General features: G+C 45.3%; 1 protein-coding gene across 1 annotated transcript; it reads left to right on the top strand.

Annotated features, from left to right (window-relative positions):
• The first annotated feature begins 50,705 nt into the window (after nt 1-50,705).
• Nucleotides 50,706-133,140, top strand: TMEM42 (transmembrane protein 42). The gene is made up of 3 exons (XM_085631545.1): nt 50,706-51,178; nt 112,777-112,923; nt 132,828-133,140. Exons 1-3 carry the CDS (start codon nt 50,993-50,995, stop codon nt 132,969-132,971), a joined length of 477 nt encoding a protein of 158 aa, XP_085487671.1. The 5' UTR covers nt 50,706-50,992; the 3' UTR covers nt 132,972-133,140.
• The last annotated feature ends 11,039 nt before the right edge of the window (nt 133,141-144,179 follow it).

Here is a 144,179-nt window from a genome sequence, read left to right as displayed (position 1 = left end):
GTCCTGCATCACAATCGGCTGGATTGTCGTATTACACATGGTATGATTGTTGCATACCGAACTGCCAGATATATGTGTTTCGCATTGCATTAATTTTGCATAACGAGCTGCTTGATAACTGTATTACACGTTGCATTGATTTTTCAGAGTACCTGAAAAGGGACCGTATGCATTGCATTACGGGGGCATAACAGTTTACCACGTTGTTGCGCTTTGCATTGCATTACACTGACAGTACATATCGCCAGATAGCCGTGTTACGATCTGCATTATCCTTATGTTGTGAAGTACCTGACTGTTGCATTACAATCTGCATATTACGACATTAGGATTACGTAGGATTGGTTAGTTTAGCTCAATAATAATAGGCCAGGGGGAACATCACCCTGACACATATGTTGTTTAGTATTGTGTGGTTGCATTGTATATCTTTTTATAAACTTATACTTGTTTTATATAAAACTTGTGTGGAGTCTATTTGTGGTGTCATCATTGGGTTGCTGTGAGTGCAATTGCAAATACTTTACACATTGGCCTTGAAGATAAGCCTGGCTGCTCATACCAAGCTACCAAGGGGGTGGAGCGGGGCCTATCTCTAGAGACGACCTGTCTTTTCCCTAACGTTGGGGCTCACGGTTCCCTGTTTGGCCTACAGTAACTACGTCAGCCAACCAGGGATCCTGGGGATTTTAGCACACACCCAATCACAAACCCATAAAACCACGCACAAGCCCACTTAAAAACCTATAAATCTACTCACACATGCATGCACACACCAAAACAACCACTCACACACCCACACAACCACTCACACCCCACAGCAATTCACACACCCACTTGCATATCCATACAATAACTCACACACCCAGTCACACACCCCCACAAACACTCACAGACCTACTGAGACACTCATTCACTCACTTACACACCCACTGTCAAAGGTTACTGGTTACAATTAGGAAATACAATTAAAACAACCTTAGAAATTAACATAAAAAGCCAAAGGGTACAGTGACATTATAGTTAGGAAATAACAATTAAAAAGTAGAAAATCACAAAGCAAGGGTTACAAGGACATTACAGTTAGGAATTAGAATTAAAAAACCTTAGCAATTCAATGAAAAAAATAAAGGTTACATGGACGTTATACACTCAGATTTCACTCAAACACAACCAATGAAATTCAGCAGTTATAGGTACCGGCGCTAACTATAACTAATGCCCCTGCAATGCATTGCTTATGACCTCACATATTACATCACTCATGACATGGTCAGTGACATGACTCATGACATCTCTGATGATATCTCAAATGACATCACTGATGGATAGAATTTGGCCCCAGGGAGGTGGTGGTCCCCGGCACAGGCCCGGCACAGGAGATCCACGAGGCCCCCCAATTAATTTTGAAATAGCCTCAGGAGGTGGGGGTTCCCAGGGCACAGGGGTCCACAAGACCCCCCCATTTATTTCCTACATTTATGGCTGCAGGCTCCCTGGACCTGGCACAGACGGGAACTCAATAATAGAGAAGCGCAAAAGCCTGCACTTCTGTTTTTTTTTTACATTTCGGTGTGAGCTGCTGCTCCAGCAAGGTTCCTACAGAAACCACCTCTGGGACCCCCGTCCCAAGAGGCCTATTGGGTGAGGGTATTCCTACCCTGCCCCCTTCTCTTTTTTTAATGTTTTTTGTTGGATTCGGCTCAAGCTGAGTTCCAAGATGGCAGCCAACACTTACTGGTTTGAAGTGCTGGCAGCCAATCAGAACTCAGCACGAGGGTTTGCACAGCCTCAACGTCCCTAAGTATACAAATTTGGATTTTGGTTAACATCTCTAAAACTACTGAACGGATTTACACCAAATTGCAAAAAGGCACTTCCCTGGACCGATATCTACCTTTCTGCCAAATTTGGTGAAATTCCGTTCAGCAGTAGCCATGTCTTAAGTTCCTATGGGAATTAATATGGGGAAAACACATTTTGCGACCTCTTCTTTTTCTCGGCCCCCGCTTGACGGATCACCCCGAAAATTTCAAGACAGAACAGACGGGCGGGATTGGCTACTTATTTATTTATTTTTTTTGAAAATTTTTATTGTGCAGAGAAAAGGTTACAAGCACGGGCCTACAACCGCCAGGGACGGCCGCTAGTAGTTAAAGTGGTCAAGCAGTTCAAGAACAATTACTGGCCCACAGGGGCTCCGCTATATTACAGAAGATCAGACTGCACATAAGGGAAGTCAGGATACACACTTTTAACATAAATAACAACAAAAATGAAGAAAAACAAAAAGCAAGGCGAAACGACATGAAATGGGCGTCGAACCACAGCCGGGGGACTCCACACCCGACCACCCGAGGGCGGTCAATAAAAGGAGGCCTGAGAGGGAGGGGGGGGCCACGGGAGAACCAAATCTGTACTCAGATGTACGAGATAAGCAAGGAACCCTCAAGGATCAGGGGGACGAGGCAACCCCAGACGTATCCACCAGGGGGGGAGCACAGATAGACCCGCGATACACGTTCCACTGCCCCCAAATTCTACCCCATGCCCCCGGTTTACCACGAGCCACATACACAGTTTTCTCCCTGAACATGCACCAGTCCATGTTCTCCTTCCATACGGACACGGTGGGAGGCCGTTGGGAACCCCAAATCTGCGCTATATCTCTCTTTGCGATCATGTTCCCCAAGGCCGCCCACCGAGCCTGGGCCGCATTATAATCATTGGGCTCCCATACATTCAGAACACAGCGACGCACCTCCGGCAGCAGAGCGACCCCAGTGACTCGTCTCATAACATCATGCACCTGGCGCCAATATTCCGCCACCTCGCGGCACTCCCATAGGATGTGGAGAAAGGTGGCACTGAGCCCGCAGCCACGCTTACAGAGCCCGTCGTCAGAAAACCCCATCAAGACCAAGCGGGGGCCCGTCACATAAACACGATGGAGAATCTTAACCTGGACCAGACGGAGACGGGCCGGGATGGCCACCTCCTTAGGGGATGACAGTGCAGTCTGCCAGTCCTCGTCGTCCAACTCCACCCCATCTCCCGTCCATGCCTCCCGAAGACGCACCAAGAGGTCAGCCCGATTATTTATCAGTTTTTTGTAAATCAGAGAGATAGTACTGTCGGGGACGTGACCGTCGAGTATGCGGTCCTCGAGAGGCGAAGAAGCAGGGACCGTGGTCCCCTCCCCAAAGACCGAGAGCAGGGCATGCCGAACCTGTGCATAACGGAAGAACTCTCTTTCACTAAGCTCGTGCTCGCTCTGGAGCGCCGCAAAGGATTTAACCGCACCCTTAACCCATAGGTCCCCCACTCTGCTGATGCCGATCGTGTCCCAGTGCTCGAAGCCTTTCGTTGTCCAGAGGCTTCCCAAGCGTTCTGAGGCGAATAAAGGAGTAGCACACGTTAAACGCTCACTCCAGCCCATCGCTACGTTCGCCGCCTTCCACACACGTACCGCAATCCTAGTAGGGCCCGTGAGGGTCCTACCAGCGGATCGAGAGTAAAGCGCTCTGTTATAGTTACCGCTGGGAAGCAGGAATTTATCCATCTCATATGCCGGGTTCAAACCAGGAGCGTACGTAGCATGGTTAATGGCAGACAGCTGGGAGGCCCAATAGTACCGTCTAATATCAGGAAGCGTGATGCCCCCGTCATACCAGGGGAGAGTCAGCTTTGCCAAAGCGATACGCGCTCGCCCGTCCCAAACCAGTCTCCTCTGCAAACTCTCCACTTCCCTAAAGTAGGCCGCCGGAATGACATCGAAGGAGTTCTGGAGTGCATAAAGAAATCTGGGAAGGGACATCATTTTAAACAGCGCCGCGCGACCAAGTGGAGACAAGGGCAACTTACACCACCGAGCCGTATCCACCCTCAAACGCCGGAGTGGAGACAGGAGATTCTGCTCATAGCGGACCGCCGGATCCAACGAAACGTACACCCCCAGGTATTTAAAGCCGGACTGAGATATTTGGAGCGGAAGCCGAGGCGGCAAGAGAGGAAGGCCACCAGAGATAGGATACACGCAAGATTTGGACCAGTTAATTATCAGACCCGAATTTCTCCCGAAGGAAGTAAGGACATCAAAAAGAACATTGAGCGACTTCCGCGGCGAGGTGAGGTACAAGAGAATATCATCCGCGTACAACGAGACACGATCCTCGAAGCCCGGGGCCCACCGGATCCCCCTGATCGAGGGCTCCCAACGGAGCCAGGCAGCGAGCGGTTCCAAGGCGAGAGCAAAGAGCAGAGGGGACAACGGGCACCCCTGCCTAGTACCCCTCCCGAGAGCGAAAGGCCGAGAAACCCGCCCATTGACAACAACCTGAGCCATTGGTCCAGCATAAAGAAGCTTCACCCAGCTAAGAAATCCCTCCCCAAAGCCAAACTTCGCCAAGACGGCCCAAAGGAATGGCCACTCAATGGTATCAAAGGCCATCGTGGCGTCTAAGGAAACTAATATGGCCGGTTCAGAGAAGTACTCCGCCCTAGCGAGGACGCCGTGCAGACGCCGTAAGTTGAGAGCGGTATTACGATGAGGGATGAAGCCGCATTGATCCGGATGTATCAAGTCACATATAACGCTCAGCAAGCGATTAGCGAGGACCTTAGCAAGGATTTTGGGTTCGGCATTTAGTAGGGAAATAGGCCTATATGAGGCACAGCGGTCACGTGGCTTACCATCCTTGGGAATCACCACTATAGTAGCCAGACGCTGGTCGTCGGGAAGGGAACCCCTCTCGAGCGACTCCTGAAACATACGACGGAGGAAAGGCGCGATTTTATCCGGGCGTAATTTATATAGTTCAATCGGCAGGCCGTTGGGGCCCATAGCCTTGCCCGAGCGAAGATAGCGAATCGCAGTAGCAATCTCTTCGACAGACAAAGGGGCATCCATCAGCTCGCGGTCCTCGACGGATAAGCCGGGCAGGGCAATATCCCGCAGCAGAAGACGAGAGTCGTCCTCATCTCTATCAGACACCGGGGAGTACACTGCCCGGAGGTGGTCAGCAAAACACTCCACAATCTCACCAGGCTCAGTCACACACACTCCATCCGAAACCCGAAGCTCCGGGACCACACGATTCACTCTCTCCTTCTTATCCAACCAGGCAATTAGTTTACCCACCTTGTCTCCGGCATCATACAACCTACCCTGCTGCTCCCTATACATGGTCTTGGCAGCGTCAGCAACAAGAGACTTATATTCAAACTGCTTCAGGCTGAGGGCATGCAGCCCATCCGGAGTGACACCCGCCTCCAAGGCTGCCTCCAGCCTCGATATTTCAGTCTCCAGCGTCACCACCGCCTCATTCTTAACCCTCTTAGCATCCACTATCTGGGACAGGGCATGCCCACGAAGCACTGCTTTGAAAGCTTCCCACAGGGACACTGAGGACAACACCGACCCCTCATTCTCAAGAAAATATTGATCAATCGACTTAACCAGGCTATCACGGATCTTGGGGTCTCGCAGGTACCAAGGGTTAATAGGAGCGATCCGCCCGGCGGACCGCGTCCCAGTGTCAAAAAGCAACCACAGTGGGGAATGATCAGAGATACCCCGGGCCAGGTGTTTAACCTCTCGATTCCGGGCAGTCTGGGCCGCGGGCATAAGAAAATAATCCAATCTGGAGAGACTCCCATGGGCCCCAGAGTGAAATGTGTACTGACACTGTGTCGGATGCATTAACCTCCAACAATCCACCAGACCGAAGGTCTCCAAGAGTCCGCCGAGCCACGCCTGGGCAGCAGGGAGGGCCCTGGGCGGGTGGCGATCCAGGTCACCCGAGACAACCGAATTAAAATCCCCACCCATAAGCAAAAGACTGTCAGGAAGCCCAAGCAGCACACGACCCAAGTCTGAGAAGGTGGAGTTCTGGAGTCCCGGGGGAACATAGACCGAGATCAAGGAAAGGGACTGCCCCTCCCACCTCCCAGTCAGAGCCACATAGCGCCCTCTATCGTCTAGGACTACCCTGGTGATCTCTAACGGAAGTGAAGATCGTAGGAGAATGCCTACCCCTCTAGAACCAGTGGTGAAACCAGAATGGGCCACGAGTCGGTATCCCGCCCTGTTCATGGCATGACAAACATTACCAACCAGATGCGTCTCCTGTAAGAACACCACATCAGGAGTCAGACGACGCAAATATTGCAGCACAACACCCGTTTGATACGGTCCCCCAATCCGTTGACGTTCCAAGACATCAATCTCAACCCGTCCCCCCCCATCCCCTCCAGTAGATCAAGGGTCCCCTAGCAAATAGCGCAACACCCGAAACTGAACCATAGTCAATACCTTGCCTTGAGAACAAAAACACAAATCCAAACAACCCCCCCCCACCCGCCAACCCCCCCCCGAATCCAACTCCCCCCACCCTGCACCCCTGCGGTCCAAAAAACCACCCCAACTTGCAGTGTGCCTGTCGCCCTACAAACCCCATTCTACGAAAAGACCCCGGAGGAGGAAAGGGACCCGTCCCTGCCCGCCCCCCACACAGATCAGAATGAAACAAAATGCACAAAAGAAGTAGAACCCAGCCGAACAATACAAAATGGCAAAGTCAAGGACCAAAAGTCACTCCGAAGGAGACCCGCCACCCTCGGTACCGGCAGAGGGCCCAGGCCGGTCACCCCGGTCCGGCAGCGAATCCAGCCAGTCACTCACAGTCGCAGGAGAGTCAAAAAAGGTAGTCCGATCTTCATATTCCACTCGGAGCCTAGCAGGAAAAAGCATAGAGTACTTGAGACCCAGGTCCCGGAGACGACGCTTCACCCCCTGGAAGCCCATCCGCTGTTTCTGGACAAGTTGGGTGAAGTCCGGGAAAAAGTTAATGGACGAGTTCTCATATCGGACCGGGCCATGGACCCGTGAGGCCTGCAGAATCGCATCTCGGTCTCTGTAATGAAAAAGTTTCGCAACAATAGGCCTCGGGGGGCCCCCGGTCGCGGCCGACCACCTGGAACTCGATGGGCCCGCTCCACGGCGAAGAACTTACTCAGGCCAGCGGGGGCAAGCTGTTTGAGGATGAGCTCCTCAACCATGAGATCAACCGGGCGGTTGTCGGAGGTCTCCGGAACGCCTATGACGCGGATGTTATTGCGTCGAGCCCGTCCCTCGAAGTCCTCCAGCCGCCGGGCCATCAGATCGTTGGCCGACTTGAGGTCGCCGAGAGTAGTCTGCAGGTCCGACACGTCCGCACCAAGGGAGGACGTCCGCACATCCAGCGATTGAACCCTCTCATTGGTCTTAGAGAGATCCGCCCGAATTAGCGTGACATCAATGGCCACCGTGTCGATTTTACGGGCCAAGGCCTCGTACTGCGTAGCGATGGTCTCCCTGATGCCATTAATGGCGCCCATGATGTCCTGCAGGGACAGATCCGGAGAAACGGACGGGCCACCACTGGCATCATCCAGGGGGACACTGGCCGTCCCGGGGGACCCTTTACCTTGAGTGTAGCGGTCCATGTTGTTAGTCTGGACCGGTCCCCCACGTAGGGATGTCTTGGTCTTACGCCTCTCGGGGTCTCCCTTGCCTCCCATGAGAACCACGCTCGCCGAAGGGGACCACTGAGTAAGCGTCGAAGGGGCACAGGCCAAGCAGACGCGGGCCGCACCAGAGGCCGCAATGTGGCGGAGCGAGGGGACCACAGTCGATGGGCACACTGGTAGCAGGCGGAGACAAAGGCATCAAGCGAAGGCCAAGTGAAAGCCCAGCCGCACCAAGCAATTCCACTGTCCAGCCCCTCAGAGATCCAAAAGTGAAACCGAAAGTGATGGGACGGCCACTGGCACAGCCCCGCTGCCGTTGTTGTTCAACTACGCCCCGGCTCCACAGTTCACCTTCGCACCGGGCACAGCCATCGGTTGGGCCTCAAAAGTTCAAACCACCATAGATCAGGATTCCCAGGTCCGATTTGGTTTCCGAAAGGAGTTTAGTGTTCAGCCAACATTCGTCTTCCAGATTCCATCAACCAAGTCAGGATAAAGTCAGGATAAGTTCCGAGGAGCAGCGAGGGTCCGGGGAGCCCTGTGCTCACGCGACCATCTTGGATGCGCGCTAGGCTCCTCCTCCGGCTACTTATTTAATGAGCTGTTTCCCCGGCGGGCTAAAGCAACTGGAGGCGGTTTTTTGATGGCCGAGGTCGACCTTTGTGTCACCGGCTCCCTGAGGTTTATGGCACCATGCACAGTAGGCACAGAAAGAGAGCAAACGAGAGAAGAGAGTGAGAATAAAAGAGGAAGAAAATCACAGCAAAAAGGAGACAACGAGGTAGCTGGGGCTAGTTTAAAAAATGTTTGCCAGGCTTTTGATTCTCACTCCAGCCTTGTGAACAGATGACAGGAGTAGTGTAGGAAAATAGGATTTGCTTTTATGGTTAACCCCACCATTTGCATGGGGCTAAGCTGTTTTTGACTAGTCTGACAGGGATCCTGCTAATCAGGACCCCAGTCTTTCTGCTTTCTCCCTAAAATTGTTGTGGTCAGTACTTAGGTACATTCCAGATTAGATACTGGTGTACCTTATCAGTCCCTAGAATTTGGTACTAAGATACACAGGCATAGGTACACCAGAGGTCCCTCATGGGCTGAAGCATACATTACGCCACCCATGGGAGACCATTCAAAATGCAACCACAGGCCTGCCAATGCAGCCTGCTTAAGTTGGTGCTAGCACCACTTACGAGAGATATAGGTTTCCTATATCTAGGGTCACAGCACTTAAAACCTATGTCATACCGACAGCAGGCCTTATCAATCCTGAAGGCAGGGTGCTTGGTTCCAAGAGTGAGGGTCCCACTGCATGAGCAGGACACCCCAACAGCCTACGGAGTCCATTCTCCCGAGTTGTAAGTGAAGCAGCCATATACCATGTAGAGGGCCACAGCGTATTTACGCGATGACCATCTCAAAATTGGCTGCAACAAATCCTATCATGTTTGGTATCAAACATGTTGGAATAAATACCAACACACCGTAAACGGTGTGGGAGGTATGATTCCAAGCTCTAGAACAGGACTCCATTACGCTCTCAGTGCTCCCGGAACCAGTCTTCCAGCACAACATGGCTGCTGCCGACCAGGGACTCGATTCTGCCCTCCTGCTGCTGAGCCAAGCTCGAGCAGGGAAAGGCAGAACAATAGGTATCCTGTCACAGGGAGGTGTGACCACCTCCCAGACAGGATTTACGGCCAGATGTACGAACATTAGCATTAGCGAGTCGCAAATTGCAAAGAATTGCGAATCGCAATTTGCGAGTCACTAATGCCAATGTACAACAGTGTCAGAGACACTGTTTGCGATTCCCAATGGGGTCGCAAATTGCATGCCTCATCAATATTCATGAGGCACTCACAAGTTGCGACCCCATTGGGAATGGCTGGCACTCCCAGGTATGGTGGCCTGCTGGGCTCAGCAGACCGCTATGTCTGGGACAGCTTTTAAGCAAAGCAGTTTTTTAATTAAATGCAGCCCGTTTTCCTTAAAGGAAAATGGGATGCATTTAAAAAAAGAAAAAAGAAACGTTCTCGTTTCATCTATTAAGGGCAGGTAGTGGTCCTTGGGACCACTGCCAGCCCCTTAAAAATATTTTCCCCTGCATTCACAAAGGGGGAGGTTCCCCTGGGGACCCCTTCCTTTTTGCGAGTGCTTTACCACCCTCTTGAAGAGGGCAGTACATTGTCAGTGTTTTGCGACCTCAATTGCGGTCGCAAAACATTCTTACATGGAGTAGCGAGTCGCTATTAGGAGGGGACCCCCATTGAACGCACCTTCCAAATAGCGAGTCACAAATCCTATTTAGCGACTCAATAAATAAGGTTTGTACATGGCCCATTGGTATTTTTACATGCGCAAACGGGTCCAAATCCGTTTGCGGATGCAAAAATGGGTCATGCATCTGGCCCTATGTGTATTGGGGCCGGGTGGGTGCGCTTGCCAGTGCCACTAAGTCTGCATGAGGGGCACATTTGGTACCTCCTTGCATAGTCCAGTTCAAACCAGCTCTAGGAGTCATTGACTCCCGGTCTGCCGCAAAACTGTACAAAGGACATGGGAGTAACCTCCACCCTGTCCAGACCCTCCTCTGGGAGGGTCCCCTGAATTGTCCCAACCCTTTCCTTAGGGTACTTAAGGGCTTACCTGGGTGTAGGTCCCTAGATTCATCATGGAACAGAATTCAATTCAGACACCACTTCAACTTCTACCGTCTTGGCAATCTGCACTTCACTGGACTTTGTTTGGACTCGACTTCGTTCCCCTAACAGTCTGCTGCATTGTCTGTGCTTGTGCTCCATAGAGGAGCCTTCCAAGGCCAGTGGGCATCCAAGACACCTGAAGGAATCTCCCTTGAAGTGAAGGTGACACTTCCCTGCACAGCAAGCACCACAACTAAGCTGACTGGTCTGGTGATCCTGGGTTCCTATGGACTCTGAATGGTTCAACAACACAGGTGGTGGTTCCCCACAGCACCTGATGCCTGTCTTGCCCTCTCACCAAGTTTGAGGCCAGTATCCCTCGTGGGAGCTGCAGGAACCGAACCCCTATTCACCGTGTTGACTTGCCATTGCAAAGGCTTGTTGGTTTCCTTCCACCAAGATCTTTGGGCTCCAAGTAGCTCTACCTCAAGCATCTCCAGTGACCACATTCTTTGTCCACATCACATTGTTTGCACTGAGGCCTGCATCTTTTGGTGAGCTGATCGAGGTCTTCTTGCGATTCCAGTGCCTCCCGCCTATGGGTCCTGTTGAGAGTCACCTTTGTTTCTTTTGGGCTCCCTGATTTCTCAGGGCCTGCCCTGACTCCCCTGCTTGTGGTGAGTCCCCTGGCCCTAGCTGGTCCCGACATTACACCTTCTTCGACCGCCACGTTATTTGCAGTTGCAAAGGCTTGTTGGTGCTCCTGACGGACACCGACCCCTCAACTCTTAACATGCGATGTGCAACAGCTTGTGCATAGCTCCTGGTCTTCCACAGTGTCGCCTGGTCCTCAAGGTCACCGTCAACTCTCCTGCAACTCCCGACATCTGTGGGCATTCGTCTACCAGGTCTCTGGGTCACTCCTGAGTGACATAGACTCTGTCCCCTCTGCTTGCAGGTACTTCTTATCCTGAATCCACCTTCGGATTCCACCGGACACTTTCTTTTTCTCCAATAGTGGCATTTTACTGAAGTCCTCCATTGGTTTCAACTGAGGTTTCCGACACCAATTCTCACCTATGCACCTGGCTTCCCTGGTGTAGGTAACGTGGGTACTAGGGTATTCACGGGTGGGGTGGTTCTCCGACCTTCTGTCTTCCATGGGGTTTCTTCAGGGTCCACTGGGAAGGGTCCTTAATTTTCCAAATTGCAACCGCGACATACATGTTGATTTGTAGGTAGAACGCGGCCGTGTTCCCACACTGCACACGATTTCCGTGGGGGTCCTAGTCACTCACCTTGGGTGGTTCCTTGGGTCTTCTACGTCCCCTGGACATTGTCTTGACACGAGTCGTGGTTCTTATACCACTTTCTTAGTACATGGTTTGCTCCTCACCCGGGGTCCCCTGTGTATTCTGTGCTATTTACGTAGTTTCTATGCACAGTATTGTGTGCATTGTGCATATCTCTGGTTAGGAGATATCTGTATGTGTTAGTGAGTATTATATAATAAATGCATACTTGTATAAATACATTGTCTGTTTCTTTTTCACTTAATCTATACCTATAAGATTGCCTTCTGGTAAAAAAGGCTGCTTTACACTCCTTCTGGATTAAGCCTGAAGGCTGCTCTCCACAGCTACTACTTAGAGAGATTTCTAAGGTTGTCTAAGACCTCTTAAATCACCATAAGGGTTGTCTGGACTGGTGCAGGGTGCCCACTTACATAAGTGGACATCTTTTACCGGGCCAGCCTCTCACATTGGTGGCAGCGGTTGGGATTCAAGCCTGCATTGTTTTACCAGATACATCTTTGGTGTGATTAAATGAAAAAACATCACTAATACTAGGCACATATAATACAAGCTTAGAATAATAAGTTCTACTGAACCTAGGGTTGGGTAGCCAAGGGTCTAGCAAACCCTTTCGCCAACCTCAGAGAGTTTAGCTCCCACTAGGTTAGGTAGGCGCAACACCACACCACACTTAGTATGTCTGCTAAAGGAGATGCCAGCGGCTCTCTCCCTTTTAGATACAGTGATCTTTCTTTCCAAGAATTGAAAACCCTGAGTGCCCCTAGAAAGCTTAAGAGAGGAAAAGGCCCTAATACTCAATGCCTTCTAGAGGTGTTACTGTTAGATGACCTACAGAAAGCTAGTGCATCAGATAAAAAGGAAAGAGTGGGTGGATGGGCAGGGGACCAAACATAGGACAGGAGGGGGCCCTCTATGACCTTGAATCTAACCTGACCAGGAGGAGTCTAATGACTCCCACCTGGAAAACTCAGATCTCCCAGAGGAGACTGCAGTTGACCTAGAGGGTGCCCCCTTTGTTCCTCCTGGGAGGGTTCAGAGTAGATCAATACGGTCTAGATCATCCTCTAGAGAATCCAATGCTTCAGGACAGCCAATAGGGACATCCATATCTAGTAAGAGGGAAGACTCTTTGGATAGGGAATACCAATTTCTTGAAAGCAAGGCTTAGGCTTAGGCAAAAGCAGTTGGCCCTTGACAGAGAGTCCGTAGAAGTTCAGAAAGCTAGGAAGAAATTGGGGCTAGAGTCCCTTGGTGGCAGCAACAGTGTCCCTAGAGTTAGAGAAACTTCTTTTGACCACAGGAAACTGAACAAGATAGTCCCTCCCTGCCATGTTGGAGATGACATCCAAAAATGGATAACTGCCCTGGAAAGGGCATGTAATGTTCAGAGGGTCCGCCAGGAGCAGTGGGTACCTATCATGTGACTCTCCTTTGCTGACAAAGGTAGAAATAAGCTCCTCACTCTTAGAGAAGAGGATGCTGACAATTACTCAGTACTGAAGAGTGCTCTCATATATGAGTTTGGCTTAACAACTGAACAGTATAGGATTAAGTTCAGAGACACTCAGAAAGCACAAGCCCAAGACTGGGTAGATTTTGTGGATAGTGCCATTAAGTTTCTGTAAGGCTGGCTACATGGAAGCAAAGTGCATGACTACCAAGGATTTTACAATTTGATTATGAGGGAGCAGATCCTTAATAACTGTCAGAACCAGTGTTTGCACCAGTACCTGGTGGACTCTGATCTGACCTCTCCCCAAGAACTGGGAAGGGAGGCAGACAAATGGGTACACACCAGGGTGAAGCAGAAAAACCAGGGCAATGATGGTGACCAGAAGAAGCAAGATTCTTCTAAAACTCAAGATAAGGGTGGGAACAAGGGCAAGGATAAGGAAGAATCTTCCCAAGGGCCCCAAAAACCTGCATCTAAGGGAAGCCATAAAAGTTAAACAAAGACAAAAAGAAACCTTGGTATTACTTCTGTAAAGTAAAGACCCATTGGACTAAGGATGCTGATGGTATAAAAGCCAGGGAAACAACTCCTAGTATCACTGCCACTAAGGCAACTACACCACCTAACTCCAGTACAAGTGGTAGTACAGCCACCATGGGATTAGTATGGTTAACCTTGGGTTCTGAGGTGGGTTCTGACTTAGTCAGGACTCCAGCTCAAGCTGTTTGGGTATGTGATGGTGGCATAGATCTTGCCACATTACTAGTAAGTCCCACTAACCTGAGCAAGTACAGACAACAGCCTTTAATAAATGGAAAAGAGGCAATGGCCTGCAGGGACACATGGGCCAGTGTCACTATGGTGACAGAGAAACTTGTGTCTCCTAACCAGATCATACTTGGACAAGTATACCAAGTGGCCAATGCTAGGACTGACCATTCCTTGGCAGTTGTGAATCTCAGCTGGGGAGGGTTAACTGGTCCTAAGAAAGTTGTGGTATCTTCAGACCTACCTGTACATTGTTTGTTGGGCAATGATTTGGAAACTTCAGCCTGGGCTGAGGTAGAGTATTGGACTCATGCAGAAATGTTGGGCATCTCTGCAAGTGTGTTAGCTGTCACAAGAGCTCAGACCAAACAGCTTACCACTGAACAGGCCCTGGGTCCTGGAACAATGGACCAGATGCCTTCCAAGAGAAGGAGTAGGAAGGGTAAGGCTTTTCCCTCCTCACAGGCTCAGAGTAAAGATTGGTCTCCTGAGGAAGATGATCTTAGTCTCTGTGAAGGCACTACCTCAGAGGAACTTGGGCCTGATCAGGCTGTGTTCTTGGAGGCAGGGGGCCCTTCCAGGGCAGATTTGAGTTTAGAACAGCAGACCTGCCCCTCTCTTGAACCCCTCAGACAGCAAGCTGCTGCTGAGGCTGCAGGGAATATCAGTGGGTCCGATAGGCTCTACTGGGATGAAGGACTTCTTTACTGAGAGGTTAGAGTCCCCAAGCCTGGTGCCACCAGGAGTTTGGTAATACCCCAGAAGTTTAGAGGTTTCCTACTCACCCTAGCACATGATATTTCCCTGGCAGGACAGTTAGAGCAAAGTAAAACTTGGGATAGGCTTGTCCCTCACTTTCACTGGCCCCATATGTCTGAAAACACTAAGAAGTTTTGTCACTCCTGTGCCACTTACCAAGCCAGTGGTAAGTAATGTGGCATCACAAAGGCCCCCTTAATACCACTTCCAGTGGTTCGGGTTACCTTGGAGAGGGTAGGGATTGACATTGTTGGTCCCTTGAACCCTCCAACTGCATCTGGGCACAGTTATATCCTAGTGATGGTGGACCATCCCACTAGCTACCCACAGGCCATTCCGCATAGAACCACTACAGCTCCTGTAGTAGCCAAGGCCCTCCTGGGAATCTTTTCCAAAGTAGGCTTCCCTAAGGAGGTCTTCAATGACAGAGGTACAAACTTCATGTCAAGTTGCATAACTGAAATGTGGAAAAAGTATGAAGTGAATTACAAATTCACCACACCCTACCATCCTCAATGCAATGGGCTTTTTGAAAGGGTCAACAAGACCCTGAAGGGTATGGTCAGGGGTCTTCCAGAAAAGCTTAAGCGAAAATGGGATGTCCTACTACCCTGCCTTCTCTTTGCCTACAGGGAGGTTCCTCAGAAGGGGGTTGGCTACAGCTCTTTTGAACTTCCATTTGGACATCCAGTTAGGGGTCCCTTGAGTCTGGTGAAGGAGGGATGGGAGTTACCTCTCGAACCTCCCAAACAGGACATAGTGGACTATGTACTTGGTTTGCGTTCTCGCATGGCAGAGTATATGAAGGGCAGCAAAAACCTGAAGGCCAGCCAAGAACTCCAAAAAGCTTGACATGACCAAAAGGCTGTCCTGAGCGTCTACCAACCAGGTCAGAAAGTGTGGGTGTTTAAGCTGTATCCCCAGCAGCTCTCCAAGATGAATGGAGTGGACCCCACACTACACTTGAGCAAAAGGGTGGACCTAGGTGCATCAAGAAGTCCCCATAGGGTACTTCATGTGAACAGGCTAAAACCTTTTGTTGATAGGGCTGACATGGGCTTGGTCATGGCAACCGATGAGTGACAGGAGGCAGATCTCTCAGAACCCTGATGATGGATCAGTAGATAGAGTGGCCTTGACAGGCAGCCTCATTGATCAACAGCAGACTGATTGCAGGAAAGTCCTCAATCAGTTCAGGCATATGTTTCCCCTGACACCCAGCAAAACCACCTGGTGTATGTAGTAACATCAAATAAACACAGAGTTTTTTTTAAATAGGCTTAAGTCTTTATTGACAAGGAATCATAAATACAACTGTGTAAGAGGTCAGGTCCAGTTAGAGTGAGTCTACATTCCAATCCTAACATACAAATCAAATAGCCTAGAATACAGAGTGTTGCTAGAGCTCCAAGTTCTATAAACTTGGTGAAGGAAAAAAATAATGAACTACAACTTACCAAATACACCATATACTACACAGTACAGGAATAGAGTCAACATCTTCACAAGTATTCTCATAACACCAAAATGGTGAACGAGAAAATGAACGATGGTGAGAAGAAGAAGTTAAATCTCCAGTCTCAGGAGAGTGAGCTAAGGCTAAACGACTTATGTGCCAAGTCTCACCATTGTCCAAAACTACGGTGTTATTGTGAATTTTGGAAATTCTCTTGGGTTGGCTAAACTTGCTATGTCCTTTAGGGACTTTTCTGGTACATTTAATGCAAACCCATTGACCAACTTGCAAATTGGCTGGTCTGGTACCATGTTTTTCATCATAATATGCTTTATTTTATTTTTAGAATTAGCTAAAGAATTTCTGATGCCATTAAGATCACAAAAAGACATACTGTTCCGCTTCATCCAATCAGGATTGGTTTTGGAAAAAGGAATTCTACATCTCATAACAGAAAAAGGACTCTTGCCTAATGAGGAATGTGGTGTAATTCTGTAAGCCCATAACATTTTTTTTAATTCTTCTTCCCAAGATAGTCTGGACTTCCTACACAATTGTAAGGTGTCCTTGATAACTCTATTCAGTCATTCAACAGTACCATTGCTGAAAGGATGATAAAGAGGAGTAAAATGCTGCTTAATTTCATTAAAGGAGAGAAAATTCAACATTTCTTTGGATTTAAATTGCACAGCGTTGTCAGTTAGTACAGAAGCAGGGAAACCAGATTTTGTATCTACTTTATCAACAACTTTGAGTTCAAACCACCTGGAGAATAGATCGACAAGAACAAGGATGTATTTAGTTGGACCATCCATCCAGGCGATTGGATCCATAATGTCTAATGCCACTTCTTCCCAGGGTAGATTTGGAGAACAAACTACACCTAAAGGAGTATTAAATGTTTTTTTTGATTTGTCAGCAATTTCACAACTAATACATGATCTTACAATTTTTTCTACACAATTATCAACACCAGGCCACCAGTAGAGGTCCCTGACCCTGGATTTGGTACGAGAAATTCCAAGATGACCCTCATGCAAAAGATGAATGATATGCTCCCTCAATGAAGTAGGAGGAATCACTTTGTCACCTCTTAACAACAAATGGTCCGTAACAGTAAACTCATCTCTGACTTCCCAAAAAGGTCTGAAATTGTCATGTAGATTATTTTTACTAGAGATGTTCCATCCATCAATGACTCTTGACTTCACATCAGTTAAGAGAGCATCTTGAAAATCAGCTTTCAACCATTGTTGGTCAAGGTAACACCAGTCTACTTAGACAGTCAGCAATTACATTTTTGGCTCCTGGAACATACTGAATATCAAATAAATATTCTTGTAGATGCATAGAAAGTTTGGCAATCCTGGCAGTGACTCTGTTTAGACCCTCAGTGCTGAGTAACTTGGTAAGGGGTTTATGGTCACTTGTAACAACAAATCTTTTGCCCCATAACAATTTTCTGAAGTGTTCTAAACTCCATACAACTGCTAAAGTCTCCCTTTCAATTACAGAATACTTCTCCTCTGTGGGAGTAAGAGATCTAGAGGCAAAAGCAATAACAACCTCATGTTCAGATTCAGACATTTGGGTCAAAACAGCACCAAGACCTTTGGAACTGGCATCAGTTGTAACGAAAGTGGGTGCACCAGGACCAACACCTTGGAGATTAGGAGCACAACAAATGGCTTTGTTAATTAGAAGAAATGCTTGTTGACATTCCTCAGACCATGAGAAAACAACCTTGTTCTTGAGCAAATTTCTCATGGAATGAGTTTTTTTCAGAAAAATTGCTAACAAATTTTGAGTAGAACTCAGCTAAACCCAAGAATGATCTCAAGTCATCCTTGGATTTGGGCGCAGGAGCATCCGTTATGGCCCTGGCAAGTTTAGTTTTAGGTCTAAAACCTTGTTCACTGATTTCATGACCTAAATAAGTCACTTTATTTTCTGAAAACCTACACTTTGAGATTTCGGCAGTTAGACCCTTCTTCTCGAGAACACTAAGTACTTTTCTGAGTCTGGAATCATGTTGTTGGGTATCTCGGCCCACAATAAGAATATCATCTTGGAAGAAAATAATGCCAGGCAAATCACCAAAAAGTTGCGACATCAACCTTTGAAAGACAGCGGCCGCAGAGGCTAACCCAAAAGGCATATGGCAAAAGCGAAAACAACGAAAGGGAGTGCAAAAAGTTGTTAAATTACGGCTGGAATGGTGCAACGAAATTTTTTTGATATGCCGAGGACAAAACGATGGTGGAAAACATTTGGAACCATGTGTAAGTGATAACATTTCATCTATCCTAGGCAAAGGAAATTGGCCTACAATTATGTTTTCATTGAGACTCCTAAGATCAAAACACAGACGGCTTTTTCCATTGGCACGTCTATCAATGACCAATGGAGAAATCCATTCAGAAGCCTCTACAGGTTCAATGATGCCACAATCTTGCAGTTTGAGTAATTCTTTTTTACCTCTTCCTTTACAATCCTTGGAATATTTCTTACCTTGTGTATTTTAGGTACGGCATCACTCTTAAGTCTAATGCGTTGGGAAAATCCTTCGAGTTTGCCAATTTTACCTGAAAATACGTTGAGAAACTCTTTAAGAACCCAATTGTTGGTCCTCTCACTTTCACAAGCTACAAGAACTTGTTCTGGGCTGTTTGGATCGAGAATAATATGTAAAGCTCTCTGATCCTTCTAACCCAAAAGCGATGGACCTTCAGTTGCATCATAAAGTTTACAAACAGCAGTACGATTTTTAAAGTAAAAAATTAAAGAACGGTAACCCAACAAATCAGGCTTATCGCCTGTAAAACTCACAGGAAGTACATCAGTGAACTCTAAATGTGGACCTAAAACATTTACCAAATTAGCATCCCATACACTTTTAGCAATGATTGTAAAAGGTGAACCGGAATCTGCAGCAACCTGCAAGGGAATACCTCAAAATTTAACTATGCATCATGGTTTACATCTATCATTGCTATTAATATTAAGAACAATGTTACATTTCATGTGTTCAGAAGAATATGGTTCATGCTGGTTGCCAGAGTCATAAAAAGAAGAATCGGAATCAGTTTAATTGAGACAAGCAACTTTAGGTTTTTGTAATACTTTCCTTCTGCAGGATTTGGCAAAATGCCCTACAATTTCACAATTAGAACATTTAGTAGACCTAGCAGGACATTTATCAAAACTAGCATTGTGAGACCTGTTTCCACAACGGTAACACGCAAACATTGAAGAATCAAATTGGTTAAATCTTGGTTTAGAAAAAGTTCTTGAATTGAATGTTTTGTTTTGATTAACCTTGGACTTTCCTGAAATTTCTTTCCCTTTCTTAGATTCAGAGATTTTGTTGACTGTTATGGAAGGTTCATTTTGGTCAGACAATGCCTTATTACTCCTTTCGGAAAGTTCAGCTTTTTTTAACTAAGGCAATGACATCTTTTAAACTGGAATCACCTTTAATCCACAATCTATCTTGAATGCCTTTGTTTTTAGTATAGACTACTACTTGATCCCTTATGAGTTTGTCGTGTAATACGCCAAATTTACAAGGTGCCGCTAAAGTCTTTAACGATGAAACATATTCTTCCACAGATTCATGCTGCAATTGTTTCCTTTTAAAGAAACCACGTCTGGTTACACCAATGCATACTGTGGGGGAATAATGTTCTGAAAGATCTAGAATGGCTACTTTAAAAACATCAAAATCACCTGCTCTCTCAGGTTTTTGCATCTGGTTGTAAACCCTGAAACCTTCAGGACCCAAAAGATGTAATAAAATTATTTTTTTCCTCTCAGGAGATAAAGTACCAGCGTTGTACTCTTGTGTGGCAATGTAGTTTAAGAAATATTCTTTCCACGCTACCCATTTAACAACTGATTCACCAGGTGCAGTTAAAAACTCTTTTGGATTATTTAAGCTTGTGTTGAAATTTGAATTAGAAGAGGAAGAAGTGGTTGCCCTCACACTGGTATCCATTGTGATAACAGGCAGAAATGATTTATAAAAGTACACAAAACAATAATGATGATGATAGATAAAGGCTTATTTGTGAATCGAAGGCAGTAGGTAAAGTTTGCAATGAAAGAAAAACTTCCTTCCGAGAAGCGAGGTGATGTGAAGAAGAAAACAAATAATGAAGTCTAATTAGTGCTTAAGCAAGATGGCGGCACGTACGCCGCGTCAGGTCGCGTTGCGTGACCTTGAACGTCACGAAAATGCCCACAAAACTTTGCGGTAAGAACACAAGGAATAGCATAGCAACAAAGGAATGGAAACGTTGTAGCTGGCGTGCTACGCTTCAAATAAGAAAAACGTTGGTGAGAGGCGCGAGCGTTACTGAAGTAAGCAGGATTTCCAAAGAATGGGAAGAAAAGGAAATCACAACAAAACAAAACAATTAACTCGCGCAAACTAACTTTATGCGGAAAGTTGAATCAGGACTCACCAAGTATGAGTATTTGAAATCCAATTCACGAACGTACCCCATTTGGATCTTTGGAATGAAACTCCTCTATTCTTCGACAAAATGCGCAACAGAAAAAACAAACACAAGTTTAGTCGAGTAGCAGGTGAAGCAGGATAGCTTGTAGAGAGATCCATGATGAAGCAGGATAACTTGTAGAGAGATCCGTGTGAATCCGTTGTTCTTCTCTCTTTTTTTTTTTAAATCACAAAAATAGAATAATGTAGATCCCTAGTCGTCGCAAAAACGATGTAGTAACATCGAATAAAAACAAAGTTTGTTTAAATAGGATTAAGCCTTTATTGGCAAGGAATCATAAATAGAACTGTCTAAGAGGTCGGGTCCAGGTAGAGTGAGTCTACATTCCAATCCTAAAATACAAATCAAATAGCCTAGAATACAGAGTGTTGCTTGAGCTCCAAGTTCTATAAACGTGGTGAAGGAAATACATAATTAACTACAACTTACCAAATTTGCCATATACTACAGTGTACTCAAGAAGTGGACACAGGTGATAGTCTACCTGTTAAGAATAAAATCTACAGGCAGCGTGACCATGCCAGAGATTGCATCAGGACAGAGGTCCAGAAGATGCAGGAGTTGGGAGTAATTGAACACTAAGATGGCCCTTGGGCTAGCCCATTAGTCCTAGTACCCAAACCTCACACCAAGTGTGGAAAAAGAGAAATTAGGTTTTGTGTAGACTACAGATGTCTCAATGCAGTCACTAGGCCTGATGCTCACCCAATTCCCAGGGGCAGATGATCTTATAGATACTTTGGTCTCAACCAAGTTTCTGAGTACATTTGACCTGACTGCTGGCTAATGGCAGATCAGACTAGCTGAGAATGCCAAACCAAAGACAGCCTTCCCAACCCCTAGTGGGCATGATCAATTTATTGTAATGCCCTTTGGTTTGAAGAATGCACCTGCCACATTCCAGAGGTTGGTGAACAACGTTCTAACAGGTCTGGAAGCCCATAGTGCAGTATATCTAGATGACATAGCTGTCTTTAGCTCCACCTGGGAGGATCACCGGGTCCAACTCAAGAATATTTTGGAGGCCCTGCAGAAAGCAGAAAGCAGGCCTCATTATCAAGGCCACTAAGTGCCAGATAGGGCAGAGCAAGACTGTGTACTTGGGCCACCTGGTAGGTGGAGGCCAGATTCAACCACTACAGAGCAAAATCCAGACCATAATGGAATGGGTTGCTCCAACTACCCAGGCTCAGGTCAGAGCTTTCTTGGGCCTGACTGGGTTTTACAGATGACTTGTTAAGGGATATGGGTCTATAGTGACACCCCTGAATGATCTGACATCAAAGAAAATGCCCAAGAAAGTTCAGTGGACAGTAAGCTGTCTAAAGGCACTTGATGACCTACATCAGGCCATGTGCACTGCTCTCATTCTGCAAAGTCCTGATCACTCTAAAACGTTCATTGTCCAGACAGACGCATCTGAGTTAGGGGTAGGGGCTGTGTTATCACAACTGAAAGCAGAGGGCCAGAAAAAACCAGTAGCTTTTATCAGCAGAAGATTCACCTCCAGAGAGAAACATTGGTCAGCTATGGAGAGGGAGGCCTTTGCTGTGGTCTAGGCCCTGAAGAAGGTGAGGCCATACTTGATGGCACTCACTTCATTGTTCAGACAGACCATAAGCTCCTCGTATGGCTTCAACAGATGAAGGGTGAAAACCCCAAACTTTTGAGAAGGTCCATTTCTCTGCAGGGGATGGACTATACAGTGGAACATAGACTTGGGAGTAACCATGCCAATGCAGATGGAATCTCCAGATATTTCCACTTAGAAAATGAAGACTCAACTGCTCAAGATTAGTCTCATCTCCTTACGTTTGGGGGGAAAGTAGGATCTGCTTGTTGCCTGGTGCCTTGTTTTTGACTAGTCTGACTAGGATCCTGCTAATCAGGACCCCAGTCTCTCTGTTATCTCCCTTAAATTGTTGTGGTCAGTACTTAGGTACATCCCAGATTGGATACTGGGGTACCCTTATCAATCCCTAGTGTATGGTACTAAGGTACCCAGTGCATAGGTACCCCGAGAGGTCCCCTTTGGGCTAAAGAATGCATTATGCCACCTATGGGAGACCATCATGTTGGAATCATACCCCCACACCGTAAAATGTGTGAGAGGTATGATTCCAAGCACGAACGGGCCTCCGTTAGGCTCTCAGTGCTCTCGGTACCAGTCTTCCAGACCCAGATAACACAACATGGCTGCTGCTGACCAGAGACAAGATTCTGCCCTCCTGCTGCTGAGCCTAGGCTCGAGCAGGGGAAGGCAGATAAATAGGTATCCTGTCACAGGGAGGTGTGACTACCTCCCAGACAGGATTTAATGTATTGGGGCCAGGTGGGTGCGCTTGACACTGCCCCTCAGTGTGCATGAGGGGCCCATTTGGTGCCTCCTTGTATAGTCCAGTTCAAATCAGCTCTGGGAGCCGTTGGCTCCGGCTCTGGTGCGAAACTGGACATGGGAGTAACCTCCCCCCTATGCAGACCCACCCCTGGGAGGGTCCCCTGAATTGTCCCAACCCTTTCCTTAGGGTACTTAAGGGCTTACCTGGGTGTAGTTTCCTAGATTTGTCGTGGGACACAATTCAATTTAGACAGCACTTTAACTTCTACCTTCTGGGCACTCTGGAATTGCTGGACTTCGTTTGGACTCGACTTCATCCCCCTTTCAGTCTGCTGCATTGTGTGTGGCTGTGCACCATACAGGAGCCTTCCAAAGCCTGTAGGCATCCAAGATACCTGAAGGAATCTCCCTTGAAGTGAAGGAGTCACTTACCTGCATCGGCAAGCACCCCAACTAAGCTGACTGGTCTGCTGATCCTGTGCTCCTACGGACTCTGAAAGGTTCAACAACACAGGTGGTGGTTCCCCACATCTCTTGAGGCTTGCTCTGCCCTCTCACAAAGTTTGAAGCCAGTATCCCTCGTGGGAGTGGCAGGAACTGAACCCCTGTGCACTGCGTCGAGTTGTCGTTTTGAAGGCTTGTTGGCTTCCTTCCACCAAGATCTTCGGGCTCCAAGTAGCTCCAACATCAAGCATCTCCAGTGACCGAATTCTTTGTCCACATCGCATCGTTTGCACCGAGGTCTGCATCTTTTGTTGAGATCCTCCTGCGACTCCAGTGCCTCCGGCCTGTGGGTCCTGTTGAGGGTCACCTTTGTTTCTTTTGGGCCCTCCTGATTTTTCCGGGCCTGTCCTGACTCCCCTGCTGGTAGTGAGTCCCCTCAACCTTGCTGGTCCCGACATTGCACCTTCTTCAACCTCCACACTGTTTGCCGTTGCCAAGGCTTGTTGGTGCCGACCGACCTGGCTTTCCAGAGCATGGCCTGGTCCTCACAGCTGCAGAGTCAAGGTCAACATCAACTTTCCTGCAACTGCCAACATCGGTGGACATTCGTCTTACAGGTCTCTGGGTCACTCCTGAGTGACATAGACTCTGTCCTCTCTGCTTGCAGGTACTTCTCTTCCTAAATCCACTTTTGGATTCCACCTGACACTTTCTCCTTCTCCAGCAGCAGCATTTTCCTAAAGTACTCCATTGGGTTCGACAGCGGTTTCCGACTCCACTTCACACCTATGCACCCGGCTTCCCTGGTGTAGGTAAGGTGGATACTAGGGTATCCACGGGTGAGGTGGCTCTCCAACCTTCTGTCTTCCACAGGGTTTCTTCAGGGTCCACTGGGAAGGTTCCTCAATCTTTAAAATTACAACTGCGACTTACTCATTGGTTTGTATGGAGAACACGGTTGTGTTACCACACTGCACACGATCTCCATGGGGCTCCTAGTCACTCACCTTGGGTGGTTTCTTGGGTCCCCGGAACTTCTACATCCCCAGGACATTGTCTTGACATGAGTTGTGGTTCTTATACCACTTTCTTAGCATATGGTCTTGTCCCCCCTGGGGTCCACTGTGTATTCTGTGCTATTTACATAATTTCTCTGCAAAGTATTGTGTGCATTGTGCATATCTGCGGATAGGAAATATCTGTATGTGTTAGTGAGTATTATATAATAAATACATATTTTTATAAATACATTGTGTGGTTCTTTTCCACTTAATCTACACCTATAAGATTGCCTTCTGGTAAAACAAGCTACTTTACACTCCTTCTGGACAAAGCCTGAAGGCCGCTCTCCACAGCTACCACTTAGAGAGCTTTCTAAGGTTGTCTAAGACCTCTTAAATCACCATAAGGGTTGTTTGGACTGGTGCAGGGTGCCCACTTACATAAGTGGACATCATATACCAGGCCAGCCTCTCACAAGTAGCATGTGATGGGAGGATGGGGGCTCTCTGCTCCAGTTACAGCCATTTTGAAATTAATTTTAATCTACATGGCTGAGTCCTGCTAACCTTTAATAACAAAAGCCAGCAGAACATACTTACTTTAATGACATATATTTTCCATCGGATTTGCATAACTAACTTCACAGCACCCAAACATACCTCAAATCAGTGGAAAATAGGAAAAGCCTTAATTATGTAAACTCCATAAATAAGGCCAGAAATCCAGTAAGGTGGAGAGAGCGTGGAAATGTGAGAACAACCTTTTGGGTAGCAGAACCTAAGGGGCATGAGTCACTATAAGCGGAGGGTCGGGGGAGGCTCTTTATAGCTGTCAAATGTCGTCCTTTGAAGATAACAGGCCCTGCCGGACACCTGCTGTTTCTCTCCCTCACAGTCAGGAACATGCACTGAGACACACGCCTGGTCTCGTACAGTGTACTGGATAATTGCCGAGCAGCAACGTCACTAGCCGAGATGTGTGTTTCATGTACATCAATGCCTTTCCTGTTCTGCTTTCCAGGGGAAACAACGGCAGTAGGGAGCAATTGGGAAATAATTAATTTTCAAAAGACAGCCGAGTGATAAGCATCTCAAGTTACATTACAATATTTGCAAACCCAGTGATGCCTGCAGTTCTCATCTCCCATTGATGTGCCCAGGGCTAATTACAATCGTTCCCAGTAAATTGCTTAAACTATAATACCACTTCTGTACTACCAATATATGTACTGCCAGCTAAATGAGTGGAACTGGCAACTGTTTGAGTTGTTCAGGAGCTTTAGTGAACAGTATGCACATGCTCTGATACTTTAAAACAGAGTAAAAGTGAAACTAAGTGAAGTGTTCCAGTTTCACGTCAAATGTATCAGTGAATTGAATATTATGTGACCACATATCACAGCTTTCAGTACTGCAAAGCACAGATCACAAGTTGATTTCTTTCAGGTGTGTCTCATGTTTGTTTCTTTGCATTAAGTCACTATTGGTAGGGGTTCTTTTCACATTACAGTAATTTGTTTAAAAGCAGGTGTACTACATATTATCTCTAGAACAAACACCAACCTGTGAGATGAATTGGCATTAAACATTAGCATTTATGGGGCATATGCAGGGTTGCATGAGCACTCTCATTTCTAATGTGTGAGGCCTATAAGACCTCTGAAACATTACGCTTTTTGATAACTATTCTCTTTCCCTGCTGAAAATGCCATGCCTGACACTGATATAAATATTGCCCTGCTATACTTACTTTTATCATTCGCCACTGTTTCTCACAATATTGTGCGTTTTTCCACAACATAAGTAGTGCATGAACAGCGTGATATTTATTTATTGATTTAGAAAGTTTTATATAACACGGAAATATGACCCGTGCAGGTATCAGAGCGCTTTACAGTCTGCCATTACCTTTATAAGGCGGATACAACCAATTAATTCGGGATATTATTCTCACCACAGGTCGCATGCAGGAAGCAATGCCTCCAAGGTCTAATGTCCACTCCAGGCACCGCCAAGCTCTATCCATGCACTTTACAGACCAAAGCCCGTACGCAGCCCGCCCTTGGGATGTGTTGTCTCTGTCGCCCTTCTCACGGTGGAAGAACTGAAGTGAAGAATTCACAGCCGCCTTCGTTGTAAATCCACAAGAGCTTCGTTGATACACAGCTTGAACATACGTATTAAACATAAAGAGCCCAGAAGACAGAACTGGCACCCAAGGGCACAACTGGCTCTCCCCGCTATTCACATTCTCTATTACATTCTCATCCCATAACACAACCTAGACTATGTCATTACTTTACAGAGATAAAGGCAAATTCCCCATATACCTAAACACACTTGAATACAATATACCACAACAACTTATTTACTAGCAGTTAGGGCAGAGATACATACACAAATATATTCACAAATACTCCTCACTCTTGAGTTTTTCATTCTGTTTATTTTGATTTAATCTTTGGCACAGTTTGACAAAACTTTCCGAAACTGTGCTACTTTTCTACTAGTTTGTGCATGGAAACTGTCGGGGTCCCCCGTCAAGCAGGGACTGAGAAAAAAGAGGGGTCACACAACGCAAAATCCCTACGCATTTTTCGTAGACTACCTTAAGACAGGCTACAGCAAAAACTTCTGAACGGAGTTACCCCACATTTGGTAGGAAACGAGATCTTGGTCAGCAGATTGTGCTGTTTTTGATTTGATGTAAATTCCTTCAGTAGCTTTTGAGAAATCTGAGTTAAAAAATAATTGTACATCTGGACAGTTGGGTCCGCAAGCATCTCGAGAGAGATCAGGGAGATTTATTTCCCTTGAGAATCAGACTCCCGCCAGAGCGAGCGCTCTGATTGGCTGCCAGAAACATGAGAAAATGTTGCTAGCAGCAATTACAGGACTTGGAGACTGGGTCCCCTGTTCTGAATATGTTTAAAAAATATATATCTAAGGGGTCATGGTAGATATCCCCTGATCCCCTAAGCTCCATAGTGAGGATCCAGGGGGACCCACGTGGCACCCAAACCGAAAATGGCAAAAATTGCAGCGAACCCGCGGCCAGGGCCACTTTATTTTTATAATGGGAGGGGGGCACGTGGCCCCCCTCGACAAGCCATACACAGGCCCTGGGGAGGCCACCCATGGGGCAGAACACATAGTATATGGGGAAGGGGGACAAGCAGCCCCCCTTCTCGAGCAATGACTAGCCCTGAAATATTGAATAATGGTGAGGAGGGCCATGCAACCCCCTCCCTGAACCCCTATAGGCCCCGGGGAGCCCAGGCCCAGGGCCAACGTTCTTTAAAATGGGGAGGGGGCCACATAGTCACCTCCCTGAGGTATTAAAAGCCCTGGAGAGCCCATCCCTGGGGCCAATTACTTTAACGGTGGGGAGCGGCAGTGCCCCCCTCCCAGAGCCATTAATGGCACTGGGGGCCTTAACCCTCAGGCTGGCTCACAAGCTATGTCCTGGGGAGCCCACACCCTGACATAGCGGTTTCCTGCTGGCACTGGTGCGGGAAGGGAAAACTCTGTTTGCTCATACTTGGTGAGAGCACTTTTGAATTGCCCGCCTGCTGGGAGCAAATACCAAGTCTGCTCCCAGCAGGCGGGAGCTTCGAAAATGCCCTTGCTTGCTGGGAGCGAAGTTTTGATCTGTAAATAGGGAAACAGATAAAAAAGTTGCTCCCGCCACAGGGAGAAGCATTAGTAGCTGCTCCATTCGGGTGGGAGCAAAGCCGGCTCCTATTCGATCATCTCACTGAGGCGGCCGCAGCTTTCTCTATGGCGCCCACTAAACTCTGGAATACACTCCTGAGTGAGCTCAGAAGGGCTAACTCCCTCACCATCTTCAGGAAAGGACAAAAAACCTATTTATTCCAGAATTAGACGCTTGGTCGGGCTTACTGTGGTCTCAGCTCCAAGACACCCCCGGGTATTCGTGCGCTTTATAAATCCCGCTAACATTAATATTAACATTGCATGCAGGGACCTGGCTGGGGCCATGGGGGCCTTGGGGTTCTCCCCGTAGCCCCCAACAACTGGATGGTAGGTGCCCGGGGTGGGCAGCAGGGCAGCCACATTTTAGAAATGTGGGCCCTAGGGTTGGGGTCCCCAGGTCAAATAATGGCTCAGGGAGGTGGTCTCCTTTCTGGAAAGTTTAAGATGATTCATCAAGTGGGGGTCAAGAAAAAAGACGGGTCCCAAAAGAAAATTTTCCCATACATTTTCCATAGACCTATTTATGCAGCTCTACCACAAAAATTGCTCAACAGAATTATCAAATCTGGCAAGAAGCTAGATCTTAGTTCAACAGATTGCGTAAATCCGTTCAGTAGTGTTTGAAAAATTAAGGTACAAAAATATTAGTATATCTGGACAGTTTGGTCCGAGGGAGCAGCAGTTCAAAAATAGAGTGTTCTGACTGGCCCAGGCAGCTTTTTTTCCCCCTTGGGCAAATTCGCTTCCATAGGACTCAGACTCCTGCGGGAGCGAGCACTCTGATTGATTGCAAGCAACATGAGAGAACGGTTGCCGGTAGCTATTACAGGTTCAGGAACTTATTTCTTGTCCTGAACTAACAAAAAAAATTAAATATAAGGGAGCAGGGTAGGGACACTCTGTCCTCTTAAGCCCTGGGGGCCAGGCCCAGAGGGACCACCCTGGGGCGAAAACAAAACAAAAATGGTTGTTTTCGACATATTCCTGTGGGACTCGTGCAGAATTGCAGCAAAAAGAAAAAGAAAATGGCGGTCACCATTTTCTTATATACATATATATATGTGTGTTTCACAAAGGGAGACGACGCTGCACTCCTGGGGTCTTCAATTCACAGCATTATTTTATTTGGCAGACAGTATTTCGCACCACAATGCGTTTCAACATCCGTCTTTCTCAAGTGGTGCCAGAATCGTATTACTCTAATTGACACGCCTTAAATGCAATGATTGGCATTCTGGGAGTTGTAGTGGCTTTATGGTAGTACATCTGGAAGTCCTTGAAATAATTAGTTGCACAGTGCTCTTTATTGTGCCACTTTCCCATAAGCCTCATTTTACTGTATGGCAGTTTTAAAGACATTGTCCTTTGCCCTCCATTGTCAGCTCCCAGGCCCTTATTTCATGGGCCGCCTCGGTGTGGAAATTCAAGGACAGCTCTCACCTTTACTTCATGATGAGACTCTCCTTCAGGTATGAAGTTGCGCTAGGCGTTAATGAAGTGAGGAAGTTGTATCCAATTTCTTCTTGTGTATAGTACACACGCAGGGGATAATTATCTTCTCACCACTTCTTTGTTGTAAGTATTCACATACACTGGGCGCTGCCGCTTTTAGTTAAAATAAAAGAATGCAGTGAATTGAAGACCCCAGGAGTGCAGCGTCGTCTCCCTTTGTGAAACAAATTAATTGGGGTTGTGGTCTTTTTACCCCCACGGCTGCACCAGCTGTAAGAGCGCGCCGTTCGCAAACCACTTTGCTTTGAATTTTAACTAAAAGCAGCAGCGCCTGGGGTATGTGAATACTTACAAGCGAAACCATACTCCTGTGTCGGTGTCCGATTTTTAATGAAGTCGGGATTGGTTGGAATATATATATAGTTATAGTTAGGACCTATTTTCCATAGGAAATCCGCAACATTCTATTGGGAATATCTTTGGTGCCGATTGACGAATCTTCGCGAAATTCTCCAAACGTTTGGCCAGCTCTGCTCCGCTTCTACCCTGAAAGTTTTGCGGTGATCTGTGAAGCGGGGGCCGAGAAAAAGGGGGGTCCCAAAACGCGTTTTCCCCATGCAATTTCCCATTGGATCTGTTGTCGCAGCTACAGCCCGAACCGCTGAACGGAATGACACCAAATTTGGCAAAGAGGTAGTCCTCAGTTCGGACTCGTGCCTTTTACATATTTGGTGTGAATCTGTTCAGTAGTTCCTGAGAAAATTAGGGTAAAAAAGTTAGTGATATCCGCACCGTAAGCGCACCCTCCCCGAACGGAGCGCGCAGCCTCCCGATCGCGCGCTGAATGCTAATTGGCTGTCGATCGTCTCTCTACATTCGAAACCAGGAACTGTTGGCGGCCATTTTCTGCCTCGGTAGAAGCGAGGCTGAAGATGGAAGGGGAATAAGTGTGTAAAAGATATAAAAGGGGCAGAGTGGAAATACTCTGTCCCTCTAAATCTGCTTAGGGGGTCCCAGAAGGACCCCCTGTGGCCCCCCTTTTAAAAAAAAAAAAAACGGCGAAATGCGCGCACAGTGCGCGCATCCTATCGCGTTGGATGCACAGATTCTCTCGCGGTGGGTGCGCGGATCCATGGCAACGCTTTTTGAAAAACGACAATAAATCATTGGTTGTATAACAACTTTCTACACTGAAAGGTAGGGTGTATATTTTTGTTTTTTAAAGGTATGATTGTTATTGGTTAACAAAAACAGATTGTAAGGAACATTATATATGATAAGCTGATATGTTGAAAAGTCAAGCACACTTCCTGTCTTGTGTAGGAACATTGTGTGCTGAACTTGTGACCTGTGAGCTCAGTGCAGTGTTCCATGACCTGTTTCTATGGTAACAGGCAGAAGGCAGATTGGGGGAAGGGTTGAAATGTATTTCAGTTGGAAAGGGTTGAAATGTTTAACCAATAGAAATGTGTGTTTGCTTTTGAGTTTATGTGCGAAGGATTGTGATTTGATGTTTACATGTATATGTGTGGAAAATGTAAGGGAAACTTTTCCATTCTTTGCTTTTGCTGAGAGGTGCACAGTGCAGAGATTCTGTAAAAGAAAATATGGTGAGTGATTGATATACTCCTTAATCTACAAAAGAACTTGAAAGATGAGTTATTTAATTGTGAGGGGATGTATATAGGCTATTTTGATTTTAATCAGACTAATGTATTTTTCCTGCTAAAGTGTAGGGAGTACTTTTTTTCTCTACAATGTGTGTGCATGTAGAAACCATTCTGTGATAGGCATTTGTGTTTTTCATGTGTTGGTAGACAGATAACTGTGCAGTTTTTATATTTTGGTAGAATTAGAAACCAGTCATTGTTTATGAATTTGTGAAATGAGTTATGTTATGTTTCTATACTAAAATGTAGTACTACTTCTAGATGTGTTTTGATATAGTGCAAGGGAGTGTTGTTTGTCTAGAATCACACAGTGAGTCTGTGTGCATTTGGGAACCACTGTGAGAGAAGCATTTGGTAATATTGTGTGTTTGCTGACAGATAACTGTTTTAAAACCAGTCAGGTTGTCAAGTTTTAGTAGCATTAGAAGACAGTTATGGCTTATGCTTTAATTAAATGAGTGAGGCATTGACAGTAAACTGCAGTCGTGAAATATGTAGATTATGTGCAGTTCCCTTACCACTTGCACTGTAGTGAATGAGTTTTGGTAAGCTCATAGGGATAGTGGTGCTTGTCTAGAATCACACTGTGAGTTAGTGTGTATTTGGGATCAGTGTGAGAGAATCATTTGGTAACATCATGTATTTGCTGACAGATAACTGTTTTAAAATCTGTCATGTTGTGAAGTTTTAGTAGCATTAGAATCCAGTCTTTGCTTATATGTTGATTAAATGAGTCATGCATTGACACTGATGTGCTGTATTTAAATATGTAGATTGTGTGCAGTACCATTAACTCTTCCAGACTAGTGAATGAGTTTTGGTAAACTCCTAGGATAGTGTTGCTTGTCTAAAATCACACTGTGAGTCTGTGTGCATTTGGGTAAGGATTGTGAGAGAAGCATTTGGTAACATCGTGTATTTGCTGACAGATAACTGTTTTAAAACCTGACATGTTGTCAAGTTTTAGTAGCATTAGAAGACAGTTATGGCTTATGCTTTCATTATATGAGTCAGGCATTGACAGTAAATTGCAGTCGTGAAATATGTAGATTGTGTGCAGTTCCCTTATCACTTCCAGTGTAGTGAATGAGTTTTGGTATACTCCTAGGGATACTTGTGCTTGTCTAGAATCACACTGTGAGTCTTTGTGCATTTGGGAACCACTGTGAAAGAAGCGTTTGGTAACATCGTGTATTTGCTGACAGAAAACTGTTTTAAAACTTGTCATGTTGTCAAGTTTTAGTAGCATTAGAAGCCAGTCTTTGCTTATATGTTGATTAAATGAGTCAGGCATTGACACTAAAGTGCAGTTGTGAAATATGTAGATTGTGTGCAGTTCCCTTACCACTTCCAGTGTAGTGAATGAGTTTTGGTAAGCTGCTAGGGATAGTGTTGTTTGTCTAGAATCACACTGTGAGTCTGTGTGCATTTGGGAACCACTGTGAGAGAAGCATTTGGTAACATCGTGTATTTGCTGAGAGAAAACTGTTTTAAAACCTGTCATGTTGTCAAGTTTTAGTAGCATTAGAAGCCAGCCTTTGCTTATGTGTTGATTAAATGAGTCAGGCATTGACACTAAAGAGCAGTCGTGAAATATGTAGATTGTGTGCAGTTCCCTTATCACTTCCAGTGTAGTAAATGAGTTTTGGTAAACTCCTAGGGATACCGGTGCTTGTCTAGAATCACACTGTGAGTCTTTGTGCATTTGGGAACCACTGTGAAAGAAGCGTTTGGTAGCATTGTGTATTTGCTGACAGAAAACTGTTTTAAAACTTGTCATGTTGTCAAGTTTTAGTAGCATTAGAAGCCAGTCATTGCTTATGCGTTGATTAAATGAGTCAGGCATTGACACTAAAGTGCAGTCGTGAAATATGTAGATTGTGTGCAGTTCCCTTACCACTTCCACTGTAGTGAATGAGTTTTGGTAAGCTGCTAGGGATAGTGTTGTTTGTCTACAATCACACGGTGAGTCTGTGTGTATTTGGGAACCACTGTGAGAGAAGTGTTTGGTAACATTGTGTATTTGCTGACAGATAAGTGTTGTAAAACATGCCATGTTGTCAAATTTTAGTAGCATTAGAAGACAGTTATGGCTTATGCTTTCATTATATGAGTCAGGCATTGACAGTAAATTGCAGTTGTGAAATATGTAGATTGTGTGCAGTTCCCTTACCTCTTGCACTGTAGTGAATGAGTTTTGGTAAACTCATAGGGATAGTTGTGCTTGTCTAGAGTCACACTGTGAGTTAGTGTGTATTTGGGATCACTGTGAGAGAAGCATTTGGTAACATCATGTATTTGCTGACAGATAACTGTTTTAAAATCTGTCATGTTGTGAAGTTTTAGTAGCATTAGAATCCAGTCTTTGCTTATATGTTGATTAAATGAGTCATGCTTTGACACTGATGTGCTGTATTTAAATATGTAGATTGTGTGCAGTACCATTAACTCTTCCAGACTAGTGAATGAGATTTGGTAAAGTCCTAGGATAGTGTTGCTTGTCTAAAATCACACTGTGAGTCTGTGTGCATTTGGGTAAGGATTGTGAGAGAAGCATTTGGTAACATCGTGTATTTGCTGACAGATAACTGTTTTAAAACCTGACATGTTGTCAAGTTTAAGTAGCATTAGAAGACAGTTAAGGCTTATGCTTTCATTATATGAGTCAGGCATTGACAGTAAATTGCAGTCGTGAAATATGTAGATTGTGTGCAGTTCCCTTATCACTTCCAGTGTAGTGAATGAGTTTTGGTATACTCCTAGGGATACTTGTGCTTGTCTAGAATCACACTGTGAGTCTTTGTGCATTTGGGAACCACTGTGAAAGAAGCGTTTGGTAACATCGTGTATTTGCTGACAGAAAACTGTTTTAAAACTTGTCATGTTGTCAAATTTTAGTAGCATTAGAAGCCAGTCTTTGCTTATATGTTGATTAAATGAGTCAGGCATTGACACTAAAGTGCAGTCGTGAAATATGTAGATTGGGTGCAGTTCCCTTATCACTTCCAGTGTAGTGAATGAGTTTTGGTAAACTCCTAGGAATACTGGTGCTTGTCTAGAATCACACTGTGAGTCTGTGTGCATTTGGGAACCACTGTGAGAGAAGTGTTTGGTAACATCATGTATTTTCTGAGAGAAAACTGTTTTAAAACCTGTCATGTTGTCAAGTTTTAGTAGCATTAGAAGCCAGTCTTTGCTTATGTGTTGATTAAATGAGTCAGGCTTTGACACTAAAGAGCAGTCGTGAAATATGTAGATAGTGTGCAGTTCCCTTATCACTTCCAGTGGAGTAAATGAGTTTGGTAAACTCCTAGGGATACTGGTGCTTGTCTAGAATCACACTGTGAGTCTTTGTGCATTTGGGAACCACTGTGAAAGAAGCGTTTGGTAACATTGTGTATTTGCTGAGAGAAAACTGTTTTAAAACTTGTCATGTTGTCAGGTTTTAGTAGCATTAGAAGCCAGTCATTGCTTATGCGTTGATTAAATGAGTCAGGCATTGACACTAAAGTGCAGTCGTGAAATATGTAGATTGTGTGCAGTTCCCTTACCACTTCCACTGTAGTGAATGAGTTTTGGTAAGCTGCTAGGGATAGTGTTGTTTGTCTAGAATCACACTGTGAGTCTGTGTGTATTTGGGAACCACTGTGAGAGAAGTGTTTGGTAACATCGTGTATTTGCTGACAGATAAGTGTTGTAAAACATGTCATGTTGTCAAGTTTTAGTAGCATTAGAAGACAGTTATGGCTTATGCTTTCATTATATGAGTCAGGCATTGACAGTAAATTGCAGTTGTGAAATATGTAGATTGTGTGCAGTTCCCTTACCACTTGCACTGTAGTGAATAAGTTTTGGTAAACACATAGGGATAGTGGTGCTTGTCTAGAATCACACTGTGAGTTAGTGTATATTTGGGATCACTGTGAGAGAAGCATTTGGTAACATCATGTATTTGCTGACAGATAACTGTTTTAAAACCTGTCATGTTGTGAAGTTTTAGTAGGATTAGAATCCAGTCTTTGCTTATGCGTTGATTAAATGAGTCATGCTTTGACACTGATGTGGTGTACTTAAATATGTAGATTGTGTCCAGTACCATTAACTCTTCCAGAGTAGTGAATGAGTTTTGGTAAAGTCCTAGGATAGTGTTGCTTGTCTAAAATCACACTGTGAGTCTGTGTGCATTTGGGTAAGGATTGTGAGAGAAGCATTTGGTAACATCGTGTATTTGCTGACATATACCTGTTTAAAAACCGGTCATGTTGTGAAGTTTTAGTAGCATTAGAAGCCAGTCTTTGCTTATGCTTTGATTAAATGAGTCAGGCTTTGACACAAAAGTGCAGTCCTGAAATATGAAGATTGTGTGCAGTTCGCTTACCACTTCCACAGTAGTGAATGAGTTTTGGTAAACTCCTAGGTATAGTGGTTGTTGTCTATAATTACACTGTGAGTCTGTGTGCATTTGAGAACCACTGTGAGAGAAGCATTTGGTAACATCGTGTATTTGCTGACAGATAACTAATTTAAAACCTCTCATGTTGTCAAGTTTTAGTAGCATTAGAAGCTAGTCTTTGCTTATGCATTGATAAAATGAGTCAGGGTTTGACACTAAGGTGCAGTACCATGTACTATTCTGTTCACTGTGGCAGAACTGAAAATTTAAAAGTTTTACCTAAGCACTGTCCTAGAAGTAGTCTAATTATTTAGTTAGTTTCTAAGTACCAAATAGATTGCTTCAAATAAAAGTGTTCTGACATACTATACACTTGTCTTTTACACCTTCAATTCCCTAGTCAGTATCCATACACTTCCAGGAACAACCTGTCACTTCCTTTGCAGTCCTCTAGAGACCCATTCAACAGCATGTACTAATCCATTGACTGTGTCAAAACTCTAACACTTATAAATTCACCTAGACACTCTCTTTCCAGTACTCTAATGATTCAGTCACTGCCTAAGTATTCATGCACTGAGCCAGGTCTTAGCACATGGACTATGTCAAACCCATATCCACTACGCATGCAGTCCTCTAACCACCTACACACTTGTCTTTCACACCTTCAATTCCCCAGTCAGTATCCGTTCACTTCCAGCAAACACCCTGTCACTGCCGTTGCACTCCTCTAGTGACCCATTCAGCATCATGTACTAATCCATTCACAGCGCCAAACCCTAATAAATTCACTCAGGCACTCTCCTTGCAGTACTCTAATCATTCAGTCAGTACCCAAGTACTCATTCAGTGTTTCAGGCCTTAGTATATGGACTGCTTCAAACCCTTATCCTCTATGTATGCAGTCCTCTAACCACCTACACAATTGTCTTTCACACCTTCAATTCCCTAGTCAGTATCCATACACTTCCAGGAAATACTCTGTCACTCTCTTTGCAGTCCTTTAGTGACCCATTCAGCACCATGTACTAATCCATTCACTGTGCTAAAACCCAAACACTTATAAATTCACCAAGATACTATCTTTGCAGTACTCTAATCATTCAGTCAGTGCCTAAGTATTCATACACTGAGCCAGGCCTTAGCACATGGACTGCTTCAAACTCCTATGCACTATGCATGCAGTCTTCTAACCACCTAGACACTTGTCTTTCACACTTTCAATTTCCTAGTCAGTATCCATACAGTCCAGCACTTGTCACTGCCTTTGCACTCCTCTAGTGACCCATTCAGTACCAAGTACTAATCTATTCCCTGTGCGAAAAGCCTAGCACTTATAAATTCACCTAGGCACTCTCCTTGCTGTACGATAATCATTCAGTCAGTACCCAAGTAGTCATGCAGTGAGCCAGGCCTTAGCACATGGACTGCTTTAAATGCCTATGCAGTATGGATGCAGTCCTCTAATCATCTACACAGTTGTGTTTCACACCTTCTATTCCCTAGTTAGTATTCATACTCTTCTAGCAAACACCCTGTGAGTCACCCAGTGTGTCTCCTTATAGTACTGTAATCATTTAGTCAGTTAGCATGTAGTCTTTTAGTGAGGTAGGCTTTAGGGCATGAACTGCTTCAAAGTAGTATGCACTATGCATGTAGTGTTTTAATGATCGTCACACTTGTGGTTCAGGGCTATAGTTTCATAGTCAGTTTTTATATAAAATGTGTTTGTACAGTAATGGAATAGTATACATTTGAAAGTTATTAATATACATTTATTTGTGATTCTTTTTTACAGATACAGAACAGGAGTGTTTCTCATCTGCAAGATTGTTTGGATGAACGGTCCTTAGGTGTTTCATCATACATGCTGTGCCGCACGAGTATTTTTAGTTAGGATCTCCTCGTAACAGAACTCTTTGGCAAATCTTGCGAGTGACGAAGGTGGCATTGGTCTTTGTTTGCGCCTTGGAAAAAGTAAAACATTTCCTCACCACTGAAGAAAAACGTTGTTGGTGTGGTGCCTTCTGCAAAACATTTTCTTCAGATTCGGTAAATATTTTAAAGCGGCAACATTTACAGTTTTTGTAAGATAAACTTATAACATTTTGTTAGCTGTATGCATTTTATATATCTGTGATTTGTTTCTTGTGGTATTTTGTTGAGAATACCATGTTGTTTTTTTTTTAACAATCTTTCTTATTTTCCAGGTCTGTCGTCGACATCCATTGTCCCCACAGTAGTGTTCCGCCTTGTTGTTTTTTATTATTGTTGTTACATTTTGTTTATTAGTTTATTGTTCATATATATGTTAATAAAAAAATAAAGTTTGAAAATAGTTTTTCGTTTATATATTGATTACTATAAAAAATAAAGTTTGAAAAAAAACTTAATAACGTTTTTGGTTGTTCTCTTAACTGCTGTGTGACTCTTTCTTGTTCTTATTACTGTTATTTGATGGAGTCCACCATGGTGTTAAATTTTGGGGCACTTATCGCTGGAATACTGGTGATATCTGCAGTTTGCACCAACTTCTGAATAGTGTGTTAGATTTATCTCAACTTTACTTCCGTTAAAGTGCTGATAATGAAATGGAGAGTAGCCGTTCCCGTGAAAAAAGACACGAGGTGCACCTTTCCGATTTATTCTAAATACTAAAATCCTGTATTGAATTGCACTGAGGTATTGGCTGCACTTACAGTGTACACACAAAATCTATTAAGAAATCTCATTGTATTTATATTGATTGGGAATAGTGCGTCAGGTGCTGGATCTTGATGAGATACACTGCCCAGTTTGTATATTGTTCTGCACACGAACAAAATCACATCACAACTTTCACACCAATTGCAATGCGAAACAAATTCCGGCGATAAGACACGTTAGCACCAGGGATTTTACACCTGCTTTCTGCTGGTGATAAGCAGGACAACTACCTGCACCATGAAAGGGAACACAGCCAAGAGCCACACCAGAACACCCACAGGTACCATAGAGTCAATGAGCATGATACAGGGATACCCATGAGGGCCAGAAGACTCATATCAACAACTCCAGGACTGCCAATGCCCCCCAAACCCACATCTTAGTAAGTGTGTCCCTGTGGTCATTGTCTTAGCATGATAGGCACGAGCCCTGCAACATCACAGTGTGCTGTCACCTCAGCGTTGGCAGTGAGCCTGGATGTGTAGCTACGCACGCATCCTCCTGCATGCACAACTGGCGTGTGCTGGTCTGGGGTTCATAGGTCAGTGCAGGGGTGTGCCTATTCGGCAAGGGGAACGGGGTGTCTCGGACATGTCCGTGTACAGGAAGTGCGGTAAGTGTGTCTCTGTGTTCTGGTGTGGCCTGCTACAAGAGCCGCAGCAGTTGATGTTGTAAACTGGCATGCACCACCTCCAAACGGCACTGTGATGTTGTAGTTGAAATGTAGCAGGACATGCGCAAATAGGCATTACAATGGTGTGCTGTACGAGTGCACGAGATACAACAGCGCACCGTACAAAAGTGTGGGGGCTCGTGGGAGGGAGGTGCAGCCGTTTGGCAACATAACACACAGTGAACTCGACCATGTGCCACATGCTGGGCATCTCATCCATGATGACCACGGTCGCAGACATCCCACAACACCAACGACTGGCCTTTGTACACATCCTGTATGAATGCATCGTGGTTTTCACTTCTATGCTCGTTCAGTGGTGTGATGTTGGCGGGTTGTGTGACTTGTGCTGCTTGTTGGTGTGTTTCATTTTGGCCATTGTTAGTCTATATGTGTGTTGTACTTAATTGTGCATGTGTGCCATTTTGCCCATCTTCCCCCCTCCCCCCACTCCCTGCTTCTTCCTCTTCCTACTGCTGTTGCGTCTATAATTTTGTTGCTGCACACATAAATACATGTGAAGAATAAATTAGAATAGTTCCTTGATTCTTCTAGGCTTCAAAACTTCTCTATTGGTTTCTTTTTAATTTTCCATATGAACCGTGTTTTTTAATATTGAACAACACATAGAAGTCAGAAGTACAACGTATTCTATCAACACATTTTCTAGAACATTCTACAACACGTGCAGGTTAAAACTTAACGATTTTTTTTGTAACATTTTCTTGAATATTTAACGACACGTGCAGGTTAAAAGTTGACGATTGTTTTAAGTTCGAACAGTGCATTTCAAATGCAAGTAGCAGGTGTGGTTGATCTGAGCAAATGTTATCCTTTGATATGTACTCCACGTTGAAACTGCTTTTTCTTAACCAATCACAAAGATGCTTTTCCACAAAACTAATGTGCACCCTACTTTTAAAAAAGAATGCTTTTCATGATATCTTCAGAGATAAGTTATAGATAGGAATTAGCATTTAAAAAACCTTTGAAATTCACTGAAAAAACCATAGGTTTCAGGGGCGTTATAGTTAGGAATTGGCATTTAAAAAACCTTAGAAATTCACTGAAAAAACCAAAGGTTTCAGGGGCGTTATAGTTAGCTGGAGATTCCCTCGTACAAAACCCTAGAAATTCCCCTGTTATAGATACGCGCCCCAGCAATGCACTGCTGATGACGTCACATATTACATCACTCATGACATGGTCAGTGACATCACTGATGACATCACTGATGACATCTCAAATGACATCACTCATGACATCACTGATGACATCATCCATGTGATAAATTAGTGCATCTTCTCACACCCTAATATAACCTTTGATACACCGACTCAAAATTTCAGACGGCCATTTTGAAAATCATAGATACTCCAATACCAATAACTACATACCCACTTATTAACTCTTAGGTCTACATACACGTCCACTCACTCACCTATACAGTCACTCCTTACAAGACTATCATATGCATTTATACACCTAGATAAACACTCACACACCGCCAATCATCCATTGAGGTACTGACACACCTAGTCAGTCGTGCAAGTAATTAAACACAGTCCAATTTACTCACCTATGCAGTTAAACACACTCAAGTTCACTTACTCATAAAAATAGTACCACATTCTTACGCTCTAATAACATCATTGATACAAGCACACACTCATCCATACAGCCACTCTCACAATCACACACTCTCACATATACCCACTTATATACTCTTACACACATATATACTGCCTTTCACATATGTAGTTAGTCACACATGTACCACTGAGATATACATTCAATCCCTAACACACCCATACATAGACTCACCCAACCATACAGTCCATCACAGATGCACTCTTAAAACCATGCACCCATAGAATCACCCACTCACACATCTATGCATAGAGTCACACACACCCTACCCACACAAAAACTCAGGCACCCATACAGATACTCAGACAACCAATCAATAACCCATATAGACACTCATATAGCTATTCACAAAACCATGCAGCCACTTATACACCTACACACAGACACATACAGACATTCACACAGTTTAGTCAATAGTCTGCAGTAAGATACATTTAATGAATCACTTAAAGAGTCAGTTACGCACCTACAAAATCATCCATTCACACACTTGTACACCCACTCATTCTTCAACAGACCTTTCCCTATATATATTAAACATATTAAAACTGTACAGAAACACATACCTACTGGATGAAGTCATCAGTGATGTCATCAGTGATGTCATTTGAGATGTCATCAGTGATGTCATCAGTGATGTCACTGACCATGTCATGAGTGATGTAATATGTGACGTCATCAGCAGTGCATTGCGGGGGCGCGAGTTATAGTTAGCTGAACTAACTATAACAGGGGAATTTCTAGGGTTTTGTACGAGGGAAATGTCCAGCTAACTATAACGCCCCTGAAACCTTTGGTTTTTTCAGTGAATTTCTAAGGTTTTTTAAATGCCAATTCCTAACTATAACGCCCCTGAAACCTATGTTTTTTTCAGTGAATATAATAATACGAGGATCCTTGGTCTAAAAGAAAGGGGCTAGTACCTACTAGGTGGAACTTTCCTTGTCCCCTTTCTACTACTACAATCCTCAGCCAATGGAAATCCTCGTAAAGACTGTATAACAAAGCCCCGCGAAAACCTACCTTTTGAATTTTCAGCCAGAACACCCGGCATTGAAAAAGGCATCCGCCGAAACGCGTCTGCCAGGAGCTGATGGCATGGACATCGCGTTGATTCTTTTTGTGCACCCTGGTGGCAATACATTTTTGTTGACCAGCCCAAGCATGTGTCAGACCCGGTTTTTCTGGTAAAGCGGGATTGGAGGTATAGTTATAGCGGAGGCCGGCTCCGCTTATCTGGCACGCCCCTCGGTCTGGTGCTCCGCGTGAACCGGCAAACCTTTGGACTTTTAGTGCATGGTCTGCACAACGCGGCGCCCCCCCGACCTGGATTTGGCAGAGGTATCGGGAAGAGGGAGCAGATTGACTGCTAGTGGGCTGAGCGGCAATGATGGAGTCTTCCGGGACGGAGCTTCCCACATTTGTACTGGAGATTGGCGGCACCAAAACGTATTATCATGTACGAAAGCGGGTCACTGTACCGCGATTTGAATTATGGACTGTCTTTTTTCTTTCAGTGTGAAGCAATTGCACGAATACGAGGATCCTTGGTCTAAAAGAAAGGGGCTAGTACCTACTAGGTGGAACTTTCCTTGTCCCCTTTCTACTACTACAATCCTCAGCCAATGGAAATCCTCGTAAAGACTGTATAACAAAGCCCCGCGAAAACCTACCTTTTGAATTTTCAGCCAGAACGCCCGGCATTGAAAAAGGCATCCGCCGAAATGCGTCTGCCAGGAGCTGATGGCATGGACATCGCGTTGATTCTTTTTGTGCACCCTGGTGGCAATAAATGTTTGTTGACCAGCCCAAGCATGGGTCAGACCCGGTTTTTCTGGTAAAGCGGGATTGGAGGTATAGTTATAGCGGAGGCCGGCTCCGCTTATCTGGCACGCCCCTCGGTCTGGTGCTCCGCGTGAACCGGCAAACCTTTGGACTTTTAGTGCATGGTCTGCACAACGCGGCGCCCTCCCGACCTGGATTTGGCAGAGGTATCGGGGAGAGGGAGCAGATTGACTGCTAGTGGGCTGAGCGGCAATGATGGAGTCTTCCGGGACGGAGCTTCCCACATTTGTACTGGAGATTGGCGGCACCAAAACGTATTATCATGTACGAAAGCGGGTCACTGTACCGCGCTTTGAATTATGGACTGTCTTTTTTCTTTCAGTGTGAAGCAATTGCATGAATACGAGGATCCTTGGTCTAAAAGAAAGGGGCTAGTACCTACTAGGTGGAATTTTCCTTGTCCCCTTTCTACTACTACAATCCTCAGCCAATGGAAATCCTCGTAAAGACTGTATAACAAAGCCCCGCGAAAACCTACCTTTTGAATTTTCAGCCAGAACGCCCGGCATTGAAAAAGGCATCCGCCGAAACGCGTCTGCCAGGAGCTGATGGCATGGACATCGCGTTGATTCTTTTTGTGCACCCTGGTGGCAATAAATTTTTGTTGACCAGCCCAAGCATGTGTCAGACCCGGTTTTTCTGGTAAAGCGGGATTGGAGGTATAGTTATAGCGGAGGTCGGCTCCGCTTATCTGGCACGCCCCTCGGTCTGGTGCTCCTCGTGAACCGGCAAACCTTTGGACTTTTAGTGCATGGTCTGCACAACGCGGCGCCCCCCCGACCTGGATTTGGCAGAGGTATCGGGGAGAGGGAGCAGATTGACTGCTAGTGGGCTGAGCGGCAATGATGGAGTCTTCCGGGACGGAGCTTCCCACATTTGTACTGGAGATTGGCGGCACCAAAACGTATTATCATGTACGAAAGCGGGTCACTGTACCGCGCTTTGAATTATGGACTGTCTTTTTTCTTTCAGTGTGAAGCAATTGCACGAATACGAGGATCCTTGGTCTAAAAGAAAGGGGCTAGTACCTACTAGGTGGAACTTTCCTTGTCCCCTTTCTACTACTACAATCCTCAGCCAATGGAAATCCTCGTAAAGACTGTATAACAAAGCCCCGCGAAAACCTACCTTTTGAATTTTCAGCCAGAACGCCCGGCTTTGAAAAAGGCATCCGCCGAAATGCGTCTGCCAGGAGCTGATGGCATGGACATCGCGTTGATTCTTTTTGTGCACCCTGGTGGCAATAAATTTTTGTTGACCAGCCCAAGCATGTGTCAGACCCGGTTTTTCTGGTAAAGCGGGATTGGAGGTATATATATATATATATATATATATATATATATATATACACACACACACACACACACACACACACAGACATTGTTCATTTGGGAGGGAACGCCTTTCTGTTTTACAGAGCATTGCATAAATAAAACCCCAAGCCTTATTTTGAAAAAACAGTCTTTGATGTGCTCCATTTTATAAAGTGAAACCCCTTTTTAGGTGGTGTTGTGTTATATGTTCATTGCTTCGTCGTGTTTGAGCCATTGTGTAGGAGAGTGATATTTTGTGTTATCTGGCTATGGGTGAAGCAAGACAAAGGGCCGTATCATAAACCTGCTGACCTCAGATGAGAGTCAGTGCATTTCTTTAGTGCATGGGCTGCAGACAGCAGAGTTTGCACACATAGGGCAGTAAATGGATTTTAGTGTTTCCTGCCTCTGCTATCATGCAAAACTCTGAGATTTCTTGACTTAGTGTATGTGCCGAAGAAGCGTAAAAAGAAATGCACAGACACTTCTACGCTGGGACACACCAAAAGCAGGATCATGATACGGCCCCAGATGAATAAACAACCTTTTTAGACATCATAAAGTCAAATATTTATCACACGTTAGCACTATGTTTGTGCCCCAAAATTAGGTGAAAACTGGTGTCCTGTCCTGAAAAACGTCGCAAAAGTCCTGATTATCACCTGGAAGCAACGCATTGGTGCCCAGTACACACACTATCCACAGCTCTCAGGAAAATTGTGTAATATGCGAGAAAAACTAAGCAACTTCACACACCCCTAGATTTATTGTGGGATACATATGGCATGGATGTGGTAGTGCTGCTTTGCTCGATTAGTACAAACACTGTTTCAGTTTTCCAACAAAGTTTACACTGTCGTTAACTCTGCCTTTTGGGCATGACATCGTAACAAAGGACGAATTACTCTTTTTAAAGTGTGCAAAAGGCCGCTTTAATGAAACAGATGCACAAAGGATCACAAACCCTTGACTCTAAAGCCTTACATACTAAAACAATCTGTCCTCATTATACATTGTGTAACTATCCAAAAGCCCTACCACCTGCTCCCCTAAACAACCCTTAACAACCAAACCAACCAAATCCAGTCACAACTGTCGTCAAGTCAACTCACCGCAACCCAACATCATGCCTACCCCACTGTTGTCACCTTTTTCCATTTCTACAACCCCAGCTCCCCGCCTCCCCCGAAATCTGAATTGGGTCTGAACCTGACCAACATTTAGTTGCAATAACTTAAAAACGTATCTAAACCCGCCACCAGAAATACTACTGAGTTTTTCTGTTCCCCAATGAGGCTTAGATTCACGTTGGCAAATGTAGCAGCCCTGCCAATATACTCCACACCTACATGAGGTATAATTCCAGCCCATAGCTTGACAGATGTACCCCATCCTCTCAGAAGAATTCCACTGCCTCGTAGTGTATGTCAGAACGCTCCATGAAAAGGAAACCCTCTGATATCCAACATTTTTGCAACTCCCTATTTCCCTTCCCCCGAGCTCTCTGAAGTCATTTTTTTTTTTTTTTAGCAAAGCCACACCTTTCAACTGGACCAAGTAATTTCCTCCCAGGTGCAACATTGATATGTCTGGGCAAGGGAGACCGCACCAAAAAATTTAGTTTTGGTAGAAGCATGTGCCACCGCATGCCCCCTTTCCCGAAACCATTTTAATTTAATGACGATGTCAGGCAGTTCCAGTTGCTGTCCTCCTTTCCTGTTGTCTGCATGCCTCACTGCCCAGTGCCAACAAATCCCAAACTCAATGTGGACCCTTGCCGGACCTGCAACACAACCTAGGAGAAGAAAGGCTTGAGTTAATTAACATAATTGAAAACCCACCCAAAACGCAGGTAGCGCTGATAACAGTTCGTTCGTCAATGCTCCACTCTCCGAATTGCTGCTGCCATCCAAACCCTGGTATCCGCCTCCATTGCCATCCCAATCTTGAACAAATGTGTACCAAAATCCTGCACCTCATAACCCAGAACACCCAAAGCCTTCTTCAAAAACCCCAAAACCTGTGATGCAGTGAAACGTGTCTCGTCTGCATGTCGACCAATCTCTCCAAACCCCACCCCTTGAATACCCAAATATTGCCATCATGCCCAAGGACAAACCTTTGTGTCTGGATACGCTCTCATCGTCACACAAGAATCCCGGCAGGACTGATCTGTTTGGGACCTAGACAGCCACACTTGAACCTCCCCTGAAATCAAGCGATCATCCTGCCAGGGAATGCCCGCCTGCAACTTAGGACCAGCTACCTTCGCAACCCGAAAAGCCCTGAAATACAACCACTTTATGATTAAAACAAACCGTAACCCCTCCCATTGATTCCTGCCACCTGAGGCAGCCTGGCTATGATCGGTTTCAAAATGTCCAACATTAAGGGGCGCTGCAACCTTTCCCCTCACCCAAGAGCGCCCCTCCAGTATTCTTCTCTCCATTTCCCCCGCCAATGGCTCATAACCCCACAACATTTTCCAAAAAAATGCTACAATTGCCAACTTACTTCCTATAGTGACAGTTGGCAAGCCTTTCTGAATTAAGGACATAAAATGTACCATATCATTTCTCCTCTCCTGTCCGCTGTTCACGCCATCACATCGCACGCCCTAGACTTGACAAACTCTTCCTAAGCTGCGTCTGAAAATAACTGAATAGACAACTAGAACTGCTCCTCCAACTGGGCCATCGGAATGCTATTGCATTAATTCAAGAACACTCTCCAGAGCCTTAAGTCCTCTTTCACCCTGCTTGAAGTTGCACCTTGTGGTGTGGAAGCCCAGTCCCTGCCAGAGCCCAACCCGACCTCCTGCACAAAAGCCCTGCGCGCTCAATCTGCCCTACAGACGAAATTCAAATGGCCTAACAAAACCTGCCTGTCCTTCACTTTTACTTTCTCCAAAATTCTGTCCAAAAGCTGAAGGCATTGAACTACTTTTCCTCTGGTAGCCTGATCTGGTAGCCTGGGAGTCCAATTCTACCCCCAAAAAGGTAAGCACCTGCACAACTCCCCATTCTGTCCTATGGGAACAGGTAGTCTTGCAATAGTGAAAAACGAAATTGGCAGTAATTCACTATCAGGACATGCCGCACACACTAGGGCATGTTCTACCTTTCACATACACAGCACCCTGCCCACAGGGGTACCTTGGGCCTACCTTAGGGGTGACTGATATGTAAGAAAAGGGAAGGTTAGGGCCTGGCAAGTGGGTTCACTTGCCAAGTAGACAAGGCAGTACCAGACGGCACACTGGCTCTGCAATGGCTGGCCAGAGTTACTTTTACAGGCTGCTTGCGTGCGTGGCACAACCCGTGCTGCAAGCCCACTACCAGCATTTGATTTACAGGCCCTGGGCACACACAGTAAACTGTACTAGGGACTGACTAGTAAATCAACTTAGCCAATCATGGAAACACCAATCCATAATACCATCTACAACAGGAGCACTTGCACTTTAACACTGAACAGCAGTGAGAAAGTGCGCAGAGACACTAAACCAGTGAAAACAGAGTCAAAATCGGGTAGTCAGAAAGCAAAAAGACAGGGGAAACACGCCAAAAGATGCCAAGTCTAACACTGACCAAAAACCATTAACTTACATGATGGATGGGTGTGGTAATGGAAATGGAAAGGCATCTTCAAGACTTGTAAGATTGTTGGCAAAGTTACAGGAATTTAATTTTAATATCAAACATATTTCAGGAAAAAATATTATACAAGCTGACTGTCTGTCAAGACTTCCTGTATCAGATTAAGAATCAGACATGCCTGAAAGTACAGAGTGTGTGGTTGGAAGAGTTGATATTTTTCTGGACACGTATTGTTTCTGTTCAGAAACTGAATTGAAATATTTAAGTAATGAGGATCCGGCTCTTGAGAATGTTAAGAAGCATATAACAAGTAAATGGCCAGCCATTAGGAATTTAAGTGTGCATTGAAACCTTATCAGCAGGTTGCGGATGAGCTGAGTATTGAAAATGGTTTGTTATTGAGAGGAGATTTACTCATTCCGCCAACTAAACTTAGGAAACAGTTAATAAAATTGGCACATAAAAGTCATCCTGGTGCCACAGCTACAAAAAAACGTTTCAAAATGTATTATTGGTGGCCTGATATGGACAGTGAGATAAATTTTGATGTAGAAAATTGTGATGAGTGTTTAAAATTGGACAAACACTGGAAACCAAGAGTTAATGAAATGCAGTTAGTAAGCAAACCGAAGATATCACGGTATAAAATTGCAATAGATTTTGCAGGACCTTTCAATGTTTTGGACTGTAGTTCAAGATTTATTGTAGTTGTAAGCGATTATTAAAGTAAATGGATCTACTATGAATATTTAGCAGAAATTAAGACAGATTGTGTTAATAATTACTTTTAAAGAATATTTTCAAATGAGGGTTTACCTCATGTTTTAATTTCAGATAATGGGACACAATTTACGTCAATCAAAATGTGCACATTCAATGGTCAGGTTGAAGGTGTCAACAGATTCGTTAAAGAAGGGATTCAACTTGCCATAGCATCGAATTTACCAGTAACAGATTTTATTCAGGAAAAAGTAAATTGTTATAACAACACTACAAATTAAATAACTGGGTACACGCCCTTTTTCTTGATGAGTGGTAGGAATGGTAATACCTTATTAACACCGAAGTTCTGTACAAGTTTCAACAAAAGTAAGCAAACTGTTGAATTAGATGATGAAAAACTTGATGTACAAAAAAGAATTCAGAAAAAACAAATGTTATCAAAATCTTATCATGACAAGGTACACAGAGCACAGGTAAAATAAATTGAAAAAGGAGATTGGGTTATTGTAAAAAAATACATTAAAAAAACAAGCATCCTGGGACCGGTTTCTGGCCGATCAGCCGTCATCAGCCAGGCTAGCTTGAATCCAGTGGCAAAGTGCGCAAGGGACCCACGTCTGGGCATACCCTGCCAACTTAGGGCGAACAAAGCAAAACCAAAGAGGATGATGGACGGAGTGTTGAACATTGCAAGCACTCACCCCCAGTCAACTGATCTGGGTTTAATCCATCATCATTCTTTAGCTCACTCCGCCACCGCAGTTCAGACAAGCACTCACCCCCACTCACTTGGGTCCCTTGCTCACTTTGCCACTGAATTCAAAATAGCCTGCCTGATGAGGGTTATGAACCCGAAACCGGTCCCAGGATGCTTGTTTCCGGTCCAGGGAAGACATGGCTTGGCAGTTCGGGCTGGACTGTCCCATGAGGCACAGGGTCAGACTGATGTGCATATGGCCATGTCTGAACTGGGGTGGTGGAGTGAGCTAAAGAATGATGATGGATTAAACCCAGATCAGTTGACTGGGGGTGAGTGTTTGATTTGCTCAAACGCTCCGTCCATCATCCCCTTTGGTATCGCTTTGTTCGCCCTAAGTTGGCAGGGTATGCCCAGACGTGGGTCCCTTGCTCACATTGACACTGGATTCAAGATAGCCTGGCTGATGAGGGTTATGAACCCGAAACCGGTCCCAGGATGCTTGTTTCCGGTCCACGGAAGACATGGCTTGGCAGTTTGGGCTGGACTGTTCCCATGAGGCACAGGATCAGACTGATTTGCATTTGGCCATGTCTGAACTGGGGTGGTGGAGTGAGCTAAAGAATGATGATGGATTAAACCCAGATCAGTGGACTGGGGATGAGTGTTTGATTTGCTCAAATGCTCCGTCTATCATCCCCTTTGGTATCACTTTGTTCGCCCTAAGTTGGCAGGGTATGCCCAGACGTGCTCACTTTGTAAAACTAAAATGGCACCCGACGACCGTTATCTTGGCCCTAACTACCTGTCAAAACCCTGCCATGCGCCCACCAAGCAATCAGGGCTGTCATTCGCCCTTAGAGCCTACTACCCGCATGAAAATTGGGGGGTAGGGCCTTCTGACCACCCCCCTCAAAACCCAATTAGCTAAAAGCCGTTTGCATAGTGCCAGTGTGCTGTTACCACCGGAGCTCATATCTGGCTGTTTGCTGGGCTCAAAAGTCCCAAAATGCAAAAGAAATGCTCATGTTAGAAAAGAGACACCATTGAATAACCTTGCATGAGAACATCAGGAACATTGCCACTGGTTCAATTTCCAGACTATAATACTGTACAAGAGGAGATAATATCTGAAATGTATCATACTACAATACCTCAATGTAACCACTTTGCTCAGCCAGCAATAAAGTGTCACACAAGAGACATTGAAATGTCACATAAGCACACTGAAAACTTGGCAGCTATGTTGGCTCGATCCACTAAATAACAAAAACAGAAGGCTCTGTGAATATTACAGAGAAACGATTTTGCACATCCTGGGTATATGCCCTGCCTTAGTAGAGGAACGGAAAACCTTGCTGCGCACCATACTCAACCGTACTAATTCAATGTTCAAACGGAGAGAACACTCAAACATAAGACTTATAAAATGTATGTCACAAGAAGAAAAGACACTTGAAGTAGTGCTATATTGCTCTTGCATTTCATCATTTAAATTGCCCCGTGTATATTATAGCTGACATTTATAACGTTTTCACTATCAAATGAACTGACACGTCTAGCCATGTGTTAAAAGATGTTTCAAGGTTAGGAAATAAACCTTGCACCTGACACGCAGAACATCAAAATACATTGACAAAAACCCACGTTTGCACTAAACTTGATTTTTATGTTGTGTAGATTTTATCGGTGAAATGATTGAGCTAGTAGTGAAGTATTATAATAGTAATTTTTAACATATCAATTATTTTCTTTATCAGATTATTTGCAATGAATTGCGTTAAACGTTTTAGCTCACCAAACAATAACTATTGACTGATTGAGACCTAGACATGTCAGATAATCAGAGAGGAAGGTACAGCGCTCCTCATACTTGCGGCCACCTCAAAACTGTGGGGCTGAGGTGGGGCCCAGCCAGAAGTAGAAGCCGACGCAGTCTGAGACCAACGTGAACATATATGGATGGAGCGTAACAACAGATCCTGAATAATTAGGACGAAGAGCGAAAACGAAAGCAAAAGCCGAACTCCGGAAGTTAGTTACGTAATTAGAGTCCGGAGGGCTCTAGTCGGTTGAGAGCGTCACAAAAGTAGGTCGCTAGTGTGAATAGAGTCGGAGTACGGTCAGACCAGGGGAGACGAAGAGAAGCATAAAATGCACCGGCCATTTCACATGGATCACTGACATCTTCCCGCTGTTTCCGACCTGGACGCCAATTTACTGTGAGGAAAAAAAATCACCCAGTGAAAAGTCAGGGCGCCGCCTGCTTACAGAAGATGCTTCAATGCGGAAGACACGAGAATTAGCATACAAGGGATTGCAGTTTCAAGCAACGGATTGCCATGGAGATTCTGAGCAGGGGGTCTCCCGTGACTGCAGTGGGAGTCTTCTTTGCCCTTCTTGCAGGCATGATGGGAGCCCTGGCATCCGCTTCGGCAAAGTTAGCACTGGGTACGGGTCACCTGAGGGAGGTATGCATCTCGACAGCTACGGTTTGGCAGGCAGAGGCCACGGCACTGTGTGAGTCGGTAAGTAGCGCTGGTACGCCAGTCCTTGTTTCTATATTTGCAGCACTGAGCTGTACCTAGCCGAACTCTGAGATATACGATGACCCTATTAAGAGTCACTGTGGCAAAAGGTGTGCTGCTGAATTGAGGGTAACTTCGAAATGCAACATAGTTACTCGCGCATTGCAATGCAAGCACTGCAAGTAAGTGGAATAATGCATCAAACAGCCAATCAGTGCTTGAAATGGAAAAGTAGAAGTGCAAGTACCCTGTACCATACTTTTTGCACCAGACTGCTGAGTATCCATTGCTTCTGGGAAACCTGGCCTATTGATGAACGTTCAGTAAATCACTGAATGACCAGTTCCAGTTCATGCCCCTCTCCAGTGGTCGAAGTGGGGAACTGTGGGCGGAGAATCAGAGGGCGGGAATAACCTGAGGATTGGATCAGTGGGCGGAGTTAGAGGTGTGGCCGGGATTGGCAAAACATCCCAATCTTTAGTATTTGTTTGGCATTTCACTGACCAGTTACAGCTTATTATGTTATGTAATTCAACCAATGGATACACATGATTATTTAATGATTAATACGAGTTATTGACATTAAAATAAATTCACAAAGTGGGATATGTTTCTAATCTCAGAATGTCCCAAATATGCTTAAAAATGGAAGCACAAGCCATTTGTTTCCGAGCCATGGATTTTTTGTCGTCAGCAATATACACAGAGACAATCAATTTTACGTCTGTAAATCACTGTATGAGAAATGTTACAAGGTGTAGGAGTCACATGACAACCATATTAGTAGGCAGTATAGTTTAATAATGATTGATCTGGAGAAACACGAACTCAGAATTAAAAATTTGCGAACATTCGTGACAAGAATTTTCAATTCTATTAAGGACAACGGAGGCGAGGATTATGCTTCTCAATCTTTACTAGGAAGCTCACAGCAGCCAATAAAAACAAAGATAAAACCACGTGACAACCATAGAGTCTCGTCCATAAAAGGTCCCTGTCAGCACATAGAGTCCTCTTTCTTTGCTGCTCCGCAGCCAGTTAAGTACCTTATGCATTTTTCTCTCTTACAGTGTGATATTACTTCAGTGTTGGTTTGTTGAAAGTTTATACGCTGTAATTGTTGTTTATTACGAAGCGCTGCTTTGTTGCGCGATTTGTTCGTTGTTATTGATTGATTATTACGAAGCGCTGCTTTGTTGCGCGATTTGTTCGTTGTTGTTCATTGATTTATTGCTTATTTTGAGGCGCTGCCTTGATGCGCGTTCGCAGTCAGTGCGAGTTGTGTTGACGGAGGTCTTAGCCTCATCGAGTGTGTATGTTGATTGCCTTTCCTTTTCAGTAGTGCGAAGCGCTGCGGGCGTTTCCGTATCCCGTCGGTGAGTTTGTCTCACGTCATTCGGGTTTGTGGAGCGGGAGGTAGGGGAGCGAGGACGCGCGTCTGTCTGACGCGCAGTCCTCTTTTACTATCTGTGCGAGCCTGAGCCAGCGCGCATGCGCGGCGGCCATTTTGCCCGCGAAAATTAGTCGGGCTTGAATCGAACACAGAGCAGTGTGTTTTAACTGCTTAAGACCCGTATTTGTACCGTTTTTTCGGCGGAAAAGGCTCGTTTTGGCTCCCCAGACGCCCTTCTGTTTCTAAAGTCAGTGGGGCTGTATAATTCAGCATAGGCTTTGCCTAGAGTGGGATTGGTGATTTGTATTGTGCAAGCCCTCCCTCCCTCCACATCTAAACTTTATCAGTCGGTGTCTTCATTGGTGCCTGTATTGGGGGCTTGCCTGGGGTTACCACTCCCCCTGATCTCCTGTGTGAGAATATTGATTGTGAATTTTGACGGACTTCACAAATAATCCTCAGGGTCGTTAATTGCTCACTGTGTGGCAACTATGTCTGAATATTATGAAGAGGATTATTATTATTATGATGACGAAGACCCTTCTGGGTCTATGGAATATGACCTCGTTGAGGCATTGGACGCAGGTGTGCAGCAGTCTGTCAATTCCGCATTGGTGAGGGCGATTGCGCCATTGAAGCGCCATCTTTGCTCTTACGCAAAGAAACAAGGCTGGGTTCCATCCTCAGCTTCCCGTCCTACACCTGGGGGTAAGGTAAGAACGAATCCCCATGCTGCAGATTTCGCTAGGCTCGCACGCTCGATGGCGGAGCAGGAACGTTCTTCTCCTAGAGAAGCGACAATTACTGAGATCTCCCAGGAGGATGATGGCCAGGATACCACACCTGATCCTACAACGGACGAGGAAGAATCTCCTCGCCCTTCCAAGAAAGCACGGAAGGAGAAGCACTCTGGCCCGTCCGCATCACCTAAAGTGCTCACGTTCGAACCAGCGGACATTATCCACCCTAACTCATCTTCCTGGCTACCACCGCAAGAGGTAGCAGATTATGTTCAATCCCATCTACGTCAAGCATTTGATACGGACGTACGGGCACGACTACGGTCGGAATGCCCGCGACCGGAGCTAGCAGACAAGGTGGCGGCTACCCCGGAGGTGGACCCGTCCATGTTGACGTACTTGAAAAAGTACTCAAAGGATCCTAAGAAAGGTTTGGACAGGTCCTGGCTATCCTGCCAGGATAAACTACTAGACGTCATAGGCCCCCTGACCAAGATTCTCGAGATCGGCTTTAGGGCCAAAGAATCCTCCATTGCAATTAGCCCTGATGAGTTGATCGGCTGGGCACAACGGGCAGTGTGCCAGCTGGGCAATGCTAATTGTGCATTGTCGACGGAACGACGCAGGTCCATTCTCCTAAAGTTAGATCCCAGGCTGGCCGAATTATCTACGTCGGAGTCGGGCCCACTAGCCCAAGGCCTCCTGTTTGGTCAACCCTTTCTCAAGGAGCTCACCAAGTTTGTTGCCACATTTAGTGGGCTTGACAAGGCCCAGGGTTCGTTAAAGCGGGCTTTCCGCCCGGTTTTTGGCAGGGCCGGACGCTTCCGGGGGCGCTCGTTCGGCCGGGGATATAACCAAGGCGCCCAACGTGGACAGCAGAGAGGTGGTTATCAGGACAACTCAGCCAACACCTCCAATTGTTATCCCTCGCGACGTTCCAGGAACAGGTTCCGCAAAGGTGGCAGATTTGGAGGAAACTCCAACAACCAGCATGATGCCGGAAATTCAGGTGAGCCTCATTCCCTTCTCGGAGGTGACATTGGGGGGCAGAGTGGCATGTTTTCTAGACAAATGGCGCGAAATTTCGCAAGATGCATGGGTGTTGCAGACGGTGCAGGGGTACAGGCTGGAGATGTACGCCTCCCCTGTGCAACACTCCCGCCCCCCCCCTCTGTATTTTTCCCGACAAGATCAGAGCTTTATCACGGCAGAAATCAATTCCTTGCTGCAGAAGGGCGCAGTGGCGCCCTCCGAGGTTCACCCTCACGGTTTCGTGAGTACTGTCTTTCTCGTAGACAAGAAAGGGGGCGGTTCCCGCTTGGTGCTAAACCTCAAAGAATTCAACTCGTGGATTGTTTACAGGCACTTCAAGATGGAAGGGATCCATCTACTGCGCGACCTTCTCCAGGAAGGAGACTGGATGGTCCGTTTGGACCTGAAGGACGCGTATCTCTCCATTCCCATTTTTCCACCTCACAGGAGGTTCCTGCAGTTTGTCTGGGGAAAGGTATGCTACGAGTACAAGGTCCTCCCGTTCGGTCTGTCGTCAGCACCGTGGTGCTTCACGAAGCTTCTGAGACCAGTGGTGGAAACTCTCAGGGCCCGGGGAGTCCGCCTCATTATATACCTGGACGACATAATTATTTTGGCATCCTCCCCTCAAACGGTACAAACGCACCTCAATTGGGCGATCAAACTATTGCAGAGCTTGGGGTTCATTGTCAACCCGCAGAAATCAGTGTTAATCCCCTCTCAATCCATCAAATTTCTGGGGTTTACGATCAATTCAGTGACGTGTCAACTCTTACTGCCGATGACAAAGGTCAGGGCAATCAAGAAAGAGTTGCGGTCCATCCTACTCAGACAGACGACGTCCTTGAGATCTTTAGCCCGCATAGTGGGGCTCCTGGCTTCTTCCATCCAAGCGATCTTCCCGGGCCCCCTTCATTATCGGGCCCTTCAGAGGCTCAAGATCCGCCATCTTCGGAAAGGTCTCAGTTATTCAGAACAGATACCTCTCTCAGAGGAGGCGAGACTGGAGATGGATTGGTGGTTAAACCACATGGAGGCCTGGAACGGCCGAGCGCTATTCGGATCGACCCCGGATGTGGTGATCGAATCAGATGCCAGCCGGTGGGGTTGGGGAGCCCGGTGCGGCACGTTATCCACGGGTGGTCGCTGGTCGCCAGACGAACTTCATTTGCATATCAATTGCTTGGAACTGTTGGCTGGTTCCTTTGCGATCAGATGTCTGTCACCGCAGAAAACAGATTGTTGTATACTCCTTCGGATGGACAATATCTCGGCGGTACGTTACGTCAACAAGCTGGGCGGTACCAGGTCGCGGATGTTGGCGGAGATCGCCAAGGACTTCTGGCACTTCTGTCTGCAACACAGAATTTCGGTGGTTGCGGAATATCTGCCCGGTTCCAGCAACCAAGTGGCCGATTGGAATTCCCGCCACCTACAGGACTCCAGCGATTGGAGGCTGTTGCCCACAGTGTTTCGACACCTAACCCACCTTTGGGGCCCTTGCCAGATAGACCTTTTTGCGTCTCGACTGAACAGTCAGGTTCCCCAGTTTTTCAGTTGGAGGCCGGACCCGGAGGCGTTAGCCACAGATGCATTCCTGCAGGAATGGCCGAAGTCCCTCTGTTACGCGTTTCCCCCGTTTCTCATGATCCCACGGGTTCTAGCACGAACAAGAACTTTTCAGGCGGAACTCATTTTGATCACTCCTCTATGGAGGGCTCAAGCTTGGTTTCCGGTGTTACTGGACATGTGTTGCGAGATTCCGATCCTCCTTCCTCAGATGCAGAACCTATTGCTGGACCCTCTTCAGAATCCCCATCCTTTGGTGGCCTCGGGCCAACTTCCTCTCGTTGCTTGGCGGGTTTCAGGGACAGGTGGAGTGTCCCGGGCCTTTCGCGAGAAGCTAGTAACTTCATCAAAGAAGCTTGGTCGGCCAATACTCACAAGCGATACGCCTCATCTTGGAAAAGGTGGTGTGATTGGTGCACTCAACGGGACGTGGATCCCGCTAAGGCACATGTGTCTTTAATGGTCAACCTTTTGGCTTCTATGGCGTCCTCCGGGTTGGCCTACAGGACGGTCAACAACTTTCGGTCCGCCATATCGGCGGGGCATTTACCTGTAGATGGTAAGCCCATTGGGGAACATCCTTTAGTTTGTAAATTACTGAGGGGAGTCAGGATGGTGAAACCCCCTTGCCCAAAGTACTCTCTTCTGTGGGATGTTTCTCTTGTCCTCCGATTCCTGGAATCTTGGCCATCCAATAGGTTCTTGTCTCGTAAACAACTCTCAGCTAAGCTGACTATGCTTTTGTGTCTCGTTTCTTGCAAACGGGTTTCTGACGTCCGAGCTCTGGATTTAGCGGGGCGTAGATTTACACCGGAAGGGATGTCTTTCACCTTGTCCAGGAGAACGAAGTGTAACACTACTTCAATCACATACCCGGTTTTTCCTAACAATCCTAAACTGTGCGTGGTGCAATGTATTAAGGATTACGAGGTGAGTACTGAGGAGTTTCGTGCTGATATGCAGGGGCAAACTTATTGCTTTGCAAAAGCCTTTTCGCCCAGTGACGCCAGCTACCTTATCGCGGTGGATGCGCTGGCTCATGAGCGAGGCAGGGATTGATATCTCCAAGTTTGGGGCTCACTCTGCGCGCGGAGCCATGGCTTCCAAAGCATTTGTAACGGGTGTAAGCCTAGTGGATATCATGAGTGCAGCTGACTGGTCTAATGAAAGTACTTTTAAAACGTTTTACTATAAGCCGATTGTCAATGTTGCTTCAATGGTGGTGGCTCAGCTTTGAACAAGCATAATCGGAGCCTCCGGTCCTGACATAGAATTAAAAATTTGCGAACATTCGTGACAAGAATTTTCAATTCTATTAAGGACAACGGAGGCGAGGATTATCCCGCCCAGAAATACATTGTCTAATGTACTGCTATTGACTGCATATTTGCTTTCAAGATTATGATACTGTATGTATTGGATCATGCTATTTTGCATTGCTGTGTATTTTTCCCCACCCATGAGAAATGTTACAAGGTGTAGGAGTCACATGACAACCATATGAGTAGGCAGTATAGTTTAATAATGATTGATCTGGAGAAACACGAACTCAGAATTTAAAACATAATACCATGTTTGGGGGTTCACTTTAATAATCATTATTGATTTCTATCCAAATGAACACTTTTTGCAACATTAGGATAATTAAAGGCTTAGGGAAAAAACATAAATCTCTAGTTAATACCTTGCAGTTTGTATGCAGCTCTAAGATAAAAGTTAATAGCTCACTGTTCTTTGTTAGGATTTTAACTTCTAAACTGCAAGTACCAAAAGGATCTCACTGACAAAAGCAATAACCCACTGACCTATTTACAATATGTGCACTTTGTGATGGGCATGGTACATGTTCTTAGCAGCAGGCACATTAACCCTATCTTTCCATGAGTCAAACCTTCCACTAGACAAAACTCCGATTTCGCTCTAGGAAGACGTTTATTCACTGGAGTTATGACATTTTTATTATTGCCAAAAATTGCTGTAGGTGCTTTTAAACCCATAATATACAACGCCCCCACTCAAAGTCAGCACCCGTTGCGGTCGCACTGCCCTAGAGCCAGCTCTTCTGAGGGGTCCTGTGACCTCAGTGACAGAGTCGCTGTTGCTCTAGGGTCTGCTACTTCATAGGCCTGCCTGCAAGACTGGAGGTGAACTTCAGCATAGATTGTGGTGGGCCACACCAGGGATTTTCCGGATTTGCAGGGCCTTCTAAGGTCTAGCATGGGAATGTGCTCCCTCAGGAGAGTGGTCTGGGGACTGCTCATGAACGCTAAACCTGGTTCCCCAGTTCTAAATTCAGCAGCTCTGCCCCCATTGCTACATCCGCTTCCTCACTGAACACCATACTGCCCAACTGAGAGAAATTCACACAGCCTTCAACTACAATCCAATTTGACCTGCTATAAACAACTGGATGTGACTCAATTCAAATTACGCACTAGGCAAGAGCAATATGCTGCCTAAAGGAAAAAGTAACAACATCCTGGAAAAAACAACCACTCATAGGGAATGAAAGATTAAATAAAGCATGTGAAATGTAAACAGAAACAACATGGTGAACTTAACGCTTTTACACTCACTATTCAGAAATCAGTGAGTGCTTCTGCCTGAAAACTACAGGGCCCAGAAAGGACCCATTTCAATGTCCACTGCTTATATGCTTACAAAATGTAAACAGTATAGTTTAAAAAGACCACATTTGTGAAGACAAAGCCGCCCTACACATTTTGTTTTCCAATCCACCCATCAACCAGGTATTGCAGTACCTCCAGGTTTGGCGCACTTCCGGGGAAAAACAGCGCTTCACTGGCAAACTCAGTAAAGTGAAGCTAATGTTTTTGGGGTTGGAATAAAACCGATCTGGCCACTTTAAGAACACTCCGTCTTGCTTTATTTAGTTATTGATTTTTCATATTTAGAACCTTTTTTTTCTGTGGCTGCACTTTGGAATAGAAAAATAGCAAAACTGCATTTCCAGCAAAAGTGATTTTCTTTCTTGCATCCATTTCACAGGCGATCAAATGAACGACAGGAAGAAAGAGAGGGTGAGAACCATTTCTTGACTGACGGTTTTCGGTAAGTGAGGAGGAGCTAGACAGAGAGAGGGAATAAGAGTAAGAAAGAGTGGAGGGGGGGCAGCTGCCAGCAGTAGAGCAGAAGCGGACACCTTCCTTGTCTTGTCTGGGCAGGAAGCAAGAGATGGAGACCTTTTCCTTCTCTGCTCCCCGCCCGTCCCCAACAGCCACAAATGCCGAGCCTTCTCTGCAGGCCTTGGATGTTTCTTATGTCCAGGGACGCATGTTCAAAATAAAAAAGTAGGGGAACGGAATCTATAGAATTAAAGAAGTAGGTCACGCCGTGCCCTGCTGATCCCGCCCACTTCGACCACTGCCCCTCTCCGAACTGCAGCGTCAATGCCACAGCTGTTGATCAGAAACTTTCCCGACGGAAAGATTTCACTACGCAAGCATACCAGCCAGCAGCAAACGCAGTATTTCGTCACAGTTTGCATTTGTTAAACTTGGCATCTTTGGCGTCGTGTCCCCTGACTTTTTGCCTCTACCATCTGTATTTTTGATGCTGTGCTGGATTTCGTTTTTGCTAGCTCAGATGATTTGGCACTTTGCCACTGCTGATCAGTGTCAACGTGTAAGTGCTTCCTGTGTAAATTGTGATTACAATTGTTTCTCCCTGATTGGTATATTTGATTTACTGGTAAGTCCCTAGTAAAGTGCACTTAGTGTGCCAGGGCCTGTAAATCAAATGCTACTAGTGGGCCTCAAACACTGATTGTGTCACCCACATGAGTAGCCCTAAAAAGATAACGTTGACCTGCCAATGCAGAGTCTGCACACCGTTTTGAACTGCCATGTCAACCTGACAAGTGCCAGGCAATAACCTTCCCTTTTTAGGTCGAGCCTAGCAGCGCATGCGCTGCTCTGCAAGGCTTCTTGTGTCTACTCCGTGTGGGTCTGACTCCTCCCACACATTGGTTTGGCTTTTGCGTGTGCCTTTCAGTAATGAAAGCACGCAAATGGCTAAAGGTGGGTGCAGGTCCTCTTTCGTAATGTTCACTCCCACGGCGTTTTGCTCTTGGGAGCGAGCAGCGGCGCGCAGGGTGGCAGCTGCATTCCTCGTGGGTCAGGTTACTATTTACACACAACGTTCCGTGATTTCGCTTTCAAGCTGGGGGCAATTAGTGCTGTGTGTCAATCTGCCGAAGACATTCACGCTTCGTTGCACACCTCACATTGCCATTTACTGTGAAGCTGCTGCGTAAAATGTGACCAAAACGTTTACCCTGCGCCTCGCAGTGCTGATTGTTTCACTAATTCATAACACTTTCGTCTTTCTCTTCACTTCCACAATTCGTTCACTACGTGCAGTTCCTTAAAGTTCTAACTGCGCCACAGTGACAGTTACTCCTAGACTACGCTCGTTCGTGAGTCACGAGCGTTCGCCAGCATATGATTGCATCAAGATCTATCGGCAACGAAACGGTCTCAGATCCTTTTTCTCATACTCTCTCAAGCTTCGCGCATTTACAATAACTTTTGTCTTCAAACACTTTGCGCTGTGCCTCCGCCGCAGCACACAATATCAAACTACACCGATGTGACAGTTGCTCTTTATCACTCAGATTGACTTTGAAAGAACAGATGTCGGCACTTTCACCTGTGTGCTGTTATTCGGCTTATTTAATAAATAAAAAACAAGCCTCCTGCCACACTTTAACAGGCTGTCTCTTTCACTTTCCAGCATGTAGCGCTTGGTCTTTGTGCTTTTAGCTACACTCCACATCCATTTTCTGATACGCTAGGTTTGACGCACCCCAAATCCCAGGCTGCCTCACACAATCCTCACGGGGGTGTCAAGTGCGATTGCTCTCTTGTAAGATCCCAAAGGCAAGACCTATTGGCTATGCCAATGCTTGTTTTTACCTGTAAGGCACCACTATGGTAGGCCCAAGGTATCCCCATGGGCAGGGTGCAGTGTATGTGAAAGGTAGGACATGTACTGGTGCGTGTGACATGTTCCTATAGTGAAATTCTGCCAATGTTGTTTTTTCACTATTGAAAAGCTGTCTGTCCCGTAGGATAGAATGGGGAAAAACTTTTTAACATCTTACAAGTATAACTTCCCATTGTGACAAGACTGAGAAATAAAATTTAGGCTCTCTGAACTCAGAATTTACTAACACATCTGTTAGACCTGGCATCTTTGGCGTGGTTACCCCTGACTTTTTGCCTCTACCTCCTGTATTTTTGATGCTATGCTGGATTTCGATTTTGCTGGTTTAGATGCTTTGGGCACTTTGCCACTGCTGATCAGTGTCAAAGTGCAAGTGCTCCCTTGGTAAATTGTTGTATTGATTGGTTATCCATGATTGGTATATTTGTTTCACCTGTTAGCCCCTAGTAAAGTGCACTGCGTGTGCCAGGGCTGGTGATTCAAATGCTACTAGTGGGCTGCAGCACTGATTGTGCCACCCACAGGAGTAGCGCTAAGATGATGTCTTAAGCCTGCTTGCAGTGCCTATGTGCAGTCCAGGACTGCCATGTCGACCTGGCCAGTGCACCTACTGACCAGGCCTTATCCTTCCCTTTCTGTACATGTCAGGCATCCCTATGGTGGCCCTAGGTACCCCCCTGGGCTGGGTGCAGTGTATCTGAAAGGTAGGGCATGTACTGAGGTGTGTAACATGCCCTGGTAGTGAATTACAGCCATTTTCGTTTTTCACTGCTGAGAGGCTATCTTGCCCATAGGATAGAATGGGGAAGGCTGTTTACATGCCTATCTTCCCATAGGGGCAAGATAGAAAATCCAAGTTTGGTATCTCTGTGTTCAGAATTTAATTATACATCTTTTTAGCAAGATGGTTTTTAAATTCACTGTGTGGGAATAGCACTTTTTAGAAAGTAGCTATTCTCCTGTTTAACCTTCCTGTGTGCCTGTGTGCTGGTTGGCTGACTGGTGTCAGGTGATGTGCTAGGTGGCTTCAGGAGCCTGGATGAGTCAGCAGCAGGGTGAATAGGGAGATCTGCTTTAGATGGGTGGGAGGAGTAGTCCCTGGGTCTGAATAGGGCTGCCCCTGACAAACACAAAGCTGGCTCCACCCCCTGCTGGCCAGGCTGAGGACTCTGCCTCTGCTGGCACAAAGAAGGCTCCACCTCCTGCTGAGCGTCTAACGACCCTGCCCCTCACTCTGAAAGGAACCAGGTGCTCCAGAGCAGAGCACGCCCAGGAACCGGTTTGAGCAGGGGAATCCCCCCACTGGAACAAAGAGAGACAAAGACTTGGAGGGGTATAAGAAGAGGACCCCAGACACCTAAAACGTTAGATCACTTTGGAACTAAGAAGAAACCTCTGCCAAGGAGAAAGCTGGAAGAAACTGAAGAGGAGAAGACTGCCTGCTTGCTGTTTTGCTTTGCTGCCAAGGAGAGGGGAAGGACTTTGCTGTGTCCCCTTCTTTTGATTCTGATCTCCAAGGGCCTGAGAAGAGCTGGCTCCCTGTTAAGAAGTCCCAGGAACAAAAGGACTTCACCACCAGCTCCCCTGGAACTCTGCTGAGAGAGTTCTGACCTGCCTTGGAGTGCTTGCCCAGTCTTGGGGCTTCAGGAGGTCGTTTTGCTGTGTTTAGGGAGCTGGGAAGCAGAAGCGTGAACAAGAGTGACTGGTACCCAACGCATCATCCGATTGCGTGTCGCAAGACGAGAGTGCGTGGAAAATTTCATCGCGGCACCATCGCAACACGCAGGGTCTCCGCATCGCCGAGTGCGTCGAGCATCGTCCCGAAGCGTGAAGCTTCCTGCCATTGCGAGGGTTGTCGCAGAACCAGTTTGCGGGCCGCACCACTGCCGGTGCGTGAAAAGTCTCCAATCGCTGCGTGCGTCGACGCAGAGTCCCGTTCCGTGGCGCATCGAGAGTTGCGGCGCCGGAAGGCAACGCTGCGCCACGCATCGCACCACATCGAAGAGTGTCGCATCGAACCTGTGCGGGAAGCTTCCCCCTAAGAAACCTACGCAACGAAAGCCAAAGGTATCGCATCCTCCCCCTACAGATCGGAGCCGGCGCATCCACCTCTGCTGCGTGAAGCAGGGCTGCTGCAAAGCCTCCCCAGGATCTCAGGAGCATCGCATCGCCTTTGCAAGCTTCCTTGTTATAGCTTTTGGGAACCTTATCGCAACTACAGGTACTGTTGGGCACGAAAGTGTCGCATTTTGTGCATTGAGAGTCGCATTGTGCAGGACACTGACTTTTACATCCTGGAGTACTTTCTGCAAACTCTGAACTATCTTTAAAGTAACCTTTTTGAATTATATGTTGGTTTGTCTGTAGTATTTGGTCTTGTGAAGTTTTTAGTAAAGATACCTTATTTTTCTAAAACTGGTGTGGAGTAAATCTGTGGTGTTTTCACTGTGTTACTGTGAGTGTTGGTACAAATACTTTACACATTGCCTTTGATAGCCTAGACTGCTCAGGCCAAGCTACCTAGAGGGTGAGCAGGGGTTATCTTAACAGTGTATCCCCCTTTCCCTGACTAGAAGCAAGGGTCCCTACTTGGACAGTAGTACCTACCCTGCCAACTAGAGACCCCCAGATCTAACATTGGTGGTCAGCGGTGGGATTGAACTTGTATTTATACTTGACCCACAGTAATTGGTGTACATCACTAGTTTTAGTGCAGACCAATAGACAACCACATACTATTTTTTTTTTTATTCTATTTTTGAGTAACTCTTCAAGAGCATCATGTCTCAGGTGGCAACAAGCGAGAAGGCAGAATTGGAGTTTTCCATTGCGGATTTATATTCATACAAAGTTGAAGATCTCAAGCAATTCTGCAAAAACCGTGGTTGCTCTTTTAAAAGCGGAGCTAGAAAAGATGTGCTACAAAGAGTCCTGAAGGCCTGGTGGGAGGCCCAAGAGGAAAGTGATGCAAATGAAGAGGATGGTTTTGTTCCCCAAGATCTGCCTGTGAGCAGACCAGTCTCAAGGGCTAGCAGCTCCCATTCCAGTAGGGGGCTCACTCCAGAGGAGCTGGAGGAGAATCAAAGGGTGAGAAACCATGAAATGGAAATGATGAAAATGAAAATGAAGCAATTGGAAGTAGAGAAGGACAAGGCGGCGGAGGAGAGCAAGAATGCCCGTGCCTTGGAAGAGAAGAAATTGCTTCTGGCTCATGAAGTGAGCATGAGAGAACTGGACATCAAGGCCAAGCAGGTGGAGTCCGGTTCAAATGGTGGCAGCGCACAGCCAGTGCAGGGGGGTAAAGTATATATCCCCAAAGATTTAGTACAGAATTACAATAGGAGTGAGGATATCTATTCCTGGTTCACATCGTATGAAATTGCATTGAGGATGAATGGGGTGCCTGAACAGCATTGGGGGGCGGGCCTGTGGAAACATTTTGAGGCTTCTGGGAGGAGTGCTCTAGAGCCCTTAGAATTAGCAGGTGCCATGACCTATCCCAATATGAAGGAGGCCCTATGTCTCAGGTATGGACTTACTCCAGAGCAGTATAGACTGCAGTTTAGAAATTCCAAGAAGAAAGAGTCTGAGACTTGGATGGAGTGTGTGAATCTGTACTCGCGGGCACTGGATGGTTGGATGAAGGGCAGCCAGGTAACTGATTATAAGGGGTTGTTACATTTAATTAGTTGGGAGCACTTGAGTAGTCTATGTGTTCCAGAGCTGCGCCAGCATCTTTTAGATAGCAAGTTGACGGACCCCATTGAGCTTGCTAAGGAGGCGGACCGCTGGACCAGTACCAGGGTCCACAGAGGAATTGTGGGTACCATTGCCAAAGGTGGGCAGGGTCCCCAGCAGAAGAGTGGGGGGGACAAGGGTAACCAAAAGGAGTTCTCACAAGGGCCCCAAAATAGTTCCCAGGGTAACCAGTCCCAGCCCCCCAAGTCCAAACCCAAACCAACCTGGCCCCCTAAGGGCAGGTCGGATAACAAGGGTCCCATTAAGTGTTATCACTGTCAGGAATTGGGTCACAAGTCTCCTGTGTGTCCCAAGAAATCCCAGGCACCCACTGGTGCTCCAACACCGGGGATAGCTAGTGTAGCTTTTGGGGGGGATTTAATTTCTAGTGATTTGGAGGGTTTAGCAGTTATGTCCCTTGTCTCTTTAGGAGACACAGAGATGGTCCAGGAAACCCCTGTCCCTGATAACACTAAGAAGTACAGGCAGTGGGTGACCATCAATGGGAGGAGGGTGGAGGCTCTCAGGGACACTGGAGCCAGTGCGACTACGGTCAGGTGTCAGTGGGTCCCTGAGGAGCTGATCATTCCAGACGTACTTCACCCAGTAGTGTCAGCTGACAACTCTGTGCGCCTTTGCAAGGTAGCACATGTTCCCTTTGAGTGGGGGGGGGGTCTCAGGTCCTCTCAAAGTTGTTGTGAGTCCATCCATGCCAGTAGACTGTCTGCTAGGTAATGACCTGGAGAGTTCCCCGTGGAAGGAGGTGGAACGCCAGGCTCATTTGGAGATGTTGGGTTTGCCTGAGTGGGTCTGTGTGACTACCCGGTCCATGGCAGCTAGACAGGGTTGTGAAGCAGACCTGGAGCCTGAAACAGTGGCCCAGGTCCCTGCCAGAAAGAGGAAGGGCAGGGGGCGTGGTGCGTCCACCCCCGCTGTTCCCACGGTCCAGGAAGGGGCAGAACCTACGGGGGATGCCCTGGAGCCTACAGGGGAACAGGTCGCTGAGCTGGGAGACATACCTGAGCTGACCCATTGGCAGCAAGAGGGTGGTCCCTCCAGAGAGGAGTTCTGCCGTGCGCAGAAGACATGCCCTACTCTTGAAGGTCTGCGGCACCAGGCTGTAGACCAGGCAGCAGGTGCTGATCCGAAGAACTTTTTTCTCTACTGGGAGAATGACTTGTTGTACAGTGAGCCTAGGTTTGCTGAGCCCAGTGGATCACGTACCCTGGTGGTACCCGCAGGGTTCAGAGACTTCCTACTGGGTCTGGCTCAGGACGTGCCGCTTGCAGGACATCTCGGGCAGGACAAGACCCGACAAAGGCTTGCCACCCACTTTTACTGGCCCGGGATGAAGACGGACGTCGCTTCCTTTTGTAAATCATGCCAGACTTGCCAGGCAAGTGGCAAGGCTGGAGGAAAATGCAAAGGCCCTCTCCAGCCTTTTCCGGTAGTGAGCACCCCTTTCGAGCGGGTGGGAATAGATATTGTGGGGCCACTGGACCCCAGGACCGCCTTAGGCAACAGGTTCATCCTGGTCCTGGTGGATCATGCCACCCGGTACCCGGAGGCTATCCCTCTCAGGACAACCACAGCCCCGGTGGTGGGCCGTGCGTTGATGGGGATCTTTTCCCGTGTGGGTTTCCCCAAAGAGGTGGTATCTGACCGGGGTACCAACTTCATCTCCAGGTATATGAAGTCTCTGTGGGAGGAGTGTGGGGTAACTTATAAGTTCACCACTCCTTACCACCCTCAAGGAAATGGGTTGGTTGAAAGGTTCAACCGGACCCTGAAAGGCATGATCATGGGGCTGACAGAGCCCATGAGACGGAAGTGGGACGTCTTTTTGCCATGCCTATTATTTGCCTACAGGGAGGTACCACAAAAGTCTCTAGGGTTCAGTCCCTTTGAGCTTTTGTACGGGCACCCTGTTAGAGGACCTCTCAGTCTGGTGAAGGAGGGTTGGGAGAAATCCCCGGGGAAAACCCCTCAGGATGTGTTCAGCTATGTGCTGGCCATCCGCAACCAGACACAGCGCTTCCGGGCCCTCGCTCAGGCGAACCTGGAAGCCAGCCAGGATGAGATGAAGAGGTGGTATGACCAGCATACCACTCTGATGGAATTTCAACCTGGGCAGATGGTGTGGGTGATGGCGCCAGTGGAGCCTTGCGCGCTCCAGGACAAGTGGACTGGGCCATATGAGGTGGTGGAGCGCAAGAGTGAGGTGACCTACCTGGTCAACTTGCGATCTCCCAGGAACCCCATGAGGGTCCTACACGTGAACCGCCTCAAACCCCATTTTGAGAGGTCTGAAATAACAATGCTACTTGCTACAGATGCAGGTATGGAGGAGGATAGCGATCCTCTTCCTGACCTCCTGGCAGCTAAGGAGCAAGATGGGTCAGTGGATGGAGTGGTCCTCTCGCCCACCCTGACCCCAGAACAGCAGAGGGACTGTCGCCATGTGTTGGGTCAGTTTGCATCTCTGTTCTCCCTGACCCCCGGTATCACCAACTGGTGTGTCCATGACGTGGACACGGGAGATAGCATGCCTGTGAAACAGAAGTTTTACCGGGTGGCTGACAAGGTCAGGGCCAGCATCAAGAAGGAGGTTTCTAAGATGTTGGAGCTAGGGGTGATTGAGCCCTCCAGCAGCCCCTGGGCTAGCCCAGTGGTACTTGTACCGAAAGCTGCTGCACCAGGTGCCACTCCAGAACTTAGGTTTTGTGTGGACTACCGTGGGCTCAATGCTGTCACGAAGACTGACGCACACCCCATCCCCAGAGCTGATGAGCTCGTGGATCGGTTGGGAGCTGCCAACTACCTCAGTACGTTTGATTTAACTTCTGGGTACTGGCAGATTGCCTTAACTGATGGGGCCAAGGAGAGGTCTGCGTTTTCAACGCCAGAGGGGCACTTCCAGTTCCGTGTCATGCCCTTTGGGTTGAAGAACGCCCCTGCCACATTCCAGAGACTGGTCAACCAGGTACTGTCCGGGCTGGAGCAATTCAGCGCCGCCTATCTGGATGACATCGCTGTGTTCAGCTCCACTTGGGAAGAACACTTGCAACACCTCTGCGCAGTGTTGAAGGCTCTGCATAGTGCAGGCCTCACTATCAAGGCCAGTAAGTGCCAGATAGGGCAGGGTTCGGTGGTGTATTTGGGACACCAGGTAGGAAGCGGCCAGGTGGCGCCCCTACAAGCCAAGATAGATACCATCCGGGCTTGGGAACCCCCCAAAACCCAGACAGCGGTGAGAGCCTTCTTAGGACTCACCGGGTACTATCGCCGTTTTGTCAAGGGGTATGGCACCATTGTGGCTCCCTTGACAGAACTAACTTCCAAGAAGTTACCGAAGAAAGTGATTTGGACCAGTGCCTGCCAAGAAGCTTTTGATGCCCTGAAGGAGGCCATGTGTACAGCACCTGTACTCAAGGCGCCTGACTTCTCCAAGGAATTCATAGTGCAGACAGACGCTTCTGAGCATGGAGTGGGAGCGGTGCTCTCACAACTAAATGATGAGGACTTGGACCAACCGGTAGCTTTCATTAGTAGGAGGCTACTTCCCAGGGAACAGAGGTGGAGTGCGATTGAAAGGGAAGCTTTTGCTGTGGTCTGGGCGCTGAAGAAGCTGAGACCCTACTTGTTTGGGACTCACTTCCGGGTTCAGACGGACCACAGGCCCCTCAGATGGTTGATGCAGATGAGGGGTGAGAATCCTAAGCTGTTGAGGTGGTCCATTTCCCTACAGGGGATGGACTTTACGGTGGAACACCGCCCCGGTACAGAACACGCCAACGCTGATGGTCTGTCCAGGTTTTTCCGCCTTAGCGATGAGAACTCCCAAGAGGGTGGGTAGTTCTCCCCACTTTCAGCTGGAGGGGACACGTGTTAGACCTGGCATCTTTGGCGTGGTTACCCCTGACTTTTTGCCTCTACCTCCTGTATTTTTGATGCTATGCTGGATTTCGATTCTGCTGGTTTAGATGCTTTGGGCACTTTGCCACTGCTGATCAGTGTCAAAGTGCAAGTGCTCCCTTGGTAAATTGTTGTATTGATTGGTTATCCATGATTGGTATATTTGTTTCACCTGTTAGCCCCTAGTAAAGTGCACTGCGTGTGCCAGGGCTGGTGATTCAAATGCTACTAGTGGGCTGCAGCACTGATTGTGCCACCCACAGGAGTAGCGCTAAGATGATGTCTTAGGCCTGCTTGCAGTGCCTATGTGCAGTCCAGGACTGCCATGTCGACCTGGCCAGTGCACCTACTGACCAGGCCTTATCCTTCCCTTTCTGTACATGTCAGGCATCCCTATGGTGGCCCTAGGTACCCCCCTGGGCTGGGTGCAGTGTATCTGAAAGGTAGGGCATGTACTGAGGTGTGTAACATGCCCTGGTAGTGAATTACAGCCATTTTCGTTTTTCACTGCTGAGAGGCTATCTTGCCCATAGGATAGAATGGGGAAGGCTGTTTACATGCCTATCTTCCCATAGGGGCAAGATAGAAAATCCAAGTTTGGTATCTCTGTGTTCAGAATTTAATTATACATCTTTTTAGCAAGATGGTTTTTAAATTCACTGTGTGGGAATAGCACTTTTTAGAAAGTAGCTATTCTCCTGTTTAACCTTCCTGTGTGCCTGTGTGCTGGTTGGCTGACTGGTGTCAGGTGATGTGCTAGGTGGCTCCAGGAGCCTGGATGAGTCAGCAGCAGGGTGAATAGGGAGATCTGCTTTAGATGGGTGGGAGGAGTAGTCCCTGGGTCTGAATAGGGCTGCCCCTGACAAACACAAAGCTGGCTCCACCCCCTGCTGGCCAGGCTGAGGACTCTGCCTCTGCTGGCACAAAGAAGGCTCCACCTCCTGCTGAGCGTCTAACGACCCTGCCCCTCACTCTGAAAGGAACCAGGTGCTCCAGAGCAGAGCACGCCCAGGAACCGGTTTGAGCAGGGGAATCCCCCCACTGGAACAAAGAGAGACAAAGACTTGGAGGGGTATAAGAAGAGGACCCCAGACACCTAAAACTTTAGATCACTTTGGAACTAAGAAGAAACCTCTGCCAAGGAGAAAGCTGGAAGAAACTGAAGAGGAGAAGACTGCCTGCTTGCTGTTTTGCTTTGCTGCCAAGGAGAGGGGAAGGACTTTGCTGTGTCCCCTTCTTTTGATTCTGATCTCCAAGGGCTTGAGAAGAGCTGGCTCCCTGTTAAGAAGTCCCAGGAACAAAAGGACTTCACCACCAGCTCCCCTGGAACTCTGCTGAGAGAGTTCTGACCTGCCTTGGAGTGCTTGCCCAGTCTTGGGGCTTCAGGAGGTCGTTTTGCTGTGTTTAGGGAGCTGGGAAGCAGAAGCGTGAACAAGAGTGACTGGTACCCAACGCATCATCCGATTGCGTGTCGCAAGACGAGAGTGCGTGGAAAATTTCATCGCGGCACCATCGCAACACGCAGGGTCTCCGCATCGCCGAGTGCGTCGAGCATCGTCCCGAAGCGTGAAGCTTCCTGCCATTGCGAGGGTTGTCGCAGAACCAGTTTGCGGGCCGCACCACTGCCGGTGCGTGAAAAGTCTCCAATCGCTGCGTGCGTCGACGCAGAGTCCCGTTCCGTGGCGCATCGAGAGTTGCGGCGCCGGAAGGCAACGCTGCGCCACGCATCGCACCACATCGAAGAGTGTCGCATCGAACCTGTGCGGGAAGCTTCCCCCTAAGAAACCTACGCAACGAAAGCCAAAGGTATCGCATCCTCCCCCTACAGATCGGAGCCGGCGCATCCACCTCTGCTGCGTGAAGCAGGGCTGCTGCAAAGCCTCCCCAGGATCTCAGGAGCATCGCATCGCCTTTGCAAGCTTCCTTGTTATAGCTTTTGGGAACCTTATCGCAACTACAGGTACTGTTGGGCACGAAAGTGTCGCATTTTGTGCATTGAGAGTCGCATTGTGCAGGACACTGACTTTTACATCCTGGAGTACTTTCTGCAAACTCTGAACTATCTTTAAAGTAACCTTTTTGAATTATATGTTGGTTTGTCTGTAGTATTTGGTCTTGTGAAGTTTTTAGTAAAGATACCTTATTTTTCTAAAACTGGTGTGGAGTAAATCTGTGGTGTTTTCACTGTGTTACTGTGAGTGTTGGTACAAATACTTTACACATTGCCTTTGATAGCCTAGACTGCTCAGGCCAAGCTACCTAGAGGGTGAGCAGGGGTTATCTTAACAGTGTATCCCCCTTTCCCTGACTAGAAGCAAGGGTCCCTACTTGGACAGTAGTACCTACCCTGCCAACTAGAGACCCCCAGATCTAACAACATCTTTTAGTAAAGATGATTTTTAGGTCGAGCATCAGCACGCATGCGGTGTCTGCAAGACCTGTGATAATCACTCGTACTGAGTGTAATCCCGCCTGCCGCTTGCCATTGGTTCAGTTGTGCTTCACTTTTATTTCTGTGGTCCTTATTGGTTAGTGCTCCTTATACATTACTTCCGTTTTAGGCCAGGAGTACCGGCCAATTACAGTTTTATTACAGTGTAGGTATTTATTGTCTTTTTTGTGGGACTACTTATTTATTACCAAGGTGCCGCTTCACTCGCAGCCATCCACATATGTTTTAACGACACGGGTGGCGCGCTTTGTTTCAGCACGGCACCCGCTTTAATGCAATCTTTTATCTTGCACGCTCATTATTGCTGCTCCTTGCTTCTACGCTCCCTGCCACGGTGCGCGCATTTACGGTGGGCAAAATAGGTGACCCACTGCCTTCCAGCGCCTTGCTGTTCTTTTAAACCGGCGCGTTCTTTCTTCAAGAAACCTGCTTCAAGGCAGATTTCATTGCCATGGGAACAGTGAGAACGAAGTCTGGGCGAGGAACTTCGCTAATTCTGCCGTTGTTCAGTCGGTAAGAACACCGGCACAGCAGACAGCACATCACTTAAGGACAGCCCTGACCGGAATCTTCCGCTCTTTCAGCCATTATATGCTCGCCATGGATGCAGTACCTGACTGCAGCCATCCGGCCTTACGTCATTTGTTTAATAGGCTCGCATTCCTACTGCGGCCAAGATGACTCTGATTGTTGCCTTCACTTATTGGAGTTGAGGAGAGTTGAGAACAAACAAGAAGTGATGGGACTCTTTAGTATTCTCTGCCAGACAGGTCATAGTAAGGCCCCTTCTGTCCATTTCTGGAGTTTTGACTATGAATTGGCATGTTTGTTTATTTTGGTTTGTGTTTACAAATGCTTACCAGTGACAGCCCCAAACGATTCCTAAACGTTTCATGATTCCAGTGGCATTTTATTGTGCGCTGCACCTAGCTATAATGTCTGTGTAATACTATACCTAATAGACTGATCTCTTTTAATTCAAGAAAGCGATCTAGAAGAGAGTTCAGAGCAACTCAGTCTCATTTGAAGCATTTGCTTATATACAGGTCGCAGGTGCCTCCTTTGTGCTGAATGTCCATTATAAATGGTAGGCTGGGTTGGCCACACTTACCTCCCTTGTACTGAGTTCACCATGCACGACCCATGGCCCAGATTGGACCAGGCTTGGGAATGACTTTTCAATACAGACGCCAGAAATATTGATAAACCAAAAATGTATTAATGCATACACTGTGCAGTCATAGCTCAAGTGACATATTTATTGTCAGATCCAGGTAAGAGATTTGCCTACTGGTAGATGGTGATTTTAATGCTAGGTTGGGGAGCAGGTCATTGTACCTAAATGAAAATCCTTTTACATGCACAGACTCAAACGTTGATGTGATGCGTGTTCAGGAGCCTCAGGGTGTTCTGCTGTGTATTTATCTACTGGAACATGATCTGCTTTTTAATACCCCTGCCCTAAAATCTCCCAGCAGCCCACTCTTGTGGAACATGGAGCTAACTCAGTTATAGATGACATCTTTACTGCAAAAGCTTTACCCAACGGATGTATTCCCAAGCATTCATAGCGATCACATTTTGCTTACTATTATGATTACTCCTGAAGGCAAGCCATATGGTTATTTTGGAAAAGATAAATGAATCTATTACTTACAGATCATTGTTATTACTTCCTCCTCCGTCTTTCTTGTCCCAGTACACTTACAACATGAGTATGCAGCCAATCACCAACACCAGCCCACAGGAAAATGTAAGAAAGAGAAAAACTTCCAAAATAGGTCATTAAAACAGTAGGTGATATTTTAATTCAAGGCCTCATTGAAGCTATTACATGTGAACCAAAATCTTATGCAAAACTTCCATCCAGCTAAAGTTGGAATAGGGCATGAAGTTGTGTAGAGTTGTCAAGGCGGCAGGATTGCAAATATCATTTTAGGGAGAGCTCTTAAAAGCCACCCAAAAGGTAGACACTACCCTCGTGGATCGACTCTGAAAAGTGGCCCAAGATAAAGCATCTCCTTTCGATTAAAATAAATTAAGAAACTGAGAACATTAAATCAAAGCTCACTGTCACCCAGCCAATCTCCATAATAAATAGATACTGAAAAGAACACTTTAGGAGACAAATATTTAAGACTGTGTACTCTAGAGGCTCAAAAGAACTCCTAGACAACTCCTCAGGCACTTTGGGGATCTCAGGTGGCAGAACTTGAGGAATATCTTTGACGAAGAACTAAGAGATGTTCCCCAAGTACTTATCTCCCAACACTCGTTGTTCCATAGATGCTATAATTTGGATTCAAACCCAGGTGCTCCGGTTCCAAAGTGGGTAGCTTAACCACTAGACCAGATTTCCTCCATACATTTTAGATCTGGCTTGATGTTCTGCTGCACGACCTGTATTTTTTTTTTTTTTTTTAAGAACCGTTTTTATTGATTTTCAATTTACATTTATCAAATAAGCAACGTAGTACTTCAAAGTTGCTCATTTTACAGTACCGCAGCAAACATTGTTTGTGTTTTAATGTCATATGAATTCAATACGTAGCAGTCAAATATAACAGCATAACCAACAAAACTTGAAGGTGATAATCATAACTCATAAAAAAGCATAAGTAAATCATAGGACTTTGCATTACGTTACTGTTTTTTTTTTATGTCAGAGATAAGAAAGGGAGATAGGACCCCTTGTCGGAGCTAGGGCCTGTTGCGGAACAAAGTATGGGACTGAGATATGTTAAGTGAAGCATGCCCTATATGATTTCCTCATGATGCTTCTTGTGACGGAAGGAAGGAACTGAATGTCACTCAGGGTTACACATGGCCCATGTGGTTTGGGTGGAGAGCCATCCCTCCCTCCCAGTCTCGGTGGGGGTCAAAGCCACTGTAGTTTGTTACACTTACAGGTCAGGTGGATCCCCCGCATTTGGAAGCTAAGTAGTCCTCCCATATTTGTGTATTTGACTGCTTCCCCATACCATTGCTTTTGTCTGTGCGGAGTGTTTCCAATTCAATCCCACCCCAATTTATTACAAACTCTACCCACGGCTGAGCCCTTGGGCCTCTTGGGTATTTTCAGACAATACTTAAACTTCTCTTAGGTAGTAATGTGTTGTTACTCAATATGTTTCATTTACAGTTTGTGAGCACTCTTTTGTTAATGACTTCTTCGGCATGGCTGCCGCTGCAGGCACAACAGCTGCGCACTGCCCGAACCGTACTTCGCTGACATGTTCTTGTATTTTATTTATTTTATTTTATTTTGAAAGTTTTATATAGCGCGAACATGACCACTGAGGGTATCAGAGCGCTTTACAGATTATGCATAACGAAGGTTATAAGCAAAACAAAACAGAATAGTCAAGGCAACGAAATCAAAGTCTAATTGATTTTAGGTGTGTTTTTCAAAGGTTTCTGTTACATTAGCGTGCAAGGTAAAACAAAAAGTTTTCTTCAGTGCGGCATGCTGCATTTGATCTTTAACAATGGCGGCTGCACGTCTTTTCTTTTGTTGTGCGTGGCTTGTCAAACAACGTAAGTTTAAAATTTGTGGAGCGCGGCTTGCCGCACTTCATCTTTACCAATAGTGGCTACCAATAGGACACCAGCGTTCCGGGCAGGGTGCATGCGCTAGCAAAGTGAAAGCATTAACACAAGCACCCATCTCCTACTAAACCAGCCCCTGGCCCATAATTATGCTTGCGCATTACACACCCGGCGCAGGCGCATTGTTTACGGTTGCAGTTCTATAACAATTTAAAAGTCTGGCCTGGCAGGAAGCAGGGCCAGTGCAGTAAAGGGAGGGCAGATCAACTCCTATTTTAGCTGACTGTGCACAGCAATGCTTCTAAAAGTACGGTGTCTATTTCCTAAGTAGATTAACACCACCAATTGCTCTAACTTTCAACAATGCACAACCTATTGCATTGCAAATGCTTGTTAAATTGTGTGTTTGAAAATGCCACTTTAAAAACGTAGGCATTTTCTTGTTTAACCATTCTGTGTGCCTCTACCTGTTTGTGGATTGACTGTCGGGTTTTGAAGTGACAGGGGCTAGGGATGTGCATTCACAGTAGACAGCCAGTGGTGGGGGGGGGGGGTGCCTGGCCCTTCCTGGATGACTCAGAGCTGAGCTGAATGGGGATTGACTGCATTTAGAGTAGTGGGAGGAGATTTCCTTGTACCTGAATAGGGCCTGTCTGAATATACCTTGTTTTTCCACATTCTTTTTCCCCGCAGGGATTTACAACGCGGTCGTTACAACGACCTTGTTGTAACAACGCATATCATTGCCCCGCAAGTCATAACAACGACTGGCGTAGGGGGGGCACTGGATGTTGGAATAGTATAATTTACTATTCCAACTCCAGTATGTGCAAGTCATTGTTCCGACTTGCGGAGTAATGGTATGCGATGTTACAACACGGTCGTTGTAACAACTGCGTTGTAATTCCCTGCGGGAAAAAGTATTCATGGTAAGCGATGGTTACCGGCCTGTCTCCCTTGCACAATGCTATCTCTATCCCCTGTGGTCATACTGCACCTGAGAGGACAGAACTGGTTTGGACTGGGTTCAGAGACCCTTGCACAAAGAGAACATAGACATTTTGTGGTATAAGTATTACACCTACAACTCCAGAACTTTAGATTACTTCTGGACTCAAGAGTAACCTGTTCCAAGGAGAAGAGCTGTGAGGAGGTGTACTGCCCCTTTGCTGTGTGGGGTTGGCCACAGTTGCTGTTTCTGCCAAGGAAAGGACAAAGACTGGAACTTTGCTTTGAACCTGCATGAAGAGATCTCCAAGGGCCTGTGTGTGCTGGCCACCTGTTTTGAAGTATTGGGGACACAAAGACTTCACCCCCAGCTCCCCTGAACTCTGCTGCTGAGAGTTCCTACCTGCCAGGAGGTGCCTATTCTAGTTGTGGGCCTCTGGAGGTTGTTCCTGCTGTTGGGAACTGGAAGAAAAGAAGAACTGAAGAAATCAACACATTGCTCTTCTTGCTGCTGTTTTTTCCGACGCGTTGTTTCTATAAGTCCAAATTGTCAGTCTCTGTACCGCAAGATGGGTAGAGGAGAGATGGACAAGATAGGGCCCGCCCCGTCCAGAGTCTAGGCAATTATACTCCATCAATTTCTGGTTTACTCCCCTTGACATCACCAAATTTCTCGGACCAGTCTCTCCAACAGGCCCGGTCCTAGCAGGTGGGCCAGGCCCACCCAAACATGACCTTTGCCCTCCCAATAGGCAGAAGAGGCCATAAGAACGGCCAAACATTGTGATGCTTTTTCACTTTGCTTACATTAATTATTAATCTGGGGTAGCGTTGTCACCTTTCCAAAAGAAAATACCGACTATTTGTTGTAGTTTTAAAAGTGTGCATGGACATGATACTAAATGGAACTATGAATAACCTTGTATTTATACATTTGTACCATGACTTTTCATTCTGATTGTACTATATTTAATAGTCAGGAATCTTTGCAGCGTGAGAATCCATTTAAAAGTGTTTTCCCTTTATATTTTGTGTTTGAATTGGGTACAGATAAGGGCTAAAAACTCTTGCTTTAGGTGGTTTTGCTAATTTTTGTACCAGCTGGGGCATTAAAATACCAGTGGTGCCAGTACAAAATCAGCCAGGTGGCAACCCTAGTCGGGTGTAATTAAGGAACCTCTAAAATACATTTTAAAGTGCATTGTTTTTATAAATACTGTTCTAAGTACGCACTGTAAAGGGGAAAAATGCTGACTTTCTCTATATTTTAACACTGGCTGAGACATTAAAATATTCATGTTGGAAGAAAACGGCAATGTGGCAACCGTACCTCATGTCGGAGGCAAGCTGCAGTTAGGTGCCATGTATCGGGGAGTGGGGACAGGGTGTTACCTGCCAATGATGCAGCAGGTGCAGTGACACCACAGCCCAGAGCTGTGAGCGTCCTTTTGCACCTCAATTATCTAACATACCATGCGTATTTGTAAAATTCACGTTCACCCAAGGGTATCTTGGCACTGAATAACAGTTGTTTATTGTTACCCAACTCAATGGTACTCATTGTATTGACTTCAGAAAGATGAAAGGCTGAGTGGACCCACCAGGATTTGAACCTGTGACCATGAGGTCGAACACCGGCCCTTACTGTGGATGCATTAGTCCACCAGACCTGGCTGTTTCTGTGTGTGGATTCTGACGGTGTTTATGTATTTTAGTCTGTGTATGATGCACCCAGCAATATTCTGTAGGATGTGGCATACATTATAAAAATTCCCATAGTGGCAGTGCATGCTTCATTGCAAAAGCAGCCACAAGGGAATCATAAATGTCCAACCATTATCTAAGAATAAATGTGGAACTATCCTCTTCAGATGAACACATACTTTTTCATGTAAAACTAAGAAAAACAATTAATGATCTCCTTTCATATGACGTCAGCACCCTGATACAAGCGGTATCCAAAACAGACATTTTTCAACGTTCTGTTACTGTATTAGTCATGTTTTATTATGCTTTTATTATAACTTCAGCTATGTCAATTATTGGGATGTTATAAGGGTTAAGGTCATGTGACATCACTGCGTAGAAAGAATGAGGGCCAAAGGTCATATGATGTCACTTCTTGTGATGTCATTAAGGGCAAGGATGTTTGATGTAATTTCCGCCACCCCAGACATTTTGGTGAATCGATGCCCATGTGTAACTCTAGGGCTTTTAGTCTACCTTCAGAATTTTTATAAATTGGGCCGCATTGGCCCACCCAAACGCACCCTTGACCCACCCAGATAAAAATTCCTGGATCCGGGCCTGCTGTCCCATTGGTCTGTTTCGATAGGTTTAAATAATCTAGTAGGCAAAAGTATAAAAACCCAGAAGAATTAAGCAATCCATGACCTTGCATTTTCCTTAGGACCACTGTACTTTAGTCATATGATTGGTTGTGACATTTAGAAAATAGGCGAGTTCATGTTCTTATTCTTTCCAAAAAGTTGCTGATATGGGTAATATCAGTCCCGAGATGCTCACACCATGTGAAGATGATAAAATCATCAAAATTGATTTCATTCAAAATTTCAACTCGTTTAATTATAAGATCATTATTTTATTGTTCGTTTATGCAAATTGTGAAACCGGTGATCTCCAATATTCAAATGCATGTATTATGCTCAACGCCTTTGATACAGCATGTTAGGATCCCAGTTTCTTGTGAAAAATACAAGATGTTTAACCCAATGCATTTCGGGCACCTTCTGCCCTTCGTCAGGGGTTTGTATCTGTGAAGTTAAGAATCACATAAATGCTGTTACAATAGTGTATAACTTTTCACCTGAACTGTCATTTAAACAACAATATATCCATGTAAGTGGCCGATCTTAACGCTCCCAACTATACCGCTTTCCCGCTAAAAAGATATTCAACACATAATCACGATTTTACCCCTGATGTACTAATCCATCATATTACTCCAAAAAAGTTACCATCCGTCTAAACACGAAGCATTCATCTAGATGTTCAGTACTACTTCTAACCTTTATTTAGAACGAAAAAACTAGCGTGCCGCTGATCTTACTTGAAAAAGTTGCAAAGGCCACTTCATCCGTCTCTCCAATGGAGATTACGTCCCTTTCACTTTACCACGTGATGCGATCGTTTTGTAACCCTCGTTGTAATCACCCTCACCTGAGTGGCGGCTTTAACTAAACTCCTCGATGTTACTTAGCATGCAACTCCCATAATTCCCCCAAGCTGTCTATTGGTCCATCTACTCAAGTTCCTATAGGTAGTCGTGATTTAAATTTGAATACCCCGCCCTGCCCTGAGTGGTCAATTAAATGCGATTTAAGTTGAAGATACAATTTACCCAAAACATGAATAAGAATAAAAATACAGACAGTATAAACAATGCGGTGAACCTCGGTAATGACATTTTAAATACACCAAGAGTAATGGCAATGTATAATAATCAACATTATTTGATCGCGAAATAGAGTCCATCTTTAATCAATTTAAGTTCATCGTTGTTTGGGTGCTGGTTCAAAGTAGGATGACAGAGAAATAATTGTATGTATGTATGTCCCGCACACCATTTTAGATCAAGTTTTTCATAAAGTATTCCATTGAGGGGAGTTATCTCGGAGTACGCTTCATCCTGGTAGCGCCGAAGTAATGTCCATAAAGTTGCTGATATGGGTAATATCAGTCCCGAGATGCTCACACCATGTGAAGATGATAAAATCATCAAAATCGATTTCATTCAAAATTTCAACTCGTTTAATTATAAGATCATCATTTTATTGTTCGTTTATGCAAATTGTGAAACCGGTGATCTCCAATATTCAAATGCATGTATTATGCTCAACGCCTTTGATACAGCATGTTAGGATCCCAGTTTCTTGTGAAAAATACAAGATGTTTAACCCAATGCATTTTGGGCACCTTCTGCCCTACGTCAGGGGTTTGTATCTGTGAAGTTAAGAATCACATAAATGCTGTTACAATAGTGTATAACTTTTCACCTGAACTGTCATTTAAACAACAATATATCCATGTAAGTGGCCGATCTTAACGCTCCCAACTATACCGCTTTCCCGCTAAAAAGATATTCAACACATAATCACGATTTTACCCCTGATGTACTAATCCATCATATTACTCAAAAAAGTTACCATCCGTCTAAACACGAAGCATTCATCTAGATGTTCAGTACTACTTCTAACCTTTATTTAGAACGAAAAAACTAGCGTGCCGCTGATCTTACTTGAAAAAGTTGCAAAGGCCACTTCATCCGTCTCTCCAATGGAGATTACGTCCCTTTCACTTTACCACGTGATGCGATCGTTTTGTAACCCTCGTTGTAATCACCCTCACCTGAGTGGCGGCTTTAACTAAACTCCTCGATGTTAATTAGCATGCAACTCCCATAATTCCCCCAAGCTGTCTATTGGTCCATCTACTCAAGTTCCTATAGGTAGTCGTGATTTAAATTTGAATACCCCGCCCTGCCCTGAGTGGTCAATTAAATGCGATTTAAGTTGAAGATACAATTTACCCAAAACATGAATAAGAATAAAAATACAGACAGTATAAACAATGCGGTGAACCTCGGTAATGACATTTTAAATACACCAAGGGTAATGGCAATGTATAATAATCAACATTATTTGATCGCGAAATAGAGTCCATCTTTAATCAATTTAAGTTCATCGTTGTTTGGGTGCTGGTTCAAAGTAGGATGACAGAGAAATAATTGTATGTATGTATGTCCTGCACACCATTTTAGATCAAGTTTTTGATAAAGTATTCCATTGAGGGGAGTTATCTCGGAGTACGCTTCATCCTGGTAGCGCCGAAGTAATGTCCATAAAGTTGCTGATATGGGTAATATCAGTCCCGAGATGCTCACACCATGTGAAGATGATAAAATCATCAAAATCGATTTCATTCAAAATTTCAACTCGTTTAATTATAAGATCATCATTTTATTGTTCGTTTATGCAAATTGTGAAACCGGTGATCTCCAATATTCAAATGCATGTATTATGCTCAACGCCTTTGATACAGCATGTTAGGATCCCAGTTTCTTGTGAAAAATACAAGATGTTTAACCCAATGCATTTCGGGCACCTTCTGCCCTTCGTCAGCGGTTTGTATCTGTGAAGTTAAGAATCACATAAATGCTGTTACAATAGTGTATAACTTTTCACCTGAACTGTCATTTAAACAACAATATATCCATGTAAGTGGCCGATCTTAACGCTCCCAACTATACCGCTTTCCCGCTAAAAAGATATTCAACACATAATCACGATTTTACCCCTGATGTACTAATCCATCATATTACTCCAAAAAAGTTACCATCCGTCTAAACACGAAGCATTCATCTAGATGTTCAGTACTACTTCTAACCTTTATTTAGAACGAAAAAACTAGCGTGCCGCTGATCTTACTTGAAAAAGTTGCAAAGGCCACTTCATCCGTCTCTCCAATGGAGATTACGTCCCTTTCACTTTACCACGTGATGCGATCGTTTTGTAACCCTCGTTGTAATCACCCTCACCTGAGTGGCGGCTTTAACTAAACTCCTCGATGTTACTTAGCATGCAACTCCCATAATTCCCCCAAGCTGTCTATTGGTCCATCTACTCAAGTTCCTATAGGTAGTCGTGATTTAAATTTGAATACCCCGCCCTGCCCTGAGTGGTCAATTAAATGCGATTTAAGTTGATGATACAATTTACCCAAAACATGAATAAATAAATGACCAAAACTTGGTGTATTTAAAATGTCATTACCGAGGTTCACCGCATTGTTTATACTGTCTGTATTTTTATTCTTATTCATGTTTTGGGTAAATTGTATCTTCAACTTAAATCGCATTTAATTGACCACTCAGGGCAGGGCGGGGTATTCAAATTTAAATCACGACTACCTATAGGAACTTGAGTAGATGGACCAATAGACAGCTTGGGGGAATTATGGGAGTTGCATGCTAAGTAACATCGAGGAGTTTAGTTAAAGCCGCCACTCAGGTGAGGGTGATTACAACGAGGGTTACAAAACGATCGCATCACGTGGTAAAGTGAAAGGGACGTAATCTCCATTGGAGAGACGGATGAAGTGGCCTTTGCAACTTTTTCAAGTAAGATCAGCGGCACGCTAGTTTTTTCGTTCTAAATAAAGGTTAGAAGTAGTACTGAACATCTAGATGAATGCTTCGTGTTTAGACGGATGGTAACTTTTTTGGAGTAATATGATGGATTAGTACATCAGGGGTAAAATCGTGATTATGTGTTGAATATCTTTTTAGCGGGAAAGCGGTATAGTTGGGAGCGTTAAGATCGGCCACTTACATGGATATATTGTTGTTTAAATGACAGTTCAGGTGAAAAGTTATACACTATTGTAACAGCATTTATGTGATTCTTAACTTCACAGATACAAACCCCTGACGAAGGGCAGAAGGTGCCCGAAATGCATTGGGTTAAACATCTTGTATTTTTGACAAGAAACTGGGATCCTAACATGCTGTATCAAAGGCGTTGAGCATAATACATGCATTTGAATATTGGAGATCACCGGTTTCACAATTTGCATAAACGAACAATAAAATGATGATCTTATAATTAAACGAGTTGAAATTTTGAATGAAATCGATTTTGATGATTTTATCATCTTCACATGGTGTGAGCATCTCGGGACTGATATTACCCATATCAGCAACTTTATGGACATTACTTCGGCGCTACCAGGATGAAGCGTACTCCGAGATAACTCCCCTCAATGGAATACTTTATGAAAAACTTGATCTAAAATGGTGTGCGGGACATACATACATACACTTATTCTTTCCAAGGCATGTGCTCTAGGAAGTAACAATTTTGTTGCAAGTTCAGTCATGCAAGCTACAAATCGAGAAAGGAATTTTTGAGTGTTCGAGCACAAGTAGAAACTTTACAAAAGGTTCCCGTAGGCTTCAGACTATTCAGTTCATAAGTTCATACTAGAAAAGAAAAGCACGTTTTGAGGCCTTCATGAAACACAGCTTGTGCACGATGAATTTGTGCTAAAATATGAATCTCACAATATTGAAAACAATGCATTAGTTCTTTAGGCAGATCAATGATTTTACACTTACAGTATGTATGTACAAGGTACCCCTAACAAAAAAAGTTAACAGTTAATCTTTATTTCACATATAATTTTGCAAGTCTCTTTGCACGTTATAGGTTAGTACATCATTCAGGATTTGAAAGGCACACTCAAATTAAACCTTTACATAGCACAAATTATTATATCAATGTCAGTATTCCCATTACACATTGAAATGCTATTTACCATTTTCCTAACACATAAAACAACTTTATTCTTATATATACATTTCTGTATTATCGTTTGTTTACTAAGTTCATCTGTGTACAAAGAAAACATTTGTCAATATAATTTGTTAAGCTTCACATCAGCTTATTGACTGTTAAGTGTTATCAGGAAACTACTTCTAACATTCTGCATGCTTTTACAATGCAGTATCTAAATCAAACTTCATTTGTGCTTTTTTCTTAAACTTGGTAACCTAACACACATTTGTCATTATCGTAAATTAATGTCCCAAATCATTTTTCCAGGGTGAATTCATAGAGACAGATGAAAGATAACATCTTTGTTCTATCAGAGGCAGCGTCGGGGACGTTGTCTCCCTTCTTTTTGAGGGTTTGAGTCAAGGCGGCGCTGGTCATCCTGGTGACGGTTTTCATCCCCTGCTGCCAGGAGCTGTTGCCCAGAGTTGTTGCAGGCCCCTCATTCACGAGAGTTTAAGTTCTGTTGCCGGCAGCTAAGTGTTGGTTTGCGGTCTTGCTGTCTCCTTATGGGCAGGGCTCTGGGAGTCAGCAGTGCGCTTATTGCAGCCGTTGTAGACCAGCTGGCTCTGTGGTACTTGGAAAGAAGTGCTTGGAACCTCCTGCAGTGTGCTGTGTAATGACTTGCCATTGCCACTGACTTTTAGCGCCCCCTAAGGTTGGTTTGGTTGTTGGCTCCTTTCCTGCCAGGGCTCCTGGTTTGGCATTTTTTCTCCACAGGAGCTAATTGCCTCTCTCTTTTGGGGTGTTTGCCACTGTTGCGCCCTTCGCCCTGCTATAGCGGGTGGGGCTTGCTGGGTGGAGTCCTCTATGGCCAAGCACTCTTTGCGCATTTCTTCTCCTTATTTGCTCCCGCCCGCGGCGACCTGCCTCCGTGGGCGGGGCTGGTGCCAAGGCGTTCTTGCACCATGTTGAGGCAATGTGTTTGATGTCCCTGACCTATGTTGATCTGCTGAAGTGATCATGGCTCGGGGTCTCCCAGTTTGGCTCCTTCGTGTCCCTCACCCGATGTACATTGTATTTGTGGGTGGGGCTTGGGGGGTCTCCATGTACTTTTTGCCCTGCTTTCATGGGCATATTGCTTGTTTGCTTCTCGCCACATTTCGCACTGCGGTCTTGTGGCTAGGGGGCTGGGTTTGCGGTGGCCTGGTTTGTTTTCCCCGTGCATCGTATGGGGTTGCATTGGGTTGGCTCCGCTCCTGGTCTGACATCTCCAGATGCCTTCTTGTGATATGGCGCTAGAGGTCACCTTTACTGTCTCATGTTTTTGGCACACCTCTTTGGCCCTCTGCAAGCCCTTTTTGACATTTCCTCCTTTTGGGGTTCTTTGGCCATGTTCCTTTGTGTTGTGTCGCTTGGTCTGTGCTCCTAGCTATGGATTTTTTTGGGCCATGTAATGGCTGCGGTGATGGCGGGTTTCCTGAGTGTCCCCTCTTTGAGTCCCGCTGTGGTTGTATTTGGCCTGATGCGGGTCCGAGGCAGGTGTGCTGAGGGGTCCTTGTGTTCTGGGTTCTGATTGGGCAGGCCCACTGTGAAGTCTTGGTGTCTGTTAGTCTCCCCTCCTCTTGCACTTAGCATTTTTGCCTGTCTGTTTGTCTTTCCTTCTTTCTATTTGCGGAGATGGTGTGTGGGCTCTGTTGTCTTTTGGATTTCTTCTCCCCACTGGTGGCACCCCTCTCAGTCTGCTGCGGCTGCATTTGATTGTGTTGCAGTCCACTTCTGTTTTTCGCACCACAGTGCCCTTTGGGCTGCCTGTGTACTTTGCACTTTCACATGTATGGCGTGTGGTTGCCAGGTCCTTTTTTCTTGGTTTTTCTGTCACATCGTTCTCCTATGGATGTGTTTTGCAGTTGCTCTTCCTTCGTGGCATCTTCGACATTTGCTTTCACTGGGCTGTTATATCTGCAGTTGGGTCCTGTATTTGGTCCTTGTGAGCCCTGGTTCAGATCCCAGCGGGTCCACTCGGCTTTTTCTTCTTTTGGCGTCGATGTATGATGTACCATGGAGTTGGGTGGCTATTTTCATCTGTTCATCATCACCCTTACACCCTTCTCGGTGTCTGTGCCCTTTACATTTACTTATGTTGCACTCTCCTGGCCTCTGTAGGGTCTGCTTCTCCTCCGAGTGGTTTTGGTATGGGAGGGTTGTCATTCCTTGTTTCCGTCTGAAGGGCTTTGGCCCCGATTCCGGATTTGGTTTCCTCCCATCTGTCAGGGGTCACAGGGGGGGTGGGGGGGGGGGGGGTTCAAACGGACACCCAGTTGAGGTGGTTCTTTTTTTGTGTTGTGCAGGGGAAGTGTTAGTCCCCTTCCTTTTTGTTTGCAGCCGGTTGTGGAGCGGAAGCCTGCGGTTCTGCTCGGTTTTCAATGGGCCAGTCCTTGCAGCCCCTATGGTTTGCTCCTGGTGTCCCTCATACTTTTGTACGCCTGCCTGTGGATTACCTTCCATCTGGTTGGTTCGCTGTGAACTCATGCTCCTGCCATTTCAGGGTTCTGCTTTTCATCTGAGCCATGGGTTATTACGACCATCCTGGCCCCTCTGGCTCTGCGGTTCTATGGGGCTCTCTTCTCTCTGCTCCAACCATATTTCCTGGATTCTTCTCCTTCCCCTGGGTCTCTGCCTGTCTCTGTCTACCAAATCTGGGGGAGATGGCCTGCGCACTGCCCAGTCTCCATCTCCGTTTTTGTTCCCTGTTTCCGGCTTCTCCTGGATCTGTTGCTTCATTCCTGGGTCCCTGATATTTGGAGTTTCTCTGATGGCTTCTCTCCTGCGCTTCGGGCTGGTAGTTTTTCACTGTGATAGTTGATCCTGTTTGCGCAGGATTGTTCGCTTGCAGTTCCTTAGTTCTTCTGGTTCTGTCATGGACCTTCAACCCTGGCATCTTGCAGTCGTCTTTTGGGATGCTTTGGCTCTTGCTGTGGGGAACTGATCTGTCTCCTGTTTCCATGGTGGCTCCATTTGTGCGGAGTCTTTTTGCTTCCGGATCCTGTCCCCTGCTCTGTGGTTCCCTCCTGGGATCTTTCATTGGTGCTTCTGGCGTTGCCTGGTCTCTCTTTACATCTCTGTTTCCAGTTGTTCTTTGTGGTTTTTGTTCATCTGGTGTTTTTTCCTGCATCGTCTTCTCTGGAGATGGGGATTTTCCGTTCTGTGGCTGTGTTGTGGGCTTTTTGCATCTGCCTGAGCTATTCCTGTGCTTTTGGGTGGTAGCGTCCTTATGTGCTGCCTTGGATCTCTGTGACTGGGGTTTTGTGCCTACTTTGTCCCTTCTGGCTCATCGGGTGTTGTTTTCCTCATGCTGGACCTTGCTTTCTGGTTGCCTCCTTCCATTTTGTTTGTATTGATGCTGCATGGGCCTCTTCCCACACTTTTGTTTCTCCTTACGATCTTCTGTTGGGGATGGCAGCTTCTGCTGCTTTTGGCGCTCATATTTTGTCTGAGGTTCATGTTTTGTGCTTTGTACTATTTTATTTTGTCATTACACTGACCTGTTGATTTGGCTACCTCCTTCTGGTCTTTCTGCCCCAATCACTATGCACTTGTGTATGGGCTTATTGTTAAGGAATGAGAAGGGAAGACGGACGAGGAGGTAATGCCCTGTTTCTTACCGGTAATCTTCATTACCCAGAGTCTTGGTCTTCCCGTTCCATTCCTGAACCCGTCCCTCGCTCCTGGTTTCTGTTTATGGTGATTGATTTGTGTTTTTCTTCTTCTTGAGTTTCTTCGGTATTCTCAAGATGTGTGGATGACGCACTTCCCCCTTTATGCATACCAGGCATGCAGCTCCATTCTGTGGGAAGTATTCAACTTTGCTAGGTAATAGGTTTCTGTAGAGCAGGCAAGCTGCTCATTGTTAAGGAATGGAACAGGCAGACCAGGACTCGGAGTAAAGAAGATTACCAGTGAGTAACCGGGCATTATTTGTTCTCTGGTTGGAGCAAAAAATTACACAACATATTTTAAACAATTGGTAACAAAAGTGGATACATACTTTCAACCTGCAGTTAAAGTCAGTCCTAGAAAACTGATTTTTAAATTGAAGATTTTTTCTTAAGCTTTTGTAAGACACAAATGGTTATCATCATTTAAAACTTGCCACTCACACAAAGCAAAGGTACCACATGGCTTCTGCAGTGCAAGTTTCTATTGAAGGCATAGCGCAGGTAGATCAAGACCACCACCAGTGAAGGCTTTCCTTTAGTGCTGGAATTATGAACCATTTAGTCCAGGAACCCATAAATCAGCGGCCACAGTGTGGCAGAGGAAGGGGGTGGAGCCACGAGGTGTTGAGGCAGGAAAAGCAGAGTCTGACAATGAACCTGCACATTTATTTTATTTTAAAACTCTGCCACAGTGAAATTGGCAGCAAGGACAAACTTGACAGTAAATTGGCTCTAGCTTACTTAATTGGTAGCGTAGAGGCTGCATTTTAAAATATCTTACGTGGTCAAGGGATCTGCTGCTGAGATCTTTTTATATCCAGCAATTTTCAGAGGATAATAATTGTTATAATTAATGCACTTGCTGCAGAGATCTGTAGTTTGTTATGTCACAGATTGACTCATAATAGCACAGAAGGTTAATATTCCTGCTGCAAAGCACATCATATAACATGCAGATCACAGATTCATATTTTATGTTGGCAGGCGAGTGGGTTACTGCTTTTGATACAGAGCTCATGTTTATGGTCTGGCGTGTCAGAACAGCTGTCACCAGACAATTATTTGAGAATCATCCACAGAGTGAATTTTACTCTGCTCACATGTTGGGAGTCAGAATTACATGTTTTGATTGGGCACAAGTTCTTCCTTCCACAAAGAAGTGCTGCCTGAGCTTTAACATTCAGGGGCACACACATGACATTGCAATGCTACTAAATTGTTTAGATAGTTAGATCATTTATAGTGTATTTCTCTGGTGGCAGCACAGCTGAGAGGAAAGCAGTCATTGTCCTTCATCAATGTTTAGGTCTGGCTTGACAGTGATATGGCTACTTGACCTTTTAACTTACTCCAATATTCTACAGTTATTTCCTTCCACACAAATACATTCCCATGCCATTGACTTGTAATGCTTCACATGATCATACTACATTTCTTTAAAGGCATATCTATTGGCATTGCCAATGCTTGTGTAAGTTAAATATATCTTTATTGTATGAAAATATTAATTACATTAATAAAGCAAAATAAAAAGTTACCGAACATCCCATATGACATAAAACTTCCATAAAATCTTCATTTCATTTACGTTTCCTTGATGCGTTTCCTTGATATAAAAGATCTAAAAATTTGGCCAATTTCCCCCAAAATTGTCTAACTTTTGTAGAGAAACAATAAAAACAATACACAACAGCCTCCTGTGAGATCTACATTTAACTGTAACTAATGCATTTTTCAAATATGTCTTCCTCAAATATAATACTCTGGGACACAAACATACGAAATGCTCGATCGACTCCTCTTTACATAGGTGGCAAAACTTTGAGGGTAAGTAGTTTATATCCCAGGACCCTTCAAATTAAAATATTGGAATAAAAATAAGAAGAAATCTCAAATATTTTAACTTGCATCCGATGTCCAGGTTATCATCAAAGGGCCCGATTACGAGTTTGGTAGTCCGAGACCGCTGTACCGGCGGTAACAGTGCAACCGCCGCGACCTCCAGTGTCGACCGCTGTTTTATGAGGTTGGTGGATTACAGTTGGAAAGACCGTCAGCGAACTGCTGACACTACCAGGCAACACCGACCGCGGCGGCTGCAGAATGGGACAGTGAAACCGCCGGCCCAATTGCGAGTTGCTTTACAGCCGACGTGACCGTGGCGGTCCAACCACCACATCTGAGACAGCAGAAAGGAGGGATATAAGGTCAAAACTCACCTGTACTCAAGTCTACATATCCTGTGCTGCCACGGAGCCCATCGGACAAGTCCTGCCACTGCTGTTCCTGCTTGATCACATCTAAAACCCACTCCGTCGCGGAAGAAATCAGCAGTAAGTCATACAGCTACCAGTTTCCATAGACTCATTAGTAAAACAATGCCATGCCATGGACCAGAAAAGGGAGTTGGGGTTGCTATGTAATTTACAAATTTACAGGGACCCTGTCTGGGATTATTACATAAGAATAATCAAAAATACATCTGTAGGATGCTCTCCTAAGCCATAACGCTGGTACTACACAGGTATACTGTACACAAATGGACATGTGTTTGCAAATGATATTCAGTGATAGTGATGTGTGCATTATTTTATATTCTACGACAGCACCTCCTCATCAATATCACACCTATTAATGTAGGTGCCCTTTCTAGCTTGTCTGCCTTGTTACAACTGATCTGCACACATTATGCAGCTTACACTTTCAAGTGTTGATAAAGTGACATTGAAGTGACTACAACTACCATGAGGCCCTGTCATTGCAACTCTAACCAAGAAGCTAGACTCCTTCTGCTCCTTCTCTTATGTCTGCATATCACTACTGATCAACATACATCATGCCGCATACCATTTCTCAAGTGTTGGAAAAGTGAAATTGAAGCGACTACAGCTATCATGAGGCCCTGTCACTGCAACTCTTAGCAAGATGTTAGACTTATTTTTCCCCTTCTCACTTGTCTCCCATGTCACTACTGATCTTCAAACACTATACAGCTTACCATTTTTCAAGTGTTGGTAAAGTGAGATTGAGGTGACTACAACTACCATGTAGACCTGTCACTGCAACTCTAGTCAATATGCTATAGTGAATGTGATACTCACATTTCACACTTCCCAGGTCCTGTTTTGATGTCAAAGAAACATCTGTATGGATGTGTCATTAACGTGATACACACCTTCCCTGCTACAACTCTGTATTGGACTCTCACATATCACCCACATAAAAAGACTATGTCAATCAACAATGGGATTACATAGAACCAGTGTGAGAAGCATTCTAAGGGCACAATGGTAGGCCTGGGCGGTGAACTTCGCTCCGTTCGCTGAGTTTGCGGAGTTTTATGCACTCCGCACTCTGTGGAGCTCTCTGAGTGCAGAAAACTCAGCTTCGCGATGTGCAGCGGAGTTTTTTCCCCCGTTCATGATCGCGAACTGTAATTTCGCGGGTGCGAGCTGCCGCTCGGGTAGAATTTCTGCCCGAGCAGCAGGAATACCAGCACAAACTGCAGTTGGCACTGCACTCTGCCACACGCGGAACTTTGCTGAGTTTTTATGTAACTTCGCGGAGTTCCGCGTAGCAAAACTTCGCAAACAACGCCCAGACCTGCACGATGGAAACACTCTCTGCAGTATTGCTAGGCCTCTATAAGGGGGAATTCTAAAAGTCTGGGTCCCTGGGGCATAGTACATTTTGCACATGCCTGATCAACTCTATGTGCACTTGACCTCGTAATGGAAGTATATCAGGGACAACCAATAGCATAACCAAGTGGCATGCTTATGTAAGGAACATGTAAGTGCAACTCATGAGAGCAAACAGCACGAACAGCATGCATCACACAACTAGATAAAGTAGCTGTAAGGTACACACAGGAAAATGGGCACATGTCCATGCAGAACTCCACAAAGGTATGACAAGTTAACACCGTCCGTGTGTGGATAAACAAATGGCTAACTTCAGCACACCTAACACATATCCTACATGCATCATAGGGAGAAGTGCAACCTAAATGACATTGACAGTGGCAAGGCCAAGCTGAAATACTTACAGTATAACATGGACATCCATACAACATTTCCCCTTCTTCTGTGTAACTCCAGCACTGGCTCCAAGGTCAAATCAAACAAATCACTTCAACTGGATCAGCAATCAGGGATGAAACTAACACAACTGTAGTCACACATAAACAACAACATCAAATAGTTAGAAAAGTAATGGCAGGACCAATGTCTTAAAAACTATGAAAAGATTTTAATGACAGTATGTCACAACAGGATTCTAAACAAAGGCCAATAAGAAATAAACCCTCTGCTCTGTGGTTTACTGAGAATCTTAGGCAACATAAACAAGCAAGCAGAAAACAAGGCTCTGGAGAAAAGATTATAACCCCTCTGAAAAAGAGCAATATAAGTCCTGCCTTAATGAATATAAAACTCTTGTGCATAGCGCTAAGTCTACTCACTGCACACAAAAAATAATTGATGGTAACAATTCCACTAAAGAGCTTTTTAAAGTTGTGGCTAGCCTGACATGTTCTCCCAGGAGTATCTTAAATAAGAACACACAGGACTTTTGCGACACTTTAGCTAGTTTTCTCATAGGTAAAGTAGTTCAAATTTACATCATTTTCAGACAGAAGCAGACGCCTAGGTCTGATGAGCATTCCCTAAATGTGCCTACTCCAGACGCGCCTAACTTTTCCAATTTTTCCCCTCTTACCTTACAGCTAGTTACCTCGCTCATTAAAACAACTAATTCAGGCTCCCCCTCAGACCCGTGTCCTCCTTCCACCTTTCACATGGCCGTAGAAATGGTGGCAGACAATCTGACCACGATCTTCAACTCTACGCTGTCTTCCAGACTCTTTCTTTCGGTCTGGAAAGAGGCCTCTGTCCTTCCCTTGCTAAAAATAGCCAACCTGAATCCTGGGGATCCCAACAACTACAGACCTATCGCCTGTTTATCCCTTCCTGCCAAAGTCATTGAAAAAGCTATGAATCAGCAACTGCCTCAATTTTTATCCAATAACCATCTGCTAGACACCACCCTATTCTGTTTCAGAAACAGTCAAAGTACCAAAACAGGCCTGATAAAAACTACAGAATAAATCAGAGCCATTGTGGATGGTAGAGTTATTGCTACTTTGGTGCTCCTTGATTTATCAGCAGCCTTTGATACGATCAACCACAAGATTCTGATCAACCATGCCCAGGCTGTTGGTATCAAGGAGTCCGCTCTTAGACTTTTGGGATCCTTCCTTTCAGAAAGGAAACGGATGGTGGCCCTTGATCCCTTTGTATCTAAACCTTTCTATCTGTCATGCCAGGTTCTACAGGGGTGTTTTTTAAGCCCCACGTTGTTCAACGTATATGTTAAACCCCTGGCAGTCTTGATCAGATCCTTTCGTCTGAATTTGACTTCATACACAAATGATACCCAAATTGTGGTGGCCATGTCTTCAACCAATAATCATACCGGCCTTAACTTTTATAATTGCATGGCAGCAATTGGCCATTGGATGAGCCAAAATTGCCTAAGACTCAATTCAGAGAATACTGAAGTCATCTTGTTTGGAAATAACCCAACTCTGTGTCTCAGCCTGGGAGCCTCAAGAGATGGGTACCATCCCCACACCAGTGAATAAGGTCAGAAACCTGGGTGTGGTTGTAGGCACCAAACTGACTATTGGGCCTCAGACCTGTTCTACCTTCCTTATTCTGCGCATGGTCAAAAATATCTTTCTTTTTATTCCATCCGATGCCCTGAGAACAGTTATCTTGGCTCTAGTATTGACCAAAATAGACTATTGCAATGCCTTATATCTCAATGTGCAGGAACTGCAGCTGTATAAACTAAAGGGACTGCAAAATGTGGCAGCTAGAGCTCTAACTATGATATCTAAACAGAAATCCGCTGCCCCTGTCATCAAACAGCTTCACTGGCTTCCCATCAGACAAAGAATTACATTCAGAGTCCTCTGCCTGGCCCAGAAGGCCCTCCATGGGGTTGGCCCAGAGTTTTTGTAAAAATCCTTCAATTGGTATCTTCCAGGTAGAAACCTTAGAACCGGTGGCTCCGGCCAACTGGTGGTCCAGAGATATAAACGTACCGACTGGGGAGGCAGAAACATTGTCAACACCACAGCCAAGGAATGGAATAACTTACCATGCCATATTAGATCCATTTATAACTTACTCAGTTACAGAAAAGCCTTAAAAACCTGGCTCTTCCCAAAGTAAGCATCATCTGGACTCTCTTTTTTTTTCTCTTCCACAGTGCTAGCGTCTAGCCACCTTTGGGTAAATATTTGTACTTTATAAGTACAAATAACATAACATAGGCCAGTCCATTTAGTGTACATGTGCCACGGCACAATGCTGTGCCACTAACATGCCCCTACTGACACTGCCAGGGAACCTCCTCACAAAGGGGCATCCATTGGGCATAGTAGGCACCCTTCAAGATGGTACTTTGGAGGGGGGCAGAGGTTTAAAGAGGGGTTGGTTTCGTTTTGTACAGTGTTTTCTTGGGTTTGGGCTGTCTTTAAGGGGGTAGAGATGCTGTTTTTCAGGGGTGGAGTGGGAAGTGGATGGGATGTATTTATCTTAGGGAGTTTTTTTTCTTTTTTGGTCTAGGTTCAGGAGGGTGTGGATGCTGTTTTTTTGTGGTGGAGTGCGAAGTGGAAATGATGGATTTGGGTGTGGGAGAGTTTTTTTGGGACTTTGGGAGTGGGGTCAGATTTCGCACTGAAAAAGGCAGGGGCAAATGAGACATCTTCACAGGGAAAACAGGTAGGATGCTCGGGGTGGAAGTGGGAGCTGGGTCTGCTGTCTGCACTGTGTGTTGTATTGGTGTCTGTTGTGTAGGTGACTGTGAGAGTTTGTGCCTGTGTGTGCTGTGGACGTACTCAGTGTTGTGGAGGGTGTGTGTGTGTTGCTGTGTCATCTGGGGGAGTGTGTGGATGCGGAGGGCTCTGTGTCTGTTGCTGTGTTGTCTGCGGAAATGAGTATGGCAGTGGAGGGCTCTGTGTCTGTTGTCATGGTGCCTTGGGGTATGCTGGGGGTGGTGAGAGGGGTGAGTGTCTGCTGTGTGCGTGTATGTTTGAGTTATTGGGATGTTTTGTGTTTGTGTGTGGGCTTGTCTGATTTTGTGTGTGTGTGTGTGTGTGTGTGTGTGTGTGTGTGTGTGTATGCACTTGTGCATTTGGGATAGGAATGGGAATAGGGATTTTGGATGGGGAAGAGGCAGGAGGCGGGGTGGAAGGTTGGAGTGGGTGGAGGGCTGCTGTGAGGGAGAAGGCCAGAGCCAGACATTGCAGTGTGAATGCCTACCAGGTAGGCAGTCATCTGGCTCAGCTGGTTGCCTTGCCCATAGGTGGCATTCAGGACTGCATTCTGACCCACAGAGATGGTACTCAGGAAGTCAATAGCCTCCTCACTCTGCAGTGGGACTAACCGGGGCAGGGGCTGAGGTGCCTGGGGCAAAAAAGATCACTACCATGTTAGGGGAGCTGGAACGGTCAACTTGTAGGGGGGCAACAGGGAGAGTGACAAAGGTGATAATGATCCTGTTGGGTCCACCACCACTCGAGAGGGTCCACCAGAGGATGACTCAGATGATGACAAGCTTGAGCTGCTGTCTTCCATGACACTCCTCACACCCTCCTGGTCACAGGGTCCCTCCGTATCTGACATCTTACGTCCAGAACCGCTCTGACCAGCTGTGTCCCCACCAATGTTGGCTCCCTTCTCCTCTGCTTGCCCTGGATGTATCTGAAATGACATGTAACATAGGTTTATTGGAATTGCGTTCCTCACCTGATCATCACAAATCAACAGAAAACATTGAAGAAGTCCACATATCGCACTAGCTTCATGGTTCCCTCTATGGGCTTCAAATTTAGCAAGAGCACATGCATGCATGCTACATAACCTGCAAACAGTTGGGTCCACTCATGTCATAACCCCAGACAGGCCCAAATGCATTGATGGAATTATCTACACTTCATCCTTATGTCCATACTGGGATAGTTGATCATCTTACATTCTTTGGCGCTTGTTGTATATCATTGTAAATTTATGTAACCAAATAGGATAGATCCAAGTGTGAGGTTTACACAATGCTCATACAAGGCACAGCATGAAACAAATCTAACTATTACTCATAATACATCTTGATGTCATGAAGGTCAAGTTGAACATCAGTGTACCGTCAATTACGGTTGTGGCATGCAAATGCTCATTGCACACGGATGACACTTTGGTCTCCAAATTACATCATATGTCCACTACCTGAAAAGTCAAATGAAAGCTGTACACCTGTAGTTTAGTTATGTATCACATTTAACAGATAAAGTTCCCTAAAAACATTTGGAAAATAAATACTCCTATTTCACACAGCACATGCTCCCTATCGCCATATGAACATCCACAATCCTGATTGGTACAGATGATGATGCCATAGATTGTATATCCACAAGCCAAAAACACCTTTGAAGGTTTTGGGTGTCACTAAATATCTATGACATGAAGATGTGGGGCACATCACACTACTCTTTGGCATTGCATACAAAGATTGCCTTGTAAGGATCAGTGTAGATGCTCATATATGATCCCAACAGTTCGACATCTCACTCCCTCATGTATGTCACCAGTTAGTGACAGATTGTTTTGAAACACAATTGCAGTATGAACCAACAGCTGGCAAATGCACACTGGCCAACGTGTAGGCACTAATGCTGATGGCACCAGGGATGTTTGCACTCTCATTTCACTGTATAACCAGTACTAATGGGAACTGTTGTAGAGTCACTGCATGTACTGTGAACTCTGTCATGTCACGTGCAATAGGGCCACCATCATAAGAGAGACAGTAGTGAGGGAACATCACTGCTCACACAAGGAAGACCGTGTGGTACAGTTGTCACACAGATTTACTGAGAACATGGGATGATTACTTATTTCCCTCACTACGCCACTGGAGTCAAGCTATCCTGGCTGATGACGGCTGATAGCCAGAAACCGGTCCTAGGATGCTTGATTCCGGTCCAGGGAAGACATGGCTTGGCAGTTCGGGCTGGACTGTTCCCATGAGGCACAGGGTCAAGACTGATTTGCATATGGCCATGTCTGAACTGGGGTGGTGTAGTGGGCAAAAGAACGATGGATTTAACCCAGATCTCTTGACTGGGGGAGAATGTATGCATTGTCAGCATTCCGTCCATCATTTGTTTGTTGTAATACTTATTTCGCTCAGCCAGGTGTCTGCTCAAAAGGAGAAAAGTGGATGTGAACAAGCGTCTGCTGTGTTCCTGGTCAGAAAGACAATAGGGATAGCACAGCAGCATTTACCTGCTACCACACTTGCACTAACAATGACTCATCTTGTATGTGGCACATGGGCCTCCACCAATAGGGTTGGTGAAATGCCTATCTGTAACACTAAAAGTTGGCATTTTAACATGCATTACTCTGGCCAGGACTCGCCCCCATGTAGCTGCTGTTTGGCCTTCAACTACCCATCAAGCTCTGGGCAGGTCACCACCAGTATGCGGGCCATCAGGGGGGTCAGAGTCCAGGGTGCGCCATTTACATGTTGGGAGGACCTCCCCAGCTGGACTTCCGTGATCTTTCGTGTCCAATGCTGCAGATCCTCCCACCTCTTTCTGCAGTGGACACTACGCTAGTTGAAGATCCTCTGGGTCCGCACCTCTGGGTCCGCACCTTCAGGGCGATGGCTCTCCAAATGGCTTTCTGATGGGTGTTGACCTGTATGGATGCATTAGATGTAGAAACAGATTGTATCTGGAAGTTTGAAGATACACAATTTTTTTTTTTTTGTAAAATCATTTTTATTGGCATTTCTTATTTATGCCCAGTACTTACATTTTGTTTGATTAGGAAATAAGCATCACACAGACTTTACATCATGTCATTCTGTAAAGCATTACATCAGTATTTGACATATAGTTCATTGACCTAATTGTCTCTGTCGGTGTGTCGGAGACATATTGGTTCGATGCATGAGTCCGTAGGGTATTGCCTATGTTATGTACTGTGACCTTTAGCATTAACCTGCGATACTGGTGCTATGACATACAACTTTCTGTGTTTGAAATGAAGAACTGAACCCCTCAACCGGGGTAGCTATAACTGGGGTACACTGTTGTCGTGATTCCGCCTATCAAATAATCTCAACACCCGGCGCAGCAAAGACTTTAACACAAAACAAACAACACCTTTAGAAAAGGGTTTTATTTTGCAAAATGCAAGGACTCTCTTTTTTAGAATAAGGCTTGGGGTTTTACTTTACACAATGCTCTCTAACAGAAAGGCTTTCCCAGATGTCAAATGCACAAGATTCATATACACAAAGAGATATATATGTTTATATGCAAGCAATATTAACACACTTGGTAAATCTAATGCATGAATAATACTGATGAAAAAACAAGCAGCAAATAATATGAGATCATACTCAAACAAGCAAATATACTGGACGTCCTGCAAAAGATCAGAAAGATATATACACTGAATAGATTAAATGAGAGTTTAGGAGGTGCACCTTAACTCAATCACACATCACAAAGAAAGCACACTCACTCACACATCACAAAGACAACACATCAAATGATCACAGCCACTGGCTTACATCACACTGGCAATAACCAAAACTCAATACATCACCTGGTGCAAACACTGCATCTTAGCCCACTTCTGACCGGGGGATTCACAGCCGGGATTCAGAGCTCAGCAACCAGGTTGTCCCGAAATAGACGCGTCCGTCCTCATTCAGATTCAAAAATCCCGGTTTCTGAGTCAGCAACCCTCAGCTTTAAACACACTAGAAGGTTCGAGAAAGACCTCTCCCCGGGCCAGAGGAATCTAACCAGAACTGGCCAGGTTCCAAGCAAGCATTCCCATGACAGGAAGGAGTTCTCACATTCCCTTCTCCAAATCTCACATGTTCCAGCCTTTATCTTGACGAAGCTCACAAAGCCTTTCAGAGTACATAAACAATCCCAGAAAAGCTGAAGCAAGGCAAAGCCAGGAAAAAAGGATGACATGAGGCCATGTCAAAGCCAATAGTAAGAACTTCATAATTCTCATCAATGAAGAACACAATGCACAACTGTGCACAACTGCTTATAGATTCACACACTTCATCTCTCAATGTACAACACCGAGCACATATGTGCATCACTGCCCACAACACTGCACTTCGAGACCAAAAAGTACATTCCACAACTCTCTCTCCCTTTCACACTTTCATTTTTTTTTTTACATTTTTATTTTGCAGTGTCAAAAAAATAGTACAGAGGTATGACATTCAAACCGCCCACCCCACCCCCCACCACCCACTCTGTAAAACTACAGAATCAGTGGCACAGAAAGAAGGATAAACATAAGTAGATGGCACTATAATAATCAGAAGGGGAAAAAAAAGATAATAATGAAAGAGAGGGTAATGAAAAGAATCCAGGCATCAGAAAAGAATATGACAAAGGAAGAAAAAGAAAACAGGCAAGGGAGAGAACACAGGCCGGGTTAACCCAGCTGCTCCACCCAAGATGTTAGCGTTTCCCACACATCCAGACCCTTCTTCCGACTTTTGCGACCCTTCCTGGCGTAGACTGATTTTTCTAGATGGTAAGTTGTGACTAGTCTAGCCAACCACCGAGAGAATGGTGGGGGATTGGCATCCAACCATGTGGAAGCGACACAGATCCTCCACACTGCCATTGCAATGAATATTAAGCCCCCACTTATGATCCTGATGGTTTCGGACTGGGTCCCCAGCAGGATGACTGTGGGGGTTTGTTAGCACAATAGTCTGGGTGGTGACTTCCCCTAGAAATTCCTGTACCTTAAGAAGGATTTAGGACAGGTTGCAAATATGTGAATTGAGTCGACACCAAACTCAGAGCACCGGGGGCATAGTGTCCCTTTGCCAACTCCCCACTTGGCAATTTTTCTGGGGGTAATGTACAGAAAAAAGATGGTTTTAAAATGTTGTGCCTGCAGTTTGTCTGACAGCAAAATATTTTGAGAGAGTGCTAAGGAGTTGAAAAATATGCTGTGTGAAGATTCGAGTTTGGTGTGCCATTTATCAGCTATTTTTTGTAAGTCATCTGGGGTTTGTCTATTTAGAATGCTATACAAAAGACCTATCCGAGGGGCCGTGGTGTCACGCAGTGTGTTGAGAAGTTCCACTTCCGTAAACCCTCCGTTACCCCCAACCTTTCTGGAAAGAAAATTACATATGGAGAGATACTTGAAGGCATCTTTGCTTTTCAGACCGTATTTAGATTGCAGGTTTACGAATGATTTGACTCCCTCACTAGTAATGACATCCCCCAGTTTCGTGATGCCTGCCCTGTGCCAATCTGAAAAGTAGGACCTACCAAAAATAGAGGGAAGATTGCAATTTGTCGTGATAGGAGAGTAATAATTGAATCTTACCAACCCAAATATTCTGCGGATATTACGGAAGACATTGTACTAGTTCATTAAGGTCTTAAATCTCACACGTTTGTAGTATCCAAACGAGGTTTCTCGGAGAAGACAGCCCCAGTGCTCTTCACCCAGTAGGAGTTGGAAAGGTGAGGCGAGCCCAGGTGTAGATGAGAGGGGGAGTTCCCTCACCAGCTCAGAACTGAATTGCATAACTGAGGCCCAGTAGTAAAGCATAATGTTGGGGAAGGCCCAACCACCCTGCTCTCTTGGAAGAGATGGTTGCCTTAGAGCCCGCCTTGGTTGTGAGTAGGCCCAAATAAACTGCGTGAATATTTGCTGGAATTTCTGCAAATTGGCTTTGCTGAATTCCAGGGGTACAGTGCGAAAGAAGTAAAGAAGTGGGTCTAGGTAGAGGGCAAATAACAGAGGGGAGCAGGGACAACCGTGCCTGGTGCACCGGGAGATGTTGAATTGGTCAGTAAGTCGCCCATTGATGGAGACACAGGCCGTCGGGTTTAGATATAGACCCTGTACCGCCTGCCTAAGTCTAGGCCCAAAACCCATCCTGCCCATGACAGCCCACAAGAACCACCAGGAGACCTGGTAAATGCTTTTTCAGCATCTAGTACTGTTAATGACATCGGGTCTCCTGCAACCTGCGCTGCGTCAAATGGCCCGCCTGACATGTTCCGTGGTGTCTTTTTTTGGAATGAAGCCATGTTACCATTCTGAGACTAAGGACTCGGCCACAGAGGATATTCTAGATGCCAGTATTTTAGAGAAGACTTTGTAGTCGCAGTTGATGAGAGTGATGGGTCTGTATGAGCTCATCTCTAGTGGGGACTTACCCTTTTTGGGGAATATAGATATTCTAGCATTGGACCAGGAAGCAGGGGGGGAAGCCCCATTAAAGATAGAGGTTACCACGTCAGTGAAGATTGATTTCATTTGAAGGGCAAAGATCTTATAGAATTCTACAGGAATACCATCCATTCCTGCGGCTTTCTCGTCTGGTAAGCTAAATAGAGCTTCCATGATTTCATCCCAAGTTGGAGTGAGTTCTAGCAGCTCGCTGTTATCAGAGTTAAGCTGTCTAAGGTCTATCTCGCTTAAGTAGCTAGCTATCTCGCTTTCGAGTGAGTCAGACGCACTGCGGTTCTCCTCAGTATATAACTCGGTGTATAATTCCTGAAATCCCTTCTGTATTGCATTAGGATCATTAGTCTCATTCCCTGTAGCCAATTTGATTGCGTGTATTTCACTACTTGTGGACTGTTGCCTGGTTTTGACGGCCAGATGGTGCCCACTGCAATCACTGCACTTGTAATTTTTTTCCTGCAGTGTTGCCCACTTAGCTGCAGTTTTTCCCGCAAATACTGCTCCTATTTCTGCTTTAGCAAAGACTACCTCTTTTTGGACATTTTCGATATCCTGTCCTGACTTAACCAATAGGATCAGGTTTGTTTCTGCTCTCCTTAGTTTCCCCTGCAGATCACTAATTAGCAGCTTCTCCTTCCTATTTTTCCTTACTGAGAACCTCAGAGTTTCGCCCCTGACACCCGCCTTTAGTGTATCCCAGACAGTCATCGTTGAGGCAGTACCAATGTTTATTTCCAGGTATTCCTGGATCCAGCCTTGCATATGTGCCTGATAGCCTGCATCTTGTAAAAGGGCTTTCTCGAAACTCCATCCTGGTGCCTCCTTCCAATTCCCTAATCCCTTGATGTTTAATATTAGAGGATTATGATCTGACATAAAACGAGGTGCAGTGTCTATGGTGCAATTACTAAGAAGTGAAGACGAAACAAAAAAGTAATCTAATCTAACAAAAGTGTGGTGCAGGGAAGAAAAAAATGTGTAGCCAGGTTGCGTAGGATTTAAGCTGGTCCAAATATCACTTAGCCATGGATTTCCAGTCGCTGGCCAAATGTATATTGAGGTCGCCACATAGGATGATAGGGGTGGGCCAGTGGGCTAGTTCCCCTGAGATCATGTTGATGATCCCTGGGTCATCTACGTTGCTACCGTACAGTGAGCAGAGGGTAAAAGGAGGGTTAGAAGAAAGGTGGCATTCAGTTATTACCCATCTGCCCAGTGGGTCTGATTTAACACGGGGATTGTTAAGAGAAAGTCTTCTATCTACCATAATTCCTATCCCTTTTGTCTTGGCGCCCTGTGTGGTAGCCCCCACGACTTTAAACCCCAGTGTGTCTAATAGATGTTTCTGTGAACCCTCTATGTGAGTCTCCTGGAGGCAGATGATGTTTCCCCCTAGAGAACGTAGACCTTGGGCAACATTTTGCCTTCTTGAGATGTCGTTCAAACCACAAATATTGGCAGAGACAAGCCTAAGTGAATCTATCTTAGCCATCTAGGTGTTGGAAGGAAACATTTAACCTCGCCCAATATCTTAACAAGTGAGTACGGAGATGTGTACATGCCAAAGAGTGCCCTTGATTCTTCTGTGCCATTTCTAGTGCCCGTCCCATCCCGCCCACCCCCCCCTTCTTCTGAGCAATCAGGAATAACCTGAGTGATGGTAGTCAGTCATGAGCCCCGGCTGTCAACCACGCCTAAAAAGAACCAAATTAGACTTTCATTCGGCTAGTAGCCCCCTTATTTTTCTCCCCTTTTGACGGGAAGAAGAGGAAAAAACAAAAAACCAAAGAAACAATCCAGAAAACAAAGGGCTGCCCACTACATCAATTGTAAGATTCACATAAAGCTGCCGTAGTGCGACCATTGTCACGGCCCTAGGTGGCTTGTAAATTTATATAGACTGTAAGAACGAGAGTAAGAGCAGAAGGGAAATAGCAGGAGCAAAGGTTGAGCTTTTCATCTAAGACTCTTCCTGGATTTCAGCTTGTTCAAGTATTCGCCAGCTTTTACTTCGGACAGGAAGACTTTGGTGCCCCCGTTGAGGATTACTTTGAGTCTAGCAGGGTTCATTAAGTATACTTCGGCCCTCAGCTGCTGAAACGGAGAGATCAATTGTCTCAGGCGCCATCTCCGCTCTACTGTCTGATGGCAACCGGGTTTTGCGAAAAATGTTATGCCATTGGCCCCTGGCCCCTTTCTTGGAAGTGGGGCGAGCCTGGTCGTAGATTAACTGTCTAAGAAGAAAGTTGCCAAAGTAAACCAGGAATACCCTTGGCTGTCCCCCAGTGGTGTTGCCGCGATCGTGTTGCCGTCTCTGATTGAAGGGAAAGCGGTGTGCCCTCTGCACCTCGTGATCCCGGTCCCAACCCTGTTGGTCAGGAAAGGAGTCCTGGAAAAGTTTTACGATGAAGCGTCCAGGGTCGTCCCCTTCCTTCCCCTCCGGAATACCAAGCAGACGGAGATTGTTCCTGCGCTGGCGGTTTTCCTGGTCCTCCATCTTAGACATTCGGTCTACCAGCAGCAGGCAGTATTGGACTCGCTCTGTTGCTTGGATGCCACTGATTCGTTTTCCAAGTGCTCGGTTCGCGCTTCCACCATGGAGACACGGTCGCTTATGTCAGTGCAGGTTTTATTCAGCCGTCTTAGGCCTCCCTGAAGTTTCTTAGCAGCACCTTTGGCTGCGCGATTGTCGGCCTGAACCTCCTCCTGAAACTCTTTGATGGAAGCTAAGATAGAGGCTAGGGATGGCTCAGTTGTGTCTGCAGGCAGGTTTTTTTATTGACCCCCACTGTATTGTGCTGGGATCATCCTCGTCCAGAAGATAAGACATTTGAGAGTCTGAATAGTCCCATTTCAACTGTCTGCGCCGCTTGCTCTTACTTCTGGGTTTCTTTGGTCGTTGGACCATGCCAGTGTCCTTATTTGAGGCCTCACTGTCTCCTTTACTTGTGTTGGACCCTCCCTCACCCGAGGAGGTAGGTGTGCTATCAGAGACGGATTAGAAATGCTCAGGCCCTGCTTCTGGGGTCCAAGGAGCTTGCGCTCCAGGGGGAGCCTCTAGGCTCTGAGTGAAGTTGGCTGTACCCATCATCTGCATCTCTGGCGCTGTGAGATTGGCGCCAAGGCTAACAACATTGGAGCCATTACCAAGTTCCTGTGCTACAGAGGGCAGGGTTGATAAAGTTTGTTGCATGGTTGCCCCTTTTGGGAGATTAATAGAAGGTACACAGAGAGAGATGCCCAAGTTCGTAGCAGGATCTAGTAGCCCAACAGAGGTGCCATTGGTACTAGTGCCAGTGTCAGTGCGTGGCATTTCCCTGTGTCCAGTTTCTGCCAGGACAGTCTCTTGGTTAACCGCTAAGCAGGCCTCTTGCTGTGGGCCGGGTGCGGGTGCTGGTGCGATCAGCATGGTTAGCGGGGCCGTGGGGACAATCTCAGTAAGGAGCGCAAGGGTCTTGGGATTAGTACCTGAAGATTGGGTTCTAGCTCCCATAAACATTTTTGCTAGGGGGGGCTGCGTAGGTGCGGAGTCTTTTGTATCTTTGAGTGGCCCGCTCCCCCCTGCTCTACCCAACAGTTTTTTGCTGCCACTAACCCCTTGCCTGGGTTTGGCAGTCCCCTCTGTGGATGCAGCGTCCCTGGTTTCTCTGGGCTCGGGGATGGCTGCTGTCTTCGTTTTGCCACCCTTCCTGGCCCCCCCGGGCGCTCATGTCGAGGCTGCAGAACTTGCTGGCGGAAAAGACCAGCCGCCGTATCCGTCTCCTGCTGAATCCATGGGTGATTGATGGGGCCAAAGGGGCTGTCAGCGGCGAGGTCCAGATCAAAGCCGCGATAAAGCACCGAACTGGCAGTGCTAGGGGATCCGACGGAAGGATAGAAATGCAGAAAGTGGCCTTTATTGTTGCCTCGCTGATAGTGCCACGTCCGCGTCGTAGTTGCAGAGATTCGGGACCTCCCGATGGCAGCCTCAGCGCTCTCTTCGTTCTCCAGACCGGCATCACATCGCAGGGCGCAGGGCGGCTAGCCGATCATTCACGTGTCTGGCGTGTGCAGCCGAGCAGCGCAAGCACTCACGCTGACTCCATCTTGCTCCCCCCTTTCACACTTTCAAATGCACATCCCACACATTCTATTCTTGGCAAGGCTGTCCTACTCTGTGACAGCTCCCACTGAAAGATAGCAAGACTACAAGAAAGAGAAGCAAGGCATATGCAGGACCGTCGTACATCCAGGCTAGGATGAAATAACACACTAAAGTCAGTTAAAATAATGGTAGTCAAAGGTCATCACTGGGTGTCAAACCACAAGAGTGCCTCTAGCACTATAACTGGGTCTGAGATAATGCGGTTCGATAGGAACCGATAAACTGATTCGTCCTAAATGATCTGTGGACTGTGTGGGTGTTGGTTTGAGGTGGGAATGTCAATCTGGGGGTATATATATACTGTATATCCTCGGCTTTAAGTCTGGCCTTGCTGAAATTTTGTTGACATCTAGCACAAGCATTACTTCACTGAAATGGAGAGCGAGAGATTATAAGACCCATGGAAGAATACGGTGGGCTGTGGAGTGGGCTATTGGGCTCCTGAAAGCCAGATTCAGATGTCTGTACAAGACTGGGGCAGCCCTCCTCTACTCACCTGTGAGGGTGTGTAAGATTACCGTGGCCTGCTACATGCTCCACAACATTGCCCTGCGATGCAACATCCCTTACATCGCAGAGGATGCAGGCCATGAAGAGCCACTGGGAGAGGAACCTGAACTGCCAAATGATGATGATGATGATGATGATGATGATATTGGTGAAGAGGCGGGAGCTGCCTTGTATCAAAATCTCACCCAAAACTAATTCTCCTAAGTGTTTAAGTATGATGTGAGATGTGATGGCTTTGACTATTATTTCAACTCTTGTAGTAATGTGGGGAGTATGGTAATACTTTATACTAGGAATATATGGGTCTGGAAATATCTGGGAAAAGGTATTTGTATTGTAAGTGTAGCTTTATTCAGCTGTAAATGTTGTGTTGGACTGTGTTCTCTAGAAGCTGACAATCTGATATATGCCATATGTATGGTTTCTTAGCACGTCTCTCTATGTTGGTCTGTTTTAGGTGCCTTCACCATACTATCTTCATTTGGACATTTCAGAATTGTAGCAAGTATACAATGTTGTTTAGACATTCGAAGTAGACTAGTCCTGGGAATGTCTGTCACAGAGTTTGGGTGTACAAAGCAAGTGTCAAGCCAGCTTGCACAGCAATAGGATGAAAGTTATCTGGTTTCCTTTGGACTTGTTCCTTGTGGTGTGTTGGTCTCAATTCAATATGTGTGCCATCATGTGATGCAACACAATGTTGTATATGTGTGTTGGGCCCAATTCATGCTAGTCTCCCTCAAATTGGCTAATTCCTCATTGTGTATGAACTGTATGTAGCTGTTGATGTGTCCCTTCATTGAAGGCCAAAGTGCTTGTGGCGCACAACTTTACATTTGTTTGTGACATTTCACCAGATGCAAGCAACACTGTATTGAAATGACCCTGTGGCAGAAACTGTTGTAATGACATGTGTCTGTTTATTTGTTTATTTGATGGAGGATTCCATTTGTGAGGTTTGCATTATGGCTCCAGCTGATGATGTAGACCTAATTTATTGTTTATTGTTGCCTATTGTGTAGGATATTGTCAGATGTGTCCCCCCCCCTTTGCATGTTGCGAAAGTCTGCAATTGATTATGTGATGACTGATACAGAATAACTAAATCATGTCATATTTGCTATGTTTCTGACATCATGTCAGCCTATGATTTGAATAATAGAAAAAGATGTTATCAGACCAGACACTTGTATGTAGGTGTTCACGTACATGGTAGTTATCTTGAGTTTGACATTGTTTACGTAGAAGATATACATGCTTCCAGAAGTCCCTGGTTTTAACATTGCAAAGTTCACATTGTAGTACATTCACGTTGTTATATGTGAGAATTACTTCAGGAGACCATGATTTGGTAACGTCTTTTAACAAAGTGAACAAGTATAAAAGAAATTAACTAAAAATTACATAGTACAAACAAAAGGCAAAGTCTTCGGTCATGGTGGATGAAGCCTTCGTAGTAGAGTCCAAATTTTCTGGAGTCCAAAGTCCAACATACTCCTCCCATCAGTATGGGAAAGTGAATGTCTAGCACACAAATTAGTGACAAGATTTCTTCCTGGTGGTGTTAGTCTTGCCATCCCCACCTCCTGGATTTTTGTGGGGACGTCCCCTCTTTTTGCCAGCGGGGATCAGTAGCTGCTGAGACAGGGGTGCATGCAGTCGTGTCCTCCTCTGGTTGTGACAGATGTTGATGGCCTGGATGTTCTTTGACCACAGGAAGGGGTAGATGCAGGTGGAAAAGCCCTGCAGATGTTGGTGTGGATGCCGGCCACCTCTGTGTGTATGCTGGCCATCTCGGTGTGTGTGTCAGCAACCTCCTCATATGTGTCCCTCTGCAGCTCCTTCATTTCCAAGATTTCGGTCAATACCTGGCCCATGACACTTAGGGAGTCCTGATAAACTCTCAGAACTAGGGTGATGGCAGCCCCAGTGGGCTCTCTCTGTGGGCCCACAGTTACCCTCCCACTGCGTCTACCCCCATAGGCCTGTGTGCTTGGCACAGACTACACCCTCAACTGGGTCCTGGTTCCTCAATGATTGGGGTGGTTATAGCCAGCTCAGAATCCAGGACTGGGGGGCACAGGATGGTACTGACTGTGCTAGGTGCACAGGTTGGGGGTGGAGTGGTTAACTATGTTGTTGTGGGAACCGTAAGCCCCACTGTTGCCGCATGTCGATACTGAACAGTTGGGCTAGTACCATCATCCACGTCCACCTCTTCAGGAGTGTTGTCATCTCAGAGGGCTTCAGTATGGGGAGGAGAGGAAATCTGTTCGGTTTCCAACCTCCGTCCAGGTGCTGTGACGGATCAACCTGTAGAGAAATAGAGAACTACTTTGTTATTGGTGGAAGTGAGGAATCTACATCCACATTGTTTGTGAAAAAGAAAATGAGGATGTAGAATGGAACAAAATAGATGAAGATTAGTGTTGTCATCTATTTGCATAGAGTTGAGGTTGGTTACTAGACATTTGAAGACATTCAATAGATGTAGTAGATTTCATCAACTCATTTGATGTGCAGATATGTGGCATTTTGGTTTTAGGGATAGACATGATATCTCCAAAACTCTGCTACAAATACAGTGCAGTCATAACATATGTATTTGTCCATTCTAGGGCCTAGTTGTGTGCAATAGAGGCTAACACACAGCTTGATTGTATATTTGGCATTGTTCATCATATGAGGAGTGCAGAGTCAAGAGGTCGCTTGGTACTGCTAATCAGCTGAGTTTCCATCATGGCTTACATAAACTAGGGGTATACCATTGTTAGGGTGTTACTCATGCCATCAATAATTTCAGTTGATGAGACCAGAACACCACAAAGCAAAGTATTGAGACATCTATCTGAGTGGAGCATTGTCTGTACATTACACAGTCCATGATGAGTGACGATCAGTAGTAACATGGCAGACAAGTGAAAAGGGGCAAAAGCAGTCTAGCATCTTGGTTAGAGTTGAAGTGACAAGGCCTCATGGTAGTTGTAGTCACTTCAGTCTCACTTTACCAACCCTCGGTAAACGGTTAGTGTCCCATACCTGTTGACCTCATACATTTCGGATGGGCCATTCTTTTAAATATTCACACATATCATGGGTCCTGCATTGATATTTTTATGGTAACCACTTACAGACAGCATAGCAACATGTGGCATGTCATGGAGTTGGATATATGTGCTCTTATATGTGACGATAGACATTGATGTAGACAAACCAACATCTCAGATCCTTCGAGTATTGCATGTTAGGAAAGCAGATAGAGAACACAATAGCAGAGTTGAGATCAAACTGGACATTTTGATATTGTGACAGTTATTAAAGTGTAACTTACCAGAGTCCACTTCCCTAGCTATTCCTGTCAAGCCCTCAGAATGCAGGATGGCCAAGACCTCCTCCTCCCAGGGAAAGAATTGTAATGGTGCGCTGGGAGGGCCACTGCCAGTCCTCTAAGCCTCTAGGTGGTTGTTGCGATAGTAGGTATGCACCCTCAACCGGAGGTCGTTCACCTCTTCCTAATGTCGCCTTGTGTGTGCATGGTGGTATCAACAGCATTCACTCTGTTGACTATCTTGTCCGACATTTCAGTTTTCCTATTGAGAGGAGTATGCTGGACTTGGGAACAAAAAATGTGTGGCTTTACTCTAATGATTTCATCCACCATGACTGTCAACTCATGCTCAGTGAAGCATGTTTTTTTTGCCAGGCATGATGAAAAAATAAAATGTGATTGACTATATATTAAAGGAAAAACAAACAAGTGATGCAGGTAAAAAGGTGCAAAATAAAAATTACAGGTGGTGGAGTGTGCTAAATAGGAAGATGAAAATGGGAAGATGTAACAAGCATTGGCATAGCTAATAGGTCTCGCCTTTGGGACTATATAAGTGTTTAGCCATGCAACAGTTAATGTTGTTGCACCAAGGATTTTGTGCTGCATAACTAAATACTTATAAGGTCCCAAAAGCGAGACCTATTGGCTATGCAATGCTTGTTTAATTTGGTGGTTCTTTGTAAGTAAGCTAAAATGGGGACTGATTGTGAAAAACTCTAAGCTGTCAACAGAAGGAAAAGCCAAATGCACCAAATTTCAAAGCCTAATTTGTGCTGGTGTTTGCTGATGCTCGACACCAGCGTTTACTTGCATCCAAGCCATTTTCACTGCTTTGTGTAGCCTGGAATTGTAAAACTGTCTAAAAGTGCGATGTTTAGTAGAGAGCGTTTATACTGGCATGTGGCAGTGATTGTAGTTCCAGTTGGTAGTGCAACCTGCAGTGACCTCCTGATCAATAAGTACATTGTGCCCTCGCACTTGTTTATTTGTATAAGAAGCACTGCGGCAAATAGCTGTCAGGGCTTGGTGAACAGACATCAAGGAAGTTTTACAGAGACAGAAAGCAGACCCAGCCGAAAAGAACATTAACTTCTTCCTCAATGGCATGGGTACAAACCGCTTGCAGGCAGAAAGCGACTACCCGCTGCAGCCCCTGCAGATACACACAAACAAGCCTCCGGCGTTGTGCCTGCGCTCAGCAAACATTGTGCAGAAGAATTTTACATTTTCCATTACTTTGTTCCTCACTTCAGAGAATATAAGGTTTTTGGGCGTGATCAGTCTTAGAAGAAGCCTGTCCAACTAGAAAGGCAAATGTTTTATCTCTGGGGCCATGTTAAAGAAACTTTGCCCTTCTCCAAAAACAGGATACGTCATAGATGCAATTTTTGTTGCAAGTGTTTTAAGATATTTGCACCATGGAGCAAATTTATCTCATACCATTTTTGCTGTTTACATACTTATAAAGTAAAATCAATATACCTTCTCCACGTTTGAAATGAAAAACATAGATTTTTGAAGTGAAATACATTTTTATTACATAAAGAGGAAACATAGAGCAAAATAAGTTAGCTTTATATTTAAAGTTATTTTGGGAATAGCTTTTCACTGTTGAAATATTGCTGATTTAAATAATTTACAAGCAAAACGTCTGCGGCATTCGCTTTCACAACCGGTTTTCTACATTTCTTTGTATGTGGCACAGAAGTACAACTCAAGCACAGTGTATGGCTGTGTATTTCTGAACAGCCTTATACAAAGATGTTTTATTCCCAAATCATGTTATAGAACTGCTGGGATGTGCCTACTCTTTCCAAAGAAGCATATTCACAACTATCTTCGCTGGTGTTTTTGGACCAGTCAGTCTTATTCATATTGGTTCGTATGGCCGTCATGTTGGGTGAATAAAGGGTTAAAGTTGTGAGCACTCCAGATAAGACACTGTAGAGCTTCCTCGTAAGGCAAACAGAGGAAACTCTTCTTCTAGATTGGTACCATTAGCCGGTCCGTTGTGGCATAACTTGGCAACTTTCTGGATTTGTCAATTTAGTGAGATATTTTTAATAATGGGCTACTCTGAAATGCAGACAAGCTTATTATACAAAATGGGCACCAGGCTGTGACCCCCTAACTCTGTTTGTGCACTTATATGGGAGAAGATGTGGCGTTAAGGTCAGAGTTTCAGAGTTTGGAATTGGGGAACCAGGTTCGAGTCTTGGCGAATCGCTTAATCTCCCCGTGGCTATAAGGGGAAAAAAATGAGACCTCGTAATATAATACATGCTCATGTAAAGTACTTCATTAGCTTGAGCCGAGTTCGCACCTGCATTAAACTGCAAAAAAAAGATGCGGGGCAGTGATGTGCGGTGGCAGTGATATGCGGTGGTAAGAAGTGACCTATGCAGGGAAAGATGAAAGGCTTGCAGTAAAAGGCTACTTTGTATTCGGCCATCACGGTTCCCTTCACAGCCCCCCTCTAATCTAAACCCACTTTATTATTTCTATTGGTAACAAAGTTCCTCGTGTCATTCTGTAAACACCGAATTTTCCCCATGTTTTCAACTTTTTTGAGCCACAGAGCTACATTTTAGAGCCTTCTGGAGAGATCATTGCACCTTAAACACTGTTTAGAATAAAGCACAAGGTTTTGAAATTGTAAAGTTAAGACCAACAGTATGAAAGGTGCTCGCATGTTAAACATGCAAGAATGCATCAACCGCATGCCTACAGCAGGAAGACAACATTCCTTTGTCTTTTGGGGGAGATGTGGCTACCATGCTGTCAGCCTGGAAATGTGGGCTCTGATCAAGGCTGCGTTACTTTGTGAAACAAGGAGGAGCGGGCGCCATCACAAAGCAGCGTCCCGCGAGTGGTGTGCATCATGAAAATAGAAAGCCGTCTTCACTTTTCAAGCACTCGCACTCGTGGCGGCATCCACTTTGCGGGAGTGAGCAGCGACGCGCTGTTTGTAATTAACGTGCCCGCGCCGCTGCTCGCTCCCCCTAGGTGGATGCCGCCACAAGCGCGAGTGCTTGAAAAGTGAAGACCGATGGCTAAAGGCCCTCCTAGAGCACCACATGCACGCTGCCTAGGCGAGACCTAAAAAGGGCTGCCTGTCTCGGGTGCAGAAAATGGCCACAATATTTGCCAAATATTGTGGAGCGACCTTTACTCAAGGGGCCGCTCCCCGCATCAGTAAAAAAATTCCTGGTGTATAGTGGGTGGATTTCTGCTGTGCAGTCGCTGTCCCACCCACGCTCCCACAGCAGGAATGCACTGCAGAGACACTGGAGATAAGGAACAACTCTTTCCTTTACCCCGGTGCCTCACATCCCTCCCGGGAGGTAAAAATTCACCTATGCACTGCGATTGTGCGTACTCCTAAACCACCGGTTTGAAGTCTCATGATGTTATGGACTTTGTTCGGGATTTATCATACGGTAAGGTATATGATATTCTGATATAAGTCCCTAGTAAAGTGGTACTACATAAGTAAATTAAATATGCCAATTGGTGATGAAGCAATTTTACCATGTTTTAAGGAAGGATCACATGCACTTTCACACTGGTTAGCAGTGGTGATGTGTGCAGAGTCCTACAGCAAAAAACATGATCTGCAAAAATGGAGGAGCAAGGCAAAATGTTTGGGTGAAAACAGTGGCGGCTGACTTGTTAAAATTCCAAAGGGAGAGTGCGAGGGAGAGGCAGAAGGGGCCAGCGGGAAGCACACAGAGGAAATGGGGCCTGCGTGAAGCATGCAGGGGAGTGCGCGGCAGAAGGAGACAGGGTTTGTGAAGAAATCAAACACTTACCTGGTGCTGACGTCAACCGTGCGCTCCTCTGCTGCAGTTCCTCGAGTCCCTATGAAACTATCAGACTCCCATCAAATCCCCGAGCTGCGAGCAGTGTGTGGATTGGCCTGAGGGGGCTGAGAAGACGCTTCGCTCAGGTCAGGGAATCTGTGGGGTTTCTCCAGTCTGGCTGCTCAGTGCAGTCTGGCTGGAGAAACCTAAGTGGGCATGTGTGTTTGGCTGGCCAGAGACGGCCGGCCAAACACACATGCGCACTTAAAAGTCCCCCTCCCTTCCCATGCCCCGGCCCGCCCCTCCGTGCACAAGCTGGGTCAGAGCAGGCAAATGAAAAATAAAATAATACTAAGATATTGTTTTATTTTTCACTTGCTGGCTCTGAGCCAGTGGGGCGATGCTCCTCCGCCATTGCGGGAGAGCCGCTCCTGGGAGAAGACCACCCTGAGGCCGACCGGTCTAACAATACACATCTCCTAACTGATTTTGGTGGATTAACATGGACTCCATTACCTCACGCGTTCCAGTTCCAATTCTTATGTGGCCATGAAAGGGAGTTCCCCGCAGAGTATTCAGAGTACTGCTGTGCGGCAAGAGCTGGTGTCTGCCTGACAGGCAGTTTCCCAGAGGTGAGGGGGATATCACATGCGACTGAGGAACAACCCTGGATCTGGATGGGTAATAGTGGAGGATTTATAGTGTTACCTAAATGCTTATAGCACCTAAACCTATAATGTCTATAATACCTATAATCAGTGTCTCCTATGGCAAGATTCTTCATCTATAAATAATTCAGTTGTTGATCTTTCCGGAAATGATAATCAGAAAAATCTTATGTCATGTAATGCTGAACCCATACACCGTCTTTACTTGGTAGTAACTCACAAACACTTGTAAATGTATTTCCTCCACTTTCATGCATCTATAAATTACAGCTGAATTATCAAGGTGTAGGTTCTGCAGTGACAGTCTTCTAATATACTAGGCTATTCAAGTTAAGGAGAGGGTGACAAAATGGAAGCCGTATAGGGCAAAGTATTTTTTTATCTCAAAAAGTGAAATTCCCTAAATGCATCCTGGAGTATTGATATGTTATATAAATGATTTGAAGAAAGAAACATATTTGATTTTAACAATTTATGTTTTCCTTTTTTCTAGCTCCATAAAGGGCTTCTTCTGGGATGCATTGGCCTCGTGTTTGCCTGTAATGCAGTCATGTGGACTTTCTTCGTAAAAGCTCTTAGGTTTTCTTCCTCTTCAGCAGCAGCAACAGTGACATCAACTGCCTCAAATTTCGTTTTTTCTGTAAGTTGACTCAGTTATTGCAAGCTAGTTACTCATCTAATTCTCTCCTATCATTAGGGCAGAAATGAGAACGATACATCTAATGAAGGAGAATATTTTTGAAATACTGAATGATTTTTCCATTGCCTTAGTCATTCTATTAAATTATTTTTTAATGGGCATCCTGATATGTAATCTTCCAGTGGTACCATAAATCAAGCTATTGGAAGCAACAGATATTTTCTCTTTAAATTGAAAACGAATAGTTTGCTGTATTCATCCTTCCAGCTTTACAGCTTTCATCCAGTTAGGAAGAATGAGTGGGTGTTTTTTAGTTATCACACTATTGTTGAACGCACGTGAGTGAACGAGCCAATAAATCAAGACAGCATGCTGCTATTACGCCCACCTTACACTCCGTGAAAATGATGCCTTCCAACCCAGTATTTTTCTGGACAAAATGTTTTGAAAATATAGCTGGACTATCAGTTACTTCCAAAGTTTGAGACCCTGTTGTGAGATTTGTGTAACCCAGCGCAGACCCATGCAAATTTGGGTAAGTATTGGTTCTTACCATTAACATTAATTGCCACTCGTGCATGATTGCTTACTGGGGGTGACCATTGCGTTCGTATCGGAGAACTGGTTCTGGTCCACCTTTATGCCTGTAAGGAGAGAATTATAAATATTATGGACTGTCTCGAATGATCTGACTAGCCCAGAATGGCTTCAGGAGCAGTGCGTACCCAGAAGCCCAGCTTTCAGGAGCCACCGCCTGTTTGCCACACTCAGTTATGGGTGGTCAAACATGATAAACTATAGAAGGAAATCTTGGTCAAACAAGATAAACTTTAGAAAGAAATCTGAAAAGACAGGGTTAAACTTCAGGCCATGGCCAACACTTTGCGTCTTTCTAACATCTGCCCAGGCATACGCTTTCGTTAATCCAGCTTTCGACTGAAATTAGGTTATAAGTGGCCTGATATTTTAAAGGAAACATATTCATTTGATACAGGTATGTGGAGACGTGCATGGGAATGGATCAACATTTGGGAAAAACATGTGGAAAACTGTTCAGTAATACCTGGTTGCATGGTTAGCCCTCATTCCATATTTTAGAACTCATAATTGCCTAGTAAAGTCATGATTGTGCCTCCTTGCATCAGTAATATTTTGTGTGGTTTTACCATACCCTTGTAACTGTCCAATAAAAATAGGGTGATTTACCAAGTTTGGGACAGAGTTAAGGGAAAGGTGGATAACTGGGCTAATGGAATCAAAAATAATTAGCTAACAATGGCAAAGGTTGCATCACAAACTTTATAATTTAACAAAGCTCCATCAAAAAACAAATTTCAGTACTTCAGTCATTGCATCAATCAAAGTATGGGCTTCCCAAAAAGAATGAACCACAGCAGTATTTTCTCAGAGATTCCTTAGAATCTCCAGTTTCCTCAGATTTGTACTGGAAGTGGCACAGACGATGACAGAGCAGGAATGTTTTTAGCCAGGTTGTCTGGTTTGCTGGTGTGCACGCCTTTTTATATGAAGGATTGAACTTGATTCATGTTGTACGAATAAGCCAGTGTAGCTTTTTATGAGGCACGGTGGCTGGTAATGTAACCATATCTTTCCGGTTGGTTGATATTCGAATGTACCCTGGATAGTGTACTGTTGAATTCTTCTTTCCCTTCTAAACTGTGTGTCTCTACTATCCTGCTGTTTAATTTTAACTCTAGCATCCTGCTAATCTCGCCTGCGTGCAGAGGCCTGGACCTGTTGCTGTGACCTGGAGGGGTGCGCCAAGCATGCCCTCCTTGTCTGACAGAGGACTACTCTCCCTGTCATTGCTTTCGCACATTAAGTGGTGGTGGTAGCATACAGTGTTGTGTGAATTCATAGTTCTGGACAGACCTTTTGGCTTGTCACTCGAGTGAAGGCCTACTGGCCCACTGCTGCAAAGTTTTGCATTTATATCCATACTCAACACCTTGCTCAAATGCGTGTTTGTGTGTAGCCTGCATGGTAGATGCATGGTGTGTGTTAGTGAGTCAGAGTAATGGAGACCTATGGGATCCATTTTTGGTACTTCAGGCCTCGCCTTTACTCATGATGCAAGTGAGGTTGTTTTCCCAGACTTGAAGTGCAAGAATCTAGAGGGAGGAGACCTAGAAACTGAAGTTGAAGTGCAAGAATCTAGAGGGAGGAGACCTAGACACTGAAGTTAGGGGAATGGAGACAGGCTTTCGTTCGAAATTTGATTAGACCTCTTGCCTTGCTAGGAGTTGCTGATATTCCTTTTATTTCTTTTTTTTGAAATTTTTTTTATTGAATTTTCAGGCAATTCAAGTACAAACAATACACAGTCTTGTTCACCACCAACCATTACAATTGAGCTTATACATCTTTGACATCAGCATTTACTGTGTTGGTGTGACAGTATAAAAATAGAAATAAACACAATTTTGGGGGAAAGGGAGTAGGGACCAAATTCAGAAAAGGGGGAAACCACTCATCGAAAGGATATACATTTGTGACACTACAGCTGATCTACCAGTCACACACTCAGATGTCTACTGGCAACTCAACACTCCACCATCAAGCAAGCCATGCATAATCCTACGGTAAGTCAACGGGAGGGTCAGACGGGCCTGCCTCATTAAGGGACTCTGAAGTTTCTTCTGTATCCACCTAGGTGCCAAAATATAACTCTAGCATAGTCCATATATCCTTGGAGCGGAATTTCGTCAGCATCAGCTCCCAATAAGCAGTCAAGTGTTCCTGACAATAATCTCCATCCCTGAGCCATTTGGCACCTTGCAACATTGGATGTTTACCCCAATGAATTGCCACATTGTGCTTAGCCAGAAGGAGAATAGCTATTAAATTACGCACATCAGACAGGACATCTTTCACATACCCTAGTAGGGCCACACGCGGCGAGCACTCCAGAGGGGGTGGTCTCCAGGTCATCATCCCATGCCAGCCGACCTCCAGGAACTCACACCAGCGCAATTTCCGTCATACGTGTGTAAATCCTCATTGTCAACCTGCATGAGGAGTGACGTGTGAGAATCTCCTCCAGCATCTGGAACTTAGGTGGTGCCTCCAGGAAGGAGTCATGAATCCTCCGACCTGTAGCTCAGAGTTGGTAATATGTAAACTTGTCAAGAACAGTCACTGTAGGGCCTTTGCAGGCCCTGTTGCTGTTCAATGAAAGTACCATCTGGATACAAAGCACACATGGAAGTCAGCCGCAGGTGGTGCTGCCTACTGCGGGTACCGGCATCGCTGGTGATCAGAAGAGAATGGTGCCCAGTGCTTAGCATCGAAGGAGCAAATAGGCGATCCAATCAGGCTCACCGATGTAGCTCATTCCATGCCCATACTGCGCACAGGATTGTGTTCATCTGGGCCCACGGACGTCTAGGGGCCAGGTACATCTGCAAGGGGCCAGGCACCATGTGGTCGTGTTCTGGGGCGGTGTGTGCCATGAACTACGTTGGGTACAGCCAATAGTGTACAAACTGTGCCTGGGCTCTAGAGTAATACAGATCCATGTCTGAAGCCCTGATTCCCCCTCACTGTTCGAACTGGAGTGTCATCACCTCCCAGGCAATACAGGGTTACTCATTTGCCCATGCAAGGGAGATCAGCCGTGAGCGAAGATGACATCGGAAGTGCACAGTGAGGTGGAGAGGCAGGTCTACAAACAAATCGAGAATCTTAGGGAAAATCACCATCTTAGTGATTGCCTTCCTTTCAGTCAAGGATAGTGGGAGTTTCCGACAACTCTCCATCGGCTCATCCAGCCAATTCATTAAGAGTCCATTATTGGCTTTCCATAACTCATTCAGGGCCCTGCTTAGCCAAACCCCAAAGTATCTTACAGGCTCTCTAGCCCACGTCTTTGGGCACTCTGATGTGAACTCCGCAGCAGCTTCCGTCAGAGGGAGCAAGGCTGATTTGGCCCAGTTGATTATGCTCCCAGGGAGACCTCAAAACCTGGTAAACTCTCGGATCAGGGGGTCCAGATTGAGATACGGTTCTCTCAAAAACATGGTGACATCTTATGTGTGCGTCGAGACTATAAGTCTACGGGGCATAAACACCAGAACTCGATGCGCATGATGTTGCCACACCCGAGCTGCCAGCGCCTCCATGACTATGACGAAAAGAATAGGAGACAGGAGGCATCCCTGTTTACACTAGGAATGGGGATGCCACTGTCCCATTGACTCAACAGCAGGCTACAAGCTGGGCGTACAGGAGACCAATTAATCTAAAAAACTTGGAACTCATTACAATGTGTGACAGAATGGCAAAGATATAGGGCCATTTCAGTTAATCAAATGCCTTTGTGGCGTCTAAGAACACAGTTGCAGCACTGAGGCTGTGGTCAATGGTGTGTATTATGGCGAAAAAAGTTGTGCAGGTTGTGGGTAGTGGACCTACTAGGAACAAATCCCGACTGGTCTGAGCGCACAATGGACGGCGGGAGTGGGAGGAGTTGGAGGCAATTAATTTGGCAAGGCTTTTATTGTCAATTTTAAGCATTGATAAGGGTCGGTACAACTCACACCGCTTATCACGATTAAAGCTTCCCGTAGGGTGGGGGAAGAACGTCCACAGTAAGAGACTCCTCGTACATGGCAAATAAGTGTGGAGATAGGATATGAGCATATTCTTTATAGAAAATAGCCGTGAGTCTGTCCAGGCCAGGTGCCTTGTCTCCAGGTAATGGAGAGATGGGTTGGATCACCACCTGCACTGAAAAAAGTTCAACCTAGAAGCACCTATTTTTTCTTCTCAAGCCACAGCAGCTGCAGGGAGTCAAAGTTATAGTCAAGATCTGGAGGTGGTGCTGATTGTCTGATCACATACAGGAACGAGAAGGTGGTCATTTATCTCTGTTTGGCCTCGGGACCCACATTTTAGTTAGATTGCTTGTACCTTAATGTGACGGTGTAATCACTCACCCATGGTTTGAGTAACATATTGGCCAGCGTTTTGCCTACTCTGTCCCCCTCGCCATACCGCCTAGCTCTGGTCTCTCTCCCTAGATAGTGTGTCTCCCTTTGTGCCGCTTCCTCCGATTCCCCGAGTTTGCTTTAGATAAACACCAGTGTGGATGTACTACAGGTTTCAAAATACTCGTATCTCCCTCTTTAATCGCTCCAGCTTACCGTGCAACGCACAGAGCATCCACGCCTGGTTTGCTATACATATTACTCATATCACAGCCATAAAGGTGTCCCATAGGGATGATTGTGAAGGCACTGAGCTCTCATAAATTTCAAAGTATTGCAGAATGGCTGCTCTAATCTCCTCCCTGAACACCTGATTGTGTAGTGCCCCAACTAGCAGCTGTCAGGTAAATGCACGCATACCACCACCAGGAAGGAGTATCTCCAGTAGTACAGGAGCATGGTCTGATAGCGTCCTCGGCAGATGTGTAACGTTTGTGGTCCATACATCAATATCCTGTGTGGCCAACCAAAAATCAATGCTCGACCATGTGACGTGTAGCTGCTATGCATGTGCCCTCAGTAGTGTGCGTATGTCAAATGCTCCAGAGATCAATGAGAGCATTGTCCTAGATTAACAGGTGTAACTGCACCGCCGCACTTGGTGCGGCCATCTAGTATTGGTTGGATCTATCCGACACTGGGTCTAGCACCACAATGAAGTCCCCTCCCCATAAGAGTGCCTCAGCGTGCATGTCAACCGCTATACCTCAGAGAAGAAGTTGAGTTCATCCACATTGGGGCCATATACAGAAAGAATTTTGACCGGGTGATCTGGAGTATGGCGGAGATCAGGACATACCGACCCAGCGGATCAGATAGTACTCTGCGTGTGTGCCACGGTGGACCTTTGTAGATCAATATAGCAACCCCTCACACTTAATTAAAATATTATACAGCGTGTCTTTCACCCAGCCAACCCGCTTTTAGCTGCGCCTTCGTGTCCTCAGTGAGATGTAGGTCTTGCAGCATACAAATATCTTATCTTATGTCTCTGTAAGTATGCAAGTACATGTTGCGCCTAGCATTAAGACCTCATACACTCCAGGTAATAGATATGATGAACTACATTTATGTCAGCTCGAAGGTGTAAGGATCTCTATCCAGTGGTGGCTGGAATGGCTCGCGGGTGGCTGGGCGGGCGCGGAGTGTGTTGCGGGAGGGGGGTGGCGGGAGGGGTCGCACGGGGGGAGTGAATAAAAAAAAAACTTACCTTGAGGCCGGGTCCTGCGTCTGTGCTCTCCTGCCTCTGACTCCAGGAACAGGAAGCAGGCAGCCAGGCTACCTCCCCTAACATGGCGCTCAGCCAGGGGCAGGAGGGGTGGCATGTTCTCCATGCAGACTGTAATGCGGCCTGCATGGAGAACGGGGAAAGTGCTCATGACTGGTTTGGGTGGCCCGAGAGGACCAACCAAACAGTCATTGTACACTTAGGAGTGCGCAAACCACTCCCCCCCTGCTCCGAGAGCAGAGCATCCCCGCCCACCTGTAAAGCAGCAGGACAAGAAGCATAAAATGATAACTCTAAGTTATTATCATTTTATGTTTCTACTTGGCACTGCTTAAAAGCAGTGGGGAGACACTCCTCTGCAATAACGGAGGAGCCGCCACTGTCTCTATCGTGCCACTGTAGTTGCCAAGCATGAGAACTCACAGCAACACTCTGAGTGGCAATCAAGGGGGGAAACATAAAAACATTTGGCAGCTAGAAGGGCATCATCAACAACATCCTTATAACATTCCACCCACTTGACTACCCAATCAGGCCAAATATCACCAACCCCCCATCATATACCCCAAACCAAACCATCAATAAAGGCATTATTAGACTCATCCCGAGTACGGCGACCTAGGAACTTGGAACTCTGCGCATCCAATGCTTAGCTGGGTACCCCGGGGGTTATAGGGTTCAGGAAATCAGAGCATGCCCAGGAGGGCCAACGGTGGCAGTTACTGAAACATCACGGTCTCCAGACCCATAAGATATAGTCAGACCCCGCAGGGGCCCAAGCGGCTCGTTTTCACTCAATCTTCCCGACCCAGCATCTTGTGCAGTCAACGACGATCTCTCCTTGAGTGCAGGGATGTTCTTTACAAACTTGGTGGCTGCCTTCGGGTTTGTGAAATAGTGGATCTTACCAGAGTGTTGTATTTGAAGCTTGGCTGGGTAGAGTAATGAATATTTAGCCTCCATGCATTGGAGCAAGCAGGTAGAAAGTCCCTCCTAGCGACCTGCACTGCGATGGTAAAATCAGGGAAAATAGAGATTTTGTTTCCTTGGTATTGAAGTAGCCACCTCTCTCTCGCCAGACACAAAGCAGTGTCCCTGTGTCAATAGTTTAACAGCCTATAATGCGGTGGGCCTGTAGCCCGAAGGAGGCCTCTGTCCTAGCGACCCATGCTCAAGAGTATGTCGCCAAACAGTTCACGTAGCATCGCTTCTATGTAGTCCTCCATGCGACCCATTGCCGTCAATTCCGGTACCCCTAAAATATGGAGGTTGTTCCTTCTCGATTGGGCTTCCAGATCTTATTTTTTGTTCCTGAACACTTCCAGTACTTTTTCCATCTGGAGTAATTTCTCGCCTGCTGCAAAGTGGTTTTCCTCCACGTCTGATGTGCCACATCTGACATGCAACATTCGAGTTGGGTTAAGCGTTCGTCATGTTTATCCACTTTATCTTCGACGCGGTCAAACCTGTCAATCAGGACAACTATTTTTGGTATCGATAGCAGTCAGACTCTGCTTGAGGTCTAGGAACATGGTACGGATGTCTTCTGCCGGAGTCGTACCCTCTCCATCTCCAGCTCCCTGACTCTGGTGGTTGTCAGGAGAAGCATCCATCGTGTGTCTATCTGTGGTTTTTAAAGATGAGTTTAGACTAACTCACATCTGTTTTCCCTCTCATTTACCAGGCGCCTCACGGGAATCAGGTGGTAGGAAGCAGGAAGTCTCGGCAGACCGGTGCGGCCACTCCCCCAGTGAAGCGCTGTGGGTGGGCACGAGCAGACCCACTCCTCCATCATCAGGAGCCTGGAGTACTTTGCCCTCAATGTCAACAGCAGCCCCAGCAGGCGATATCTGCGTAGGCAGTCACTGTTCAGATGCTGGAGTCCTCGCTACATGCCCCACAGGCCATGCCACTCCCCTGTGCTCCAATCTCAGGGGACACAAGCAGGCCAGGGTCTCCCCGTCATCAGCTGCACTGCCACAAAGGAAATGGTGCGATGTAAATCAAGGGCCCATGCTGCTCGGCCCAAGACAGAGTCTCAATGTCTTGTAACGTAGACAGGTGGGGCTGCCCCACAGCAAGCGATCCCCAGCTGGGCAGGGATGAAATTCCGACACAAACAACACCTCAAGGTTAAAACGAGGCCATTTCCAGCACCCGGGTATTGGCTACCAGTGCCCTTACTGGGCAGATCATCGATGCCGACTGCCTATTACACACAAGTCCCACTGGACCATCCCTCCAGCACCGGCTCTGCTGCTGGGCCACGACGTAATCGATACTCTGTCCCCACTGCTCCAATTGCCTCTCAATTATTTGTTTTCCCCTTGGCCCAACTATGTCAGGCACCATTGCCTTGGATCCTCTACAACTGTGCCCACAGTTCAGTCCTCCTGTATGGTGTTCCAGTGTGTGTGCTGCACCGTGCGCAGGCTGTCGGGGCCCAGCCAGACAGGTGGATAGCAGCAGGAACCGCAGCAACCACGCCAGCCGTGCCAGCCACAGACGAACCTGGATGATATCTGCCCAAGGGCACTCCCCACCAGGGTTCCATCCAGACCCTCACTCTTGCAGTGGCGCCGAACTCCCGGCTCAGCGGCAAGCCACTGTGCCCTCCGCTGTCCTCAATACTGCCTTGTCCACAGAGAAGGCCTCGCCATGGAGCACAGGCCTGATCTAGGACACAGTCAGCATGCTGCGCATTTCGTCCCTCCAATGTCCCCCGGTGGCATATTTTGTTCATTCCCGGTGCAGGCAGCAGGATGCATCCACTCAAGCCCCCCACCCCCCAGACAGCCTCCAATGCCTCGAAAAACATAGGATAAATTCCAGATAGTCAGCTCCGGCTGGCAGAGCCTCACAGAGTGCTGGGCAGCTTGCGGCCGGGCCCTCTTCTGCCCCCATGTGCTGATAATCCTGTAATCCAGCGCCTTGAGACCCTACGGGTATGTAGCGCGCTCTACAAGTGTCATTGATTGATTGATTGATTATGAATACTGCCATTTGGTAGATGGTAGGAGACTGTGGTGGGTCGGTAGCCTCAGTTGTGCAAAGTGAAAGCAACCATTGGGTGAGGCCTGGCATTTTGTCTTTCCCTGATTTAACTTTCTTATGGCTGCTGACAGACAGGTGCTGAAAATCAAATAAGCTCAAATAAAGTAATAATACAAAGATGTAAGTTACTACTTTAAAGACAAACTCAAAAATCTTAACAGGAGTCTTTGTTTTTAGTCATGAACAAACCATTAGTATTAGAGGCAGGAGGGCGCTCACTTGGTGTACGTTGGCAAGTCCCACATCATCACCAACCTGCAAAGGGTGCGGAGTTGTGTTGCTACTTGATTAACAGTTCAGAAGTCCAAATACGAGCACCAACAGGAAGCATGCAGGGTCCATTCAGAAACCACTTACTGAAAACAGCCAGTATATTGAGTGCTGGGTTTTGGATGTCATTCCCATTTGTTGAGCTATCCATCAAATGGGTACTGTGCAGTGCCCGAAGGGATTTGTGCAGTGTTAATTGCGGGATACCTAGTTTCAGTCAAACGGATTCTCAAACTGTTATTGTGTGGCATGTGCAGAAGGGCATCAGAGTTTGAAATTGATCAACTGATGACTGCATATAGAGCCGACCCACCAGTGACTTTGACTGCACCCAAGAACGTGTCGGCTCAATCAGTGGCCAAAGGCAGACCCGCTCTACAAGCATACAAGCTAAAAGGCTGGGAGGCTCTGATGATGCACCCACCGTGATGCATGCTTTCCACTGATAGAGTTTTAATGGGATCTTTTACCGATTTATATACATTTCATCATTTTTGGTTTCAAGCAGCTCATAATAATATGTCTCTTTAATAAAAATTCATGGATTGAAATGCTTTCAGGCAGTATGAGCTTAATATTAACTTTAACAATGTGGGTGTCCAGAAATTCCCACAGTTCCTTCCACTACATCACCCTAGCCCTAGTATTTTTGATACATCCTTCTCATAACCGGAAGGTAGGTTAACAGTCTTTTCTAATTTAATCTCACACAGGAGACCTATAGCTGATTTAACTGATTTTGGTTTGTGGGAGCCAAACTTAAATAATCTCTTGACCCCCCCGACGATAGTGTATAAACCCCAAATTTGACCTTCGGCAGTTCAGCTCCATGAATCTTCTTATTGATCTAGCAGTTAGTCTATCCTCCCCATCAATAGCACACACTTAGCGGAGTAAACTATAATTACAGTTTGTGGTTACTCAAGAACTGAGTTCTAGATCAAAATTAAGTTTAAAATATTTAACAAAATCATTAATAAAACATTACAGAGGAAAATTCATATTTTCCCATGATAGCTCAGATATAAAATACAGAATCATAATGGGGAAGAGGTGTGGCGCTGCGGCCAGGGCGACTGACTCGGGAATCTGAGGATCACGGTTCGATCCCCGGTGTTGGCGGCAGATTAGCCCAGCACCATGTGACTCTGGGCAATAGCTTGCTTAATCTTCCCAATGGCCCCCAGCGCCTAGAGACCCTTATTGGTGATTGTTCGCGCTTTACAAATGTGGATTTATTATTATTATACATCAAATCGAATCATAACTATAGCTAGTTAGGCAATATAAATCTCTCTAAATTTTTAAGTTTCAAACTCATAAAAAGTACTGACAGCATATTAAGTGAGAAAAGGGAATCTCAAAATAGTTGGACAGAGTATAGAGAAAAAAATGGAAAGCCACCTTGATCCTTCAATGCCAGGGTTTTTTGTACACATTTTATGCATATTATTTACTGAAACTGAAATTTCAGCATGGTGTAATCATGGTTAGGTTGCATTGGCAAATCTAAAATATTTCGTAATTCTAAAAAATTCTTAGCTGAACTCATTTCCTAAGGTAAGAGTAATCTTCCCCTTGCTTCCTTGGCAACGGCACTCCGTAGATACACAACATAATATGAAATATTTCTTAACAGTAGCTATTAGAAGTATGTTCGTCCGCACACCTGCATCTGAACTTCCAGCGGAAATCCTTCAAAATGATACATCAGGTACACGATGGAAAGTTTAATTCAGAATTCATGCTTTCTAATACAACGGTCTATTTGCATCATAGTGAAAATGGTGTCTCACACTAAAACGTGGCTTGTCTATACTCCATTATTTACCACCCTTCTAAATGGCTTTGTTGTAAGTGCAAAATCATTATTTCATTGGTTATGGTTATATGCATCATTAAAAGTAATACTTCATTCAAATAATTTGTCACCCAAAATACTCCATCAGAAAAAACTTTGACAACCATATTGAACACTGTGCCAATTAGAGTTCAATTACTTGAATAAAAATACACTTACAAAAGTGAATTGCCTCTTTTTCGAGGCAAATTTACATAGTGTCCAGCCACGTAAGCATATTTAGAGATCAGACTGCAGCACCTAAAAATGAAATAATTAACTTGGCATGATAGGGCCAAATTTTGAAGGAACCCATAACTTATTTGTATTGTGGCTTTTTTGCAAGCTTGTCAATTATGAGGCCAAAATAGTTGTATTCTTGACCTATCTCTAACTGAGAACCTTTAAAAATACCAATGGGCATTGTGATTGCATCTTCTAAGCTCCATAATCTTCCTCTTAGTTCTAATTGATTATGCAGTTGTTGCTGTCCTGCTTAGTATCAGCATGGCCATATAGTAAAGTGCCGGAAGATACACATTACCAATTTTAAGCACAACAACTTTCGCTGCAAAATTGACCCAAGATTAATTTGGTACAAAAGGATTGATTGCGAGGACCAACAAATAACACTGGTTCACCGCCTTGAAAGTGAGAATTGTTCCTGTTTGTTCCTCACTAAATAGCAAAGATGTGTCATCCGGGTGAAATGGGCCCTATAGAACAAAGCAGGTCCTATAAAGTTGGGCACTATTTTCCCAATTAGTAGAGCAAGCAAGTTGGTCATAATGCCTTAAGGCTTGCGTAAACCGGTTTGAATTGTGGGCTCAACACGGTTTTCCAGTACCCAGTTTGAAGTGCAGTTAAACTCTCACAAATACTTTGCTAGATATTATGTAGCTCAAAGGTAATAGTTATGTGATGTCTCCGTTGCCCTTTTTGTAGACTGGTACCATAATCATCCCATTCAACTCGGAATTCTTTCCTGGAGCCAGATAGCATTGTATACTTTCAATAACAAATATGCCTGCCACTCAGCAAAACAGTGAGCAGCAGTCCCTGCCTAGCCTTCAGGAAAGGAAGCTTTAGCGAGCTTGCTGAACTTATTTGGCTCTACCAAATTTCCAAAGGAAAATTTTGTATGGCGAGAAAAACTAGTATTTGCAGGAGGGAGGAGAATATATTCTCCTTATATAACTTGCTTACCTTTCTTTTCTAAGTGGTCTTCTGTATCAGCCTTTCTACACCTTTAAGAGCTTTGGAGAGAGAGCCCTTCTTTAATATCCGCTGAATGGTTACTATGCTGTATCACTAATAACGTCGTTTTTTTAACAGTTTTGTTTTAACTTTAATCCGGTCTTTTTCAAATTTTAGCTTTGGCCTCAAATATCAGAGGGTATCCTTTTTTTTAGGTCTCTCCTACGCAGCGCACATGCGCTGAAGCGGAGACTTTTAGTCGTCGTTCAGCTCTTTTTCGAAGCACATACTCGTGCTTGTGGTGGCATACACCTTGCTGGAGCACGTAGCGGCGCGCCACAAGCACAAGTATGTGCTTCGAAAAAGAGCAGACTGTTCTCCCAGCTCGAGATCCTTGCATTTTCACTTTCGTTCGCGGTAGGCACGCACCACTCGCGGGCTCACCTCCCTCTCTCTCCTCGCCCACACGTTCCTCTCTCTCCTCGCCCACACGTCCCTCTCTCTCCTCACCCACTCACTCCGCCCTTGCCGGCTCCTTTTTGAAGACCGCTTGTCTTTCATTTTCTCATTTTTTCATAGTCTCTCTCGGGCAGCATGTGTTTATGTTCGATCAGACTACCAGCAGCATGTTGTGTACGGAAATTACGTACGCTTTCGCTAGCAGCACGTGCACAGCAGTGAGGGTGTATGTTTCTTCTGGCAGCACGAGGAGTGCATCAGCTGTGATGTATTCTCTGACAGCATAGCGGCGCGCGCTTCTGATATATAATATTGTTGACTGTTTGCGCTGACGTGTATCTTGCACATACATTGTGATTGTTGGCTCCGAATACTGACCTGCGTTTTGTGTCTGTGTTGTTTTTGTAGCCTTCTGATGTGTGCACATTTTCTGACAGTGACTGCAAGGGGCTGCATGTTCTTTCTAGTAGCCTGGGTTGTTTGTGCATCAGTAATGTTTGTCCTTTATGGCTCCTCGCTGTGCGCGTCAGTGCTGCACATTATGTGGGACGTCGTGAGCTCTGCATTGTCCATGCGTGTCCCGCCTGCCTGCATTGCTGTGCCTTGGAGATGTGCATTTTCCTCAGCCACCTGAGGGTGGGTAGTATAGAAATGTGTATTTCTGGCAGCATGACCTTTGACGTGTGCGATCATTGGACGCTGGTTACATCGCAGACAGTGTATCGGAGACCTATGATCTCCGGCAGCGCGGACTTGCACCGGAGATGGGTGCGCTGCGGTGTAACAACAGATGGTGTGCAGTGTTTTATTTGTATTCTCTCTAGCATGTCATGTGCACAGATGACGCTTGTGCTCTTTACCAGCATCATGCATGTTTTCTTCTTCTGCCAAAGCGGCCGTGTAGTGAATTCTCTGCCCATAGGGTCTCCACTCCTTGTGAGATCTGGGTGGTGGTCGGAAGATGACGTCACTCTTGACTAGAGCACCGCCAGAATATTGTTGTGTACTTCAAGCAGTGGCACATCGATTCTTTTTGACCATGCCGTCCCTGGTGCAGATTGCAGCTCTGTGGGAGTGGACGCCTTTGTCTTGCTGTGCTAGGGACCAGGAGCAAGGTTAACAGTTCCCTGACACCGCGCCGGATGCGTCCGTGTCTTACTGTGTGACCATGATGCATCACCCCACATCAATCCCAGAGCCAAAATTGGGGGTAGGAAGCTGTTTCGGCTGGTGTTGCACAAAGCTCTTGAAAATGAGGTGTGTGTGTAAGGGTGCGCAGCTCAGATATGAGAGGAGATGCAGTGTGGTAGTAGTGTGCATTTTTTGTGCATCATATGGCTTAAATCCCATTTGGCAGCGCACTGTATGCACACGCATTCTTTGTAACTAGACCTGCCTTCACTGCTTCCTGCAAAGGTGTGTCTGTCCACATGTAGCTAATTTGTTTTTCTGAATACTTGATGGCTTTGGCACAGAACACTTTTACCTCTCTCTACCTCTACCTCTCTACATCTCTCTCTACCTCTCTATGTCTTCCTCTCTACCTCTCGCTCTCTCTCTCTACCTCTCTCCCTACCTCTCTACCTCTCTCCCTATACCTCTCTCCCTCTCTCTCTACCTCTCCCTCTCTACCTCCCTCGCTACCTCTCTCTACCTCTCCCTCTACCTCTCTCTACCTCTCTCTCTCTACCTCTCAACCTACCTCTCAACCTCTCCACCTCTCCACCACCTCTCTACCTCTCTCTACTTCTCTCTCTACCCTTCTCTAGCTACCTCTCTCTACCTCTCTACACCTCTCTACCTCTCTCTCTCTACCTCTCTCTACCTCTCTCTACCTCTCTCTACCTCTCTCTACCTCTCTCTACCTCTCTCTACCTCTCTACACCTCTCTACACCTCTCTACACCTCTCTACACCTCTCTACCTCTCTACCTCTTAACCAGTTGAATTCCGGGAAGCCCAAACCATCAGTATTTCAAATCTGCACATGAAACATGGGTAGGATGAGCCGTGCAGCTCAGAAAGGGATGTTCTTTTTACATAATTTGTATTTAATAGAATTGGGAAGCAGGTGCACAGTCTCACAATTGAGATAGGGATTCACATACACTGGCAACTGCTTTTGAATTTGCTTTAAAACCATTCAAAGATGGCTGCAGCATCTACGTGGGATGCAGTGGACTAAGTGGCAGCCGGAGCCTGATAGCACTGCTTGTCCTTTTAAAAAAAACAAGCATTGGCATAGCCAATAGGTCTCCCCTTTGGGACCTTATAAGTGTTTAGTTATCCAGTACAATATCCTTGGTGCAACAACATCAAGTGTTGCATGGCTAAACACTTATAAGGTCCCAAAGGCAAGACCTATTGGCTATGCCAATGCTTGTTATATTGAGCAATCCTACAAAACTCTGCTAATTATGTATAATTGATGTAGAAAAGTGAGTCTTCCATTCAGGAAATCTTATTCAGTCCATTCTGGACAAAGCTTTAATTCCCGGTATCGGCCCCCTCCTCTTTGTGGATGTTGAAAAAATGGACCACTGCCTGGTCTTAATAACTGAAAATTGGACTTTTCATGTTTTTTTTTTTTTTGTTTTTTTTAATTTTTTTTTTTAAATGCATCCTGTTTTCCTGTAAGGAAACTATGTTGTTTTTAAAGAAAATTTTTTTTTGGCAGCACGCTTTATTTAAAAGCAATCACAGACATGGTGGTCTTCTTGCAGGCCACCATCGGTGTAATGGCTGTGATTCCTAGTAGGTCACAATTTGCGACCTACCTTATTAATATTCATAAAGTAGGTTGAATTGTGACCTGCTGTGAATCGTTAATTTGCAACACAAAATATTAGTACATAGGCCACTTTGCAAATTACCACACTGGTCCCAAAAATACTGGTTGCAAATTGTGAACTGTATTTTGTGACCAGTTGTACATACATCGGGCCCTTATTATTGCGTAAATACGTTTATATGACTAAGCAAGGTTGATTTCACCAATTTTGTTAAAAACCTCTTTCAGAAAACAGCAATTAATGCATTTGAGGATAGTAACTTGAGGTTGATGTTTCTGTGCTAATTTGTAGTTGTATAAAGGGTACAAGGGGGTATTTTTGCATGAATGAATGAATAATCAAGGCTAGTAGAACCTCAATTTGATGTCCTGGTGGGTGTGCCAGGGACACCCCCAGCAGTTGAGCCGTTCACCACCTTATTCTTTTGAAGCAGTCAGATTAGTAACAGTATACATCAAGCGTTCTGCGATTGTTTTTTGAAATTTCACATAAGGAATAGACCAGAATTGATTCAGTGACAGAATCTGATTATCACATTCTGGAGTTGCCATCAAACTAACACTGATGTCCTCACTACAACACTACTGGATTATTACTGTCTTGTTCAATTTTAGAAAATTTTCTCTCCTGCTTTGCAGTAACAGCCTTACCTATTGCCATTTTTTTCTCATTTTTGATTCTTATCTTTTGGGATGTAAGATGTCGCTGTCATTTTTTAGGCACTCTGTTAAACGTTCTTCAGCATGTAAAACATCAGGTTTGTATGGGAGAATCTCTGAACTGGACAAGAGGCATCGAGCCATTTGAGAGGAGTACTCCTTTTCGATGCATAGGGAATCATTAAGAATATTACATGTAGAATAGCTAAATTATGAGATTCGAAGCACGTTTACATTGGTAATGCTAACTTGAAGGGAACACATGAATTTGTAGCTTTATTTTTTTGTATTTTGAGTGGCCCATAGACATTTGAGCCACTGATAATTCCGGAGGAAATTTATTAAAACTGATGTGATCACTGCATCCTGCACTCACTGATGAGTGAGATCAAGACAAAATCCACAGATTCTACTGAAGAGGGGAGGATATAGGCTAGCAGTGCATTCGGTGACACCAGCTATTTTGGGTGTAAGGAATTCAGTAGAAAAACTTGCCCATGCTCTTTCACATCTTCCCATTCTCAGCCTCTGCCAAAGAGTAAAGAAACTCCTTCAGTTAAGCATTTTTGGATGAAAACGTTTAATCATCGGCTTCCAAATCCTTAGTAGGAGTGATGGTAACTCTTGTGAGTGGTCCTCAATAATTGGTGAGTGAAATTAAGGATGAGCAGCGTCTGTGAAGTCAGTTGTTCCTGCAGCAAAGACAGGATTAAATGACATAGGCTGAATGACAGAGAAAGAAAAGACCAATCAGGTAAAAAAAATCTGATTTGTATTTCCTTTCTCTGTCATTGTATGTCATATTCCTTTTAGCATGCACATTATAAAGCATTGAGAGTCAACATATAGACAAAGTTGAGGGTGCTTGGAGTGAGCTGTGAATTAAGGCCTGGTAGAAAGTGTCTCAGATGAAGCACTTGAGGAAAGGAAAAGGTTGGCCACACACATTTGCTTCTTCAGTTTAACTGTTGGTAGATGTAAAGAGACATAAACTTAATGGTTAGCCATCTGCAGTGTTCTGTATGGTCTGCAGTTTGCAGAGTAGAGACTTGTTGATTCCGGCGTAGAGGGTTTTTCCGTAGTCTAGTCTGCTGGTTATGAGTGCGTGGGTGATGGTTTTTCTTGATTCGGGGGGGATCAATTTGAAGGTCTTGCGAAGGATGCGGAGGGTGTTGAAGCAGGTGGAGGCGATGGCGTTGACCTCTCGGGTCATGAAAAGGGAGGAGTCAAGTACGATGCCAAGGTTCCGGGCATGGTGTGTGGAGTGAGGGGCTGCCAAGGGTGGTGAGCCACCAGGTGCTGTCCCAGGCAGTGGGGGAGGGTCCGAGGACGAGGACCTCTGTCTTCTCCGAGTTGAGTTTCAGGCAGCTGCTGCACATCCAGGATGTGACGTCCTTCATACCTTCCTGAAAGCTGAGTCTGGTGGTGACGGGATCTTTGGTGAGGGAGAGGATGAGCTGGGTGTCGTCGACATAGGAGACTATGTTGAGTTTGTGCTGTCTGATGATGGCGGCGAGGGGGGCCATGTAGATGTTGAAGAGCGTTGGGCTGAGTGATGATCCTTGGGGCACTCTGCAGTTGATCTCTGTGGGTTCTGAGAGGAAGGGTGGCAGCCTGATTCTTTGGGTCCTGCCAGTGAGGAAGGAGCGGAGCCCTTCGAGGGCGGTTCCTCATATGGCAGCATTGTGGAGTCTGGCGGCGAGTGTGCGGTGGGAGACGGTGTTGAAGGCTGCGGAGAGGTCAAGTATGATCAGGGCCGCGTTGTGGCCCTGGTCGAGGCGGGTGCGGATGTCATCTGTGGCGGCGAGGAGGGCGGTCTCGGTGCTATGGTTGCTGCGGAATCTGGATTGGGAGGGGTCGAGGATGGAGTTCTCCTCAATGAATTTCGTAAGTTGGGCGTTAACGGTCTTCTCAGTGACTTTGGCCGCGAAGGGAAGGAGGGAGATGGGTCGGTAGTTTTTGAGGTCCGTAGGGTCTGCCGAGGGCTTTTTGAGCAGAGCTTAACTTGTGAGTGTTTCCATTCGGTGGGGAAAATGCCAGTTTCGAAGGTGGTGTTGATGGTGCATCGTAGTTCTGGTGCCATGGTGGCAGCGGCTCTGTGGAAGATGTGCGGAGAATAGGGGTCTGTGGGTGCTCCTGAGTGGATGCCTTTTATGGTTGATTCTGTGTCTTTGGTGGTGGTTTGGGTCCAGGCGAAGATGGTGGGTTGGTTGGCGTTGTTTTGGGGGGCGGGGGGTTGATTTTGGAGTCCGGGGTTCGTTAATTGAAATTGTCGTAGAGGGACTTGATTTTCAGATGGAAGTAGGAGCTGAGCTTGTTGCAGAGGTCCTGGAAAGGGGTGATGTCCGGGGCCCCGCTAAGGGGTTTGGTGAATTCTTGGATGATGCTGAAGAGTTATTTCGAGTTGCCGACGTTAGCGGAGATCTTGTTCTGGATGAATGTTTGTCTAGTTGATCTGATGAGATGCTGGTATTCTGTCATGGCGTTCTTGTATGTGGTGCGGTCTTCGGCGTTTTGCTGTTTAGCTAAATCTTCTCTAGATGTCTGCAGGTGTACCTGGATTCCTGGAGATTGGCGGTGAACCAGGTGGCCTTCCTGGGGCATAGACTGTTGGGGTTGCCTGCTGAGGGGGGCGAGTTCATCTGTGCAGTTGGAGATCCATCTGTGTAGTTCTTTGGCAGAGAGGTTGGCGTCAGTCGTAGTAAGGGGGCATCGTGGGTGAGGGTTGCTCCAGTTCCTTCCCTGTGGGTGGGGGCAAGTTTGGGGGCATTGGGTTTGTTGGCATGGAAGTGTATGCAGTGGTGGTATGTCCAGAGGGGTTGCGTGATGTGGCTGAAGTGGATGTTGTTACTTCTATGCTTTACTTTTTAGACATGAACTTGCAGGTGGCAGAAGTAGCCCTCAAATTTTTTTTCCCCAGTAATTGATGCATTTCTCAATGGCGCTTCACCAGAGTTGTTACTCGTTGTTTGTTACTGTGTTAAAATGTTTTGAATTTGAGAAGGTCCCCATGTTGTAGTAAACAAAATGTTGACCTGTCCGTAGCAGTTATTTCTAAAATGGCTTCCTTTCTTAGATTTATAACGGGCCCATATTTCGTGTGCATCACTTTTTTCAAATGGGTTTTGGTACATTGAAAATTTACCATAAAACAAAGGCCCAAGCAAAATGTTTAAATTGAAGGTTTGAATCTTTCCAAACTTCTAGCAGTAGCAGGTATTTTGAGGTTATAAATCTGACACAGATTCTAAAGTGCTGAACTATATCTTGAGGTAATAAGCGGTTTCTCTTCATGCTTTACTACTATTGCTAGGTACTTTCAACAGTTTGGCATGTTTTTTCTTGCTTCATGTTTGAATAGGATAGTCATGATACATTTTTTTTTTTTTATCCACAGGCTTTACTTGGCAAGATCCTCCTGGGAGAAGTGTGTAATCTGCTGTGGTGGGTAGGAATTTCAGTCACCCTTTTGGGGTTGCTGTTGCTGCACACCGGGCCACCTCAAACCAATCTAATGGATTCTGAGAAAAAAGAAAAATAGCCCTGATGATTTAGGCATGAAATTGGAGCTTTGTTCATAAGTACATTCTGAAATAAGAAATTTCAATGTGTTGGATTTAAGATACTTTTTTATTAAGCAAAGTAAACAAATTTGTTCTGAAGTTACATACAATATAATGTATATTTATTAAAGTGGGCTCAGAATAATTTGTTAGCTTACTGTCAATATATTTTCAAGCTGTAAATTGATGACCAGAGATGACAATCAAGATTTCAACAGGAAGGACTGTAGGAAGTTGTAAAAATCCTAAATGAAAACATAGGCATATAATACAAGAGGGTGACATTGAAACAAATGATAGCACTTCTAGAACACTATTGGAATTTTCATTCAGATTTACGTTTTGCTTAGTCTCTGGCAGCATAAAGCCTAGTGACCTCTCCCGTGCAGTGAGGCAGTGTTGCAGGGATTCTGCACATACACAGAACTATGCACAGGAATATGGGATCTTGTGTATAGGGACTAAGCCTTCCCACCACCTTAGTGCCCACGAGCCCAGGACTGACTACCTATAGTGTCTCACACGCTCTCCTACACACTCCCAAAGAAGCAAATGATTTGACACCCCAGACTACAGCACTCCCGGATCTCTCAGGAATCGCGGTAACAAGACACACCCTTTCGATCGTACCTGTCCATAATAAGAACTGGCTGAAAGATGAATATAGTTTAAAATGTTTAATTTAACTATCGCGCTCTAAAATGCTGTATACGAGCCACAACCAGCAGAAAAAGGCATAAAACGAATACAGTTAGCATTGCAGCTACGCCATATATCATAAAAGGAGATGTCATTATATAAAGACAGTGGAAAAAGGACTATAAAGCCTAACCACCCTCCCCTTGGTAAGAAGAAGTATTATTATATAATAAAAGATCTCTGGGCTTTGTCTGCAGACTCCATACCTTAGTGCCTAGATGGTATATCTACATCATAGGAACCGCATTGCTCTTCTCCCTGGAAAGTTCCCTCTCCAAGTGTGTGTTACCTAAACATGTATCCCCATAATATCAAAGTAGGAGTTTCCAGCAGCAGTTGCATTAGCATGTTTTGTCTAGGTGCTAGGGACTGACCAGAACAGAATAAAAAGTGACATTGTTTATCCACCTTGCTCGCAGTGTTCAGAATAAACTCTAGGAACAGGCAGAGAACAAATAAAGCAGACGGTTCTCATGTGAAAGGCATAAACTGAATCTTGCAAAAATAAACCCATGTAGTAACGTACTTAAAAGCTGCATCATGGTTGCCGGGCTCATGCTAACTTAGCGATGTCGACAATGACCTATCAGCCACGTGACAGCATCAAAATTAGTTTATGTTCAGGATTGTTGCCGAACTACGGCAAACTTAATACACAAAATATTCATGGTTTTGCCCCACTGTTTGTGTCATACAAATGACTATTGTGGAGGGAAATGACTGTTCGTAGACACTGCTTCAGAATGCTGTGCTTGGTGCTGCGTCGTGCATTGAAGACGGGCATGAGTTGGATGCTGAAGCAGTCCCAGATGATAGTATCATACATGTGGTGCATTTAAATGTGTTGTTGACCCCTTTCATGCTGCGGACGGACCCCGGCTGTCCAACGTCACGGTGGGCGTGTGCGGAGAACGGCCGGGGGGCGTCCGAATCCCGCCCACTTATTAATTCGCCCACACAGCAGGGGAATTAGCGCAGCACGCAAGGGGTTAAATTAAAGTAGGTAAATAATAACTCAGCAGTGCTTATGGACAAATAATCCTGGAGTAGAATATGGTGATTATGCAGGGGAACTAGGTGGCGTGAAGAGAACACATACAATATGTTAAGACGGTACCCAATGATCCGAGGAACACAGGATTGAGGTTAGGTACTTCTTTATTTCAGTTGGTAACCTGCGTGGATAAAGCGATGCTCACCCTAAGCCAGCTATTCTCCAACTGTCTAATACAGAATACCGAGGCTCCAGGTGGAACGTGGAATGCACTACACATAATGCTCCACACTCCATGCCATGAGAGCATCTACATAGTTAGGATTACAACACATCCTCCCTCTTATACAATCAAAAAATGAGAAGAAAAGAAGAACACACCTAGCAATGAATAGGAGCTAAGGTACATAAGTTATGATGAGATAAAAACAAAAAGGAAGACTAATAAAACACATAGTCTAAAACTTTCCAAACTACACAGTACAAATAATGCTTTAAGCATATGTTATCATTTAACAATTTTTAAAAGAATTAACAAATAATAGATTAAGTTAAGTACATATATAATCTTTCAAGTAGCTTGGAGGAAAACGACCTCTAACATGTCTTACTTCTCTAGCAGCAGAGACATTTGGTTCCACCTCATATGGAACGGCAGAAGCGTCACCAACACCCCCTTGCCTTCCCAAAAGAGTGGAACCGCTAGCACAAGAGCTATTCATGAGATCACTGTCTGACATCGATAAAAAGATATTGCTGGAACTAGAATTTTGTACTTCATCCCTGACCTTGGCACCTGCACAACCTTTCTGGTACAGGGCAACACGTCTATAATTCCATTTGTCTCCATTCTCTAGAATAACCCCATAAGGTAAAGTGTGTTTGACTTTGTAAGGTCCCCAAAATTTTGAGCAACGTGTACCCGGTCTACCACTACGTACTTTCACCCAATCACCTGAAGTAATACGTTTCTCTGCTTTCTTATCAGTACCCCCACCTTGTTGAGGGTCAACAGCAGGAATATCAATGGAAGTAGAATCTCCCAAGACAATATCCTTCATCCAAGTGGGAACCAATTTGGTTTTGGGGAGCCTACCACGCATCATTTAAAAAGGTGTCTTACCAGTCACTCCATGCACACTTGAGCGATAGGCCCATAGCATTTCAGAGACCAAACAACTGACCTCTCTCCCACTGGACCTAGCCATTTGGATGGCACCTGTGATAAGACGGTTAGCCCTCTCAACCATGCCATTGCCTTGTGGATTATACAGAGAGGTACAAATGTGCTTAATACCAAAAGAACCCAAAAACTTTTGCATTTCATCAGATGTCAATTGGGTACCATTATCCGTAACCAATTTTGATGATATGCCTTCCTCCCCACAAATTTCTTTCAAGGCATTGATGGCAGTTAAGGAAGTAATATCTTTTAAAAACTTAACTATTAGCCACTTAGTATGGACATCTACGACTACTAAGGCAAAGCGCAAACTTTCTCTGAGACCATTCATAGGTCCAATGAAATCTAAGCAAATAGTATGCCATGGTTGACCTGGATCAGTTATGTGGCCCATGGAAGCTTGAGCTCCTACCTTCAGACGCTTGTCACTTTCCTTGCAAATTTCACAATCCACAACCCAAGAATCTACGTCAGAGTCCATACCAGGCCACCACCAATTCATCCTCAACCTTTTCTTTGTTCTGGTTTGACCTAAGTGTCCTTCATGCGCTAGACCGATTAAATTGCGTCTTAAAGCTACAGGTGGAATGAATAACTCCACTCGCATGATAATGACATCGCCACAAACAGATAACTCATCTAGAACCTTGGTGTACGGTCTGATGGAAGGGGAAACTGAGCTTTCTCTTCTATTACCTAATAGGATTAAGCGTTTAAGATCCAACATGGAACTATCAGTAGACATCTCCTTGATCCAATCAGCTTTGGTTAAGGCTTGAGAATCGAAAACACTTAACACATCCTGAACAGACGCAACTGCTCCTTCTCTCTGACTCTTCAGAACTGCACTTCTATCAACTGTCTCCCAGTCAAGAGACAATCTCGATAAACAGTCGGCTTGCACATTTCTCCAACCCTGTATATACTCTATATTGTAGCAATACTCTTGTAAACGAGATGCTAACCTGGCTAATCTCGCTGAGCACTTGGCGGCACCTCCTGGTAACAATACCTTGATGAGAGGTTTGTGATCCGATTTAAGGGTAAATTTGGAGCCCCACAAATAGGTTCTAAAATACTCACAGCCCCAAGCAGCCGCCAATGTCTCACGTTCTATGACTGAATAATTTTTGTCAGAATTAGTCAGTGTTCTGGATGCAAACGCTACTGTCTTCTCATGACCATTGTGCAATTGAGCTAAGACTGCTCCTAAACCAGTGGCACTGGCATCTACTGTCAGTACAGATTGGCGCTTAGTATCAAAAGGTGTGAGAATACCTGCCTCACAAATCCTTTTCTTTATGTCATCAAAGCTTATTTGTTGATCTGTACCCCAAACAAAGACAACTCCTTTCTTTAACAAAGATCTCATACTGGCTGTCTTGGTAGAAAAGTCCTTGACAAACTTTGAATAATATTCAATGAGTCCTAGGAAGGACCTCAGTTTGTCCTTATCCAAGGGAATGGGAGCTAAGCGAATAGCATCTAATAGGTTTTGTTTGGGTTTTACCCCCAGATCCGATATCTCATACCCTAGATAATCAACTTTGTCAACAAAGAATTTACATTTCTCACGTCTAAGGGTTAAGCCAGATTCATTGATTCTGCAGAGCGCTTCTCTAAGTGCATAGTTGTGTTGGTCTACAGTGTCACCAAAGATTAAGATGTCGTCCTGAAAGTAGACTTATGTTTTTAACATTTTTAAACAAAACATTCATCATTCTTTGAAAGATGCTAGCGGCAGAACAAAGACCAAATGGCATCCTGGTACACTGAAAAATGCCCTCCATAGTGATAAAGGCTGTGAGTGGCTTAGATTCATCATGTAACTTAATCTGATGATACGCATTTTTTAAATCCAATTTGGAAAAGAATTTACCACCACTTAAAGCCAGAATCAACTCATTAATGTTCGGTAGAGGAAATGTATCAACTACCACATTTTGATTAAGCGACCTCAAGTCAATGCAAAATCTGAATTTTCCATCCGATTTTTCAGTGATGACTACCGGAGAAACCCACAAGGAACTCTCCACTGGTTCTATAACTCCAGACGTGATCATGTCCTGCAACATGTCTTTAACAGCTTCTCTTGCAACTAGGGGTGTTCTACGCACTTTATGCTGTACAGGAACGGCATTTAACTTTAGAATTATTTTGTGTACATAACCTTTAAAACAGCCTAGTTCATCCCTGAAAACATCTTTCGCTTCTTCTAAGATTTTCCCCAATGATGGGTTCTCAATTACCATTACTTGAGTAGGAGCTCTGGGATCAACTACAATTGAGAGATCATACTGGTGCATCCATCCTAGAATGGGTGGCCCATCAGTGGCAACATATACTTTACCTTGTACGGATCTGCCACTAAACTCTATGGTAGAATTCATGTAACCTAACAAGTGTATTGTTTCTCCTTGATAGCCCCCAGGATTAATATCCTTGGGTAACAGAGAAACTTCCGACCAGGACATATTGTATGTATCCTTTGGAATGATGGTGTACATGGACCCACAGTCCACCATTAATTGTACCGGTTTCCCATTAATAAGAAAATCTGCTTTGGGTCTATTCCTTCTACCTTCTTGTTCGTTGATGCTCAATATATTGTCAGCTGGATCATCAACACTTAAGATCTTATCAATATGTTGGATAGGTACATTACTTACGCAGGATGGATCAGTGTTAGAAGACATTGCCATAGTATTATCTTCTATAATGGCAACTCTTTGTTTGAAAGACTGTTTGCACATATTAGAAAAATGCCCTTTGCGACCGCATTTTTTGCACATTTTACCCACTGCTGGACATTTGGTATAATCTGCATTGTGAAACGAGCTCCCACATCTGTAACACTGCCTAATTTGTTGTCTACCCTTTTGTGAAGCTCTACCTGATCTAAATACTGCAGCAACCTCAGATTCATCTTTAGATACAATAGATACGCTGTCTGACATATTTTCTTGTCTTTTGGTTAATTCTCGCATACAGTATTGGGATTGTTCAAGGACCTTTGCAATATCTATTGCATCTTTTAAAGACGGATTTTTTGCTGCCCAAAGTCGCTCTTGTGTTTTCTTACATTTGCACTGTACAATCAGTTGGTCACGGACTAACTCATCCGTCATTGCACCAAAGTTGCACTTCAAGGATAGTTCACGAAGTTTAGATACAAAGTCATCTACAGATTGGTTTTCTTCTTGCTTGTGCGTGTAGAAATGATACCTATTCATAACTATGTTGATTTCTTTAGCAAATCTGGTCTCCAGACGTTTCTTTGCCTCAACATAAACGTCTTCAATAGCATTCCCGTTAGGTAAGGTAGCAAGAGGAAGGTATTTAAAAATTCGTTGACCTTCCTTGCCGAGGTTGTTCAATAAAAGTGCCTTCTTCCTTACAGCACTGAACTTAGCCCCATCAAGTGCATCAATGTAGTTCTCAAACATGGGTAACCAGTCTTCCCATTCAATGGGTAATGGTCCCGAAGACGCCAGAAAAATTGGCGGTGAAATAATTGAGCCCTGTGACTCCATTACTGAAATACTGTTAAACAAGGATTCTCAAAATCAAATTAAAATGAGCAGAATCTTCTCTACTAATAGGTAAAATATTCAGCAGTACATGAGAATCACTAAAAACTCACAAGCGATTTATATATTTTTCCAAACTTGTGAAGAACAGATATTCACCCAAACCCGATTTAGTTAAACAGTACCTCAAAAATCGAGAAGAGATCTCGATTTGCGATCGCCGTTAAAAACAAAAGCAAAGCGATAACGATGATGGTAAAACGATTGAAGGAACACTTCCAGAAGTACTTTACTAAAATGGCCGCCGACGTCGTTTGGACGTGATTTCTATGGGCAATAGGGCTTGTTACAGCAACTTGAGTCCTTGTTTCGCCAGGAAGTTGGGCTCAAAGGATCCAGCTCGAGACACACCAATCTTCACGCGCTGCAGTGCTCGCGCAAGTCGTGACTCGAGCACCAACTCTGACCAACTGTCGTCCTCTGCTCCCAAAACACAAAATCTCTCCTACCGGCACCAACTCGACATCCGGAGAGAAACTGGCGGAGTCCTGACACACAGAGATCGCGTTGCTTCAAATTGGATGTCTGCTTTCTTCACGGTAGCTTGTAGCGTGGATTCTGAGCCGCTACCACAGCAGGAACGCTGGCCAACTCGTCGTCAATGTTAAGACGGTACCCAATGATCCGAGGAACACAGGATTGAGGTTAGGTACTTCTTTATTTCAGTTGGTAACCTGCGTGGATAAAGCGATGCTCACCCTAAGCCAGCTATTCTCCAACTGTCTAATACAGAATACCGAGGCTCCAGGTGGAACGTGGAATGCACTACACATAATGCTCCACACTCCATGCCATGAGAGCATCTACATAGTTAGGATTACAACACAATATGAAGTGGTTGCACAGGGTAGAGATCATGTTGATCCAATAAATGCCCCCAACAAGGAGTGAAGAGAAAACAACAAACATAAACTTTCAGAGCTGAGCTACGTTGTTTGACACTCCTGATAAACAACTAAGAATGGTATTCCTATTTCATCAGCAATCTGTTGTGGTTCTACTGGAGGACTGTGCTGGACTTGTAAAGATGAACCCGAAAATTAAAACTTTATTGCCCCAATTAGTGGATTTTGTTTATGTTCCTAAATTTATAACACTAGATGTTTCCAAGAACCTTACTTCAGTTATGTCTGTACAATTAAGTGCCTGCTTTATTTCCTTACCTTTTCCTAAGGAGTTGACACAAGCAAAGGTATTGTTTTAGAGTATTACAATGGCCGCTAATGTGGCTAAGCCATACACTGTGCACATTGCTGGTTTGCTGACACTCCACCGATATTGATATGGTAAAATATATTTTAAAAAAATCTGAAATAACACAATTGTTGAAGTGATAATTTGCTCAGCCAGACATCAAAAACCTCATTACTATTTCACTGCTATTCGCATTTCCTTGCACTAGAACACAACCCAGTATTCTATCCGATCTGCCACATGAACATGCATGGCTACTTGAGCAGTGTCAACAAACCTGCCTAGACCCCCAGTCAAACTGCAAAAAGGAATTTGTCTCAGTCAGTAGCCGAATAGAGATGCAAGACCCATCAAGGTACATTAATGCATCTGATGTGGAACTGCGGTTAAACTAATGTCACCTTGCAGCAGGTATCAATAGGCTCAGTTTCATCTTAGACACCGAAATGGCTTTAACGTTTTCAACATTTATGTCCTCTGAAAGAAATAAGCTGGAAACTGTCCAACACTCAGAATTCATGTATTGATTTGTGGTGGGTGATGTAATCTCACTGTTGCATACTGTGTTTCATGGAGGGGTTTCTGGTTGGTTCCTCAGCATATTGTGAAAAGTTGAATTTGTTGCTAGAAACATGTTGCTATTTAACGTCTTGATGCAGCAAATCTGAACGGATATGGGGCCTGCGCTCGCCTGAAATCTGTTAGAAATAAGGTAAATGTTGCCAGTAGCCTCTCAGACAAAGCAACAGATGATACAGGAAAACAGGCACGATCTCAAAACACTGTGGAATGGCAGCTGTTTGCATAGTATAAGTAAAATTTAGATGAAAGTGCAAGGATAAAGGCATGACTCAGACTGTGTTGATACTAAAAATGGCCGAATAGCCTGAGCGAACCAGAGAGAAATATTTCATCCCATGAAGTGTTCAAAGTATAAAATAAACAGAAGACCGTCGGAAAATGTGGCTGCAAATACAGTTGTCAGAGAATGTGAAATTATTTTGGTTCACATATTCATAACCAGAAAGCCCAGCAACACAAGGATGGAGCTTTTGAAAATCAGAATTGTCCAGGATGTCTGTGAAACGACGATTTAGAAGTGCAAGGTTGATTCCCTTTACCTTCATATTTTAAGTTGGAAAAGAACATTTGCAGAGAGAGCGCCCATTGATGAGTAGGAAATTGGAGGATGGAGGCACCGCCGTGGGTATTTGATTTGACTTTTCTGTGCTTGACGGACAGGAAAGAGGTAAGAGTACGGGTAATGGCGATCTGAAAGGAATCGCAGCCACATATTGAGCTACACTGAGAGTACTAACATGAGACTTCAAGCCTATACAACATTTCAGGACGAGAGCCAAAAAGTAGTGTGGACTACTTAGGCCATATCATGATCAGGTGTGCTGCCTCAGCGCAGAGATGAGCACCTGTTTTTCTTTTTTTGCATCTGAAGTATCTAAAGTTCACACATATAACTCAGAATGTCTCTGAGTTGCATGAACTTTAGACAGAACAACTCGGTTAATGGTGTGCAAATTAACGCTCTCTGTTTCCGACTTGTTCTCTTTGAAGTTCATGCAATAACACAGAGAAAATCAGTCTTATGTATGAACTTTAGATGCCTCAGAATTAGATGCAAAAAAACAGGCTCTTGGCTCTGAACTGAGTCTGGTAGCTCATCATGGTACAACCCCCGGAGCATGCACTGTTTATAATTATGTAGGGGGAGTAACCCTATTGCTAAAAGTCACCTAAAACAGAGTAGGGTATCGTCAAGGATGCATTGTTTGGAGGAAAGAGGGAATGGAAGTAATAGGCTGAATCCGAAGACTAGAAGCTGGTGGAGGTGGGAAGGGAAGAATGCCCCTGGACAATTACTAATAGGGAGAATAATTAACAATCAATCGTGTTGTCAGTTTGACAGTTGAAGGATCCGATTTGTTTGTTGTGAATAATCTTTCAGTTTGTGTATGACTGTAGGCTTGAACTGATTGGCCAAGATGGATCTCCCCTGCAAACTCTCTCGCTGCATCAGTGGAGGTTTTAAACATGCAAATATGGATTTAAATGCAAAAAACTGCTGAGGATGGGAGCACATGGAAGGAGCAAAAATCTGGGTGAACTAAATGGTATGGAAAGCAAGCTCTGGTAACTTCCATGATGAGATGATACAAGAAAGCAGGAGTAGACTGGCATAATTAGCAATGGCCACTGGAGATACACTGATGTCTACTTACCAAAGGAAGTCAATGGAACAGTTTAAAAATAGAAGGCAATAAGCTGGAGCCCTGAACAGTGTTTAGGCTAAGCCAAGACTGGTTTATCATGTTTGGTGCCACCATCTTGGACAAAAGGCATTGGTGAAGCAAGCTGATTGAAAATGTTCAATATGTGGGTCAAGATAGACCTGTGTGTGACATGGCGCGACAGAGACCATGAGAGGAGGCACATTCACAGATACAGCACACAGCCTAGAGGGGGTGGGGGGAAAGAGAAAGATGTAGAATATAATAATGGTAGGGATGGGGAACCTATGATGGCTGCCAAGTTGGAGGTAAGTAAAGAAGCTGCAGTGCAGACATTAAAGGAATATGAGTACAAGCTCTAGAAACTATGAAAGACTCAATGAGGAATTATATTCTTCATAAATAGAGATTGAAGGGCTAAGAAAGATAAGGAAATGTGTAGTTCAGGTGGCTGTGAGTCTGTTATGTCCCTATTGCTCTGAACAGGAGGCCAGCACAACCCCTGGATTCAGGTGCAGGTCTAATCCCCATGACTCAGGCAGGAGGGCAGCAGGACTGCAATCCAGCAAAGCAGTAGTCCACCAGGTCAGCAGTCCAGCAGAGTGGCGGTCCTTTCAGCAGAACAGCAGTACTTCTTCCTGGTAGAGTATCCACAGGTCCTGAAGAGTTGGCATCTGAGGTCCAATATTTATACCCAGTTGTGCCTTTGAAGTGGGGAGAAGTTTCTAGAGGTATGTCTTTCAAGTGCATACATGTCCTGCCTTCCCTGCCATGGCTCCAGACTAACTACAGAGAGTATACATCCCTTTGTGTGGATGCAGGACAAAGCCTATTCAAGTATAAGTAGTGGGGATGTGCCCAGCTCCTCCCTCCCATCCTGCCAGTAATAGACCATCCAGGCACATGTAAGCTCCTATTGTGTGAGGCTGTCTAGGAGGAATACACAAAGCCCAATTGTCAACTACACCCAGTCATCGAAACCAGAGACGGGCTGCAGACACCAAATGGTTAAACCAGGAAAATGCCAACTTTGTAAAAGTAAACACACGATGATGGACGGAGTACTGAAACTTTTCAACCACTCATCCCAATCAACAGATCTGGGTTTAATCCATTGTTCTTTTGCTCACTATGCCCTCCAGTTTGGACCCAGCCATATGCAAATCAATTTTGACCCTATTCCTCATGGAAACAGTCCAGCCCGAACTGCCAGGCCAGGTCCTCCCTGGACTGGAAACAAGCATCCTGGGACCGGTTTCGAGCATCACCCCTCATCAGCC

This window comes from Triturus cristatus, chromosome 10 (genome assembly GCF_964204655.1).
Source record: "Triturus cristatus chromosome 10, aTriCri1.1, whole genome shotgun sequence".
Lineage (NCBI taxonomy): Eukaryota > Metazoa > Chordata > Amphibia > Caudata > Salamandridae > Triturus > Triturus cristatus.
This window is presented reverse-complemented; position numbering and strand designations above follow the sequence as displayed.

Coding starts and splice junctions, on each gene's coding strand:
- TMEM42 (XM_085631545.1), top strand. CDS start 50,993: ATGGAGATTCTGAGCAGGGGGTCTCCCGTGACTGCAGTGGGAGTCTTC. Junction 51,179..112,776: donor CCACGGCACTGTGTGAGTCG/GTAAGTAGCGCT, acceptor CCTTTTTTCTAG/CTCCATAAAGGGCTTCTTCT. Junction 112,924..132,827: donor CCTCAAATTTCGTTTTTTCT/GTAAGTTGACTC, acceptor TTTTATCCACAG/GCTTTACTTGGCAAGATCCT.